This window comes from Squalius cephalus (assembly GCF_949319135.1).
Source record: "Squalius cephalus genome assembly, chromosome: 2".
Classification (NCBI taxonomy): Eukaryota; Metazoa; Chordata; class Actinopteri; order Cypriniformes; family Leuciscidae; genus Squalius; species Squalius cephalus.
This window is the reverse complement of record NC_137123.1, coordinates 9786495-9930673: the sequence shown is the minus strand read 5'-3', so window position 1 is coordinate 9930673 and position 144179 is coordinate 9786495. Positions and strand designations below refer to the sequence as shown.

General features: G+C 39.1%; 2 protein-coding genes across 2 annotated transcripts; both read left to right on the top strand.

Moving 5' to 3' along the window:
- Positions 1-8093: 8093 nt before the first annotated feature.
- LOC307149057 (B-cell receptor CD22-like) lies at positions 8094-43039 on the top strand. Its single transcript, XM_079855090.1, has 18 exons — positions 8094-8140; positions 8514-8586; positions 14707-15054; positions 15151-15399; positions 16878-16988; positions 17161-17387; positions 21166-21463; positions 21562-21810; positions 22790-22923; positions 23073-23181; positions 29967-30221; positions 30404-30658; positions 31116-31370; positions 31478-31720; positions 31804-31897; positions 41940-41985; positions 42459-42715; positions 42829-43039. The coding sequence occupies exons 1-18, from the start codon at positions 8126-8128 to the stop codon at positions 42884-42886; spliced, it is 3276 nt and encodes a 1091-aa protein (XP_079711216.1). The 5' UTR covers positions 8094-8125; the 3' UTR covers positions 42887-43039.
- Positions 43040-92972: 49933 nt separating this feature from the next.
- LOC307149048 (B-cell receptor CD22-like) lies at positions 92973-134156 on the top strand (the record flags this gene model as incomplete). The annotated part of the gene is made up of 7 exons (XM_079855077.1): positions 92973-92990; positions 93266-93338; positions 100466-100810; positions 100909-101157; positions 123573-123827; positions 133762-134006; positions 134112-134156. Exons 1-7 carry the CDS (start codon positions 92976-92978, stop codon positions 134154-134156), a joined length of 1227 nt encoding a protein of 408 aa, XP_079711203.1. The 5' UTR covers positions 92973-92975.
- Positions 134157-144179: the final 10023 nt, after the last annotated feature.

The following is a 144179-nucleotide window of genomic DNA, read 5'->3' as shown; positions in this document are numbered from 1 at the left end:
TGGCATTCATATAGAACATTATACATTTCTATTATTCAAATCAGTTAAATGATTATTAGGCTGCATAGGTCAGCCGGAACCAGGGACACTTTCCTATAACACCTGATGTACTCATTATTTAATAAGAAGAATGGCATGTATGCTAATGTTTGTCTTTCTGTTCATTCTAAAGTTTACTGAAGTCAGCCAGATCCAGGCCGTATCCAGATCAAAAGGTGGACCTGCGCCTGGACCCATCCATGACGCATCCCTGAAGGGCCAGCCTCATCAGCCCTGTGAAGGCCTCATTGACACGACTGATCCTCAACAAACTCGTCTCCATACCGGTGTGATGACTCCGACTTCCAACCAGATGGAACTGGATAAATATTCTGAATGTTCTTATTCAATCTGACCTCTGACCTGTAATGCTGCCTGGATCATAATCATACACTGTTCGCTCGTTGGCCAGAGGAGAACTGAGCGACTGAGACTGGGTTCTCCCAAGGTTTTTTTCTCCATTCTGTCACTGATGGAGTTTTGGTTCCTTGACACTGTTGCCTTGGCTTTTGGCTTGCTTAGTTGGGGACATTTAATATTAAACAATATTATTGATTTGCCTTAAGGTGGACGATGACGCAATTTTCTTCTAGAAACAAACTTTGTTGTATTATATTCACGTTACAGTATCACTGTGAAGCTGCTTTGATACAGTCTGTATTTTAAAAAGCGCTATATAAATAAAAATGACTTGACTTGACTTGTGTAATCAACAGGTGAGGACCAACATGGTTGAATATTTACAAAATGAGATGACTGGTGAATTGCTGCACATTCTGTGCCTCAGGGATGAAATGAGGGGGACATGTCAGACCTTTGACATTGAGTAACATTTGTATTCGATAAAGAAAAGTATTAAAGAAGTGTATAAAATAAAAAAAATGAGATTGAAATCATACAGTGGCCTCTCTGGTTTATTGTATTACAGAAATAATAATTATTTTACATTCATAATATAACAAATATTTGTTTCTATTTTTATTAAGGCAATGAGACAAGAAATAACCCAGCACATGAGTAAGACTTAACCCAGCAAGAGGGTTAATTTCACCCACTGGTTGGGTCAAATGAATGACCCAGAAATATGGGTTAAATGGTAAAACCCAGCACTTGGGTCAAACCAACCCAGCGCGTGTTCTGTCCAATAGTGACCCAGCGGTGTGGTTAAGGTTGGGTTATTTTTTAACCCAGCAGTTTTTAGAGTGAATGATTCAGATTTCTCTTGGCACAGCTACTAGAAGACAGACGGGTTGCTCACGTGGTCCGTGTAACGCTTTGCTCGGTTTGAGTCTGCGCGTCAGGAAAGGAAGTGCTAAGAAATCGCTAAAAATGGGCTTCACTTGTCTCAATTGAGTTCCAATAGGGTCGCTGTGTCCATTTCTTTTACTGTCTATGGATTAGAATGAGAACGGAGTTATGGGAAGTGTAGTGCGTGTAACAGTCAATATTCGGGTGAGGGCGCCCTCTGATGGCCTGATAGGGTGGTTGCAGAGTTTGTGACTGTGACAACATGTATGGCTATATATGAATACACATAATATATTTATAAATGAAGACAAAAATAGCATTACATGTAATATTCAAAAAGTTGTATCCTTTATTGTGTACATATATTGCACATGTTCCCATATAAATGTGAATGTATGTTCACACACATTCATGGAACAACGAAGTTACAACGAATTTCTAGTTCCCAGCATGCTTTGCTTCTGACTGTTTATAATGTTTAAATTAATTTATAATGTAAATAATCTATAACTATAGGAATTATATTACACTATATATCTCTCTTTATGTGCGTTTATGCTGCATGAGTAAATATATCTGACCTTTGACCTTTGATATCTGAACACACATATATATTATGAAGTGTATTACTGAATATAAAATTACATATATTATGATATATTAGTAAATATATTGGAACATATTTATTGAGTTTTATTTAAATTATTCTTTGTAAAGAAAAGCCAGTGATCAAGTCATCTTTAGCCTGTAATAAGAGATATTGTTATGCAAGGTCAGCAATATTACTCAGTGTGAAATAGTGTATCAGCACTTACTCTGAAGGACATTTTGAAGAAACTCAATCTCTAGTGCCAGTTTCTTCTTTAAGTTGTCAAGTTCTATTTCTCCCCTTATTTTTATTTTTATTTTTTTCAGATCACAATACCAAATTTTGTTTCTGTTGAAGAACTATAAACACATGCCTCATGCAACGAATAAAAAGTAAAAGTACGACACTGCCCACCTCTGTATCACTTCTTTGTGCTGACTCTTCTGTAGGACTTTCTGTAGATGTAAATAAAAGTGTTGCACATTATATTAAAATATTAATGCTGATGTTATATTTAAATATTTGAATATTAATTCAGCAGTAAATATTGTGTTAAAGTGGATGTTGTTGTGAGGACTTTTATTATTACGGGGGGACAGAGAGGAGAGTGGAATAGAAAGAGTTATTAAAGAGAGAAAGAGGCTAAAGAAGAACTTGTCCCTGTCCGAGGGTTTTATTGCTATAATCCTAAAGTTATCTTTGGATTAAAGCCCAGAGAACACACACAAGCATTACATTATGTAAAACTGTAAATATGTGATCAATAACTCATGGCAAAATATTTTTATATTAACATAAGTTTATCAGTTTCACTTTCACAAGTCAAAGCAATTCATCATTACTCAAGATTTAACAGTTGAAATAACTGTACCAGCCATTTGGATTATAGGCCTAATTTAATCCAGAAGCAAATGATTTGACAGTTTAGTAAGATAATTGAAAGCTCCAGTATTTACCAGTAATGAAGGAGTTGCTGCTACTGGTCTCTGGCTGTGGGTCTGAGGAAGAGCTGAACCCAGGGATGATCTCCACAACGGGTCGGTTCACATTTAACCCCAGGGCCAGCTCTTCTGTAATGTGGGGGTGCAGGACCAACACCTGTTTGTTTCTGCTCAGCCTTTTTCTTGGTTGCTGTTATAAACAGACAAACACATCATTTAACAGTGCTTTGTTAAAAACAGACTAAGACCAGTATCAGTAGTAAAGATTTCCATTTTGTAGAATATTCTTGTACTTCACTTTTACTTGTGAACAAAGTAATGATTAAATTATTAAAATACAGAAATATATAGCTACTGTTATAAGTGTAGCTCTTGCTCTGCTGAGGAGTAAAACTGTGCGCTCTTTGGCCACGCTGAGCAGCCGATAGCAGCGTTGCTGATCAATGTTTCTACTATCGCCACATATCCCCTTTTAATCCAACGCATGAACGCGCAATTATCTCAGATAACTCAATCCAGCGATACTAATCATAAACAACAGGTGAGTTCGAAGAACCTAATTAGCCAGATCATGATAAGCCCGATGATATCATCTTGGATGTGTCATTTGATCTCGGATGTATTAAGCAACGTACGAAGAACGGACCCCAGATCATCTTTGTTTTCAGCTTTCTTTGCAAGTCCAGGATGAGCGTCGAAGAACCATACAATCCAAGATCAAGCCAAATCTCCAACAATCAAATCCAGCTTAATGAGTCAGATTTATTTCGGTATAGTTAAAACAAATGATGTAACAGTGGAATTAAATAAAGGTTAAAAGCTGGTGAATTGTCACTGTGTAAAAATATATACCTATAAATGCTAAAATTAAGTCAGAGGAGTTGTAAAGACCACCCACTGGCCCATTAACGGAGTCCAACGGTCTTGGCGAAGGGATAATGCGTGTATGTCTTTCCAGCGCTCCAGTGAAGTTCACTTAATTTATTAGAATTTTAGTTTCAATATTACTTTAGCTCTACACTTAATCTGACTCCAATTTCAAATGATAATCAAATTTAGATCTTGTTGCTTATTAGAAAATAGTCATAATATAAATTATGAATTAATTTAGATCTTTGATTATTCTGAGCGTCTCATAATTTCAAATATCCGTTCATTAAGGACTCGGTGTTGCTTTGAGACGTCACGTTGCGAATGTGCGCTCACGATCACAAACTAGCCAGTCCTGAAATAGTCAGAGGGTGCAGTGCTACTATTTTACCCTAAGCGGCCGCTCACTGCTGACTCATAACAAAGGAGTATTTTTTAGCGCAATTTTCCACCGGACAAATTGCGATTGTTAACTCATGATTTCTGTTCTGTGCGTCTGTGCGCACCAATCTTGCACTTCTATCTACTCCTCAACCAGACCACCTAGAGACTTCGGGTTTTCGGCATTATGTTAAGGAAGGTCTAATCTCGGGAACGCACAAAAAAAATCCAGGAAAAGATTTACTATCTCTTAGTGTTGTGATCCCATGAGGTGAGAAAATTGCGCTAAAACACTCACTGAGTTTTTATTACTTGTTTTAATAGTTGCGAGCTTGCAACGTGCTAAGTCAGTGATAGTCAGAAATCGGAAGGTCTCCTCAATGATGTGCCCCATGCTCCATTCATTAGTGCCTTCGGTTTGATCTATCCTGGACAGAGATTTGCGGAAACACCAGACTACACATTAATCTACTAGTAAATAATGATTTCTGAAAAATGCAGAATAAGCGCAAATGCACAAGTGATTAAAATCCAATTCAGAAATAATAAATACATGACATCAATTACTCAAAGATGACTCTAAAAGTAAGCAATGCATTCCTGACAGAGACACACAGTGGTGTGTGAGTGTTTTCCAACGGGAAACAGCACTGTATGGGGGGTGTTCCTGGTTACAGGCTCCCAAAGTCTGCTCTGTCACCTAGCCTTAAATACCCAGACCAGAATAAAAGGGTTATACAAAATGTATTGTTTAGAGTTGTTTTGGGTCAATTCATGTACCCCAGGGGGTAACACCTGGTTTCGGGGGAGAGGGGAGAATTATCAGATATCTTGAAGAGAATTTTCCCAAGGTTTCAATCTTTCTCATACCAACAATGTCTGCAATGAAAATAACACCATTTTACCAATCGCACTGAGACATTTAAAATGATACCAAACGAATGAAATGAAATCAAAATGAAAAGGAAAAACAATAGATTCACAAGATACATCAAATGTGATATATAGACATTCTTAGTGAACTTTTGGTGACTTGAGGAGGGAGAGGGGGGGTGAGATAAGTTTGGACAAGACAATGTCCTTTGCTCTCGATCTTCTGTCCAGGGTGAGTTTTATTGCTTTATTGCAGGGTGAGTTTTGTCTTAGCAGGAAAATCAGTTCTTACAGAGTAAAAAACCTAAAGTGATGTTCATTGGTGGATAAAGTGCAGTTTTCTGCTTTTAAATAATAATTTATCATTTTACCCTAAAATACTGAACAAAATCATAATTGTGCCACTTCACAATGGACACTATCATGTTATGGTCAATATTATCAGCTTCTGTTATTCTGTCTTTGGTGTTCCTGTGACTTTCCCTTTAAGTGATCAGTTTTATTAGTGATGCGCTCATACAATACTAGCCTAGAGCAGAGCCACAGGCCACAGCAGCGCCAGACCAGCAGTCTCAAAACATCGATTTTTCATGCAGTGGTCAGTTTTGAGATTTTGGGCTAGTTTACTCCTTCAATATGTGTACTTTCAAGCTGCTATAAAGAAAACGTTGAAAATATACATTAAGATGTTTATTTTATTACATTTTGTTTACTTGCGGCAGTAAGTTTCTCCCGAATTTACCAAGAAGTTATCATTCCAACGCGACACGCCGAGATCCGTCTGTTCACTGAAGTCTGTCATGACCGGTATCGCTGTAAAGCTCTGAGTCTCCTGCACATCTCCAATGTAACCAAAATATGGGCATTTCCTTTCTATCAGTAACCAATAGTGAAAGTCCAAAGGGGGATTTAAAGCCAACACGAAATCTCATTTAGAGCTCTTTAACTCTTTAACTGCCGTTTGCTCAAAATGACTTTTTTTTGTCATTCTCCAGTAGAAACATCTCAGCCTATGTAGCACCTGTGTACACCAGACTTTCCAGTTATACACTTACCAGTATTCTGAAGATATTTTCAGAGGGATTTGTTAATAAATAATTCCTGGCCTGATTTATGTGACATTTTAATCAAAAAAATATGGCGAAAATCGATTTTTTAAGGCTATGGACAGTATATTTTGATTTCCTATAAAAGCATATATCCTGAAATCACTCTGAGTTTTTATTTTCATCTTGTGTGTAAACAAAATGAAAAAAGAAATTTGCACCTGGCTTTATCATATGTTCAGATTGTCGTGGATTTTCTCCCTAAACCTAACTACCTGGGGCGTCTGCACTCGACACCCACCTGATCTTAATATCTCTGGCGTCTACACTCGACACCAATACCTTAAACTCTCTGGCGTCTGCTCTCGACACCAATACCTTAACTCTCTGGCTCTTGCGTCTTCAGTCGACAACTGGCCGAGTTTCTAACTAACTTGCTTCCCTAAACTAGCTTCCTGCGCAGGAATAAATTGACAAACAGACCTGCAATTGTCCTTTAAATGCTTTAATCACGGCCAGGAGATCTTCCCGAGCAGTTCTCAAAGAAATCTTTCCCAAGAAGCAAGGCCGGAGGATCTCAGACAAATTCCATTGAGAATCCCATCGAAAAACACATATACAACAGTTTTTATAGAATCAAGAAAACAAATAAGACTAACATGTCACCTTCAATATGATTGGTTCAATTGGTTCAAAAGCCCCAACCTTTTCCCTCTGTCACTGGCATAAGCAAACTCTGATTACTTATCACAAGGTTTTTGCGAACAAGTCATGTCTAGTTTCAGTTCCCCTTTCTGTTATTAATACCCACAGACACATACACTCATAGTCACAAGTTTTTCCCCAAAGAGTTTGGACACATTAAAAGCATATGAATGTTATTCCTGCAAGAAAAACAAATGTTAGTTAATTTTAAAGTTGATTAATTAAAATCCACCACAAGATCTATCTACCGAAAATATATGCAAAATCGTGCATTTTTAATGAGATAATGCCTAATTTGCATAATTAAACATACAAATTTCTAAAACTTGTAATACATTTTTTTATATACTTGTGTAAGTAATCAACTGAGGAAGTTTCATGGTGATATCTATTATTTTAAAATGTTACCCTATTCACCACCTGTAGTGTCTCACCTTAATGAATCGACACCCCATCGGCTAATCTTCAACATGTTTGATCCAGTAGAAATTAAAAGATTCACCTTGAACTCTGTCATGGAAACTAGCATGTATAAACCTTAATTTAACAATTTAATAATCAATAAAAAAGGAATTAATACCTGTTTTATATTACGCTGTAGCCACTTTGGACCAGCGGTTTGGAAAATGGATGGATGGATGATTCAGTTGCGGCGCCATCTTCTGTTCAGATGCAGGAATTCATTTGGCAAATGACTCTCACAGTGCATTGTGGGTATTCTCTAGCCGTTGAGTGTATATCTGTTGTGCACTTGTTATTGCGGTGCATTGTGGGATTGAATGAGGGAACTCGATAACGTCCACTATGGTTTCAGACACCACTACAAATGGCTGTTTTCTCAAATAATGCCCTATTTAGAGGTATAGGGGGTGATTTCGGACACAGCCTCAATGACGCCAAGGCTGTAATGTGATTGGTTATCAAGGAACACATGATAAAAGTCAGCTGTTACACTTTACAATGGTAGATCCACAGATCCTGGTATCTCCCAGTAATGAGACCATCTCTGGTATAAAGCAGGCTTTAGGTGATCGTCAGCTCCTAACGTCCGGTCTGAAGCTGCTGGCCTGAAACTGCTGTCACGTATATAGTTCTGCAGTCAGACACATCTCGTCTCATATGTGCTCGTTCAATCCCTCAAACTGCCACCAGAGGTCACCATCTCCTGTGACTGACATCAACCTTGATGAGACTCACCTGTAAATCACTATCATTCATCTTCACAATTATTCATCTTTAACTTACGGAAAAAGATCATGGTTTTTCTTTAAGTAGGTTTAGTTCAGTAATGTTGTTCTCTTGTTGAGGGAGGGACAGTGATATTTCCGTCGATGGGCGTTCGTTAATAAACAGTGTTATCCACACAAAGTCCTTCACTGTAAAGCTAAAGTGCTTGTGTTAAAACAGTCAGTCATTTGGTTGCTGTTGATCTGATGAGCTTCAACACGGTAAGACAAACACACTCTTGCTTAAATGAAACTGATGATTATTGCCCATATAACATACGTGTCTTTACATGAGAAATGTTAAGAATAGGGTGATTTACATATACTTGTTTAAGTGATGCATATATTAATGCAAGTATTCATTACTTCAATGAGCTCATTGTTTTTGCCTTAAATTATTACATTGTTTCAATTAATACATTTTTAGCTAAATGTGATTTTGTATATGCATATCTTAGACAGTTTCCTCTGATAACAGATCACTCTAAATTGTAATGTGGACTCGTGTATTTTCTGTAAAGCTGCTCTGAAACGATGTGTATTGTGAAAAGCGCTATACAAATAAATGTGAAATGAATTGAATGCTGTATTATAGATATATGTTATGCTGATGTGGGTCAGAATGGCTCCTCCTCTTCCTCTGATCTTCTTTCTGCTCATGATTCACGGTGAGTCTCTCTTACATTCACATTAGAAACACTCTGATGTTTTATTTAAGGCCTCATGAGCGGCTGATCTGCACTTTCTTCTGTCCTGTTCTCACATATTTCTCTCTGAAACAGGAAGTTTGTGTTGAACATGTCAAACGCTCGTCCCTTTTAGAAATGTCCAATAGTCTTTTGCTACTTGCTAGTCAGTGTCACATGGTTTAGAGGGAGGGACTTTCTCAATGTTCAGAGCATTTGATTGGACAAGAATCACTGTAGCAGCAGATCATGAATATTTTTTGGCTCAAGTTCTCAGAAGTGAATGTGTACATGTTAAATATGTATCATGTCAAAGGACTTCACTAACATAAATGAGCTCTGAGCTGATAGATAAGAACTAAAAGGACTATTAACCGGACTTCCAAAAAAGACTGTAAAGCAGCTCCAGCTGCTGCTAGATTATTAACCGGGATTAAGAAAATAGAGCACATCACTCCGGTTCTAAAAACTTTACATTGGCTCCCAATCAGTTATAGAATAGTTTTTAAAGTAATATAAAGCGCTGAATTGCTTAGGACCTGAGTACATTTCTGAAATGTTTGAAAAATATAAACCAAGCAGGACTCTTAGATCAATGAACTCAGGTCAGCTAGTGGAGCAAAGAGTTAGAACTAAACATGGAGAAGCTGCGTTTAGCATCTCTGCTGTACACGACTGGAACAAATTACCAGAAGATCTTAGATGTGCCCCAAATGTGTTGATTTTTAAATCCAAGTTAAAAAATTTTCTTTTTTCACGTGATTATGATTGAGCTCTTAAACGTAGCTATACTGCTCAGCCTTACAGCTTCTTATGTCTTTTCTTATCCCATCTTTTAAATCTTTTTATTCTTTCTTGTGTCTGTGTATCTTGTATTATTATTATGATGTTTTTATTTGTTTCTTTATTATTTTTCTTTGTAAAGCACATTGAATTGCTTTGATGTATGAATTGTACTATATAAATAAATTTTGATTGATTGATTTGAAAAGCCACAAAACTAATATTTTGATGTCATTGGGTATTTAATAAATTACCTTTGATTATTTTCTTCGTCTTATTTTTTTTAATTAATTTCATTATTTGAGAGTGTGTCATGTTGTTTGTGGCTGATTTCTTGGTTCTCTCTTCACTCCTCTGTCTCTGTACATTTACTTCTGCAACACCGTCCATCAAAGCTCATCAAAAGATCACTGAGGGCTGCCAACTTTTGAGTTTAGTTTAAAGGGAGAATTATGGAAGGGGGGATTGGGGTGTAAAAAAAAAACTTGCATCACCATTTGTGATTGGCAAAACATTTGGTAACTAAATGGAATTGTATTATTCAAAATAACAGAAGTTTAGGATTTTAGTGACAACATGTTAAAATGTGGTACAATGACTGGTAGGCTACTGTTTTTATCATTACTATTATTATTATTGCTTGACACAAATTTCACGATTTCAATTATTTAATTCTCTTTCACGAATTCAATTCTTGTGATTTGATTTTGATCTTGATTCAATATCGATTAATTTTGATAAATATTAGTTACAGTAGATACATGTTCATTTTTCTCAAGGAAAAAAAAACTCATACAATGCTGTAAACATAGAGAGCCCTGTCAGCTATTATTATTATTAAAAATAACAACTCTAATTAAATATAATGTGTTTTTATTATAATAACAACATTATAATATTGTAGTGATAGGTAAAAATATAATAAATATGTAGGCTAATATAGTGCACATATTTAGCAAATGGTCTCTATAGCTAATATTTCTAGCCAACTAACATGCTATGGTCATTAAATGGCTTTCCTGGGGTAAATGTAATGTTATGCTTCTCCAGCGTTATGTAACGTTATGTGATATACTTGTTCTCCAGCTGTTTTATTGACTTCTCTCCGCGGTTGAAAAACACTGATTGATCGATATTATGTGTGAGGTGTTGCACACACAGAAGAGGCTGTGTTTTCTGGTGGCACATATAATTTTTATTTCTGTCACACGCTGTACAATCTGAAAATTCAACAAAGACAACAATACATTATTTTTTGTTTCACAGTGTTGAGAGGTTGAAATAGCTGGGCAGTGTGACTCCATGTCAAAAAGTGAAATGCGCTGCGGCTCACCACTGCCCCCTAGCGTCACCCGCCAGTATACGCAGGTTTAAGTGATGTTAACAAAAACATCTATAGGCCTACTTAATAAATGGTAACCAACAATACATAATAATAATAAAACATATGAATAACAATATACGAGTATTCGAATCTATGCGACTACAGAGGCATATACATTTCAGTAAGTTTTACTGTATCTTTCAACATAGCCTACCTATTGTTCATTCGTTGATGATCGGTTCACGTGCCGCTTGAACTGAGGCGCTACAGCGATCTGCCACTTCACATTTACAATGCCAAAACGATATTTATTGTTTTAATTTCGTAATAAAATTGACAGAATCTGAGAGCTTAGAATTTAAAAGTAACCAGCTCTGTCTTGTCTGTCAGTGCAAGAGGTGTAAAGTCCAGGTTCAGAAAGTAAAAGTCCTCCTCAGTATTTTGTTCACCTGGATTTGCTAATTCAGACAGGAGAACTAATTAGTGGAATCAGCTGCTGAGTTTATGGGTGTAATAAACATATGGCAGGACTTCTACTTTCTGACCCCTGGACTTTACACCTCTGCCCATAGAGGGGCGTTGGCCGTTTTGATGATGCTTGTAGTTTGCCGAGTTCTGCTGTTCTCACGCAATGAATGTTTAGCCATTTTGTTCTGTGTGAGAAAATGTGTATGTGGCGTGAGAGTGTGGGAAACGTGTCGATTAGAGTCTCAGGCTGAATGTGTGACAGTTCACAGCCCTGCCCTAGCACTAGATCGTGAATATCTTTTGCTCTTGTTCTCGTAAGTGAATGTATATATGTTAAATATGTATTTAGTCATATTCCAGGATTTACAGTTTTTCTGAATTGCTAAAACACTAAACCCACTTCTCTGAACCAAATTCTCAGTAGCCTAAACCAATTTGACGAATAAATCACTCTTTCTGTAAAACATTAAACAATTTCAGGTATTTAAAACACTGTTTGAAAATCTCATGCACTCTTTTTGCAAAACTCTAAACACATTCTCACTCATTAAAACACATTTCTCACTGTGATGCACTTATGTTTCAAAACACTAAACACAAAGTCAAACACAACTACAACACAGTTGTCATCGTTTACACACAACGACTCAAAATTGTTCAGACTTATTTCTAATGATGAGAGGAAACCAACTGTACAAATTACAAGACAGTTTAAAGTGCCTAGATTTACTCAAAATTTTGCATTGAATGTTGAAAGCAATAATGGATGGAAACAATATAAGAGGGAGAGGAGGAAGTGTGTGTATAAGAGGAGGAAGAGTGTGTGTATAAGAGGAGGAAGAGTGTGAGTATAAGAGGAGGAAGAGTGTGTGTATAAGAGGAGGAAGAGTGTGAGTATAAGAGGAGGAAGAGTGTGTGTGTATAAGAGGAGGAAGAGTGTTTGTATAAGAGGAGGAAGAGTGTGTGTGTAAGAGGAGGAAGAGTGTGTGTATAAGAGGAGGAAGAGTGTGTGTATAAGAGGAGGAAGAGTGTGAGTATAAGAGGAGGAAGAGTATGTGTATAAGAGGAGGAAGAGTGTGAGTATAACAGGAGGAAGAGTGTGTGTATAAGAGGAGGAAGAGTATGTGTATAAGAGGAGGAAGAGTGTGAGTATAAGAGGAGGAAGAGTGTGTGTATAAGAGGAGGAAGAGTATGTGTATAAGAGGAGGAAGAGTGTGAGTATAAGATGAGGAAGAGTGTGAGTATAAGAGGAGGAAGAGTGTGTGTATAAGAGGAGGAAGAGTGTGAGTATAAGAGGAGGAAGAGTGTGAGTATAAGAGGAGGAAGTGTGTGTATAAGAGGAGGAAGAGTGTGTGTATAAGAGGAGGAAGAGTGTGAGTATAAGAGGAGGAAGAGTGTGTGTATAAGAGGAGGAAGAGTGTGAGTATAAGAGGAGGAAGAGTGTGTGTGTATAAGAGGAGGAAGAGTGTTTGTATAAGAGGAGGAAGAGTGTGTGTGTAAGAGGAGGAAGAGTGTGTGTATAAGAGGAGGAAGAGTGTGTGTATAAGAGGAGGAAGAGTGTGAGTATAAGAGGAGGAAGAGTATGTGTATAAGAGGAGGAAGAGTGTGAGTATAACAGGAGGAAGAGTGTGTGTATAAGAGGAGGAAGAGTATGTGTATAAGAGGAGGAAGAGTGTGAGTATAAGAGGAGGAAGAGTGTGTGTATAAGAGGAGGAAGAGTATGTGTATAAGAGGAGGAAGAGTGTGAGTATAAGATGAGGAAGAGTGTGAGTATAAGAGGAGGAAGAGTGTGTGTATAAGAGGAGGAAGAGTGTGAGTATAAGAGGAGGAAGAGTGTGTGTGTAAGAGGAGGAAGAGTGTGTGTATAAGAGGAGGAAGAGTGTTTGTATAAGAGGAGGAAGAGTATGTGTGTAAGAGGAGGAAGAGTGTGTGTATAAGAGGAGGAAGAGTGTGTGTATAAGAGGAGGAAGAGTGTGAGTATAAGAGGAGGAAGAGTATGTGTATAAGAGGAGGAAGAGTGTGAGTATAACAGGAGGAAGAGTGTGAGTATAAGAGGAGGAAGAGTGTGTGTATAAGAGGAGGAAGAGTATGTGTATAAGAGGAGGAAGAGTGTGAGTATAAGAGGAGGAAGAGTGTGAGTATAAGATGAGGAAGAGTGTGAGTATAAGAGGAGGAAGAGTGTGTGTATAAGAGGAGGAAGAGTGTGTGTATAAGAGGAGGAAGAGTGTTTGTATAAGAGGAGGAAGAGTATGTGTGTAAGAGGAGGAAGAGTGTGTGTATAAGAGGAGGAAGAGTGTGAGTATAAGAGGAGGAAGAGTATGTGTTAGAGGAGGAAGAGTATGAGTATAAGAGGAGGAAGAGTGTGAGTATAAGAGGAGGAAGAGTGTGTGTATAAGAGGAGGAAGAGTGTGTGTATAAGAGGAGGAAGAGTTTGAGTTAGAGGAGGAAGAGTATGAGTATAAGAGGAGGAAGAGTGTGAGTATAAGAGGAGGAAGAGTATGAGTATAAGAGGAGGAAGAGTATGAGTATAAGATGAGGAAGAGTGTGAGTATAAGAGGAGGAAGAGTATGAGTATAAGAGGAGGAAGAGTATGTGTATAAGAGGAGGAAGAGTGTGAGTATAAGAGGAGGAAGAGTGTGTGAAAGAGGTGATGATGAGGAGGAAGAGGAAGAGGAAGGTGTGGAGAATCTGCTTCAGGGTTTTTCTCTTCTCCTGCAGAGATGATATTCTCCGGCCGGACCGACATGAAGACGTGAAGCTGAAGCAGAATAAATCTCTCTCACTGACCTTGATTCTGCAGTTGCTCAACTCTTCTGACTGTACTTTACAGTAACATGCTTTTCATTTACAGTTTTTTTACTGTAACATTTTGGGCTTCTGCAGTTGGTCACTGTATTTCACAGTATGCAAATGCTGAATATACAGACATTCCATACTATACAATATTCAGTACAATACTATACAGTACTTGCAGTGCATACAGTATTTATTCACTCACCACTGTCAGGTGTCAGCACTACTTTATTACATAATTGCAAAATTTGTTTACTTTGTTACAATATATAAATAAATATTTCTCCTGTAACTGCATGCTTTGGATTCTGTGTTCTCCATTCTTCATGTAGTGTCTAACGAATGATCAGTAGTGTTTCTAATATTGACTGATGTGTGTAAGATCTGAAAGCATTGTTTGATTTTGCCAGAAGAGTCAGATATTCTCTGAATGAGTTTTGAACATTTGCTTTTGTGTTTAAGGTTTTGAGAAAGTGAGTGATGGTTTCAAGAAATGTGTTTTAGCAATTCAGAAAAACTGTAATTGTGCAGCTTGTTGTTTTTGGCTGATTTCTTGGTTCTCTCTTCACTCCTCTGTCTTAAAGTAATTCACACTGAGATTATTTATTTACATTTATCTTATATTTCCTGTAATGAGTCACTGTTTTCAAATAGTAATAAAGTATTGCCATGTTTTCATGGCCCAATATAACAGATAAAACAACATTTACAGTTTGATGAATTCTGTGTTTCAGGGGTTTCTAGTGATGATTGGGGTGTGAGTTACAGTCCTTCACACATCTGTGCACTAAAGGACTCAACAGTGATAATGAGATGCACTTATACATACCCTACTGGATATCAGATCATGAAAGTGTTCTGGACAAAAGGCCCAATTCAAAGGGGTGTTGAGCTTCTAGATCTGTCTAATGACCCGGAATACAGTCAGAGGCTTCAGTATCTGGGAGATAAACAGCAGAACTGCACCATCAGACTGAGTCATGTGACACTGAAGGATTCACACATGTACTATTTCAGATTCATCACTAATAAAGATGATGGAAAATATACTGGTGATCCAGGAGTGACTCTTACTGTCACAGGTGACTTTGATGAGGTTTATCTCTTCTTCTGTGCATTGTTGAATAATAATCAGTGTATGACAGCAGCACTAGATATAATGTGTGTGTTGTGTTCAGATCTTCAGGTGGAGTCTCCTGAGAGAGTGACAGAGGGAGATTCAGTCACTCTGAGATGTAAAAGCAGCTGCGCTCTGACTGACAGAGCAACATTCATCTGGTACAGAAACTCACTGAAGATATTAACTGAGAATAAATACAGCAACAAACTCTCCCTCAATCCAGTCAGAAGAGAGGATTCAGGCAGATATAAATGTGCTGTAGACGGACACACTCACATCTCTCCTGCTGTTCAGCTCAATGTCATGTGTGAGTATAGATTGACTTTTCAAACATTACAAAGAATAAATATCTGAATTTATGGTTTATAAAAATGTTTTAACCACTATTTTTAAGACTGCCCCTCCCCGACACCCGTGGGACACTTGCCATTATACATTTATAACAATAATATCTTAGTCTAAACCTAAAGTAATCTTGACAAACTATAAAGCATTTGAAAGCGTTCAGACTGTAGTTAAGATCACTTAATCCATATATGGAAATCGAAGAGTCCTTATATGGTCACCAGAGGAGTCTGGATCATCTAGTGGAAAAGTTTGGTACTGCGCTCAAAAAATCGTACTGATTTTTTTTTTTTTTTTTTTTTAGATATCAACCTAAAATTTGTCTCAGAATTTGTTCAGATATTTATCTTTGATTTTCTTGAAGTTTTAGTTGAATTTTTTTTGTAAAATATATATGTGACCCTGGATCACAAAACCAGTCTTATGTTGCACGGGTATATTTGTGGCAATAGCCAACAAAACATTGTATGGGTCAAAATTATAGATTTTTCTTTTATGCCAAAAATCATTAGGATATTAAGTAAAGATCATGTTCCATGAAGATATTTTGTAAATTTCCCACCTTAAATATATAAAACATTTATTTTTGTGTATGGATGCAGCACTATCGCCAATAGAAATGGACAACTTTAAAGGCGATTTTCTCAATATTTAGATTTTTCTGTACCCTCAGATTCCAGATTTTCAAATAGTTGTATCTCGACCAAATATTGTCCTATCCTAACAAACCATACATCAATGGAAAGATTATGTATTCAGCTTTCAGATGATGTATAAATCTCAATTTTAAAAAAATTACACATAAGACTGGTTTTGTGGTCCAGGGTCACATATTTTATATAAAATATAAAAATTACTTATAGAAAACTTAAACTTCTATGATGCTTTTTGTAAACTTAAAAAAACCCTACAATAATCTGTGAAGTGTTCCCTTTAAAAAGATTTTAAGACTTAAGTCTGTGCTCTGAAGTATTTTAAGATTTTTGAAGATTTTTAAAGGCACCTATTATGCAAAATTCACTTTTACATGGTGTGTGAACATAAATGTGTTGGCAGTGTGTGTACACAACCACCCTATAATGATAAACATCCACCCACTCCTCTTTTTTAATCCCCATAAATCATAAGCAGTGTCTCAGAACAAGCGTTACGCTTTCTCACGCACGCCCTGGCAAACTGTGGAGCCAGGCACTGCACACTCAGACCCCACTCCGGGACGGGTCCCTGTCCTCCACCTCGCTGCCCCTCCACAGGTACGTCTGTGGTCCCATTGGTCCTGCTGGTTCGGTTGCTGGGAGCCTGGCTAGAGCTTCCCAGCCCATTACGTTGGTTCATTCGGACAATCAGACTCGGCTATGCGATTCAGTTCTCCCAGTGCCAGATTTAGTGGCATCCGTTTAACCTCAGTGGTGAACGTAGAGGCCCCTGTTCTGCATGCAGATTTTGCAGACCTCATGTTTCTCCTGGCGAAGGACGTGATCGAGCCGGTCCCTCCAGCAGATGTGAGGTCAGGGTTTTACAGCCCTGACTTCATTGTTCCCAAGAAGAGTGGTGGGTTACAGCAAATCTTGGATGTGCGTGTTTTGAATCGGGCCCTTCACAAGCTTCTGATCAAAATGCTAACACAGACACACCTTTTCGAATGTGTTCGCCCCTAAGATTGGTTTGTAGCGATCGACCTGAAGGACGTGTACTTTAATGTCTCAATTCTCCCTCGACACAGACCGTTCCAACACTTTGCAATCGAGGGACGGGCATACCAGTACAAAGTCCTCCCTGTCACCCGGCGTCTTTACGAAGGTCGCGGAGGCCGCCCTTTCCCTGTTACGGGAGGTTGGTGTTCGCATCCTCAACTATCTCAACGACTGGCTCTTCTTGCCCCACTCGCGAGATCAGTTGTGCGAACACAGGGACCTGGTGCTCAGACACCTCAGCCATCTGGAGCTTCAGGTCAATTAGGAAAGAGCAAACTCGACTCCAGTGGCAGATCAGTTGTCTCAAGTTGCTCACAGTATTCTTTGCTCTCCGCCGGTTTCTGCTGTTGCTGCAAGACAAGCATATACTGGTCCGAACTGTAAAGACCACCCATTGGCCCAAAGACAGAATCCAATGGCCTGGGCGAAGGGATAATGCGTGTATGTCTTTCCAGCGCTCCAGTGAAGTTCACTTAATTTATTGGAATTTAGTTTCAATATTACTTTAGCTCTACACTTAATCTGACTCCAATTTCAAATGATATTAGAAAATGATTCTTATTAGAAAATAGTCATAAATATTGATTATGAATTAATTTAGATCTTTGATTATTCTGAGCATCCCATATTTTCAATTATTCATTCATTAAGGGACCCGATGCCGCACAGAGTCACACGCCCCGGGTTTACGTGGATCTCACGGACACAGCCTCGCCAGTCTGATCTTGGTCAGAGGGTGCAGGGTTTGCTAATACTCTTCAGTCGGTTGCCTACTGCTCACTCATACAAAACAAGTGTAGTTTATTTAGCCACTTCCGTACAACTTGCCAAGTCAGTGATAGACAGAAATCAAAAGGTCTTCAGATGATGTGCCTACTGCTCCGTTCATACATGTGCCTTTAGTTTGACCTACCCTAACTAAGATTTGCGGTAGCATCAGCCTCCTCATAATCTACTAAAATAATGATTTCAGGAGAGTCCAGACTAAATCAAATATAACATTTTATTTGTCAGGTAAAAATGTATCATGCCAATTACACAAGTAAATGATTAAAAGCCAATTCATAAATAATAAATACATGATATCAATGACTCAAAGATGACTCTAACAGTAAGCAATGCATTCCTGACAGAGACACACAGTGGTGTGTGAGTGTTTTCCAACGGGAAACAGCACTGTATGGGGGGTGTTCCTGGTTACAGGCTCCCAAAGTCTGCTCTGTCACCTAGCTTTAAATACCCAGACCAGAACAAAAGGGTTATACAAATATTGTTTAGAGTTTTTTTGGGTCAATTCATGTACCCCAGGGGGTAACACCTGGTTTCGGGAGATATCTTGAAGGGACATCACTGAGGACTGTTGAAAACTTTTTCTTCGTCGAAGCAGAAAACCAGGAGACGTTTGGGATCACGTTCAAGAAGTTATATTCTTTATTGAGGACGTTTCTGCAGTTCTTCCAAACAGTCTGACTAACGTAACTTTACATGGTTTCTTTATAGGCATTTCAGTGGGCTGTCCCTAAAGGTGCTGAACTTATACATAGCCTTTAGGGATGACTACTGCTAAAAACAATAGAGGCAATTACCCCCAACTGAGCTGATGGTACCCCCCAAATTGTATAAACAACATGTGAGTATAAGAGGAGGAAGAGTGTGAGTATAAGAGGAGGAAGAGTGTGAGTAGGAAGAGTGTGAGTATAAGAGGAGGACGAGTGTGAGTATAAGAGGAGGAAGAGTGTGTGTAAGAGGAGGAAGAGTGTGAGTATAAGAGGAGGAAGAGTGTGAGTATAAGAGGAGGAAATATTCAGTACAATACTATACAGTACTTGCAGTGCATACAGTATTTATTCACTCACCACTGTCAGGTGTTATTACTACTTTATTTTTTGCATAATTGCAAAATTTGTTTACTTTTGTTACAATAAATAAATAAATAAATATTTGCCCTGTAACCGCATGCTTTGGATTCTGTGTTCTCCATTCTTCATGTAGTGTCTAACGAATGATCTGTAGTGTTTATAATATTGACTGATGTGTGTAAGATCTGAAAGCATTGTTTGATTTTGCCAGAAGAGTCAGAGATTCTCTGAATGAGTTTTGAACATTTGCTTTTGTGTTTAAGGTTTTGAGAAAGTGAGTGATGGTTTCAAGAAATGTGTTTTAGCAATTCAGAAAAACTGTAATTGTGCAGCTTGTTGTTTTTGGCTAATTTCTTGGTTCTCTCTTCACTCCTCTGTCTTAAAGGGGTGGTTGATTGCTATTTCACTTTTTTCATTTTAAATACTGTGTAATGTTGCTGTTGGTGCATGAACAATATCTGCAAAGTTGCTGCGCTGAAAGTTCAACATAAGCGGAGATATTGTCTTTTAAAAATCAGGAAGTTTAATGCCTACAAAAACGACTCAAATGGGACTACAACGAGATACTTCCCGGGTTTTATACGTAACTATCCCATACATTTACATCAACCCTCCCTCCGGAACATGTTCTGCTGTCGAAGAGGAGGAGTTATAGTGGAGAGCTGTAGCTGTCAGGTCTTCTGTGTTCAGGCTTCCTACAGACGCTGTAGTTCGCCAACAATGGTTAAAATTTAAGTTTGATTATGTTCCTGACTATTACAATCGTAGTTTAGCTCTCTGTGCTGCGCATTTTACGGAAGACAGCTTCCAGAATCTACACGAGTTCAATGTCGGATTCAACAAGAAACTATTACTCCAACATGAAGCAGAGGCAGCAGTTGTTGGGCCACAACCTGAAAGTAAGATTTAATCATTTTAAATGTATTTGCCTGTATAATTTAAGAAGACGTAATGTTTTAGTTTTATCAAGGATGTAAAAAAATGCCAGCGCTGGCTTTTTTCGGCATTATGTTAAGGAAGGTCTAATCTCGGGAACGCACACAAAAAAAAAAAAAAAAAAAAAAAAAACATAAAAAGATTTACTATCTCTTAGTGTTGTGATCCCATGACGTCAGAAAATTGCGCTAAAACACTCACTGAGTTTTTATTACTTGTTTGATTTGATCAAGAACGCAAACAAATGCCAAAGCTGTTTGGTTATAGTAGCTAGTTAGTTCGATGTTATTTTGTGTGAATAAGAAACGTGTACAAACTTCAAAAAATTATCAGCAAACTTCAGCTGCTGTTATCACATGTACACCTAAAGAAAACGACAAACTGAGTAAACTACTAAGTTTTGTGAATAGTTAAACGGTTGTTCATTCTATCAATAAAACAATATCTTTAAAAAACGGTATTACTCAGTCATGTATTCAGTTATATTAAATGTTTAATCAGGGGGAAACCGTATCTCAAAAGCTAACAAACAGCAGTAGCATTTTCAAGTAACAGCGTATGGAAATTCTTTGAGAAAATAATAATAATAAAAAAAAATTACCATTCAGAAACGTTTAGTAAGAGCCGTGTTTGCGGAGGTTCTGCTTGACTCTCTTCATCACCGCTCTCTGGGTCTGATTCTGGCTCAAACTGATGAGGCAATATTGACACCATTACATTTGACCGGAGCACATGCAACTGTCGCCCGTAAAGGTAATGGGCGTGAAGATTCCGGACGCAGTTTAGCCAATTACAACACACCGGCCGAACTAACCAATCTGAGCCCATTGCCTGTTTCTGAGGGAGTGGTTTCATAGACTCAGGAAGTCAACCGGTCGTTCAAATGACAGAGGAGGAAGCAGCTTACAATAAAGGTGAAATTTATTAAAAATAAGGCGTTTTTTAACAAACGAAACATGAAGACATGTTATATTGCAGCCCATAAACACAATCAAGCAAAGAAAAAAGGCAGTAAACCACCCCTTTAAAGTAATTCACACTGAGATTATTTATTTACATTTATCTTATATTTCCTGTAATGAGTCGCTGTTTTCAAATAGTAATAAAGTATTGCCATGTTTTCATGGTCCAATATAACAGATAAAACAACATTTACAGTTTGATGAATTCTGTGTTTCAGGGGTTTCTAGTGCTGGTTGGGGTGTGAGTTACAGTCCTTCACACATCTGTGCACTAAAGGACTCAACAGTGATAATGAGATGCTCTTATGCATACCCTACTACTGGATATCAGATCGAGAAAGTGTTCTGGACAAAAGGCCCAATTCAAAGGTGGTGGCGTGTTGAGCATCCAGATCTGTCTAAGGACCCTGAATACAGTCAGAGGCTTCAGTATCTGGGAGATAAACAGCAGAACTGCACCATCAGACTGAGTCATGTGACACTGAAGGATTCACACATGTACTATTTCAGATTCATCACTAATAAAGATGATGGAAAATATACTGGTGATCCAGGAGTGACTCTTACTGTCACAGGTGAGTTTGATGAGGTTTATCTCTTCTTCTGTGCATTATGTTGAATAATAATCAGTGTATGACAGCAGCACTAGATATAATGTGTGTGTTGTGTTCAGATCTTCAGGTGGAGTCTCCTGAGAGAGTGACAGAGGGAGATTCAGTCAATCTGACATGTAAAAGCAGCTGCGCTCTGACTGACAGAGCAACATTCATCTGGTACAGAAACTCACAGCCATTAACTGAGAGAAGAGACAGAAACAATGAACTCCTGCTGCAGTCAGTCAGAAGAGAGGATTCAGGCAGATATAGCTGTGCTGTAGACGGACACACTCACATCTCTCCTGATGTTCAGCTCAATGTCATGTGTGAGTACAGATTGACTTTTCAAACATTACAAAGAATCAATATCTGAATTTATGGTTTATAAAAATGTTTTAACCACTATTTTTAAGACTGCCCCTCCCCAACACCCGTGGGACACTTGCCATTATATATTTATAACAATAATATCTTAGTCTAAACCTAAAGTAATCTTGACAAACTATAAAGCATTTGAAAGCGTTCAGACTGTAGTTAAGATCACTTAATCCATATATGGAAATCGAAGAGTCCTTATACCAGGGTTCACCAACCTCGCTGTCCTGCAGAGTTTAGCTCCAACCAGCTCCAACACACCTGTTTGAAAGTTTCTAGTATGCCTAGTGAGACTTGATTAGCTGGTTCAGGTGTGTTTAATTGGGGTTGGAGCTAAACTCTGCAGGACAGCGGCCCTCCAGGACCGAGATTGGTGAACCCTGCCTTATACGGTCATCAGAGGAGTCTGGATCATCTAGTGGAAAAGTTTGGTACTGCGCTCAAAAAATCGTACTGATTTTTATTTTTTTATTTTTTAGAAATCAACCTAAAATTTGTCTCAGAATTTGTTCAGATATTTATCTTTGATTTTCTTGAAGTTTTAGTTGAATTTTTTTAGTAAAATATATATTTTATATAAAATATAACAATTACTTATAGAAAACTTAAACTTCTATGATGTTTAGCGTCATGCTTTCTCACGCACGCCCTGCCAAACTGTGGAGCCATGTAAGTGTTGCACTGCACACTCAGACCCTACTCCGGGACGGGTCCCTGTCCTCCACCTCGCTGCCCCTCCACGGGTACGTCTGTGGTCCCATTGGTCCTGCTGGTTCGGTTGCTGGGAGCCTGGCTAGCGCTTCTCATCCCGTTACGTTGGTTCATTCGGACAATCAGACTCGGCTATGCGATTCAGTTCTCCCAGTGCCAGATTTAGTGGCATCCGTTTAACCTCAGTGGTGAACGTAGAGGCCCCTGTTCTGCATGCAGATTTTGCAGACCTCATGTTTCTCCTGGCGAAGGACGTGATCGAGCCGGTCCCTCCAGCAGATGTGAGGTCAGGGTTTTACAGCCCTGACTTCATTGTTCCCAAGAAGAGTGGTGGGTTACAGCAAATCTTGGATGTGCGTGTTTTGAATCGGGCCCTTCACAAGCTTCTGATCAAAATGCTAACACAGACACACCTTTTCGAATGTGTTCGCCCCTAAGATTGGTTTGTAGCGATCGACCTGAAGGACGTGTACTTTAATGTCTCAATTCTCCCTCGACACAGACCATTCCTAGTTTTGAGTTTGAGGGACGAGCATACCAGTACAAAGTCCTCCCTGTCACCCGGCATCTTTACGAAGGTCGCGGAGGCTGCCCTTTGCCTGTTACGGGAGGTTGGTGTTCGCATCCTCAACTATTTACGTGGATCTCACCGATACAGCCTCGCCAGTCTGATCTTGGTCAGAGGGTGCAGGGTTTGCTAATACCTCTTAAGTCGGTTGCCTACTGCTCACTCATACAAAAAAAGTTTAGTTTATTTAGCCACTTCTGTACAACTTGCCAAGTCAGTGATAGACAGAGATCAAATGGTCTTCAGATGACGTGCCACTGCTCCGTTCATCTGTGCCTTTAGTTTGACCTACCCTAACTAAGATTTGCGGTAGCATCAGCCTCCTCATAATCTACTAAAATAATGATTTCAGGAGAGTCCAGGTAAAATTTATTTGTCAGGTAAAAATGTATCATGCCAATTACACAAGTAAATGATTAAAAGCCAATTCATAAATAATAAATACATGACATCAATTGTTTAGAGTTGTTTTGGGTCAATTCATGTACCCCAGGGGGTAACACCTGGTTTCAGGGGAGAGGGGAGAATTATCAGATATCTTGAAGAGATATCACCCAGAGAGGAGAACAGAATTTTCCCAAGGTTTCAATCTTTCTCATTAAACCAATGACTGCAATGAAATTAAGACCAGTTTACCAATCGCACTGAGACACTTAAAATGATACCAGACATGAAAAGGAAAAACAATAGATTCACAAGATACATCATATGTGATATATAGACATTCTTAGTGAACTTTTGGTGACTTGAGGAGGGAGAGGGGGATGCATATAAACAAGGAGATAAGTTTGGACAAGACAATGTCCTTTGCTCTCGATCTTCTGTCCAGGGTGAGTTTTATTGCTTTATTGCAGGGTGAGTTTTGTCTTAGCAGGAAAATCAGTTCTTACAGAACAGACAACACATCGATATGCGTACATAAACTGTCAAGGTGATCTACAATCCATCACATGTCGCAACTCGCCAGCCATCACCACCTCTGGAGTCAGAAGCGACTCTGGTCAGTGGTCAGCCCCTGTGCTAGACTGGTGCCCATATGTGGTGATCCTATATGTGTATTCTTCCACGGGTAAATAGACTCAAAAAATAATTCACTGTCCTTGGAGAAATGTAGGATCTTCTAAGTTTCTACCATTCAGATTTGAACTCAAAGTTAAAGGGTTATTTATTTACTTATTTAATTTATTTATACCATCATAGTGAAAATGGCAGAACAGTGACAAGTAGGCGTTAACAAGTAGGAACAGCAGTGATTGACTTCTCTGTGTAAAGCCCTCTCCTTCTCCAAGGGTGTGGGGGATCAGGCGGTTTACACAAGGCGCTGGAAGACAGTGTTTGTAGCGTTTTTCTTAGGGATCCCAATTCATCAGTCACTGACGTAACTCATAGTGATGACTGAATGGGAACGTCTAGGTTACTAATGTAACTCCTGTTCCCTGAAGGAGGGAAGGGAGCCAAGGGGGAAAAGACGTACAATTAAATATATTAAAAAATATACTTGAGTATGTTTTTAGTACAATACAAATATACTTTAATACATTTTTAATACATTTAACAGTACGTCTTTTTCAAGTAGGAGAAGTTACGCCCCGTTGACGTTGAGCACCGCTCGGCTCCTCTGCGAAAACTTGGGGAGTGTCTCTGATCGCTTCCTTTATAACCACAGCACGGGGTGTGGTCCGCGATGCAAATCTCACTCGACAATGTCCATTGGACCGGTTCTGTTAAAACTCGATGATGATATGTTCTCAGGCGCGATCTTAATTCGTCAGTAATGCAATGTCTCGGTTCCCTCCTTCAGGGAACAGGGGTTACATCAGTAACCTAGACGCTATAGATACAGTATAAATATATTTTAATTTTTGATTGAAATTATTGCTAGGGACAAATCAGTGGTCACTGATTTGTTAAATAACGAATAATTTTCTATCCTTGCAACCTTCCCTTGAATCCTACAGGGGGTGGAACTGAGACACGAGGAAAGGAGATGAGGATACACAAATAAGAAATGAGAAGCGCCCTATTTGTATATTGGAATATTCTTGATCACTGGAGCGTCACTTCAAAGCGTCAACAGCTGCGATCAAGGGATCTGCCCTTATGTTGTTAAAGTTTGGTTATTTAAGAAATTCATAAATAATAAAGATAAAGCAAGATGTCCTGTTGATTTATGCTTGATATATAATTTATATAAACTGCAAAGGTAAAGCATAAATAAAAATGATTGTGACATGTGAAGGGAATGGAGAGAATTGAGATGTCCTTCAAGATGCTGAGTTTGATCAGTTTCTGGGTCACAGGCTGGAGGACGGAGGAGCGAGGAAACGAGGAAGCATCAAAATTGTAGTTATATATAAAAAATCTCTAAACAAATGTAACACATTTTTTTCCTCTCAGTTTTTGCAGTTGCACTATATGCAATCATTGTAAATTAGGAAAAGTAAATAAAATCTTATTTTTTTAATAATTTTTTTTAATAATATCTTAATCCAGAAATTGGTAAAACATTTGTCTGTATTTCAAATGTTTTTTAAGCCTCTCAAATTCTAGTCTTAATAGTTTTTCCTTGAAAACTTTTTTGCTTAAACTTTTTCTTTAACTTTGAGCATTAAACCGTGAAAAATTAAACTGGGATGTTTGCTGAAATTGTCCAATAATAACCAACTGCAGCCTTTCCTAGAACATTTTCCACCAGCCGTCTCTGATAAATACTTTTACCTGACATCTGTAGATCCTCCAGTGAAACCTGTGATCTCCATCAGTCCATCTGGTGTAATAGTGGAGGGAGATTCAGTGACTCTGAACTGCACCAGTGACTCAAACCCTCCTGCAGAAATCAGCTGGATTAAAGGAGGAAGGAATATTTTGCAATCTGGTGAAACCTACAGCATCACTAATATTAAGTCTGAGTCCAGCGGAGACTATCGTTGCTCTGCTAGAAATAAACATGGATCTCAGACTTCTGATGCTGTGAATGTGAATATCATGTGTAAGTCTGCCTTTATTTTTAACCAGTTCTGGAAGATTATTTGTGCAATGATTTGTCTCACTGCATGACATTTTACTCTTTTTATCTTTACAGATCCTCCCAGGAGCATCTCAGTGTCCATCAGTCCATCTGGTGTAATAGTGGAGGGAGATTCAGTGACTCTGACCTGCATCAGTGACTCAAACCCTCCTGCAGAAATCAGCTGGATTAAAGGAGGAACGTTTGTAGGATCTGGAAGAATCTTCAGCATCTCAAAGATCAGCTCTGATGACAGTGGAGAATACAAGTGCAAGTCCATCAATGAACATGGGGATAAATACTCAGATGCTGTGACTTTAAACGTCATGTGTGAGTTAATGATGGTTCAGAAACTGTGACATTAAATCCTCGAAATATCTGTGATGTCAAGTTTAATATGATTGTTAATGATATCAATATTTCTCTGTGTTAGATCCTCCCAGGAGTGTCTCAGTGTCCATCAGTCCATCTGGTGTAATAGTGGAGGGAGATTCAGTGACTCTGAACTGCATCAGTGACTCAAACCCTCCTGCAGAAATCAGCTGGATTAAAGGAGGAACGTTTGTAGGATCTGGAAGAATCTTCAGCATCTCAAAGATCAGCTCTGATGACAGTGGAGAATACAAGTGCAAGTCCATCAATGAACATGGAGAGAAATACTCTGATAATGTGACTTTAAACGTCATGTGTGAGTAAATGATGGTCCAGTAACTGTGACATTAAATCCTCGAAACATCGTCTGTGATATTAAGTTTAATATGATTGTTAATGATATCAATATTTCTCTGTATTAGATCCTCCCAGGAGTGTCTCAGTGTCCATCAGACCATCTGGTGTAATAGTGGAGGGAGATTCAGTGACTCTGAACTGCATCAGTGACTCAAACCCTCCTGCAGAAATCAGCTGGATTAAAGGAGGAACGATTGTAGGATCTGGAAGAATCTACAGCATCTCAAAGATCAGCTCTGATGACAGTGGAGAATACAAGTGCAAGTCCATCAATGAACATGGAGAGAAATACTCTGATGCTGTGACTTTAAACGTCATGTGTGAGTTAATGATAGTTCAGTAACTGTGACATTAAATCCTCTAAACATCTGTGATGTCAAGTTTAATATGATTGTTAATGATATGAATATTTCTCTGTGTTAGACTCACCCAGGAGCGTCTCAGTGTCCATCAGTCCATCTGGTGTAATAGTGGAGGGAGATTCAGTGACTCTGAACTGCATCAGTGACTCAAACCCTCCTGCAGAAATCAGCTGGATTAAAGGAGGAACGATTGTAGGATCTGGAAGAATCTTCAACATCTCAAAGATCAGCTCTGATGACAGTGGAGAATACAAGTGCAAGTCCATCAATGAACATGGAGAGAAATACTCTGATAATGTGACTTTAAACGTCATGTGTGAGTTAATGATGGTTCAGTAACTGTGACATTAAATCCTCAAAATATCTGTGATGTCAAGTTTAATATGATTGTTAATGATATCAATATTTCTCTGTGTTAGATCCTCCCAGGAGCGTCTCAGTGTCCATCAGTCCATCTGGTGTAATAATGGAGGGAGATTCAGTGACTCTGAACTGCATCAGTGACTCAAACCCTCCTGCAGAAATCAGCTGGATTAAAGGAGGAACGATTGTAGGATCTGGAAGAATCTTCAACATCTCAAAGATCAGCTCTGATGACAGTGGAGAATACAAGTGCAAGTCCATCAATGAACATGGAGAGAAATACTCTGATACTGTGACTTTAAACGTCATGTGTGAGTTTTATGAATCATAATTTCATTTTTCATACCTTCTACTTGACACAGATCCTCCTATCCAATAAATCCTGTGATTGCATCAGTCCATCAGGTGAAATAATGGAGGGTGATTCATAAGTGTGATGTTAAATTTAATTTGATTGTTAAAGTTTTTTTTTTGTTTTTTTTTTTTTCTGTTAGACCCACCCAGGAGTGTCTCAGTGTCCATCAGTCCATCTGGTGTAATAGTGGAGGGAGATTCAGTGACTCTGAACTGCATCAGTGACTCAAACCCTCCTGCAGAAATCAGCTGGATTAAAGGAGGAACGATTGTAGGATCTGGAAGAATCTACAGCATCTCAAAGATCAGCTCTGATGACAGTGGAGAATACAAGTGCAAGTCCATCAATGAACATGGAGAGAAATACTCTGATGCTGTGACTTTAAACGTCATGTGTGAGTTAATGATAGTTCAGTAACTGTGACATTAAATCCTCTAAACATCTGTGATGTCAAGTTTAATATGATTGTTAATGATATGAATATTTCTCTGTGTTAGACTCACCCAGGAGCGTCTCAGTGTCCATCAGTCCATCTGGTGTAATAGTGGAGGGAGATTCAGTGACTCTGAACTGCATCAGTGACTCAAACCCTCCTGCAGAAATCAGCTGGATTAAAGGAGGAACGATTGTAGGATCTGGAAGAATCTTCAACATCTCAAAGATCAGCTCTGATGACAGTGGAGAATACAAGTGCAAGTCCATCAATGAACATGGAGAGAAATACTCTGATACTGTGACTTTAAACGTCATGTGTGAGTTTTATGAATCATATTTTCATTTTTCATACCTTCTACTTGACACAGATCCTCCTATCCAATAAATCCTGTGATTGCATCAGTCCATCAGGTGAAATAATGGAGGGTGATTCATAAGTGTGATGTTAAATTTAATTTGATTGTTAAAGTTTTTTTTTTTTTTTTTTTTTTTTCTGTTAGACCCACCCAGGAGTGTCTCAGTGTCCATCAGTCCATCTGGTGTAATAGTGGAGGGAGATTCAGTGACTCTGAACTGCATCAGTGACTCAAACCCTCCTGCAGAAATCAGCTGGATTAAAGGAGGAACGATTGTAGGATCTGGAAGAATCTACAACATCTCAAAGATCAGCTCTGATGACAGTGGAGAATACAAGTGCAAGTCCATCAATGAACATGGAGAGAAATACTCTGATGCTGTGACTTTAAACGTCATGTGTGAGTAAATGATGGTCCAGTAACTGTGACATTAAATCCTCGAAACATCGTCTGTGATATTAAGTTTAATATGATTGTTAATGATATCAATATTTCTCTGTGTTAGATCCTCCCAGGAGCGTCTCAGTGTCCATCAGACCATCTGGTGTAATAGTGGAGGGAGATTCAGTGACTCTGAACTGCATCAGTGACTCAAACCCTCCTGCAGAAATCAGCTGGATTAAAGGAGGAACGATTGTAGGATCTGGAAGAATCTACAGCATCTCAAAGATCAGCTCTGATGACAGTGGAGAATACAAGTGCAAGTCCATCAATGAACATGGAGAGAAATACTCTGATAATGTGACTTTAAACGTCATGTGTGAGTTAATGATAGTTCAGTAACTGTGACATTAAATCCTCTAAACATCTGTGATGTCAAGTTTAATATGATTGTTAATGATATGAATATTTCTCTGTGTTAGACTCACCCAGGAGCGTCTCAGTGTCCATCAGTCCATCTGGTGTAATAGTGGAGGGAGATTCAGTGACTCTGAACTGCATCAGTGACTCAAACCCTCCTGCAGAAATCAGCTGGATTAAAGGAGGAACGATTGTAGGATCTGGAAGAATCTTCAACATCTCAAAGATCAGCTCTGATGACAGTGGAGAATACAAGTGCAAGTCCATCAATGAACATGGAGAGAAATACTCTGATAATGTGACTTTAAACGTCATGTGTGAGTTAATGATGGTTCAGTAACTGTGACATTAAATCCTCAAAATATCTGTGATGTCAAGTTTAATATGATTGTTAATGATATCAATATTTCTCTGTGTTAGATCCTCCCAGGAGCGTCTCAGTGTCCATCAGTCCATCTGGTGTAATAATGGAGGGAGATTCAGTGACTCTGAACTGCATCAGTGACTCAAACCCTCCTGCAGAAATCAGCTGGATTAAAGGAGGAACGATTGTAGGATCTGGAAGAATCTTCAACATCTCAAAGATCAGCTCTGATGACAGTGGAGAATACAAGTGCAAGTCCATCAATGAACATGGAGAGAAATACTCTGATACTGTGACTTTAAACGTCATGTGTGAGTTTTATGAATCATATTTTCATTTTTCATACCTTCTACTTGACACAGATCCTCCTATCCAATAAATCCTGTGATTGCATCAGTCCATCAGGTGAAATAATGGAGGGTGATTCATAAGTGTGATGTTAAATTTAATTTGATTGTTAAAGTTTTTTTTTTTTTTTTTTTTTTTCTGTTAGACCCACCCAGGAGTGTCTCAGTGTCCATCAGTCCATCTGGTGTAATAGTGGAGGGAGATTCAGTGACTCTGAACTGCATCAGTGACTCAAACCCTCCTGCAGAAATCAGATGGATTAAAGGAGGAACGATTGTAGGATCTGGAAGAATCTTCAGCATCTCAAAGATCAGCTCTGATGACAGTGGAGAATACAAGTGCAAGTCCATCAATAAACATGGGGAGAAATACTCTGATGCTGTGACTTTAAACGTCATGTGTGAGTTAATGATGGTCCAGTAACTGTGACATTAAATCCTCGAAACATCTGTGATGTTAAGTTTAACATGATTGTTAATGATATCAATATTTCTCTGTGTTAGACCCACCCAGGAACGTCTCAGTGTCCATCAGTCCATCTGGTGTAATAGTGGAGGGAGATTCAGTGACTCTGAACTGCATCAGTGACTCAAACCCTCCTGCCCTGAACTTCAGCTGGTTTAAAGGAAGAATAAATATTTTGCAATCTGGTGAAACCTACAGCATCACTAATATTAAGTCTGAGGCCAGCGGAGACTATCATTGCTCTGCTAGAAATAAACATGGATCTCAGGCTTCTGCTGCTGTGAATGTGAATATCATGTGTAAGTCTGCCTTTATTTTTAACCAGTTCTGGAACATTATTTGTGCAATGATTTGTCTCACTGCATATCATTTTACACTTTTTATCTTAACAGACTCACCCAGGAGTGTCTCAGTGTCCATCAGTCCATCTGGTGTAATAGTGGAGGGAGATTCAGTGACTCTGAACTGCACCAGTGACTCAAACCCTCCTGCAGAAATCAGCTGGTTTAAAGGAGAAACGATTGTAGGATCTGGAAGAATCTACAACATCTCAAAGATCAGCTCTAATGACAGTGGAGAATACAAGTGCAAGTCCATCAATGAACATGGAGAGAAATACTCTGATACTGTGACTTTAAACGTCATGTGTGAGTTAATGATGAAACATAATATGCAATTTTTTTGATAAATTCATATTAGCATTTTAAAAATGTGTAATACGATTTAAATATAATAATCTGATAATTGTTATTAGACCAACCCAGGAACGTCTCAGTGTTGATGAGTGGATCTGGTGTAATAGTGGAGGGAGATTCAGTGACTCTGAACTGCATCAGTGACTCAAACCCTCCTGCTCTGAACTTCATCTGGTTTAAGGAGAATGAAACCTCAGCTGTTGGATCTGGACAGAGTTTCAGTGCACTACAGAGTGGACGCTTCTACTGTCAGGCTCACAATCAACATGGATCTCAGAGATCAGACGCTGTAACTGTCACAGGTGAAGCTTTTATTAACACACTCCTGTATCTTCACATCATTCATCAGTTTGGAGAGTTAATCATGATGATCTTTCTCTTTCAGTTCATAATGTTGCTGGTAGGAATGTGATTGTGATCACAGCGGCATCTGGAGGATTATTAATCTTCATCTTCTTCATCATCATCCTGTTTATAATGTGAGTTAAAAAAACCTGCAGTGATTGTAAAAGTTGACTTTTGGTCTGATGTAGAAGAAAATGGCTAATATGTGTTCGATTATTAGTAATCTTAGTAATCAAGTAAAACAGTGTTCATATTTTCTCTTAAAGGACTGTTCGTTTTTTATTTAAGGGGCCACCGGAGGAGTTTTGAGATCTGTTGTCAAAAAAGACATGACCCTCCCTTCGCCAGCAATAATTTTTTCTATGACCCTCCAAAATGATTGTTAAAAAAGGCATGACCCTCCCCGATAATTTATTGATTAGCCTACTTCTGTACTGGTTTGCGCTTGGCAAAGATGTTCAGATAGCCATTGTTTTGTTTTGTTTTTAAACCATAAACTCTTGCTTTCTCATCTTACTAGGGCTGTAACGATAGACCAAACCTACGATTCAACATGTGGGTCGCGCTGCCAACAAAGCATCTAAAAGCTGTCACAAAGAACTGGCAAAAGTAATGATTTTAACAAGTGTTTTCTGTGTCGACTGCAAAGATGAAGTTGACGATGCGTCGCGATCTTCTCAGAACGTGCCAGAGAGAAATGCACATTTCATAGCAGAAAGCAGTCTGTTTTCCTTCGTTTTGAATTGTTCTGTTTAAAAGTAGACATTTCAAGCTTTCTATATATTTCTCAGGTCTGTGAGGCAAGTAGCATAGCCTACCTTACGCTGAGTTTCGGTTCATTTATGAGACAAGAGTCCAGTTCACTCGCCCGCGCCTCCGTGTCATGATTAGGCTATCTATTTTCTAGGCTACTATATTTACTTCTTAGTTATTAAATCCAGATGAAACATTGATTAAAATTAAGATACAATTAATAAAAAAACGAAATTCACTTTAAAGAAAGGCTTTGTGCTTTCTGTTTGAGGTCTCTGTGAAATTTTTTAAGTCCGTAATGGAGAACTGTCACGCCCGTAACATTGTTTTTTTTTTTTTTTTTTTTTTTTTTTTCACATTAATGCGAACACGAAAAATAAAATAAAAAATAATATTTTATGTTCTGTGGAGGCCGATCTTTATTCATCCGGTGGGTATATATCTTTTGGTTTGCACAGTGTAATTTATAGAATTACTAAAAAATATTTTGCCACCTAAAAGTTAAAGATTTTTTGTGTCACGTCACGTGTATTTCCCTCATATTAAATATAAAACGCATGTGTAGACTAATATTTTTCTAATGGAATTGACTCCTTTCAGACGTTTCAACATATTGGTATTAAATGCGTTTTCTGAGAATTTATATTTCAAGTTTTGACTGCAAATGTCACGTCCATAACACTGGAATCGCCCAATTTTAACGAATTTATCCTCAACTAGTTTTTGTGGTGTAGGTCTACATATTTTATTATGTTAACTTAAATAATACTAATAGCAGAGGTGGGTAATAACGAAGTACATTTACTTCGTTACATTTACTTGAGTACTTTTTTAGAAAAATTTTACTTTTAAGAGTAGATTTGAATGTGGGTACTTATTACTTTTACTCGAGTACATTTCTAATGAAAAAACTGTACTTTTACTTCGTTACATTGGGCGACGTTCCTTTCGTTACTTTATTTTAATGCAATATGTGTTGTTAAATGCGTAGTTTATTCCAAGCGCGCTGTATCTTTTTTCTGGACTTGAGCGATGCTCAATTCACAAATGAATGACTCTTTTGAGTCGATTCTGTTCAAAGACTTCATCAAACAAGTTGGCAGATCTGTCTAAATCGGTTCGCGAATCAGTTTGAATGATTCAGTTCCTGATTCTGTTCAGTTCCCTGCACGCACTGAATCATCTGAAGCGATTTCAATTCACAATGGACTCGGAGTCGTAACAGGAAGATTTAAGCACATCAAGAGCGTTAGATGAAGTGGCAGTGGACCTACAGTACAGTCAAGTGAGAGCAAATCTTCAAATGCATCATATTTTTGCCAGCGATTAAGATCTTTATTAGTTGAACTTGAACATCTTCGTAAGCTGTCTGTGAATGAATAATTCCACAGGAGTCAGGACGATATATTCGATTTCATTTCACTCAGGTAATACATTTTACAACCAAACAGATTATTACGCCACGATACTAGAACGTATGACATTACCCGTTTTTTGGACATATACATTAATTTACATTAAATAAAGCTACCATTCACAGTTTATGAACACCCGCCATCCCGTGGTATTGTGTGTATCGTTGCGCAGTGGCGTGCAAACTCAACTTGAAAACGAATGCCTTTGCCTGCCGTAGACAGTTAACCAGTTTAAACATGCTTGCAGAAAGATACATTTGATTATATTTTGGAGAACAGTCAGAAGAAGATCCGTCGATGTACTTTTTTTTTTTTTTTTTGTGTTCAGATGTTCATGAGCGCGAGCACATGTGAAGAGTTTTTAACTCTTCTCTGTAAATACCTTTGAATGCAACACTCTGCAGATTCACTTTATTTCGACATTGTCTAATAATCCAAATGTAGTTGTATAAGTTACTATTATACAAACCAGAGGACAGGCAATGATTTTCGAGCTATACAGATGGCAGACATAATGCTTACGTCTCTCTTCTGTTTTTGTTGCAAAGATAGCTGATAATAATAGTCATTTAAATAAACAAAATCTAAATAATATCATTTTATATGACGACTTCAGAGGCAAAAGCCTCTAAGTACCATCTGAAATTTTCTTCTAAAAGAGCATTTTTATCAAGCTTGTATGTTTATGTTCACACTTAAATGGCAATGAAAAGTAGCCTACCTATTAATTGTCATTAAAGTGAAATTACTGAACTTAAATATACGAGCTTGATACAAATGATTGTTTTAGAAGAAAATTTCAGATGGCACTCAGAGGCTTTTGCATCATGAAGTCTTCATATATATAGGCCTATATGATCCGAAGTAACTAGTTACTCGCTACTTGAGTAGTTTTTTCATTGGATACTTTTTTACTCTTACTCAAGTAACTATTAAGATTATTACTTTTACTTTTACTTTGAGTTTATTTTTCAATAAGTACTTGTACTTTTACTTGAGTACAGTTTTTGGATACTCTACCCACCTCTGACTAATAGTAATTTAAAGATGTGGTAGCCCTACATCTTACACATCGTGGAAACAAAATAGGAATGGAAACTAAAATATGGTATCGCGCTACAGCGCGCAGCTGCAGTTCCCTATCGTTCGGTCACTACGACGTACGTCGTGGTGAACGACGAATAGGAATCTCGCTAGAGAGGCCAATCTACTTCGAGTGAACTAAAACAAGCCAATGCACATTGGCGTGCAATCATTTGCATCAGCTGTGCAGCCTCGCAGCGCGGGTATTTAACGAGCAGCTGGTGTGATTGCACTTCAGCTTTTTGCTTCGGAGCCAAGCACTTCGATGCGTCTTACAGAGAGTGATTTACTAATCAACGAGCCTTTCTGGACCTCTCCTTCCCGGTGCGGGCGTTACAGCACGGCAGCGCGAGCAGTCTTTTTCTCTCTTCTCTCTTCTCTCTTCTCTTTCTGTCTTTTTTTGTTTGTTTGTTTTGTGGTATTGAGCAAAAAAAAAAAGCTGTTATAACAGCTGGTAAGGTGCGCCAGCAGAGCGCTCAAAAGCTGTTTTTACAGCTGGTAAGACCTGCCAGCGAGAGAGAGAGAGACAGCGCACAGACAGGTGCACATTCCTGTCTGTGTTCGCAGTGACTGTTCCCCTGCGTGTTTCAGCACCAGTGAGAGCAGTCCGTAAAAGAGCTTACACAGATAGAGAGCGTCTTTTTCAAAAAGAGAAAAAAATGACTTTCTATCTGTGTGTTTCTGGATGCGGTCGTTACCTGGGTTCGCGGGATGGTCACGAACGCTGCCTCGTGTGTCTGGGCATTAAACACGCTGAGGCAGCGTTTGTGGATGAGTCATGTACCCATTGTGGGAAGATGGCCATCGCGGAGCTGCGGTCGAGACTCACGTTCCTGCAAAGGGGCGGAGTCCCCGTGCCGCTGCCTCGATCCAATCCTCCTCAGAGGGTGGCTTCGGGCAGCGACATGGGTGACCTGAGGATCACGGTGAGCGCGGCTCCTTCGGGGAACCAACCCCCTAGGAGCCCTCACTCCTCTCATGCTCCGCAGCCAGTTGAGCCCCCATTGGAGAGAGCTGGACCATCCTCGCGGTGTGTACCGGTTGTCTCCTTTGGGGCTCCCTGTGAGGATCAGATGTCGATCGCTGCATCGGTGGGTGGGTCAGACTTCTCTGCGGATGACGACTCGGCACCGTTGCCTCCTTCGGGGGTGTCAACGGTGCCTGAGACGGACCCGGAGATGATGGTCATGCTTTCCCGGGCCGCCAACGGGGTCGGGCTCGTGTGGAATCCTCCACCGTGTCCCGAACCCTCGAGGTTGGACGATTGGTATCTCGGGGTGGCGCGCGCTGGTTCTCAGCAACCCACCCCAGTGCCTTTCTTCCCGGAAGTGCATGAGGAGCTTACGGGGACGTGGACGGCACCTTTTACTGCCAGAAACCGTTCCAGTGGCTCCTCCTCCCTCACCACCCTTGATGGCGGGGCAGCTAAGGGATACACGCGCATCCCGCCAGTGGAACGGGCCGTTGCTATGCAACTGTGCCCTAACTCCACTTGGCGCGGAGAACCGTGTCTCCCTTCACGGGCCTGTAAGTACTCGTCGGATTTAACCGGCAAGGCTTACAAGGCCTGTGGGGAAGCTGCCTCTGCCGTGCACGCCATGGCGTTGCTGCAGGTTCATCAGGCCAAGGCACTGAAGAACCTGCACGAGGGTGGTCATGATCCCCAAGTTCTTCAGGAACTTCGTATCGCGACGGACCTCGCGCTTCGTGCGACGAAGGTGACCGCGCGGTCGGTGGGTCGTGCGATGTCCACCATGGTGGTCCAGGAACGCCATCTCTGGCTGTGTCTGGCGGACATGCGGGAGACCGATAAGCTCCGGTTCCTGAACTCCCCCGTGTCCCAGACCGGCCTCTTCGGCGACGCGGTCGAGAACTTCGCCCAGCAGTTCTCGGCTGTACAAAAGCAGACTGAGGCCATCCGTCACATCCTGCCGCGGCGGCCAGCTGCTGCTCCCACCCCTCCGTCTGCGGCTCCTCAGTCTGCTCGTCGCCGAGGGCGGCCTCCTGCGTCTGCCCCTGCTCCCGCGCCGCAGCAGCAGCCTCCATCCAAACGGCGCCGTGGAGCCAGTCGTAGGCGGGCCGCCCCGCCTGTCCAGGTCCCCGCTAAGAAGGGTGGCAAAGCCAGGAGCAAGCGGCCCTAGGACGGGCGACCCAGAGATGGCAGGGACTGCTCTCCAGGAGACGATGACTGCATCGCTCCATCCCCCGGAAGAGGGCCGGGTGGAAAATCTTTGTTTTCCTTTTCTTTTTTTTCCTCCGCTGGCCTCAAAACCAGCGGTACCCAAATTTTCAATAAAAGAGCAGTTTCTTCCGTCTCTGGGTCCGAAGAGGGCCCGGAGAGCAGTGGGGGGAGAGAATCCTCACCACTCTCATCCGCCTCTTCTATCGCCAGCAGGCAGCAGTGTGCAGTTCGAGAACGCAACCAAGTCGTCTCCTGCACCTCCCGCCTCGTGGAACCAGGTAAGTGTTGCGCAGCACACTCAGACTCCGCTACGGGCCGCCTCCCAGAGAGAGCCTCCCGAGCCGAGCCCCTGTGTTCCACCTCGCTGCCCCACTCCGGGCACGCCTACGGTCCCTTTGGTTCCGCTTGTACGGTCTCTGTGAGCCTGGCTAGTGCTCCCCAGTCCGTCTCGCTGGCTCATTCGGACCATCAGGCTCGGCTATGCGATTCAGTTCGCCCGGCGTCCCCCCAAGTTTCGGGCCATCCACTCCACTACAGTGAGAGCAGCCGATGCCCATGTCTTGCGTGCGGAGATCGCAGTCCTACTGGCGAAGGACGCGATAGAGCCGGTCCCTCCAGCCGATATGAGGTCAGGGCACTACAGTCCCTACTTCATTGTGCCCAAGAAAGGTGGTGGGTTACGACCGATCTTGGACCTGCGAGTTTTGAATCGGAGCCTTCACAGGCTACCGTTCAAAATGCTCACGCAGAAACGCATTTTTGAATGCATCCGTCCCCAAGATTGGTTTGCAGCGATCGACCTGAAGGACGCGTACTTTCATGTCTCGATTCTTCCTCGACACAGGCCGTTTCTGCGCTTTGCGTTCGAGGGTCGAGCATATCAGTACAAGGTCCTGCCCTTCGGGCTGGCCCTGTCTCCCCGTGTCTTCACGAAAGTCACGGAGGGGGCCCTTGTTCCCATGAGAGAACAGGGCGTTCGCATTCTCAACTATCTCGATGACTGGCTCATACTAGCACACTCTCGAGATCAGTTATGCGAACACAGGGACCTCGTGCTCAGGCACCTCAGCCAGCTGGGCCTTCAGGTCAACTGGGAGAAGAACAAACTCGCCCCCATGCAGAGGATCTCTTATCTCGGTATGGAGTTGGATTCGGTCGCACAGACAGCGCGCCTCACAGAGCAACGCGCTCAGTCGGTGCTGAACTGCTTGAACACGTTCAAGGGCAGGACGGCGGTCCCACTGAAATTCTTTCAGAGGCTCCTGGGGCATATGGCAGCGGCTGCGGCGGTAACTCCGCTCGGCCTGCTCCATATGAGACCGCTTCAGCACTGGCTTCACGGCCGAGTCCCGAGATGGGCGTGGCATCACGGCACTCACCGGGTGGCAATCACACCGGCGTGCCGCCAGACCTTCAGTCCGTGGTCAGACCCCTCGTTCCTCCGGGCAGGAGTCCCCTTGGAACAGGTGTCCAGGCATGCTGTGGTTTTCACAGATGCCTCTGCCACCGGCTGGGGTGCCACGTACAACGGGCATGCAGTGTCAGGGGTGTGGACGGGCCCCCAACTGCAGTGGCACATCAACTGCCTCGAGTTGCTAGCAGTACGTCTCGCTTTGAGCCGCCTGAAAAGGCCGCTACAGGGCAGAGACGTGCTGGTCCGTACGGACAACACTGCGACCGTTGCGTACATCAACCGTCAAGGTGGTCTACGCTCCCGTCGCATGTCGCAACTCGCCCGCCATCTCCTCCTTTGGAGTCAGAAGCATCTGAGGTCGCTTCGAGCCATGTATGTCCCCGGTGTGCTCAACCATGTGGCCGACGAGCTATCACGAGCTGTGCTCCCGGGAGAATGGCGACTCCACCCCCAGGTGGTTCAGCTGATCTGGAGAGTGTTCGGAGAGGCTCAGGTAGACCTGTTTGCCTCCTCAGAAACCTCCCACTGCCGGTTGTTTTACTCCCTGACCGAGGGAACACTCGGCACGGATGCACTGGCACACAGCTGGCCCCGGGGCCTCCGCAAATATGCATTCCCCCAGTGAGCCTACTTGCACAGACACTGTGCAAAGTCAGGGAGGACGAGGAGCAGGTCCTTCTGGTGGCTCCCTATTGGCCCACCCGGACTTGGTTCCCAGAGATCATGCTCCTCGTGACAGTCCCTCCCTGGCCCATTCCTCTGAGGAAGGATCTTCTGACTCAGAGACGGGGCACCCTTTGGCACCCGCGTCCGGACCTCTGGAAACTCCATGTCTGGTCCCTGGACGGGACGCGGAGGTTCTAGGTGACTTACCCCCAGAGGTACTTAACACCATCACTTCCGCGCTAGCGCCGTCTACGAGACGTGCGTACGCCTTGAAGTGGAACCTGTTCGTCGAGTGGTGTTCCTCCCGCAGAGAGGACCCCCGAAGATGTTCGATTGGGTCAGTGCTTTCCTTCTTGCAGCAAGGGTTGGAGCGAAGGCTGTCTCCCTCCACCCTTAAAGTACATGCTGCTGCTATTTCAGCCTATCATGACCACATAGATGGCAAAACAGTTGGAAAGCACGACCTGGTCGTCAGGTTCCTTAGGGGGGCGAGACGATTAAATCCTCCTCGTCCCCCCTCCATACCCTCTTGGGACCTTTCCCTGGTGCTCCGAGCACTTCAGGATGCTCCCTTTGAGCCTTTGCAGTCAGCAGACTTAAAGCTTCTCTCCTTGCAGACTTTGCAGCTGATTGCACTGGCCTCGATCAAGAGGGTAGGGGACCTGCAAGCATTTTCGGTCGACGAGTCGTGCCTAGAGTTCGGGCAACCATGTTGTACTGAGACCCCGGCCTGGCTATGTGCCCAAGGTTCCTACCACTCCCTTTAGAGATCAGGTAGTGAACCTGCAAGCGCTGCCCCTGGAGGAGGCAGACCCAGCCCTGGCTTTGCTCTGTCCCGTTCGCGCTCTGCGTATGTACGTGGACAGAACCCAAAGCGTCAGGACCTCAGACCAGCTCTTTGTCTGTTACGGAGGCCAGCAGAAGGGAAAGGCTGTCTCCAAGCAGAGGATGGCCCACTGGATAGTGGATGCCATCGCCTTGGCTTACGAAGCTCAAGGCGTGCCCTGCCCACTCAGGTTGCATGCACACTCCACGAGAGGCGTTGCATCCTCCTGGGCGCTGGCACGTGGCTCCTCGCTAACAGATATCTGTAGAGCTGCGGGCTGGGCGACACCTAACACGTTCGCTAGATACTATAGCCTACGTGTAGAGCCCGTGTCCTCCCGTGTTCTCACCCTAAACGGGTAGAAGCACTGAGAGTACCGGCTCTGTCGGCTTGCTGCACCCTACTGTGCACCCTTATTGCTCCAGAGTCAAAACCTGTCGAGTCCTCCAAACACCCTCGGCCCGGATGTGGCGGAGCGTCCGGTGCCAGGCCTTTATCCGCTGAATCCCTGAGAACCGGATCTAGGCTGGGTCCCATATGTGTGACCCTACAGGGATCCCATATGTGTATATCTTCCACGGCTGCTCCTAACGGAAGCCCGTGTCTTTCCCTTGGGCTAAGTCACCCATTATTCATATGCAGTACAACCCTTGGGTTAGTCCATATGTGTTTTCCCACATAACTCTTCTTAAGAATGTGGTTCCCGCAGCGTTCCCCTCCCTCAGTTCGGGCACGCTTTCCCAGTGTTATCCAATATCTCACTGTAGGGGTTATCACGGAACAACAGTGTGGATACTCTTGGGGTATCCACAAGCCCTCTCCTATCGTCCCTCCAGGCAAGAAGGTGTAGAGGCTTGCCCAGGGCGCTGGATGGGGTGCAGCAGCTGTGGCACTTTGGTAGGGATTCCTATTCGTCGTTCACCACGACGTACGTCGTAGTGACCGAACGATAGGGAACGTCTCGGTTACATATGGTAACCCTCGTTCCCTGAGGGAGGGAACGGAGATGTACGTCCCGTCGTCACATCTGCCGCTACCCGCCGGGGCAACCAGCTTTTCAGGCTTGGCTCCTCAGCAAAAAACTGAAGTGCAATCACACCAGCTGCTCGTTAAATACCCGCGCTGCGAGGCTGCACAGCTGATGCAAATGATTGCACGCCAATGTGCATTGGCTTGTTTTAGTTCACTCGAAGTAGATTGGCCTCTCTAGCGAGATTCCTATTCGTCGTTCACCACGACGTACGTCTCCGTTCCCTCCCTCAGGGAACGAGGGTTACCATATGTAACCGAGACGTTCTGGCGCCTCAGTCCCAATACTGTAAAACTCGACGTACATTCACATCACATGTTAATGCAGTGGTAGAGTTACACTCACAGGACACTGTGCACTTATTCGCAATCACAAAAGTTCATTATTTGCTTGTGCTTTAAAGCTTTGCCGGGTAAACATTTCATTGGCGTTCTGTTCTGACATGATGCATTTTTTCTAAGCGCGAACTGAAGTGCGCGCGCACTGTCAAACAGCGCCAAACTGGATTTTTGTTGGGTCAGACCCATCTGATATCGAAGGGGGGCTGATAACGCGAGATCAACATGGAGCTAAATGGAAAAAAAATATCACCAAACAAGCCACTTTGAAATGTTGCTGTTTTCATGTATATAAAAGTTGGGTGACCCTCCCCCTAGACTAAAAAAAGTTGAATGACCCTCCCCTCAACAAAGAATAAAAAGACATGACCCTCCCCTATTTTCCTCCGGTGGCCCCTTCCATAAATACCGAACGATCCCTAATTTAATACATTCGTCCATATGCTGTTAATGTCTGTGATTATAGCAGGAAGAAACAAAGGAATGTTAAAGCTGAAGATCACACAGTGAAAGAGGTAAATCATCCAAACACAACACGACTTTACAGAAGCAGAAAATCAGTCGATCAGCCGTTATCTGTGTCTCAGACTGTAACTGTACAAACTGATGAGAAACTAACATTATCAAAGACTTTATCAACACAATCCAGAAAAAAAAAAAAATAATAAAACTGAATAAAACATTTAACTAATTTTTCCATGGTTTATTTGAATACTTATATATTGACTGTTTTAATATAGGTTTGTTGGTCTAATTGCGTAATCATTAACACATAGTGTGTCACTTCATTTACTCATTCTGCCCTATTCTTCTCCACTCCATGTGTGAATCAATGAAATATACCTGTATTTTACATCACTACATTGATTTGATCTATAACCTGATACTTAATCTGAAAAGTTTGAGGCAAACTGCTCTAGACTGAGAATCTTCAGATAAAATTGATTTATATGTCTTAATAATAATTACAAATGTTCTTGTATTTCAGAATGATCTCTATTCTGATGCGTCACAGAACGTTTCAGTCCATGATAAGCCTCTTTCTGAACCGGATTCAGCCAATGACGCTCTGTATGCCAGTGTGAAACCCAGAAGTTTCAGAGGAAAAACTCCTGAATATAGAGATACTGAGGAGATCCTGTACGCAACTGTCCAACATCACAGAAAGCCAGAGACGGAGAGAGCAGAGGAGAATGAATGTCTATATGATGATATAAGAGTTCATCAGCCTGATGCTGCAGTGAGGTGAGAAAAAACAACTTAACCATCACCAACTTAACCAGTACTATCTTAACAACCACAGATCATATAATCTGGGCTATAATATTGTTGTGCTCCTGTTTGTTTTGATTGTTTAGGCGATCAACTGTTCAGATTGTGGAAGATTCATCAGTGATCTACAGCAGCGTCAAATGAGTGATAGAGACCAGCGAACACAAAGCCTGTGTTCAATCGTTTAATGAACGATTGGTGCATGATTGTATATTTGTGGAATAATTTACCTTTCAAATATAATTTATTTTCATCTGTTCAGACTTCAACCAATATAAACATGTTCATCACCCACATTAAGACTCATTTGTTCTCTTTGACTCTTTGTGAGATAACGACAGTAACTGTGTGCTGGACTGATGTAAAGTCTGTTTCTTATTTGTTTCATTTTGTGTGTGTAATTATATATATATATATATATATATATATATATATATATATATATATATATATATATATATATATATATATATATATATATATATATATATATAGATATAGATATATATACATATATGTGTGTGTGTATGTATATATATATATATATATATATATATATATATATATATATTTTTTTTTTTTTTTTTTTTTTAAGTTTTTTTTTTTTTTTAAGTTTGAAGTTTGTTTGAGTTTAATCTGTTAGTATAGAGTTTGTTGTTATTCAGTATTTTCTGCTCTTCAGATTGGGGTGTAAGATTAGAAATCAGACAAGTGATATCTGCACAACTTATAATATTCTAATATAATATTCAAATGCAAAAGTATTTCATTTTATGTATTAAAGTATTTTATAAAGAGTTTCCTCTGCCTGTTTTACTCTGTTTTACTCTGTTTTTACAACTAGGACCAGTGCTTCAATAAACCTTCAAGATATTTAAGTCTGTAATGTCTACTGGATTCACAGCACTGGTAGGACCTCTAATGGTTGACTTGTCAATTATTGTTATTTGACATAAACAATGTCTCAGATTACATTGGCATTGATCCAATTACTTTACCCTCCTCCTTTCTTCTCTCTAGTCAGGATCGACAGAGTCTGTTTCAGATCTCAAGCAGACAGCGAAGAAAAAAGTAAAATGTTTATATTTGTGCTTTGTGGATAATGGTAATAAAATGTAAATAAGGTTTCAGAGACCAAATACCCCAGATGGAGGGAAATATGTGTAATATGTGAATAATATGTTCAAATTAACATAAAAACAACTTCCCTTGCGATAAAAAAAACAACACAAATTAATTATTATATTACTGTTGTAGAAACTAAAAGGGATAGTGTTTGAAACGGGGTTGCCATGACATAATCATATCGAAGTTCATTCTTCTGTTAAGATTTCTGATAAATAAAATATTTGGCATCAAATATTACTTATTGTGTCTTAAATTCAATCTTATTTCAGTTTATGCACTGTTTCTTTGTGTGGTGTGTGGAAAAACAGATACATTTGTAAGTAACATTTCCCATTTTGTTTAAATAGGTTTTATCCCAGTAACGTCAGTAAATTACCTCAGTTTTCAAAATTAATCCTGTATCACGTGATCATAAACGGACGGCAAAAGCGCTTCCTCGAAGTGACCATAACATGTACAGTTGACTAATTCATGGAAAGACCCTTCTGGAAAAAAAATGTAGAACAAATAATCGAAAGGGGGAAAAAAAAAGACAAGACAGGCCTAACAAATCAGAAAAGGTTACATAAAGGAAAAGATTAGTGAGTTTAGTCAAGATCAATTAGTCAATTGTGTTTAAAGTCTTCTTGTTACAGGAGTCAGAGATTGTCTCAAAGTAATGTTGTTGTAGGATTGAGTGTGAAACAAACACAAATGAATCTTCCCGGTGAATTGTTCAAACATAATTTCTCACAGAACTGAACATTCCAGACACCAAATCACCAACCCCAGAGCCATAAAAGAAGGCTCCAGCCAGCCAGTCTCCGCTGACCAACGAAAACCCCCAGCTAAGAACTTTATGGCCATGCAAGCTTCAAAGAAGATGAGCCCAACTAAAGGAAGAACTGGTCAATGTGAGATAGCTTGGAAAAGAATGATTGGCTCAGAGATAGCACAATTCAGCCCGATCAAGATAACAGCAGAAGCTGCTCGAGCCCACAACATTCCAGACCCCCTCCTCCTTAAGGACCTCTGAACGAACAAACAGAGTTCTTTCTCTCTCTAAACCAGAAAACTGAGATTCTTCCTACAGTATACGTAAAACTCATTCAAGAACAATTTTCAATGGACTTAAAACATCATACATCATTCTAGGTGTTTCTACAATACATGTGTCCATTTAATATACTTTAATCCCATATAATTAATTTAATTGTTATAACTGTTAGATGTTGGAATGAAAGTGTGTTGTGTTTCATATCAATATGATCGTATGCTCATGATTCAAAAGATGACTTGATTGAAGTCTGTGTAAAATGTTCGTATTCTTATAATAGTAATAATGTCTAAACTGTAGCCTCTGTTCTCTCTGCTAGTAAGGAGATCCCAGATAACGCATGATTTATGACTTTGAAAACAAAGCCAGTGTCTAATTGGTCCGATCTCTTCAGGAGGGGGGACAAACTTTGAGTTTAAAAATCTTAGACAGAAACAAAGCTCTCTCTCTGCTCTCTCTGCTCTCTCAGACTAGGAACCATCTAAACGCACAGACGAAATAACCCAAATCAAGATCTGAATAACATGGGTTAAACAGCTTCATTCAAGCCATCATCTACTCCTCTCAATTTCCTTTCTTTTCTTAGTTTCCTTTCTTTTCCGTTGTGAGTCTCGGTTCTAAGTTAAGTTTTGCGACAAGATTTCGAGCCACGTTTCTTCTGCAAACCCAGCTTCAAACAAAGACTTTCAATTCATCCGCCAGCACAACACGTGATTGGCCGCCCCAGACATCAGGCACGAGGAGACCGGCCAAGGAACGGACCGGGAAAACCCCTTACACGCAACAAAAGGGAATCCCCAAAAGCAAAGACAAGCAAGTACTGCCTCCAGACTCTTAAGCTGAACTGGTGTATTTGATACAGATTTAATAACCTAGGAAACGATAAAAGGGTTAAACTAATGATTGATGGTTCATTCAGGTTGTGTCTTATAAGTGCATAGAAACTTGGGATTACATCATCTCACTCTTAAACTCACTCTTAAAACTTAATCTTTCCTTACTCTCTTTCTTTCTGCAATGCGTATGAATGTGTGTGTCTGTGTTAGATATTAGTTGTATGTGTTAGAATAATCAATAAAGTCTTGTTTGTATTTTAAAGAGAAATATTACTTGTGTTATTGTGCTTACAAATTTAATGTCTTAAACTTCTGATCTAAGTTACCTTGCTAACTATATAGTGTTTCACTATAGTTCGGATATCTATATCCGTTGCAGAGTTGATAGTTACAGCCAGTTCAAATGAACCGCGAACGAGTCATTTGCTCGGTTGTAATAAGTGACTCTTTTGAATTCCCTATAAATTAATTAATAATTCATTTGAGATAAATTGTAATCACTACAAATTACAAATATCTTACATTGTACTTCAGTAAGCAAAACATAGAAAAGTGGTTTCTGACCTGAAAATTTACATTTATGTAGGCTATATAAAATTTTGTTAACAAAAAAAGATTAAGTAAGAATATTTTGTTTTTGTGTAATTGCTCTTCCAAACAGAACATTTTCCCAAAGTAGAGAAACCAATCAGATTTTACGGTGTGTGGGACTAGTCAATATGATGCAATGCAGCATTACAAATAATCTGTCTTGACAGGCTAGTGAAAATAAGAGATTGTACATTTATAATGAGGAAATTAATTAAAGAAAAGATACACAATACAGTAAAGCTGTTTTATTGACGATATGTGACCCTGGACCACAAAACCAGTCACATGGGTAAATTTTTTGAAATTGAGATTTATTCATCATCTGAAAGCTGAATAAATATTTGAAATACAATATTTGGTCGAGAAACAACTATTAGAAAATCTGGAATCTGAGGGTGCAAAAAAAAATTACAAAATGAGAAAATCACCTTTAAAGTTCTACATTTATGTTCGTGATTGTGCTGCTGTGACGATGAGGCAGGAATAAAGCGGAGAGAATCCAAATGCAAGTACTAAATTTAATGAAAACAAACAGGGCGAACAACAGAACTCAGAACAAGGAACTCAGAAGCAGTTACAAAGAACAGCAAACAACTTCAATGAACACACCACACAGTAACATAGTTGGTATAAATACACAAGCAGACAAGCTAAACAAGATAACAAGGGGGCGTGGTAAATCCGAGACACCTGGGGAGACTAATAAACAAGACAAGGAACACCTGTAGACAATGAGCAAACAATTAACAAAACGACAAGACACATGGCAGGATCACATGACAAACAGGGAATCACGTGACAGACAAGACTAAACCCACACCGTGACATTTTGTCCGGACACTCTGGGCTGGACGGAACCAGCATCTTGTGAAACTCTGGGCTGGACGGGACCAGCATCTTGTGAAACTCTGGGCTGGACGGGACCAGCATCTTGTGAAACTCTGGGTCGGCGGGCATGACGCTCACAGACTCCTGCTCAGGCTCCGTGGGCATGACGCTCTCAGTCCCAGGCTCGGCTGGACTGGCGTGAAGTGCTGGCTCGGCTGGACTGGCGTGAAGTGCAGGCTCGGCACGCGTGACGTGAACAGTCTCTGGATCGGCAGACGTGACGTGAACAGTCTCTGGATCGGCAGACGTGACGTGAACAGTCTCTGGATCGGCAGACGTGACGTGAACAGTCTCTGGATCGGCAGACGTGACGTGAACAGTCTCTGGACCAGCGGCAAAGAGGACTCTGAGCTGGTTAGGACCAGCGGGGAAGAAGGCTGAGCGCTGGGCAGGACCAGCGGTGAAGAGGACTCTGAGCTGGGTAGAACCAGCGGCGAAGAGGGCTCAGCGCTGGGCAGAACCAGCGGCGAAGAGGGCTCAGCGCTGGGCAGGACCAGTGGCGAAGAGGGCTCTGAACTGGACGGGATCAGCGATGAAGGCTCAGTGGGACTGGACGGGACGTGAAGATCAGGTGTTGATCTTGCGTGCCACGGGAGGAAGCTCTCCAGACATCTGGAGAGTGCCTCTCTCCAATCCAGACCGGAGAGATCGGGGAGCTCCCTCGGGTCGACCTCCTTAGCCCCCAGCCGGTAACACATCTTAATTGCCTCGTCACCCAGTGAGCAAGAGGCAGCGAGAGGAACAAACCCCCAGGTGTACTGGAACAGATCGAGGCTATCCAGGGCCAAGGCCGCGATCTGTCCAGCGAACTCCCGGCTCATGCTGTGAAGATCAGGCGAGATCCGTACTGCTGGATTCATGATTTTGGTCGGTCGTTCTGTGACGATGAGGCAGGAATAAAGCGGAGAGAATCCAAATGCAAGTACTAAATTTAATGAAAACAAACAGGGCGAACAACAGAACTCAGAACAAGGAACTCAGGAACAGTTACAAAGAACAGCAAACAACTTCAATGACCGACAAACCACAACAGTAACACAGTTGGTACAGTATAAATACACAATCAGACAAGCTAAACAAGATAACAAGGGGGCGTGGTAAATCCGAGACACCTGGGGAGACAAATAAACAAGACAAGGAACACCTGTAGATAATGAGCAAACAATTAACAAAACGACAAGACACATGGCAGGATCACATGACAAACAGGGAATCACGTGACAGACAAGACAAAACCCACACCGTGACAGCTGCATTCACTCACAAAAATAAATGTTTTATATCTTTACAGTAGGAAATGTACAAAATATCTTCATGGAACATGATCTTTACTTAATATCCTAATGATTTTTGGCATAAAAGAAAAATCTATAATTTTGACCCATACAATGTATTGTTGGCTATTGCCACACATATACCTGTGCGACTTATGACTGGTTTTGTGATCCAGGGTCACATATTATTGATTCACTTGTTTCTGTTACCCCAAGATGCAGTGCTTTGACTCTGTGTGAAGACTGCTTTCACACTTGACTACAGCTGTAATGCAAAGTATGCATTATTTATATTAATATAACATTATTGTTTAAAGAAAATTTGATATGTCTCAGCCTCTGAGGGAATGTTATTTTATCGCTCAGGAAACAATGGCATTACACTAATTTATCAGCTTTTCCCCAGATTTAATATTGACATCAGCATTAGTGTGAATAATCAACTTTGTCTCCTAAATTATTGTAGAAAAATAAAAATAGTAATAAATGATTCAAGAGTATGGAGCTTTAAAAATGAATAGCAGCTCAGATCATTTGCTCTTTGATGAGAAATGCTTTTTTGTGTTCGCAGACTTTAGTATTTTGTCAAATCGCTTCTAAAAATCGCTTCTAGAAGAGATTCGCGTGAGATTACTGAGATTTATTTTGTAAAAAGAAATAATATTCACTCTTACTCTCTCTTTATTGTCTTGTAGGAACACTTGAAGTTTTAACCCCCTGAGGTCGGCGGTATCGCCGGCGATACCAGCTCGCTTTTTTTTTATCAGTGTAAAAGAAACTCATAAATACTCTGTTGACTTTGATTTTCCATAGGAGTTTCATACATCAATCGATTCTGTTAAATGTGTATTATTTTTGTGTATACTCACAATAAAAACAAAGTGTTGTGCTTTCTGACAAATAAAGAAAAATAAACGTGATGCGAGTTCTGCCTTCTCTCTGTCAGTGTAGTCCATTCTGAAACGCGTCCAAAAATGAACAATAACTCAGCGAATACTCAGTCAAACAGGCATACAGACACACAGGCATGAAGCTTGAATTCTCTTCTTTTAAATGAAGTAATTTATATAAAAAACAAATATTCTCATCTTGTGAAATCTGTATTAAAAGAGAGCGATTCCAGTCGAGCTCATTACAGCTGATTCAGATGTAATGTGACTCCGCCCACGGAGAGTGCGCGCTATTCAAAGGCAAATGGCTGAGGCAATCCGCGCAATCCTGTGAACGCCCCCATATCAGCTCGAGAAACACAAGTTTATTCAGATCATTACTTGTTTACACCGTCTCGCTGTGAGGAATAATAATAATGGAAAATGTACCTCAGAAGTGCGGGTATATCGAGGAGCGAGCTGAGGAATACTGTAATTTTTTTTCCTTCTCACGTGAATCGGGTTTCTGTTTATGAATGAATGAACGGCAGAGATGCGCTGTTTACCACAGCTCGCAAAAAGACAGTTTAAATTTAAATCGCGTGTGTGAATGAATGATGATGTTTTAGCAAACTGTATTGCTATACTGAGAAGAGTAAAAATCGACTGAAATATGTTGAAATAAAATGTAGGCTATTTGTATAAGCAATACGTATTAAACTGCAAATTAACATTAATATGCCCTAATATTTCATAAAAACAACGTTACAGTCAGGCGAAATATGAAAGACAACATTTTGTTGACTAGATTTGAGTACAGTTTTTACTGTAGAATATACTGCCACATCAAATAAGCTTTTGTTTAGCAATTTCTATATATATAAAATACTATTTTTGTCAAAAATAAAGTCATCAACTAAGATGTTAGCTGTTCCAATGTTGGCTATATTCAAACTAATTAATACATAGATAAAATGTAGGCCTATAATCATTTTTTTTTTTTACAAAGAAAGAGTACACTTGAAATATTGTTGAAATTGTAATTATTGTTGTAATTGTAACCTTTTTAATAAAATATCAAAACATATTTACAAGATAGATGTAAGCAAAATCTTAAATGGTCAATATAAGTCTTCTTCTAAATATATCTTTTGTGGCTCAGTCAGTGTCACACCTGAATGCATGGCTCATTATGCAGAGTCATAATGCAGAGTGGGTGGGACATTGTATTCTAAGGTGTAAACCACTCCTCGTTCACGCCCCCTCGCATATTGGCTTTCCAAGCAAAACCTGTTTTACATCAATTTAAATCAATGTATTGTTTTATGTGAACGATAAAGCAAGACTATTTTCACATAATTTTGAAGCCAGAACTTAGAAGCGACAACATCCAAAGTCTTATTGACACATATTTATTATGAGTTTTGTGGTCTTATTTCAGCAACTTTCATTTTTATTTTTTTCAATAACCACTCATAAGCATTATTCTCTTAAAAATTAAAAAATATACATGCATGGTGATCACATATTTTGGTAGCCCTGTTTGTGCTATATAGAGTGAATTTACACCTTTGCCATTAACATGTTTATAAATAACTGAAAAAAGCACAAATGTCAGAGCATGTCAGAACACCTCCAGGGCCCAGAAAACCGCTCAGACTCCAGAGGGTTAAAGGTATATTTATAAAATATTATCAAAAAAGTTTTGACCTCAAAGATAGTCAGATTAATAAGTGGATTTGATGTTGTTCTCACCTGAAGATGCTGATGTTGGTATTTGTCAGATGAGATGTATGTAATGCCTGTATGTAAATATGAAATTTGTGTGAATTATTTCTTCAAATGTATATTTTGCAGCCAAAACAATAAAACACACCTAATGTTTTAGCAAAACTTGTAAAACATACAGGTTTTTATTAAAACTTTTATGTCAAATACATGTCTAAAACAGAGAGAGAGAGAGAGAGAGAGAGAGAGAGAGAGAGAGAGAGAGAGAGAGCTTTTAATGAATCGACAGCCCATCGGCTAATCTTCAATATGTTTGCTCTAAAACATAAGTTTAGGACGGATCTATTTTTAGAGTAATACCTGTATGATATTACGCTGTTGACACGTATTATAGGCTTCATGAAACTTAGCAAACTGGCAGCTCCAGGAGAAATGAAAAGACCTTGAACTCAGTCATGGAAACTAGCATGTATAAACCTTCATTTTACAATTTATTAATCAACTAAAAAGGAATTTATACCTGTTGTATATTATGCTGTAGCGACATTGGACCAGCGGTTTGGAAAATGGATGGATGGATGATTCGGCTGCGGCACCATCTTCTGTTCAGAGGCAGGAATTGACGTTCACGTTATTGCGGTGCATTGTGGGATTGAATGAGTGCACTCGATAACGTCCACTATGGTGTACCACTCTGGTAGAGCCACGGATCCTGATATCTCCCAGTAATGAGACCATCTCTGGTATAAAGCAGGCTTTAGGTGATCGTCAGCTCCTGACGTTCGATCGGTATGGAAGGCATTTTATGCCAAAATTAAATAAATCAATTAAACGATAAAAATCAAAACTAAAATCAGATTAACCATTTCATTACAGAAAACAGTATGCAAAATATGTGACAAAATTGAGAATGAAATTAAATTATTTAATTTTCACGGTGACAGTGCATCATCCCTGTCAAATTGAAAAATAAAATGCAATTGGTGACAGTATAGCAGCAGAATAAATTTACATTTACAGTACAGACACACTCACAGCGGACATTTAACGATCTAGACAACTGTCTAAACTGAATTATACATGCAGACACTCAAGCAGAAGTTTTCCACAGCTGATTTTTTATTCAGTTTTATATAGCTTCATATATATATATATATATATATATATATATATATATATATATTGTAGCGTTTATACGCCCACGTATAAATATAATTAATTATTACTCATAACGAATTATGATCAATAATTAATAATTTAATTATTTTCAGAATTTACTGTAACAGAATCAATAATATGATCATTTATCAGTTCATCCAATGAACAGAAAGCATAAACAATTATTAACTCGAGGAAATATAATATCTTCCTGGCCAAGAAAGAATAACCCCCTAACAGTAAATTAAGAAATAGGGTAAAAGCATAGGTAACTTTTGATCGAAGTTCAAGACAATAAATTTGATAAGCACATACACAAGTAATCTCTTTTCAAATACAAACAATACTTTATTGATTATATACTAACACATACAGCTAATCTCTAACACAAAACACACACACACACACACACACACACACACATTCATACGAGTTGCAGAAAGGAAGAGAGTGAGGAAAGAGTGGGTTTAAGAGTGAGATGATGAAATCTCACGATTCCATATGCACTTAGACATGACCTGAACGAACCATCAAACATTAATTTAACCCTTCTATCGTTTTAGGCAGGTTATTAAAGTTATATAAATACACCAGTTGAGTTTTAGTCTGGAGGTACTTGCGTCTTTGCTTTTGCGTTCCTTTTGGGAATTCCTTTGGTCAGCGTCAAAGGGGTTCGTTCGTTGGTTGTCTCCTCGTGCCTGGGTCTGCGGCGTTCCAGTCACGTGTTGTGCTGGCAGATGAATTGAAAGTCTTTGTCTGAAGCTGGCTTTGCAGAAGAAACGTGGTCGGAATCTTGTCGCAAAACTTAACTTAGAACCGAGACTCACAACGGAAAATAAAGGAAAACTTAGAAAAGAAAAGAAGATTTAGACTAGAGTAGTAAGATGGCTTGAATAAAGCTGTTGAACCCGTTCTTCTGATCTTAATTTGGGTTCCTCGGTCTGCGCGTTTGTTACATGGTTACTGGTCTGCCGGAACTTAGAGAGCGAGAGCACAGAGAGAGCTTCGAGAGCAGCGAGAGAGAGAACTTAGAGAGCGTTAAAGTTTTTGGGTCTAAGGGTTTTAACCTAAAAGTTTGTCCCCCCTCTTGAAGAGATCGGACCAATTAGACACTGCCTTTGTTTTCCTCATCGTAAATCATGCATTATCTGGGGTGTGTTCTAGCAGAGAGAATAGAGGCCACAGTTTAGACATGCTTTCTAATTAAAAGAAGATCAAAACATATTACACAGATATCATTCAAACCATCTTTTGAATCACGAGCATACGATCATACTGGTATGAAACACAACACACTTTCATTCAAAACATCTAACAGTTATAACCATTAAATGACTTACATGGGATTAACGCATATTAAATGGACACATATATCGTAGAAACACATAGAATGATGTATGATGTTTTTATAAGTCCATTGAAAATTGTTCTTGAATGAGTTTTATGGATTTTGATATGTAAAAGTCTTTTGGTGTGTAAAGTGTATGGGCTTGGAAACACCCTGAGGTCATGGGTATTTCCTGCTGAAATCTGTTTGTCTCTCTCATGGGACCAAGATGGGGTCTGTTAGCCACAGGGGTCATGTGACCTCTTGTTAGGGCCCTGAGCAGTAATCATCTCTAAACCGATTCGTCTTGCAAAACTATCAAACGTTGACCAGTTCTTCCTTAAGTTAACCAATAAAAGTCTTTGGTAAGCAGACTTTCTGGAGACTGGGTGATTTATGGCTCTGGTTCGTGAGGACTCTTGTGTGAGACCTTGGTCTCTGTCTTTTTCTTAACCAATCAGTAATTTCGGCAACAAAGATAGTATTGACCAGTTATTTCGTTAGTGCTGGGGGTCAGTTTTAAACAGCCCGACTGGTTGGCGCCTGGCCCCGATGACAAGATGGATGAGGATCATGAGACGTTCTGAACAAGTCTTCCCCCCCCCCTCATTCATCGAGAAGCAGAGAATTTGAATTAATATTCAAAAAGAAGATGAGTCGGTGGTTGGTTCCTTCTCATTGTTGTTACAATATATATTTAAATATGAAACATTTGCCAAGGTCCGGTCCTCGGTGACAGCTAGATACGCCATCTATCGGCATAGCCATAGCGGGTGATAATGTCTGGCAATAATTGTTGTAGAATTATGTTACTAAGATTTTAGTACACCCAAGGGTTTGACATCACAAAATACACGAATGAACCTCATCGATTATGGTCTAGTCTAACATCATAACATGGCCTACTTACGCTGAACAGTTTCTCTGGCAACTGAAGATGCCCGCGACTCAGGCTGAGGAACTGCAGTGAGGGTTTGACGCTTGCTGGACAGTCTGGGTTTGTGTTGTTCTCCTCTCGTTCCAGTGCTGCGGCAGCTTCCCGCAAAAGCTGACTTAGGCCCCATTTACACTGCATGGTTCAAGTGACCCAATTCCGATTTTTTCCTCTCAAGTGGCACAGATCGGATATGACCGGTGAACGTGTAAGCAGGAAAAAAACGCATGGATTCCGATTTTTCTCAGATCGGATTCAGGCCTCACTCATATGTGGTAATAAATCGGATATGAATCGGATACGTGCATTTGCGTCTGCCATGTAAGCGGACAAATCGGATATTCCCCAGTAAATGCGAGTCATACGTCATTAAAAAAGGGACTTCAACTCAGGTGGAAACCAACTGCGAGCACATGACTTATTAATGGTGCGATGGAGGACGAAGGCTCAACACAGTGGAGTATTTTTTTCTCCGCCTTACGAGAGCAATGTTTTGCTGATTTTTGAAAATAGTGCGGAAAGCAAAACTCTGGGTAATTAGAGATGCGCGGATGAGCTCCAACGTCACCCGAATCAAAGCAGATGGGACATTCTTTAAAACGTCTAAAATAAGTAATATAACCATTCCAATGACTCCGAAGCTGTTCAGTTAAGGTAAAAAAAGTTACTTAGTTCACCTTTAAGTATCCGTACCCGATAGTCAAATTATGTATTCGTATGTGTTGTTACGTGTGAGGATATGGATGATCATCACCTTCAACAGCGGACTCGAGGCGACGGTTGATGCGCGCATCTTTAATGGTAACATAATACACTGATGAATGAGCGCTGCTTTTAAATGAACATTTCTTTAAAACAAAATTTATTTGACAGAATTTAATTTTCTTAATGGCATAAACAGGCTTTACTCCCTTGAAACTTAAAAAAACGTCAAAAAAATCGGATATAGTCAGCAAATCGGAATTGGGCATCAAGACCTGCAGTGTAAATGCAGCCTTACAGATTCTGCCATGACTCGTCTCGATTACAGTATGATCACATTTCAATAACTTCATATCACACATTTAGCCATTCACACTCACTCAATCACCCTCATTCACACGGGGCGTCAACGACGTCGCTTTACAGAAGGCGTGTCTGTAGCGCCGTTGCTCTTGAATAAGCCCCACCCACTCATTAACATAGAATTTGCATTCAGGTTGTGTTGAAAATGAAAACTAAAGGTGTGAAATAAAAGAGGAAATAAAATGACAACTAAACTTTACATTTGAATTTGAATTGTGTCACTATTATTGTGTGAGCGTTAATAAAAAGCTTTGTAAAAACTGTATTTGCAGTTTCTTTTTCACGTTTGCCTTTTCATTTTAATATTGAAAATGTCACTGTGAAAATTAAAATTAAAATTAAATCATTTAATTCCATTCTCAATTTTGTCACATATTTTGCATACAGTTTTCTGTAATGAAGTGGTTAATCTGGTTTTAGTTTCATTTTTATAATTTAATTGATTTATTTAATTTTGGCAGAAAATGTCTTCCATATCTGAAACTGCGGTCACGTATATAGTTCTGCAGTCAGACACATCTCGTCTCATATGTGCTCGTTCAATCCCTCAAACTGCCACCAGAGGTCACCATCTCCTGCGACTGACATCAACCTTGATGAGCCTCACCTGTAAATCACTATCATTCATCTTCATTCATCTTCACAATTATTCATCTTCAACTTACAGAAAAAGATCATCATTTCTCTTTAGTTAGTTTTAGTTCAGTAATGTTGTTCTCCTGTTGAGGGAGGGACTGTGATGTTTCCATCACTGGTTATTAATAAACAGTGTTAACCACACAAAGTCCTTCACTGTAAAGCTAAAGTGCTTGAGTTAAAACAGTCAGTCATTTGGTTGCTGTTGATCTGATGAGCTTCAACACGGTAAGACAAACACACTCTTGCTTAAATGAAACTGATGATTATTGCTCATATAACATGCGTGTCTTTACATGAGAAATGTTAAGAATAGGGTGATTTACATATACTTGTTTAAGTGATGTTTATATAAATGCTGTATTATAGATATATGTTATGCTGATGTGGGTCAGAATGGCTCCTCCTCTTCCTCTGATCTTCTTTCTGCTCATGATTCACGGTGAGTCTCTCTTACATTCACATTAGAAACACTCTGATGTTTTATTTAAGGCCTCATGAGCGGCTGATCTGCACTTTCTTCTGTCCTGTTCTCACATATTTCTCTCTGAAACAGGAAGATTGTGTTGAACATGTCAAACGCTCGTCCCTTTTAGAAATGTCCAGTAGTCTTTTGCTACTTGCTGGTCAGTGTCACATGGTTTAGGGGGAGGGACTTTCTCATTGTTCAGAGCATTTGATTGGACAAAAATCACTTTAGCAGCAGATCATGAATATTTTTGGCTTATGTTCTCGGAAGTGAATGTGTACATGTTAAATATTTATCATGTCAAAGGAGTTCACTAGCATAAATGAGCTCTGAGCTGATAGATAAGAACTAAAAGCCACAAAACTAATATTTTGATGTCATTGGGTAAAAGTGATTTAATAAATCAACTTTGATTATTTTCTTCATCTTATTTTTCATATATTTCATTATTTGAGAGTGTGTCATGTTGTTCGTGGCTGATTTCTTGGTTCTCTCTTCACTCCTCTGTCTCTGTACATTTACTTCTGCTTTTCTGCAACACCGTCCATCAAAGCTGAAGTAATTCACACTGAGATCATTTATTCACATTTATAACTCCATAGATTCTGAGAAGATGAGCTTATATTTCCTGTAATGAGTCGATGTTTCCAAATAGTAATAAAGTATTGTCATATTTGCATGGTCCAGTGTAACTGATAAAACAATATTTTCATAAGTACACTCTAAAAAGAGTTAAAAATGACACATTAAAATTGTGTTAAAAATGACACGTTGTCTCAGTTTTAACATGTAGTGTGTGTGCTCAGACACAACACGTTGTCAAATGTAACAATAGTTGTGTAAGTCATTTTAACACACAAATGGTGTCAGGTTATTACATACTCAGAATTTAAAAAAAATAAAGTGAAAAATATTAACCATTTAATCATGTGCACACAAAGTCAATGTCTCAAGCTCAATGACTGGACAGACTCACTGTACTGGACATTATTCAGTTATTCACGCTTCAACCCATAACTGATAATGCTGCTTTTGACAAAAGTTCATGAGAGATAACAGTTAACTGAGTTTGCACTTTAAATTCAATTAAAATGTGACAAAATATTATATTTGAGAACACAGCAAACACTGCACATTGATAATTAATGTTGGCGCACTCTTATAAAATTATGTGTCGAAAACAACACAACCTGTAAAAAGAAATGTGTTAAAAATGACACGTTGTGTAGAATCTAACACACAACCTGTGTAATTTCTTAACACATCTGTGTGTTTATATAAGGACTACACGTGTTATTATACTAATGTGTTATTCCTCTTTACACAGAAGTGTGTTGAAACCTTTTACACACTAATGTGTAGATACACAACTCGGATCGTTCAACAGAGGTTTATATGATTATGTTTCATTGAATAATTAGTGGCACTTTTAGTCTTGAACCCTTTACTTTTCTGTAGACTTTTCTCTGGCTGTTGTAACTGTATTTGTATAAAATATGTTTGTTATGGCAGGAGAAAATATGATCAGATGTATATTGATGATTATATAATCATCAAATATTAATCTGAGCAAGTTTTTGAGTATATGCATGATGTCCGATTTGCAGTTAGTTATAACAGTGTTGTGAAATTACATCATATTATCCAGCCGTGCAGAATGATTTATTTAAAAAAGTGTTTTCAGAAAGTCTTAGTCACTCACTTACATCAAGAATACGTGTATGAATCTCAACAACGGTGACAATCGACAAAATATTAATGTACACAGATCAACTCTGTACATCACAAGACTTTAGAATACTGTTCCATCATTAATGAATAACTACACAGGAACAAATAAACTCAGCAAAATCCCCAGTGTTAAATTAACACTCCTCGGTGTACATATGTACAACTACTATATAGTAGGGAAGTATTTCGGACACAGAGAGTGACTTAGAGGAGGAAGAGTGTGAGTATAAGAGGAGGAAGAGTATGTGTAAGAGGAGGAAGAGTATGAGTATAAGAGGAGGAAGAGTGTGAGTTTGAGAAGGAAGAGTGTGAGTATAAGAGGAGGAAGAGTATGAGTATAAGCGGAGGAAGAGTGTGTGTATAAGAGGAGGAAGAGTATGAGTATAAGAGGAGGAAGAGTGTGAGTTAGAGGAGGAAGAGTATGAGTATAAGAGGAGGAAGAGTGTGAGTTAGAGGAGGAAGAGTATGAGTATAAGCGGAGGAAGAGTGTGTGTATAAGAGGAGGAAGAGTATGAGTATAAGAGGAGGAAGAGTGTGAGTTAGAAGAGGAAGAGTATGAGTATAAGAGGAGGAAGAGTGTGAGTTAGAGGAGGAAGAGTATGAGTATAAGCGGAGGAAGAGTGTGAGTATAAGAGGAGGAAGAGTATGTGTTAGAGGAGGAAGAGTGTGAGTATAAGAGGAGGAAGAGTGTGAGTATAAGAGGAGGAAGAGTGTGTGAAAGAGGTGATGAAAGAGGAGGAAGAGGAGGAGGAAGAGGAAGGTGTGGAGAATCTGCTTCAGGGTTTTTCTCTTCTCCTGCAGAGATGATATTCTCCGGCCGGACCGACATGAAGACGTGAAGCTGAAGCAGAATAAATCTCTCTCACTGACCTTGATTCTGCAGTTGCTCAACTCTTCTGACTGTACTTTACAGTAACATGCTTTTCATTTACAGTTTTTTACTGTAACCTTTTGGGCTTCTGCAGTTGGTCACTGTATTTCACAGTATGCAAATGCTGAATATACAGACATTCCATACTATACAATATTCAGTGCAATACTATACAGTACTTGCAGTGCATACAGTATTTATTCACTCGCCACTGTCAGGTGTCAGTACTACTTTATTACACAATTGCAAAATTTGTTTACTTTGTTACTATAAATATATAAATATTTCTCCTGTAACTGCATGCTTTGGATTCTGTGTTCTCCATTCTTCATGTAGTGTCTAACGAATGATCTGTAGTGTTTCTAATATTGACTGATGTGTGTAAGATCTGAAAGCATTGTTTGATTTTGCCAGAAGAGTCAGAGATTCTCTGAATGAGTTTTGAACATTTGCTTTTGTGTTTAAGGTTTTGAGAAAGTGAGTGATGGTTTCAAGAAATGTGTTTTAGCAATTCAGAAAAACTGTAATTGTGCAGCTTGTTGTTTTTGGCTGATTTCTTGGTTCTCTCTTCACTCCTCTGTCTTAAAGTAATTCACACTGAGATTATTTATTTACATTTATCTTATATTTCCTGTAATGAGTCGCTGTTTTCATATAGTAATAAAGTATTGTCATGTTTTCATGGCCCAATATAACAGATAAAACAACATTTACAGTTTGATGAATTCTGTGTTTCAGGGGTTTCTAGTGATGATTGGAGTGTGAGTTACAGTCCTTCCCACATCTGTGCACTAAAGGACTCAACAGTGATAATGAGATGCACTTACAGTATACATACCCTACTGGACATCAGATCATGAAAGTGTTCTGGACTGATAAGTATAAAAAGGGTGATGAGTCTCCAGATCTGTCTAATGACCCTGAATACAGTCAGAGGCTTCAGTATCTGGGAGATAAACAGCAGAACTGCACCGTCAGACTGAGTCATGTGACACTGAAGGATTCACACATGTACTATTTCAGATTCATCACTGATAAACCTGATGGACAATATACTGGTTATCCAGGAGTGACTCTTAATGTCACAGGTGACTTTGATGAGGTTTATCTCTTCTTCTGTGCATTATGTTGAATAATAATCAGTGTATGACAGCAGCACTAGATATAATGTGTGTGTTGTGTTCAGATCTTCAGGTGGAGTCTCCTGAGAGAGTGACAGAGGGAGATTCAGTCAATCTGAGATGTAAAAGCAGCTGCGCTCTGACTGACAGAGCAACATTCATCTGGTACAGAAACTCACAGCCATTAACTGAGAGAAGAGACAGAAACAATGAACTCCTGCTGCAGTCAGTCAGAAGAGAGGATTCAGGCAGATATAGCTGTGCTGTAGACGGACACACTCACATCTCTCCTGCTGTCCAGCTCAATGTCATGTGTGAGTGCAGATTGACTTTTCAAACATTACAAAGAATAAATATCTGAATTTATGGTTTATAAAAATGTTTGAACCACTATTTTTAAGACTGCCCCTCCCCGACACCCTTGGGACACTTGCCATTATACATTTATAACAATAATATCTTAGTCTAAACCTAAAGTAATCTTGACAAACTATATAGCATTTGAAAGCGTTCAGACTGTAGTTAAGATCCTTTAATCCATATATGGAAATCGAAGAGTCCTTATTTGGTCACCAGAGGAGTCTGGATGTCATCTAGTGGAAAAGTTTGGTACTGCACTCAAAAAATCGTACTGATTTTTTATTTTTAAAAATTTTTTTTTAAGGTATCAACCTAAAATTTGTCTCAGAATTTGTTCAGATATTTAGCTTTAATGTTCTTATAGTTTTAGTTGAAAATGTTTTCTTGAAGTTTTAGTTGATTTTTTTTTTTTGTAAAATATATATTTATATAAAATATAAAAATATGTATTTTACATTTTGATAAACTTAAACTTCTATGATGCTTTTTGTAAACTTAAAAAAAATAAAATAAAAAAATACAATAATCTGTGAAGTGTTCCCTTTAAAAAGATTTTAAGACTTAAGTCTGTGCTCTGAAGTATTTAAGATTTTTAAAGGGCACCTATTATGCAAAATTCACTTTACATGGTGTTTGAACATAAATGTGTCAGCAGTGTGTGTACACAACCACCCTATAATGATAAACATCTTCCCATTCTTCTTTTTTAATCCCCATAAATCAGGTATTTACTTTCTGTTTTCGGTCGAAGTCCATAGTAGTCGATTGTCGAGTTCTCCACTGAACTCGACAATCGACTATTGTGGACTTCGACCGGAAATAGGATGTAAATACAGGTATGTGCGCTGGCTGAATTAACATAATTTTTATACATATCTTTCACATCTACTGCAGTCAGATTCACCCGCGTTCACTCTGAAGGAATCACTCACATGACCTGTGCACTTGTAATGACACATCAAGGATGTTAAGAGGCTAAAAGCAGGTTTAAAACTTGCCCCATTGAAGTCAACAGGGTGCAAATTTTAAAAAGAGGATAACATGGTGTAGGCAACACCGATTTTTGTCGTTGTTCTCTGTATTGACAGCACTCCAAATGTACAAAAAATGAGCTTAATGTTAAAATTGACTGGAGTTCTCCTTTAATCGAAATCCACACGGGGTTAGTTTCCCTTTTTCTTCCCAGTTCAACTTAGAAATAAAAATAAAATAAAAATAACAATTATATTTCAATTATTTCACACAATAAACCCTTCTCTTTAAAATAAAAATAAAAACAGGCAATGAACAAATGATAAAGACCAATTCAACTGTCAATATTATAGACAGTTCAAATATCTGTAGATTCAGTGTGTTTTTTCAAATACCAGTCTCTGAATTCAAAAGAGAAAAAAATATCGTCCATACCCCAGTGAACGTTAGATGCAACAGTTCAGGCCTACCGTCGTGGTGAAAGGAGAAAATAGACTTTTGTCGACTGAGAAGAGAAGAGAAAAGAGTTCCACGTCAGTTCACTCTGTCATCCTGCACAGTTCTTTTCCTCCATCCGGGGAAAACTAAGCAGAGGGTCCGATGAAATCGTTCGATGGTTTCGCTTTAATCAGGATTTGCTGGGAGGCTCCGCCATCTTGTTCCACACAGTGATGAGCTCAGTCCGTGTCATCGCCGTGTCCACAATAAAAACACTCAAAACTAACTCAAAATCACTCCTAACAGCAAAATATAGTTCAGTTCAAATAAAATAAATATATCTCTAGACGTTTTGTCTAGTTTTATGTCAAAATCACTGTTATTTTCTCTCAGAAATATCTCTGCCGATTTCTCTGTGCTTACATCTCATCTCTCTCTCCGCGCGTTCTGACGTCATCAGGTCCTTTCACTATGGACGCGATTATGACGCACGAATAATTCGCGCGATAGTTTTATTTTTTGATCAGCTGTTTGTGTAATGAGCGCTTCCACACCGAACGCGAATGTGCTGCGGCGAAATAACGACTTTTATTTTTTTCGCTTCGATGTCGATTTTTTTTTTTAACTTTTGCGGCGACAGAAAAGGCTTCAGCCAATCGCATACTACAAGGACAATGATTGTGTGGCGTAGCATTGCCAACCAGCTCGGTTATCACGACTGTGAGTATGTTGCGTGATAGTTTTCGTCGTTGTATAGTCCTGTGCTGTGTTGGCTAGAAGGCTAACCTACATTTGGGATAGAAAGCTAATCGTCAAAGATAGAGATAGAGACCGTGTTTATGCAGCTCATGTGATGGGTTTTGACGCGAACTATTCGCACACGAACTATTCGCTTTTTCATTACTCATCCGGTGTGAAAGGGCCTTTACTCTCTCCTGATAGGTCGTCAGTGAACTACACATCACATTCTCTTAAAGGTCCTGTTCTTCGTGATCCCATTTTTCAAACACATTCTCTTAAAGGTCCTGTTCTTCGTGATCCCATTTTTCAAACTTTAGTTAGTGTGTAATGTTGCTGTTAGAGCATAAATAATACCTGTGAAATTAAGTTCAATGCCAAGCGAGATATTTTATTTAACAGAAGTCGCCTTTCAAAGCCTACAGCGAACGGCCGGTTTGGACTACATCCCTCTACTTCCTGCTTTAATGACGTCAGTAGAACAGCTTTTTGACTAACCTCCGCCCACAGGAATACACAAAAAAAGGGGGAGTGGTCTTGTTGCGCTCCCACGGAGAAGAGGAAGAGTTGCGTTTGTAGAGTGTGTTTGTCGCCATGTCGTCGAGACACTGTTATTTTCATATAATAACACTGAGCGCATGCATCTCCACGTTATGGTAAGAGGCGTGACCTTTCCGGGCAACGTGCGCTAAGCTGCTGTCGAATCACAACACAGGAACCGCTGGCACAATCAGAACTCGTTACGTATTTCTGAAGGAAGGACTTCCTAGAACAAGGAAGTCATCAGCCCGTTTTTAGGACAGTGAAAACAGCGGTATACAGATAAGTAAATTGTGTGAAAAATACTGTTTTTTTTACAAGCAAAACATGAACACATGTTATATTGCACACTGTAAACACAATCAAAGCTTCAAAAACACAGGAAAAACGGGACCTTTAAAGGCAACATAACATTCAAAATACAGCATACATTTTTCATATTCACAATATGAGAAAAATAAGAACAAAAAGAAAACACTTTTGGATCATTAATGGAAAAAGTTTAACTTTACAATTCTGAACTTTTCATTTATTTTTCCTTTCTTAATTTTTATTTGTAATAACTCTGGGTTACACCAGGAAAAGTAAAAAAAAAAAAAAAAAAAGTAAAATCTTTTTACGTAATTTACAGACGACCAGTGACAAGCATCATTTAAAATTGTGAATTTCTCTGAATTTACAAATTATTGGAAAGATTTAGGATAATGTAAGTACACAATTGAAAGAAATATATAAAACTGTGTGAGTTGACTATAAAAAGTTTTTTTTTTTTTCTTTTTTGGGGGGGGGGAAGGTATTTTGATACAATATTCTTAGATATTGTACCTTTAATCTAGAACTTGGTCAAACATTTGTCTGTATTTCAAATGTTTCAAGCCTCTCAAATTCTAGTCTTAATAGTTTTTACTTCTGTCAACTTTTTTGCTTGAACTTTCACTGTTTAGCATTAAACAGTGAAAAAACTAACAAAGGTTGTTTGCTGAAATTGTCCAATAATAACCAACTGCAGCCTTTCCTAGAACATTTTCCACCAGCCGTCTCTGATAAATACTTTTACCTGACATCTGTATATCCTCCAGTGAAACCTGTGATCTCCATCAGTCCATCTGGTGTAATAGTGGAGGGAGATTCAGTGACTCTGAACTGCATCAGTGACTCAAACCCTCCTGCAGAAATCAGCTGGATTAAAGGAGGAACGATTGTAGGATCTGGAAGAATCTTCATCATCTCAAAGATCAGCTCTGATGACAGTGGAGAATACAAGTGCAAGTCCATCAATGAACATGGGGATAAATACTCTGATACTGTGACTTTAAACGTCATGTGTGAGTTTTATGAATCATATTCTGTATTTTAACCACATACTCCTGCTTACTTCCTTATCTGTCAGTATATTTTGTCTGATCTAGTCCTGTTAAACATTGGTGTGTGTTTGTCTGTATTTCATCAGTCAGATGTTTCTTGTCTGTAACTGTCGGTGTTGTTGGTGTTTTACTCGGTGGAGCATCAGGTGCTTTTGTGATGTACATTTGGTAAGAAGTTAATTTAAAAAATCTACTTCTGTATATATGAAGAATCACTGTATTACATTTAGGTTAAGTGTTACATTTAAAGCGGTAGTGCGTAAGCTTTGCCTCTTTGTCTCCATCTCTGTTTGAAACCTGAAATTGCAGTTATTTGAGGCGTTAAATGTGTTGTTTATTCATCTTTCTTCTAACAGTCTTACTAAAAGGATAAACATAAGATCTGCTATGAAGGAGGTGAGATGATCTCAATTATTCACAGTGTTTTCCTGCATGCAGAGATGTTTCTTACAGCCGCTATGAGCCGTACACAGATATTAAGAGTATAAGACACACGAGTCTCGTGACCAAACACCCGATTCTTCAGTTCTAGATCCAGTAAAACTGATTTCCATCAAGATCCTCTAAACATTACAGTCAGCGTTTAAAACATGAGCTCACAATGTGTGTGTGTCTCTCCTGCAGATCTCTGATCCCAATGAAGACACATATACAGCTCTTGATCTCAAGTCCACGACCTCTGACCTGTACGACACACTCACAGTAAGTGAGACGTCAAAGTCAGATACTCCATCACTGATGATCACATGACCGATCTCTCGCTCTCTTTCACACAGACCATTGATCGCAGACCTCCTGAAGACTCTTGATCCTCAGAGCTTTTCTAAACATGAGAATCCATCAGTAAGTGTCAGAACCTGCAGCTCTTCTCAATATAATCAATAAAACTCTCTTCAGTTTAGTGTGATTGTTTTATGTATCTTGTGAAAGGTTTTATAATGTTGTTGATGAACTTCAGTCAGTCTTTCTTCATCTTATTGTTTGTTCAGATCAACAGGAAGATTCTGCAGTGAGAGGCGGAGCACAAATGAACCAATCCTGAGCTCTGTGGGCGGAGCCACTGATGATTGACAGGGATCATCAGTGATGAGTCACAAGAGATTCATTTCTGTATAGTTTAAGAAACATGATGTAACAGTGGAATTAAATGAAAGTTAAAAGCTGGTGAATTGTTATTATCTAAATATATGTTCAAATTAAAGGTATAGTGGAGGATTTTTTTACTTCCGGGTGGATCACCTATACTATTGGTCCTCCTAATTGTCAATCATTCTGGTGAATCAATCAAACTTATTCAAAAAGTGGAGAGGGTCTTATCTAAAATTCGGAAAGATCCTCCGCTATACCTTTAAGTCAAAACACCTAAAGTGATGTTCAGTTGTGGCAAACAATCTATGCTTTCTCAATTTACAACATTTTCCTGCTTTTAAATCATAATTGATAATTTTATTCTGATAATGGAAGTCATTCACAATGGAAAATGTATCTTCTTTTTTTTTTTGCTCTCAAAGTGCTCAATATTATCAGCTTCTGTTATTCTGTCTTTTGTGTTCTTGTAACTCTCCCTTTAAATGTTTTTAAGTTTTTAAGTTGTATTTGTGATCGTCTCATATTTGCTTGTACAAACCTTAAGGGCTCATAGATCCTGCAGTATTAATATATATTGATTCTCACAAGCTACTTATTTGGTATTGATTCCATTAAAAAATATCAATATTAAAATTGTTAATGACAAAACATGGGTTTCTGCATCACTTTTATTTGTTTTCAATACTTTTTTTTCATGTTTGCTTCAAAACACCCCTGACATTTAGCTGGAGTTTGTTGGTGTGTGATATGCCTTTAAGCGTAATTTAATATTTTCTTCTAAAAATAATTTAGAAAAACACATACCAATTTAAGAAATAACTGGTTTTGACATTGGCATTGTTAAACCTGTAAGAAAAAGTATTGGTATCGGATCAAAATAACAAAGTTTGTAATCGCCCATCCCTAACAATCCCTCAAACTGCCACCAGAGGTCACCATCTCCTGCGTCTGACATCAACCTTGATGAGCCTCACCTGTAAATCACTATCATTCATCCTCATTCATCTTCACAACTATTCATCTTCAACTTACAGAAAAAAGATCATAATTTCTGTTTAAGTAGGTTTAGTTCAGTAATGTTGTTCTCTTGTTGAGGGAGGGACAGTGATATTTCCGTCGCTGGTCATTAATAAACAGTGTTAACCACACAAAGTCCTTCACTGTAAAGCTAAAGCGCTTGTGTTAAAACAGTCAGTCATTTGGTTGCTGTTGATCTGATGAGCTTCAACACGGTAAGACAAACACACTCTTGCTTAAATGAAACTGATGATTATTGCTCATATAACATACGTGTCTTTACATGAGAAATGTTAAGAATAGGGTGATTTACATATACTTGTTTAAGTGATGAATATATTAACGCAAGTATTCATTACTTCAATGAGCTCATTGTTTCTGCCTTAAATTATTACATTGTTTCAATTAATACATTTTTAGCTAACTGTGATTTTGTATATGCATATCTTAGACAGTTTCCTCTGATAACAGATCACTCTAAATTGTAATGTGGACTCGTGTATTTTCTGTAAAGCTGCTCTGAAACGATGTGTATTGTGAAAAGCGCTATACAAACAAATGTGAATTGAATTGAATGCTGTATTATAGATATATGTTATACTGATGTGGGTCAGAATGGCTCCTCCTCTTCCTCTGATCTTCTTTCTGCTCATGATTCACGGTGAGTCTCTCTTACATTCACATTAGAAACACTCTGATGTTTTATTTAAGGCCTCATGAGCGGCTGATCTGCACTTTCTTCTGTCCTGTTCTCACATATTTCTCTCTGAAACAGGAAGTTTGTGTTGAACATGTCAAACGCTCGTCCCTTTTAGAAATGTCCAATAGTCTTTTGCTACTTGCTAGTCAGTGTCACATGGTTTAGGGGGAGGGACTTTCTCTTTGTTTAGAGCATTTGATTGGACAAAAATCACTTTAGCAGCAGATCATGAATATTTTTGGCTCAAGTTCTCAGAAGTGAATGTGTACATGTTAAATATTTATCATGTCAAAGGAGTTCACTAGCATAAATGAGCTCTGAGCTGATAGATGAGAACTAAAAGCCACAAAACTAATATTTTGATGTCATTGGGTATTTAAGAAATCAACTTAGATTATTTTCTTCGTCTTATTTGTCATATATTTCATTATTTGAGAGTGTGTCAAGTTGTTCGCGGCTGATTTCTTGGTTCTCTCTTCACTCCTCTGTCTCTGTACATTTACTTCTGCTTTTCTGCAACACCGTCCATTAAAAGCTCATCAAAAGATCACTGTAGGACAGAGCTGCCAACTTTTGAGTTTAGTTTAAAGGGAGAATTATGAAAGGGGGATTGATGGGGTGTAAAAAAAAAAAAAAAAAACTTGCATCACAATAAGTATATTGTGATTGGCAAAACATTTCAGAATTTAATTATTTAGCCTTAACTCAGCCTGGGACATCAGTTTGCCCAAATAAAATTGGTGAAAAGCTTCTTCATATTACAGAAAAAATTATGTGGTGGGGGCAGAGGAATTGATTGAAATAAATATAAGAATTTGGGGAGAACATTCGTTTTTAATATATTGATTATTGGCCCAATAAAGAAGTCACAGATGTACTTAAATTGGACAGAAATAATATAATGTCATCAGCATATAAAGCTATTTTATTTTCAAGACCGGCAATTGTAATCCCTGATATATCTCCATTTCTTCGTACTGCAATAGCGTAAAGCGGAAATGATTTAGAGATTATATTATCAGTCAATATCTCTGCTGTGGGATTTGAATATACATTTTTATACGTTTTATAAAATACGGACCGATACCAAAACAAGAGAGGGTATCGAAAAGATAGTCCCACTCCACCCTATCAAAAGCCTTCTCGGCATCTAAAGAAAGTAAAGCTGTATCCGAGACTCCTTTTGTAGAGTGTATGACATTTAACACAACGTATATAATGAAAAGCTTGTCTACCTTTTATAAAGCCATTTTGATCAGGATCAATCAGTAAAGGTAAATACTTATCAGGTCTACTGGCTAAAACTTTAGCAATTATCTTAGTGTCAGAATTTAAAAGACTAATGGTCTCACTAATTGTGAAAGATCTTATAGATGTCTATAGGTAGACCATCGGGACCTGGTGCTTTTCCACTATTCGTACAATTAATGCTGCATTCAGGTCTGCTTCTTCAATTGGTTGATCCAATACTTTGGAGTCTTCCTCAGACAGTGAGAGAATCTGAATCTCATCCATAAATGTTTTATAATGATTGGTATTCCCTGGAGGTGTCGATTTATAAAGATCTTCATAATATTTTCTAAAAGCATTATTAATTTCAGTTGGGACCGTGGTCATTTGTCCATCTATAGTTTCTATCTTGTTAATCCCCCCTTCATTTTGTTGAGCCATAATTCGCCATGCCAATAACCTTCCAGCCTTTTCTCCTTGGTCATAATATGTTTGTTCATAGTTATATAAGCCGCAGCTTTATTAGTAGAGATGTCATTCAATTCTGCTTTAAGTAGCAAAAGTTTATGTCTCAGTTCAGGAGTATCTTGTTTGAAAATGTCTTCTTCTAAATCCTTGATACTCTGTTACAATTCAATCATTTTAAGGGCAGATCTGTTTGTCTTAGAACTAGTAAAGCTGATCATTTGCCCCCTAATACAGGCCTTAAATGCCTCCCATCGTATTGAAGCAGATGTCTGGTTTGTATTAAACTCAAAAAATATGTCAATTTGATTTCCAACAAATTCTGATAGTATATTTCAGCGATAATGCAGCATGATCTGATAAAACAATACTACTATACTTACAGTTAGATTAATGCAGCATGATCTGATAAAACAATACTACTATACTTACAGTTAGATATATAATCAATCAAGTCTTTTGAAATAAGAAAACAGTATATTCTGGAATAAGTATGGAAAGATGAGGAATAGCAAGAAAATTCTTTCTTTGTTGGATTTCGAAGCCTCCAGACATCACTTAAATTATGGTCTTTGATGTATTGATTAATTATGTTCCTACTTTGTGAATGTGAAGTGTCAATACCATTGGAACGGTCCAAATTAGGATATAATTACAAGGGTACAATTAAAGTCACCAGCGACTATTAAGATACCCTGAAGCGAAGACAAAATTAAGAAAAGATTATGAAAACAAATTGGTTCATCTGTATTAGGGCCATAAACACTTACAAGATTGCAATATTGATTTATGTATCAGCACAGCTACCCCTCTTGAGTGCGAGCCATATGATGCTGCTATAACCTGCCCTGGCCATCTTCTACGCAGTTTAATGACTTCGTCTGACAATAAATGTGTTTCCTGCAGGAATAATATTTTAGGATGGAGGTAGTTAACTCTGTTCATCACTTGTTTCAATTTAGTTAGGTTACAGAGCCAAGATGTCAATATAAGACTAGAATCCCTTGACATTTGCAACAAAATTGAATATTCAAAATTTTCTTGGTAGTCCAAACATTAATGACCTGTTCCAAGGAACACCCTGTAGCATTTTTGTAAAGTACAAAGATGTACCAGAAAACTGAAATGCATAAGTATAAATGTATAGTGAAAAATAAAAAAAATATATATACAAAAAAATTCAAAATGCAACCATCTAAGATACAAAGTATCCCCAGCACTTGCACTAGATAGAACACCCAGTGCACAGCGAACATCCCTTTTCCTTCGACTAGAACTGTAGTTATGTACTCTAATGGTCCTCTAGGAACGCTATAAGGTTGCTGAATTTAAGTGAAAAAATAACAATTGTGTCCAAAACCAAAATAGTATTTCCAAAACAAATAAACGCACGCTCTCATAGACCAAGTATTATGACCGTTTAACCAAAAGAAAATACGATACCTAAATAATCAGCCTATTTGATGGTTCTGCTTGGTATTCAAATCAACACCAAACCTTTACGAACTATGAATCCAAAAATGCCCAACCTTATGTAGCAAGTGGCTAAATTTTAGTGACTACGCCACCCCAGGTTAACGGGGAAAACAACCCAAATAAAGCACACAAATACGTTCCACCTATAAAAGGCAAGAGGCATGCTTCCGTACAAAAAATGTTTTATTAAAGCTAAAAGTTGATCAACAATGATTTAAAGCTCCAGTATGTTATTTTTTTTGACCACAAGAGGGCGCAGTTTCCAACAATAACAAAGGCGAAGCTTGATGACACTATGAAGGAGGTGACGATGGGAGATGTCGTTTTTAATGCGTTTTCACCATCTAGCGATGTATCTAAATGGAATTAATGAATCATGATCACGGATGAGGTAATTTATTCGTTTTTGTATTACCTGTATGTCTGATCGTATTATTTTATGTCATCACAATTAATGAACTGCAAGGAACGTGAAATGTTATGCTATATTATCCCGTTACAACTTACAGCTATTTGTCAAATGATTTGTTGGGTTAATGTTGTGCAGTTTTACGTGTTTATGGTTAATGCCTTGTTGTTTAACGTGTTCAAACCAATATCTAAAAGTAAATTTGAACGAACATTTGCAAGTAATGACTAAATATATTTTTTTAACAACACATATCGGATTGTATTTAATTGTACTGCCATAATCTCGATCACCACACGTGATAAAAAGCCTTACCGAAGTACAAAGAGCAATATAACTTTGTTTATAAGTGCTATTATTGACAGTTGCATGTCTTACCTGTCTATCAATACACTCGCGAGAGCAGAGTCTCTGTCAAGTCCAAGATAGTCGCGCAGCTCTCTCCATCTCAAAAACGCCTGGCCGATATTTATCCAGGTTTTATTCCTCCGTTTGTCACACAGTCTGCGTGTATCAGAATATGGACGCTTTCGTTTTGTTGGCACTTCAATACTCGCCAAAGAGTAATCGTGATCCATAACAGCTATAACCATACAGTCTATGGCTATAACGCTATAACCACCACTTCCGCATTTGACCATGTGATATTCCGGTGTGGTGGGTCATATTTTTTATTTTATTTATTTTTCTTCTTTGTCAGACGTCGTTATTGTTTATTGTGATAAGAAAAAAAACTCAATAAAGTTGTTGTAAAAAAAAAAAAAAAAAATCCGGTTACAAGGATAGAGCGGACATTGCATTGAATTTCTCTGAAATAAAAAATCTTTGGAGACTTTTGAAATATTGTAAGTACACAACTGGAGGAAATATATCACACTGTGCAAGTTATTTTCGGAAATTTTATTACAAAATTCCTACATATTGGAGCTTTAAAATCAGTAATTCACATGGGTCATGATTGAATTGAACAAAGAAAAAAAATAATAAACAAAAGAAATAAACAAGATTCACAATAAACCTTCACAAGATTCACAATAAACCTTCACCGGGGCTGAGGCTTCCGGTCAGGAGCAGACTAGTGTGCCGACAGCAGGTCTACCATAAGAAGCACACCAACCCAACGTACACCCACCAAATTCACTGCAAATAACCAAAGGTAGTGACACGGCAATAATGAAACTGCAATAACACTCTTAGTGAAGCAAAACCTGCAGTGAGACCAACAACCAGCCCGCTCCAGGAATTCCTCAGCTCCTAAAGGAAAGAAAAAAAGAAAAATATAGATAATTAATAAACTAAACAATTTCAGTAACCAAAAGAAACAAAACAAACATTCAAAGTCAATTTATTGACTCTAACGTGACGAAAACCACCAAAAAAAAAAACACAATTTACAATGCACCCCAAAATAAACAAAATATAAATACTATAAACAGATTAAAGACAGACAATAAACAAGTACACTGACCGCTGCAGGAACACCACACAGAATTAACTGCAGTACGCCCGGAAGTTATTGCAGGCAGACCGGCCAATTAGAATCGAATAATAAATGCACTATAAACAGGACAATTTAATTTAACAAAAGAAATAAACAAAACACATCCAAGGTCGGTCTATTGACTTAACAGTCCAACATGACCGACACAAAAAAATAAAACAATTTACCTTGACCAAAAATAACCAAAGTATAAATACTCTAAACACTCACATTCACATTCAAGAAAAACAATAAACAAATCTACTGTGACCGCGGAGGAAAACTCACACCAAATACAGAGTTAACTGCAATAACGTTATGCCTGGAAGTGATTTCAGGCAGACACAGTCACTCAGAATCAAATAACTAGAAAACAAATCGACCAAAAACAAAAGTATAGAAATGCCAACTAGTAGCAAAAAAGACAAAATAATCTTTCAAGCCCGCATAGACATGCTTGACTTAAACGTAACGGTGTAGAAAGCAGCAGATGGCTTTAAAGAGCGAGTGGCGGAGAGAGAGAGCGCGCTGTTTAATGCGACTGCTCACTTAGCCCGCTTTAGCGTCCATGAAGACCTTCAAAACAGTAAACAAGAAGAGTTACGACTAACAAAGTAATCGACCAGTTACCCACCCGATAATGCAATGAAGTACTATCCCAGTTTACCTACCAGAGAATACAATCAAGTTACACTTCAACATATACCATAAGAGAATAATTTAACAGCCTTGTTGACTGCAACAGCTGGTGTTCCAATCAGTAAAGCTGCGATGCCACACCAATGGAAGCCCTGAAGGCACACCGTACTGAAACAAATTGTCACAACCCAAGTCAGGACAAAAAGAAAAAAAACTTCCCACTACGCCCCAAGATGGTACCAAGCCTACCTGGGAGTAAGCAGCAACCCACGCGCACAAACCCGCAGCAACCCAGCGACACACTCAGTCTGTAGTTACAATGGAAGGGGCGGGCTTTCAACCATGACGCACCCCAGGAGGCATGAATGAACGGTTTATATGCCCCAATGGGCGATTGCTCATTGGCCACCTACCAAATAGTACTGACGTCACACGACTTCACTACACTTACGTTTTATAGGGCATTCAGACTAATCATCCAACATAAATTTTAATGTGGTCGATTAAACTTTAATGCAAAGTGACAAAAAGTACAGCTGAGTTACTTAGGTGTTGGCTGCTCTGCTTCCCGAACATCCTCTGGCAAGACCGCGATGAATTTCCCTGCTTCTTCAGGAGAGACGAAGAAATGACGACGGTCTCCGTAGGTAACCAGAAGCTTGGTGGGGAAAATCATCCCGTACTTAATCTTCCTCTTACGAAGCTCTATCTTCACCTCCTCAAATCGCTTTCATTGTTTCAACACCTCGGACGATAGATCAGGAAAAAACATAATGTGGTGATTCTGGAACATCACTGTACCTCTTTCCCGAGCTGCTCTCAGTTCTCTGGCTTTGTCGGCATAGTTGAGGAATTTCAGTGTCATTGTTTTTGGCCTTGACAATGTGTTTCCAGCTTCTTTGTCACTGCTGGGTAACCTGTGTGCCCTTTCAATGATCACCGGCGCCGAGGTGTCCGCACCTAGAACCTGAGGAAGCCAGCTTTCCAAAAACGAAACAGGATTATTTCCTTCGATTCCGTTTGGGAGTCCCAGAATCCGAATGTTAGAGCGCCGGCTTCTACACTCGGCCATGTCAAGAGCAGAGGCTAGATCCGATGCAGTTTTTTTGAGTTTGGTAACCCTTCCTTGAAGGCCGCTAATTAGTGATGGCAAAATGAGGCTTCCTGAACCACTGAGACCTCGCAGGCCATTGCTTCAGCTAAAGGTTCATTACTCGAAGCTTCATTCAGCATTGCTCACTAGTGACACCTAGCTACTGTGCAAAGAAATAGCAGACAAATTAATTCATTCTGAACCAGTGTCGAGCCCTCCCTCCCTCCCTCCCTCCCTAATTTTATAAAAATATATATATATTTTTTATATATTTTTTTACATTTTATAAAAATGCGTTTATAAATAAAAATATTTATTTGTAATGTAAATATATATATATTTAAATGTATATTTTATAAAAATATTTTTATAAATAAAAAATATTTATTTATTTATTTTGTACTCACTGTTGATGTTTGTAACCTTTCATTTGCAATAATAAAAAGACATGATCAGACATTTGTCCATTACTGTGTATAATATAAAATATGTATCTTTCTCTGTCTGAATTTACTTGTCCAGAGTAACACACACAGTTCATTAATTATTCATAAATTGTTTGGATAGGGACAGTATGAACAACAACAGTGACACTGTTGAGTGCAGTGCTTATGTTAGAGGGAGTGTAATAAAGTACATTTATTAATTTAACAGATTATAGATAACAGATTAAAGTAAACTGCAACAGAATAGTCTGGAAGGAAGGAAAATAAAAATTGATTTTTTATTGAGAAACAGAATTATTTCAAGTGTGTTGTGGTTTAGATGATTCCTCTTCTTGGACAAAATCTCTCTAGCCTTGGAAAAGATCCTTTCACAAGGAACAGAGGATGCAGGGGAACATAAAAATGGCAGTGGTACAAATGAGGACACTGATGCTTCTGTTGAGCCCAGACAGGGGAGGATTCCCTCTTTCTTGCTGGCTCCATTACCAGGAAAAAGGAAGAGTCACAAAAAGCAAACAAATCCAAAAGGGCAATCCAAATCAAAAAGCAGTCCAGTCCAGATCCAAAAATCCAGAGCAATCCAAATAATCTTATCTAATTAATATAACAAGACTATAATACAGGCCTACTATAATAATAATATACTATAACTATTCTAACCTGATAATGTAATAATATACAGCCCTCACATATGACACAATACAATGATAGTTTTCTAACTCTCTGACTCTCTGACACTACTACAACTGCTTCTAGGCTACTGCTGACAACACCCACAAGGAGGCGCGAGTTTCGAACCGGCTTTAATCCGGAAGCGACACTCAGACCGAACCAATGACGTAGCCACACAAACCGAGGCCTCGTTTGTCATTAGTCACGTGATTTTCACGTTAACAACACAAGCCTCGAATCGCGGCTTCATCTGGCACGCCCACTTTTTCTCGACACACGCTCCGAAGCCTCGGTTCAAATGTCACATCACTACCGCTAATGTCATCCTCGGCTTGGCGGATTCGGCTCTTCGCTTCGGTAAATCTTTCAGTGAATGTAGAGAAATCCTCTTTAACTTCTTTAATCACTGCCAGAACCTCCTTGTATTGGGACAGAAACTCACTCTTCAAGCCGTTTATGGCTAAAAGAATTACGCTATTATCGGGTTGAGTTTCAGCCTCTGTGTTAGCGTTGGCACCAACCGGTGCGCTATCAGCTTCAGACGAGGGTCCCAGTTCGTCGACAGCCAAATCTGTATTATCTTTTTTATCTCTTTTTCTTTGCGGTCGCGAAGACATGCTGACTGTTTTGCAGAGCAACCGTCAAAAAAGAAAATGTTTCTTTTGGTTATCGGGTCTAGATAAAGATTTATAAACGGGATTATCCGAGAGCTTTGAAAAACGTGACCGTTCAGCAACCCGACATAACCGGAAGTCCCGTATGGACTTATCTAACTCTGGGGAATATGATGAATAAGCTAAAGTCCCAAAAGTCGGCGTGTTCCTTTAAAGTTGAAACACACACACACACATATATAACGCATATTTTAAAAACTTTTTTGTATAAAATGTATATTTATTTGTAACAGTTATGTTAATAGCAATAATAAGACATTTCTGTCGTGAGAACAGCTATTCAGCTGATGGACACCATGCTGCGTTGTCATGGGAACACCCCAGGTGAAAACAATGAGGAAATGACGTTGTCTTTCGTTCCTCCCTTCGCCAAGTGCGATCCAAGCGGCTGCATAATGGCACACTAGAGCCCTGCTCCCTCCACAGTGCACACTTCAAGGCTCTGCCCTTCGAAGGGAGTAGGGCATAGGGATGCTCACGAGCAATAAGCACGTCCCAGCCGGGTTCGTCACTTATTGGGGTCACCTGGAAACATTTCTGTTGTGGTCTGTGCTATTTGCAGTGTATTTCTGTATTTGCTTGTGTTGTGAGTATTTGGAGCACACATGTGTTGTGAAACTGATGAAGATGTTTTCTTAATTTGCGGGTGTTTTTCTATTTGCATGTGTTTTCTTCAGTTGCAGCGCGTTGAGCTCTCTAGGCCACCGTAATTTTGTTCCACGTCACATTTACAAGCACCAAAACGATAGGCCTATATTTTTTTTTATTTCGAAATAAAATGTACAGAATCTGAAAGCAGAGAATTTGTTTCATATAAAAAGTAACCAGCTCTGTCTTGTCTGTCAGTGCCAGAGGTGTAAAGTCCAGGTTCAGAAAGTAAAAGTCCTCCTCAGTATTTTGTTCTAATCATCTGGATTTGCTAATTCAGCAGGAGAGAGAACTAATTAGTGAAATCAGCTGCTGAGTTCATGGGTGGAATAAACATATGGCAGGACTTTTACTTTCTGACCCCTGGATTACCCACCTCTGATCAGTGTCAGTGCGATTTTTCTCTGCGTGAGAAAATGTGTGTGTGACATGAGAGTGTGTGAAACGTGTCGATTAGAGTCTCAGGCTGAATGTGTGACAGTTCACAGCCCTGCACTAGCACTATATCATGAATATATTTTGCTCTTGTTCTCGTAAGTGAATGTGTATATGTTAAATATTTATATTGTCATATTCCAGGATTTACAGTTTTTCTGAATTGCTGAAACACTAAACCCACTTCTCTGAACCAAATCCTCAATAGCCTAAACCAGTTTGTCGAATAAATCACTCTTTCTGTAAAACATTAAACAAGTTCAGATCGTTAAAACACTGTTTGCAAATCTCATGCACTCTTCTTGCAAAACGCTGAACACATTCTCACTCACTAAAACACATTTCTCACTGTGATGCACTTATGTTTCAAAACACTAAACACAGGCAGGCTAAAGTTAAACACAACTACAACACAGTTGTCATCGTTTACACACAATGACTCAAAATTGTTCAGACTTATTTCTAATGATGAGAGAAAACCAACTATACAAAATACAAGACAGTTTAAAGTGCCTAAATTGACTCAAAATGTTGCATAGAATGTTGATAGCAACAATGGATGGAAACAATATAAGAGGGAGAGAAGGAAGAGTATGTGTAATTGAGGAGGAAGAGTGTGTGTATAAGAGGAGGAAGAGTGTGAGTATAAGAGGTGGAAGAGTGTGTGTAATTGAGGAGGAAGAGTGTGTGTAATTGAGGAGGAAGAGTGTGAGTATAAGAGGAGGAAGAGTGTGAGTATAAGAGGAGGAAGAGTGTGAGTATAAGAGGAGGAAGAGTGTTTATAAGAGGAGGAAGAGTGTGTGTATAAGGAGGAAGAGTATGATTATAAGAGGAGGAAGAGTGTGTGTATAAGAGGAGGAAGAGTATGAGTATAAGATGAGGAAGAGTGTGTGTATAAGAGGAGGAAGAGTGTGAGTATAAGAGGAGGAAGAGTGTGTAAGAGGAGGAAGAGTGTGAGTATAAGAGGAGGAAGAGTGTGTGTATAAGAAGAGGAAGAGTGTGAGTATAAGAGGAGGAAGAGTGTGAGTATAAGAGGAGGAAGAGTGTGTGTATAAGAGGAGGAAGAGTGTGAGTATAAGAGGAGGAAGAGTGTGTGTAAGAGGAGGAAGAGTGTGAGTATAAGAGGAGGAAGAGTGTGAGTATAAGAGGAGGAAGAGTGTGAGTATAAGAGGAGGAAGAGTGTGAGTATAAGAGGAGGAAGAGTGTGTGTATAAGAGGAGGAAGAGTATCAGTATAAGAGGAGGAAGAGTGTGAGTTAGAGGAGGAAGAGTGTGTATTAGAGGAGGAAGAGTATGAGTATAAGAGGAGGAAGAGTATGAGTATAAGAGGAGGAAGAGTGTGTGTATAAGAGGAGGAAGAGTATCAGTATAAGAGGAGGAAGAGTGTGATTTAGAGGATGAAGAGTGTGAGTTAGAGGAGGAAGAGTGTGTATTAGAGGAGGAAGAGTATGAGTATAAGAGGAGGAAGAGTATGAGTATAAGAGGAGGAAGAGTATGAGTATAAGAGGAAGAGTATGTGTGTAAGAGGAGGAGTGTGAGTTAGAGGAGGAAGAGTAGAGGAGGAAGAGTAGAGGAGGAAGAGTGTGAGTATAAGATGAGGAAGAGTGTGTGAAAGAGGTGATGAACGATGAGGAAGAGGAAGAGGAAGGTGTGGAGAATGTTGTCAAGGCTGGATCTGCTTCAGGGTTTTTCTCTTCTCCTGCAGAGATGATATTCTCCGGCCGGACCGACATGAAGACGTGAAGCTGAAGCAGAATAAATCTCTCAATATAACAGATAAAACATTTACAGTTTGATGAATTCTGTGTTTCAGGGGTTTCTAGTGCTGATTTGAGTGTGAGTTACAGTCCTTCACACATCTGTGCACTAAAGGACTCAACAGTGATAATGAGATGCACTTATAAATACCCTACTGGACATCAGATCAAGAAAGTGTTCTGGACCAAAACAAAAGATAAAAAGAAAGATGAAGAGCATCCAGATCTGTCTAATGACCCTGAATACAGTCAGAGGCTTCAGTATCTGGGAGATAAACAGCAGAACTGCACCATCAGACTGAGTCATGTGACACTGAAGGATTCACACATGTACTATTTCAGATTCACAACTGATAAAGACAAATGGCTTGGTAATCCTGGAGTGACTCTTAATGTCACAGGTGACTTTGGTGAGGTTTATCTCTTCTTCTGTGCATTATGTTGAATAATAATCAGTGTATGACAGCAGCACTAGATATAATGTGTGTGTTGTGTTCAGATCTTCAGGTGGAGTCTCCTGAGAGAGTGACAGAGGGAGATTCAGTCACTCTGAGATGTAAAAGCAGCTGCGCTCTGACTGACAGAGCAACATTCATCTGGTACAGAAACTCACAGCCATTAACTGAGAGAAGAGACAGAAACAATGAACTCCTGCTGCAGTCAGTCAGAAGAGAGGATTCAGGCAGATATAGCTGTGCTGTAGACGGACACACTCACATCTTTCCTGCTGTTCAGCTCAATGTCATGTGTGAGTGCAGATTGACTTTCTCTCTTTAACCCTCATGCACTTTAGATTTCTGGTTACAGTCTGTGTGGTCCGGGTCAAACTGACCCTAATTGTATTAAATTCCCCAAAAATCACACTGAAAAAAAACTTACAATCAGGTACAAATAATAATTTTTAATATCAATACTTTTCACACATTACAAATAATAAATATCAGAATTTATGAGACACCCGTGGGACAGTTGCCATTATACATTTATAACAATAATATCTTAAGCCCTATTCACACACACATCTGAATTCTGATGAACGAAGCCTGCGATTTTACTCAAATATACTGACTTATCTCTCGGATATGATGTCAATAAGCGATTGCTTGGAAATGTCTTGTAATTATTATAGGTCTAGCTGTAGGATATATGATAAACTGAAGAATGTTCCTTACCACATGCTGCTATACATGTCATCCATCTCCATCTAATCATTCTGTTTGTCGCTCCTCTGATGATTTTCAGCCTTATTTTTATGCAAATTGTATGACCCAGCACCCAAAATACTATCAAAACACTCCAACGAAAGATGGATAAAAAAGCGCACAGGAAACAAAAACCTTGAAAAAATTATAAATGACCCCGCCAAATCACTGAGATGCCGTTTCGCACGGGACTAATACTATCACAGGACCTCGGTGTTCGGAGAAATATATTAGGTCATTTGCGGGGGAATTTTTACTTTACAAATCACAAACATTGCCGATTGGCACGGGATTAAGATCTCAGACAACCTCCGCAATTATTACAAATGACTAGAGGTCACCAGGTAATACTTATCCCGTGCGAATATGGCTTTAGTCTAAACCTAAAATAATCTTGACAAACTATATATAGCATTTGAAAGCGTTCAGACGGTAGTTAAGATCACTCAATCCATATATGGAAATCGAAGAGTCCTTATACGGTCACCAGAGGAGTCTGGATATCATCTAGTGGAAAAGTTTGGTACTGCGCTCAAAAAAAATCTTACTGATTTTTTTTTTTTTTTTTTTTTTAGATATCAACCTAAAATTTGTCACATAATTTGTTCAGATATTTAACATTAATGTTCTTAAAGTTTTAGTTGAAAATGTTTTGTAAAATATATATTTTATATAAAATCTAAAACTTAAAACAAAAAATCTACAATAATCTGTGAAGTGTTCCCTTTAAAAAGATACCAAACTTATTTAAGATTTTTAACAAGGTTTTTAAAGGAGACCTATTATGCAAAATTCACTTTTACATGGTGTTTGAACATAAATGTGTTGGCAGTGTGTGTACACAACCACCCTATAATGATAAACATCCACCCACTCCTCTTTTTTAATCCCTATAAATCATAAGCAGTGTCTCAGAACAAGCCGTATGCTTTCTCCCGCACCCCCTGCCAAACTGTGGAGCCAGGTAGTGTTGCACTGCACACTCAGACCCCACTCCGGGACGGGTCCCTGTCCTCCACCTCGCTGCCCCACCACGGGTACGTCTGTGGTCCCATTGGTCCTGCTGGTTCGGTCGCTGGGAGCCTGGCTAGCGCCCGTCACGCTGGCTCATTGGGTAGTTCAGATTTGACTATGCGATTCAGTACTACGGCGGACGTAGAGGCCCCTTGTTCTGCATGCAGAGATCGCAGTCCTCCTGGGGAGCCGGTCCCTCCAGCAGATGTGAGGTCAGGGATTTACAGCCCCGACTTCATTGTTCCCAAGAAGAGCGGTGGGTTACGGCAAAATCTTGGATGTGCGTGTTTTGAATTGGCACTTCACAGGCTTCCGTTCAAAATGCTAACACAGAAACACCTTTTCAAATGTGTTTGCTCCTAAGATTAGTTCGCAGCGATCGACCTGAAGGACGCACACTTTAATGTCTCAATTCTCCCTCGACACAGACCGTTACTACGCTTTGAGTTCGAGGGACGGGCATACCAGTACAAAGTCCTCCCTGTCACCCGGCGTCTTTACGAAGATCGCGGAGGCCACCATCTTCTTGGCCCACTCTCGAGATCAGTTGTGCGCACACAGAGACCTGGTGCTCAGACACCTCTGCCATCTGGGGCTTCAGGTCAACTGGGAAAGAGCAAACTCGACTCCAGTGGCAGATCAATTGCCTCAAGTTGCTCACAGTATTCCTTGCTCTCCACCGGTTTCTGCTGTTGCTGCAAGACAAGCATATACTGGTCCGAACGGATAACACAAGTTGAAGTTTCTTCAGGCTAGCATGTGTGGAAGTATTGCCCGCTCGGTGGTCTTTTGGCATCTCCATGTGGTCCTGTTTGGTATCACACATTGACTTGTAGTAATATAAAAAAAAATAACTAAACAAATGTAACATGCATTTTTTTTCTCTCAGTTTTTGTAGTTGCACTATATATATTTACATATACATTAATAATTGCAGAAATTAATTAATTTCTCAAACTTAATCCAGAACTTGGTAAAACATTTGTTTGTATTGCAAATGTTTCAAGCCTCTCAAATTCTAGTCTTAATAGTTTTAGTCCTTGTTAACTTTTTTGTTTAAACTTTTTCTTTAACTTTGAGCTTTAAACAGTGAAAAATTAAACTGGGATGTTTGCTGAAATTGTCCAATAATAACCAACTGCAGCCTTTCCTAGAACATTTTCCACCAGCCATCTCTGATAAATACTTTTACCTGACATCTGTAGATCCTCCAGTGAAACCTGTGATCTCCATCAGTCCATCTGGTGTAATAGTGGAGGGAGATTCAGTGACTCTGAACTGCACCAGTGACTCAAACCCTCCTGCAGAAATCAGCTGGATTAAAGGAGGAACGATTGTAGGATCTGGAAGAATCTTCAACATCTCAAAGATCAGCTCTGATGACAGTAAAACATACAAGTGCAAGTCCATCAATGAACATGGAGAGAAATACTCTGATGCTGTGACTTTAAAAGTCATGTGTGAGTTAATGATGGTTCAGTCACTGTTGCAACAAACAAATTAGTGAATTAACAATCGCAAAACATGGATTTAGAGTTTCTTTTGTCTATTTTAGACCCTCTCATGAACGTCTCAGTGTCCATCATTCAGTCTGGTCAGACTTGGGGGGGAGATTCAGTGACTCTGAACTGCATCAGTGACTCAAACCCTCCTGCTCTGAACTTCAGCTGGTTTAAGGAGAATGAAACCTCAGCTGTTGGATCTGGACAGAGTTTCAGTGCACTACAGAGTGGACGCTTCTACTGTCAGGCTCACAATCAACATGGATCTCAGAGATCAGACGCTGTAACTGTCACAGGTGAAGCTTTTATTAACACACTCCTGTATCTTCACATCATTCATCAGTTTGGAGAGTTAATCATGATGATCTTCCTCTTTCAGTTCATCATGTTGCTGCTGGGAATGTGATTATGATCACAGCGGCATCTGGAGGATTATTCTTCATCATCTTCATCATCATCTTCATCCTGTTTATAATGTGAGCTCAATAAAAAACTGCAGTGATTGTATAAGTTCACTTTTGGTCTGATGTAGAAAGGAAATTATCCATTTGTGTTTGATTATTAGTAATCTTTAAAAACAATGTTCATATTTTCTCTTAATTTAATACATTCGTCCATATGCTGTTAATGTCTGTGATTATAACAGGAAGAAACAAAGGAGTGTTAAAGCTGAAGATCTCACAGTGAAAGAGGTAAATCATCTAAACACAACACGACTTTACAGAAGCAGAAAATCAGTCGATCAGCCGTTATCTGTGTCTCAGACTGTAACTGTACAAACTGACGAGAAACTAACATTATCAAAGACTTTATCATGTTTCCATGGTTTAATGGAATACTTATAAATATTTACTGTTTTAATATAGGTTTGTTGTTCTAATTGCATATTCATTAACACATGAATGAACATGTCACTTAATTTACTCATTCTGCCCTATTCTTCCCCACTCCATGTGTGAATCAATGGCAGGCAAGGCAAGTTTATTTATATAGCACATTTCATACACAATGGCAATTCAAAGTGCTTTACATAGAAGAAATTAAAATAATAAAAGAAATAGGAATAATTAAAACAGTTTAGAAAAATAAAATAAAATACAGTACAAACAGTCGGACGAACATTGGCACAGTGCTCATTCAGTAAATGCACAGCTAAACAGAAGTGTTTTGAGTCTGGATTTGAAAGTGACTACTGTAGGAGCACGTCTGATCTCATCTGGAAGCTGGTTCCAGCTGCGGCTGGCATAATAGCTAAAAGCGGACTCGCCATGCTTAGAGTGAACCCTTGGTATTTCTAGCTGATATGATCCTAGTGATCTGAGTGATCTGTTGGGTTTATATTCAGTAAGCATATCTGCAATGTCCATGCATGGTGGTGGTTGAGGAGAGATCCCTTGATATGATTGTAAAGCGCTTTGGGTGTACAGTAGTACATATGAAAGCGCTATATAAATGCCTCATTCATTCATTCATTCATTCATTCAATGTATTGAGGTCCTAGGCCATTGAATGATTTATATACCAGTAATAATACTTTAAAATCAATCCTAAATTTAACTGGGAGCCAGTGTAAAGACCTGAGGACTGGTGTGATGTGTTCATATTTTCTGGTTCTGCTCAGAATCCTGGCGGCAGCGTTCTGTATGAGCTGCAACTGTCTTATGGTCTTTTTGGGAAGGCCAGTGAGGAGTCCATTACAATAATCCACCCTGCTGGTGATGAAAGCATGCACAAGTTTCTCTAAGTCTTGTTTGGAAACAAAGCATCTAATTCTTGCAATATTTTTCAGATGATAGTATGCTGATTTAGTTATTGCTTTGACATGACTACTGAAACTAAGGTCTGACTCTAGTGTCACACCAAGATTCCTGACTTGATGTTTAGTTGTTTGACCCCTAGAGTGAAGGTAGGCGTTCACCTTGAGAACTTGATCTTTGTTTCCAAACGCAATGACTTCAGTTTTGTCTTTGTTTAACTGAAGAAAGTTTTGACACATCCAACTTTTGACTTCATCGATGCATTGGCACAGAGAGTCAATGGGGCTGTAATCGTTAGGCGATAGGGCTAAGTAGATCTGTGTGTCGTCTGCATAGCTGTGGTAAGCAATTTGGTTCTTTCTCATTATTTGGCTCATTGGGAGCATATACAGGTTGAACAGGAGTGGTGCAAGAATTGAGCCTTGAGGTACTCCGCATGTCATGGATGTCCACTCAGACTTATGGTCGCCTATACTCACATAATAACCTCTCCCATCTAAGTATGACCTGAACCATTTTAGGACTATCCCAGAAAGCCCCACCCAGTTTTCCAGCCTGTCAAGAAGTATGTTATGATAAACAGTGTCAAATGCAGCACTGAGGTCGAGTAGTACCAGCACTGATAATTTGCCTGAATCAGTATTTAAGCGAATATCGTTTATTATCTTTATGAGCGCTGTCTCTGTGCTGTGGTGCGGTCGGAAACCAGATTGAAAATTGTCAAAGTATCCATTCAAGCTCAAGAATTTGTTCAGCTGATTGAAGACAACTTTTTCAATGATCTTGCCTATGAAAGGAAGATTTGAGATCGGTCTATAGTTGCTTAATATAGTCTTATCCAGATTGCTCTTTTTCAGGAGGGGCTTGACAACTGCAGTTTTCAGGGAGTATGGAAAACTCCCAGAGCGAAGTGAGACATTTACCACTTCTAGGAGATCTGCTTCTAAACTGTTTAACACACTTTTGAAAAATGATGTGGGAAGTGTGTCAAGAGCGCATGTTGATGTTTTAAGGTGCTGTACAGTTTCTTCCAAAATTTTGCCATCAATTTCTTTGAAATCAGACATAGTAACTACTTTCTCGGGTGGTTTGATCTGTCTGACCTCAGTGCAACTCAAGGATGTGCTGATCACCTTTCTGATATTACTGATTTTCTCAGAGAAGAACGAAGCAAACTCACTACACTTGTTCACTGAGAGCATTTCACTGGGAATCTGGCTTGGAGGGTTTGTCAGTCTCTCTACAGTAGCAAAAAGAGTGCGTGTGTTGTTTAAATTGCTGTTTATAATATTTGAGAAGAAAGTCTGTCTAGCTTTGCCTAGTTCCATATTGAAAGCATGAAGGCTGTCTTTGTAGATGTTATAATGGACTACAAGTTTAGTCTTCCGCCACATGCGCTCTGCTTTTCTGCATTGTCTTTTCATATTTTGCACTGCTGTTGAGTCATCACAACATTGATTTGATCTATAACCTGATACTTGATCTGAAAAGTTTGAGGCAAACTGCTCTAGACTGAGAATCTTCAGATCAAACTGATTTACATGTCTTAATAATAATTGAAAATGTTCTTGTATTTCAGAATGATCTCTATTCTGATGCGTCACAAAGCGTTTCAGTCCATGATAAGCCTCTTTCTGAACCGGATTCAGCCAAAGACGCTCTGTATGCCAGTGTGAAACCCAGAAGTTTCAGAGGAAAAACTCCTGAATCCAGAGATACTGAGGAGATCCTGTACACAACTGTCCAACATCACAGAAAGACAAAGATGAAGAGAGCAGAGGAGAATGAATGTCAATATGACGATATAAGAGTTCATCAGCCTGATGCTGCAGTGAGGTGAGAAAAACCAACTTAACCAACACCAGCTTAACCAACACCAGCTTAACCAGCACCAGCTTAACCAATACCAACTTAAAGGGACACTATGCAAGTCTGAGTGTTTTTTCTCTACGAAGCTCCCCCTAGTGTCTGGTAGTATAATGCTTTCAAACACTCTGTCATAAAAACGAACTGTTGTCCCTCCCCCCTCGCCACGAGCAACCCAGCTGATCAGCTGTCAACCCAGCTGAGCAGAGGAACCGGCTATTTCAAAACCAGTTATGTCTACCGAGGCAAGTAAAGCAATACGTTCTTTCCAACTGATGGCAATTTTTTTTTTTTTATTGTGTTGTCATGCATACTAGTATTTTTACCGGGAACGAACGATATGAACGAGGCGAACTACTGCTTTCCTGTTTGTTTGTTTTTGGGAGAATGGGCATGAGCATAAAATATATATATATATATATCGGAGGCTAATATTTGTCTAAAGTTATATTAGCAAGGTCTATAAGTTCATCTGGTAGAATGATGGTTTACCTTTGCTTGTCTAAGAAAACATCAGAACGTTTTTTCTAGCTCGATCATGATATGTGCAACATTTTGCGCGTCTGATATTGCCTACTATCAGACGCGTTGACTTAGTGACATAAAATAAAAGTGTAAGTTACACAAATAAAACCGACAGAGGAACGGCCAAACAACTACAGAAATCAAACGTGTTTGCTAATGACAATGCTAACATCAAAGTTATAGTATCTAGCGTAACGTTACTAGTAAGCCCGTAACAGACAGCGATCATAATAAAAAACCTTTACAGACAATAGCAAACATCCTGAGGTCGCAAATACTTGAAATTTAAATATTAAACACGGTTTATTCCAAAGATACTTACAAGTGCAACAGCAATAAGGCCAGGTCAGCATCCGTTTTGCAGGCTTCTGTTTCTCTCAGTTCTCACCATTCTGAAAAAGCCGGTCCGATATTTACTCGAGTCTGACTTCTTGCTTGGTCAGTCTCGTTTCCTCTTTCGTTGGTCCTCCGACAAAGATTTCCTAGCTTTCTGCTTCTTTTTTTACAGGCTCAGCCATAACTCAATCAATCGTTGCCCTTTGCTTATACATAGCCGGTGCTTGAATGGGGGCGTGTACGTGTGCAGTGCCGTCAAGCAATTCGTTACATCGCGAGACCTGATATCACGCGATACTTCCTGACGCCGACCCGCCGGCCCAAAGTTGCAAGTGAGTTTTTTCCGCTCTCGGGCACCAGGGGGGTGCGAAACCACCACCATTCAACCCGAAATAAGTAATATAACCATTCCTAAAACAGTCTCACCCCAAAACGTCACATACTGACGGGTCTTGACCATACGGCAACATACGACGAAAAGGGTACCCCTAAAACGTCCATATGTGACGATTCGGGTTATGGGTAGGTTTAGGTATGCGTTAGGGTACTGCTAGGAGGCGCTGCTGGTGCGCTTATGTCTCCGTCTCATATGGACGTTTTAGGGGTACCCTTTTCGTCGTATGTTGCCGTATGGTCAAGACCCGTCAGTACACAACGTTTTGGGGTGAGACCGGGCTGCCATTCCACTGACTCCGACGCTGTTCAGTTAAGGTTAAAAAGTTACCTAGTGTCCCTTTAACCGGTACCAATTTAACCAGTAATTTAACCAGTGCAACTTAACCAGCACCAGCTTAACCAGCACCAATTTAACCAGTACTATCTTAACAACCACAGATCATATAATCTGGGCTATAATATTGTTGTGCTCCTGTTTGTTTTGATTGTTTAGGCGATCTACTGTTCAGATTGTGGAAGATGCATCAGTGATCTACAGCAGCGTCAAATGAGAGATAGAGACCAGCGAACACAAAGCCTGTGTTCAATCATTTAATGAACGATTGGTTATTGGTGGATGATTGTATAGTTATGGAATAATTTACCTTTCAAATATAATTTATTTTCATCTGTTCAGACCTCAACCAATACAAACAGGTTCATCACCCACATTAAGACTCATTTGTTCTCTTTGACCCTTTGTGAGAGAATGACAGTAATTGTGTGCTGGACTGATGTAAAGTCTGTTTCTTATTTGTATAATTTTTTGTGTGTAATTTATATATAAATTAATTTAATATATATATATATATATATATATTATTATTTTTTTTTTTTTTTTTTTTTTTATCTGTTAGTATAGAGTTTGTTCTTCAGATTGGGGCTGTAATGAGTTAGCTCAAATGGGGAAATTTTAATAATTAATTATTAATATTTGGGTCAGTTAATTGGGTTATCTTTAGTTTCACCTTAACTAAATTAATATTACAATCAATTAATCAGTTCGTCCAACGAACTCTTTTGATTATTCATTTATTCTAAGAAAAGCGTATTCATGGCCACCAAAAAAAATTTTCTTAGCCTGTACAGCGCTTAGAGCATGTAACAAGATCAAGATCGTAAAATAGACTTTGTTGCAAGCATGCAAAATATGTGTTTCAAATTAATATAAAAGAGCCCATTGAGATAAAAAAAACCCACAAATTAAATAGTATATATTACTGTTGTAGAAACTAAAAGTTATAGTGTTTGAAACAGTGGGTTGCCATGACATAATCATATCGAAATTCATTCTTCTGTTAAGCTGTCTGATAAATAAAATATTTGGTATTTATGTTTCTTTGTGTGGTGTGTGGAAAAACAAATACATTTGTAAGGAACATTTCTCATTTTATTTAAACAGGTTTTATCCCAGTAACGTCAGTAAATTACCTCAGTTTTCATGAATCCTGTATCATGTGATCATAAACGGACGGCAAAAGCGCTTCCTCGAAGTGAGCATCACATGTACACTTGGCTAATTCATGGAAAGACCCTTCACTTTTGTTTTCGACGACCCGTCGATGTTGAGTAGCGTGAGTGCGTGACACGTCACCGTTTCGCAAAATGAATGAAAACCAATCAAATTTATTTATTTTTTTATTTTATTTTTTTATTGAGAACATTAAATAAACAAAGAAGGAAACAGTCAAAATGTAGAACAAATAAACGAAAGGGAAAAAAAAGACGACACAAGACAGGCCTAACAAATCAGAATATCAAAGGAAAAGATTAAAAGACTTACATATTTAAATTGTTTTTAAAGTCTTCTTGTTACAGGAGTCAGAGATTGTCTCAAAGTAATGTTGTACTTCAGTAAGCAAAACATGTGGTTTCTGACCTGAAAATGTACATTTATGTAGGCTATATAAAATTTTGTTAGCAAAAAAAGATTAAGAATATTTTGTTTTTGTGTAATTGCTCTTTTTTCCAATTAACAATTCCAAACAGAACATTTTCCCAAAGTAGAGAAACCAATCAGATTTAACGGTGTGTTAGACTAGTCAATATGACGCAATGCAGCATTACACATAATCTGGGCTGGGTTTCCCGATAACGTTGTCTGTTAACGCGCTACGAAGACTCGTAAGGTATAACTTAACTGAAGGTATACCATTGATAGGCGTGTTCCCTGAATCATACCTTAGAAAGCTGCTTAAGATATACCTTTTTACGTGCGACGTTACCCGGCGCTGTCCGTGACGATGCTGCTGAATTGGTTGATATCGACGGCTCGAGAATCAATTATTCTCTCGTGCAGGGGCTGTTTATGTGAGAAAGCGGTGTTCTTTATAAAAGAAGCACTTCAGAAATAGTTGAAACTGCATTTATTAGGACTCATGGTATATTATAAAAAATAATCCAAACTGTAATAGCCTATAATAGCCTAGCCTACATATTTTAAAATTGGATCATATATTGCTGCCATAACCATTTCAAATTTTACATGCTTTCTTCTTTTTCCCATTTTTGTTCACTGAGGTGGAGCTGCGATGAAATAGTGTTCTTGTAAATACTTTCCAGCATTTCAGTAATAAAAGCGTACATCTTAGGCATGGAATTTTGAATCTCTTCTTGTAAACTCAGAGATGTGGATTCAGACGGCAATTAAATTACCACATGACCTGTTTGTCAAAAAACAGTATAGGTACTAATTTGGCCAGGGATTTTAACGCGGGTTTGGGTTTATTTTTTTAATCACGTAGACAGTAAAGAAGTAAAGTCTATTCTGTGTCCTACCTCACTTTAGTGATGTTACTTGGTATCATCCAGTATGCAGATTGGCCAGTAACTGTTGTTGTCTCTCTGCATCTAACTACTGCTTCCAACTTGAAGAGCAAAGCTGCAACATGTGTGCATGTTTCGGCAATTCCTGCCATATATGTGCAGTGACCAGAAGTTATAGCCCCTGATAAGTTGATGATGGCCCAGGGCTTGAGTGGTGTGTCATTCAGCCGTTGCGAGTGCAAGATCTGTAGACAACAACTCACTTTGGCTGTAGTTCAGTAATATGTCAGACAATTTGTTTCATGATGATGACTTATTTTATTGGAACAATGTTTCTGTTTTATTGTGTTAGGTATTGGTTTGTGTAATTAATAAAATAAAGAAAAAAATGCATGAAAAGAGGGTAGTATTACAATTTATTTGACACGTTCAAACTAAACAAACCATCCTTAATCAGGCACTGATGATATACAGTTAACATGACATTATCATCATCATCATCATTGCAGCAAACATACCTTTGCTGTCACTACTGTGTTGTCGCAGTCCTTCGGTAGGAATGTAAATAAATCCTGTACCCAGCCATTAGTGAAATGTCCGTGGGCTTCCAGAGATTTATAATTTTTTTTAATTATTCACTGGTATTTTGTGCTTATACCATAAACAAGATAATTGACAATGTCTAAATATGAGGATGGAGGTAGCAATGCGGGGTCAGCACTCCAACTTACTGCAGTCAGCTCATATGGATCTATGTTCTGAATGGATGACAATTTCTCCAAATAACGGTCCCTGGCATCTTTATCGAGTTTATCTCGGTATGGCCTTTTCTCAGTTTTCTTTTGCTTCTCCAGGTTTGCGAGTTATATTTACTTCTTATCTAGATAGTTATCTTATTAGTTATCTTAGTTATTTTATTTACTTCTACTCCTGTAATCTCTTTAATTCTCAGTCAGTAGCAATACCTCAAAAATGGCGCCGCGGTGATGTCACACACAACAAACCCATGTGTCTGACAAAGACCGATAGTAAAAACGTAGTAAAAGTTTTTGAGAGAGTTCCACATGTAATATTAGCTATTTCTTATGCAAACATGTCAGCCAATCACAGGCGTTTACACTGAAGTCTCACAGCAGACACGCCCCTTCAAAACAGAGCGCTCAAATCAGAGGCTAAAATCAGGCTTGGAAAAATGCCTTTTATTTATAAATTATGACAATTTTTTATGTTAAAATCATACTAACATTATAAGGGAACCCCAGGAAACATTATAAAATAATAAAATAATCCAGTGTATGACCCCTTTAAAAAAAAAAAGAAGAAGCAGAAGAGCCCCTGTAGACCATGGAATAAGAATAATAAGTGCTGGTCCAGATGACATTTTTTTGTGTGTTTAACTTAATTAAAGTTAAATTAATATGCACATTTAAGTAAAAATATAAAAATACTGATAAAAGGTTTTGTATAAATAAAATGGTTAGGAATCATAATTGCTTCAAGTGCTTTTTATTTAATGATGTTTTAATAACAAAGTTAAGATAATTAAACCTAATTAAACACGAGTGACACACATTCAGTTAATCAACCCAATCAACGAGATAAGAGGTATATATACTGCAGACTTACCTCTGTTCATTGACAGTTTATCAGCATCCCTCCACCACCCCATCTCCTCACTTTGATTTTAATAATCTCTTATTGGATGTAAACAACACAATCCAAAATACAATGCAATAGTTCTAGATTATTCCTATCACAAACGGGGGTAATACTCTGGGTTCGGGCCAAAATTCAGAGCCCAGAACCTTCCCCTGGACAGCACGCCAAATACGCATGATCTTTACTCTATTTAATTTGATGTAAGTGTGAACTCGTGAATTCTGAAAGGTGGAGGGGAGGAGGGCGTAGCGGGGGGCCTCCAACATATATTTTGCCTAGGGCCTCCAAATGTCTAGAACCGGCCCTGCACAGCCTCAGTGACGTCAAGGCTGTAATGCGATTGGTTGTCAAGGAACACATGATAAAAGTCAGCTGTTACACTTTACAATGGTAGATCCTCAGATCCTGGTCTCTCCCAGTAATAAGACCATCTCTGGTATAAAGCAGGCTTTAGGTGATCGTCAGCTCCTAACGTCTGGTCTGAAACTGCTGGCCTGAAACTGCTGTCACGTATATAGTTCTGCAGTCAGACACATCTCGTCTCATATGTGCTCGTTCAATCCCTCAAACTGCCACCAGAGGTCACCATCTCCTGCGTCTGACATCAACCTTGATGAGCTTCACCTGTAAATCACTATCATTCATCTACATTCATCCTCACATTTATACATCTTCAACTTACAGAAAAAGATCATCATTTCTGTTTAAGTAGGTTTAGTTCAGTAATGTTGTTCTCTTGTTGAGGGAGGGACAGTGATATTTCCGTCGATGGGCGTTCGTTAATAAACAGTGTTAACCACACAAAGCTTCACTGTAAAGCTAAAGTGCTTGTGTTAAAACAGTCAGTCATTTGGTTGCTGTTGATCTGATGAGCTTCAACACGGTAAGACAAACACACTCTTGCTTAAATGATTATTGCTCATATAACATACGTGTCTTTACATGAGAAATGATAAGAATAGGGTGATTTACATATACTTGTTTAAGAGATGAATATATCAACGCAAGTATTCATTACTTCAATGAGCTCATTGTTTCTGCCTTAAATTATTACATTGTTTAATTTTTTGTGATTAACTGTTATTTTGTATATGTACATTTCTGAAATAGGGCCTACATAACTTATTAATGTGAATTGAATTGAATGCTGTATTATAGATATATGTTATGCTGATGTGGGTCAGAATGGCTCCTCCTCTTCCTCTGATCTTCTTTCTGCTCATGATTCACGGTGAGTCTCTCTTACATTCACATTAGAAACACTCTGATGTTTTATTTAAGGCCTCATGAGCGGCTGATCTGCACTTTCTTCTGTCCTGTTCTCACATATTTCTCTCTGAAACAGGAAGTTTGTGTTGAACATGTCAAACACTCCTTTTAGAAATGTCCAATAGTCTTTTGCTACTTGCTGGTCAGTGTCACATGGTTTAGGGGGAGGGACTTTCTCAAAGTTCAGAGCATTTGATTGGACAAAACTCTCTTCACTCTGTCTGTAAATTTTCTTCTGCTTTTCAGCAACACCCTCCATCAAAGCTCATCAGGGCTGCCAACTTTTGAGTTTAGTTTGGAGTGATGATTATGAAAGGGGGATTGATGGGGTGTAAAAAAAAAACCTTCATTTTCAATCTCTTTCTCGAATTCAATTATTGTGATTTGATTCCGATTTGATTCAATATCGATTAATTTGGATAAACTTTAGGTACAATAGATACATGTTTATTTTTCTCAAGGAAATAAAAAAATTCACACATTGCTGTAAACATACAGAGCCCTGTCAGCTATTATTATTAAAGGTCAAAAATAACAACTCTAATTAAATATAATGTGTTTTTATTATACTAACAACAAAATAATATTGTAGTGATATAGGTAAAAATCTAATAAATATGTAGGCTAATATAGTGCACATATTTAGCAAATGGTCTCTATAGATCATTTTTCTAGCCAACTAATGTGCTTTGGTCAGTAAATGGCTTTCCTGGGGTAAATGTAATGTTATGCTTCTCCAGCGTTATGTAACGTTATGTGATGTACTTGTTCTCCAGCTGTTTTATTGACTTCTTTCCACGGCTGAAAAACACTGATTGATCGATATTATGTGTGAGGTGTTGCACACACAGAAGAGGCTGTGTTTTCTGTAATTGTGGTAATGGTAACATAATGGTATGTCCGCACTGAAAGTAGGGCTGGGCGATTTAAATCGCGATATTGTTATGCGCATCTCGTCAGTAAAGCCGGTTCCTTGATTAGTAGTAAATCACCATCACCTGCTTTCAGATGAAGCGGCATTCACTACAAAGAGCCGTAGTTAACTGACAAGCTGAGCCATATCGCATTAATATCGCGGACGTATCGCCAGCGATAATTAATGCAATATGGCTCAGCTTGTCAGTTAACTACGGCTCTTTGTACACAGCAAAAACTCCAGTGTTAAATTAACACTCCTGGGAGTGTATGAGTCCACACTCAAGAGTGTTTAAGTTAATGAGATAATTAAGTGATTAATTTAGTGATGATTGAACATTATTGAAGACACCTGATGTTAACAAGCAGAATCACTGAAGGAGAAAATCACAAATTGTAAGTTACCGTTATGACGATCAATGGTTGCTTTAGTTGGACTCTTGACCCATATATTATTAACTTTAGATTTTGTTTGTCTGTTGTTTCTGAATTATAATCACCAGTTGAACAAAGAAAAAAGTGATCTGATGGTGTTGGTTATGTTATGACAATCATCATTTGAACTTGATCACTGAACTCATTAAAATCCTTCTTTCTGACTTCGATTTATGTTGTTGGTTAGTGAATCTGCATAAATGCCCAGAATTTTTGATATAATATAAAGGATTTCTTAAAAGTTGTTTAAAAAAAAAATCATTATTTTAAGCACACACAGATGTCAAGATTCAGTCTATGCATCTCAACAATGGTGAGGAGCAGAATATTCAATTAGGAAAAGTAAATTACATAGACAATTCAGATCATAATTTATTCATACCGCAATGCATGATGGGAGCCATTAATGAGTTGTGATTGGTGGCAGCCACTGCAACATGCTTTATTATTGTCACCATTGTTGAGAATCACAGGCTGATTATTGATGTCTGTGTTTTAAATTAATTTATCTGAATGTCTTTTGATCAGAACAATGTTTATTAAATATTTTGAATTTTAAGTAAAGTACTGATAATCATAGGCTGAAGAATCACTAAACTGCTGCTAACAAGTTAAACCAAACTATCTCAATAAGTTTCCTTTTTCAGATCACAGCATGATTATGTCAAAACATAACCAACACTATAAGATAACATTTTACTTTGTTAATTTGACTGTTATAAATCAATAACAGCAGACAAACAACAGTAAATATTAAAGTAAACATATAATGCTCTAGAGCCCAACTAAAGCAAACACCCATCACCTTAATGGTAACTTACAATTTGTGATTTTCTTCTTCAGTGATTCTGCTTGTTAACATCAGGTGTCTTCAATAACGCTCAATCATCACTAAATTAATCACTTAATTATCTCCTCAGCCCTAAATGCCGCTTCATCTGAAAGCAGGTGAAGGCGATTTACTACTAATCAAGGAACCGGCTTTACTGACGAAATGCGCATAATATCGCGATTTAAATCGCCCAGCCCTAACTGAAAGGTAAATTTAAATTAAATTGTATTCTTGGTTATGTCTCCAACAAATTAATAATATGTTCACACTTTCAGCCTGTTGGAAATTAAGTTTTATTTGTGTTCAAGTTTACGCATTAACCCCAGGCAGAATTAATTAACTTAAGGAATTAAGAGTTATCTTGACTTTAGACTAATAACTGCCCTTTGAATGTCTATGCAAAAGTTTGTTATGCCAGGCTTTCAAAAATAAAGTGTGTTTATTATACCAGGCTGTTCGTTTTTGGAGATTGAAGTGTTCATGACACAAGCATTATTTTATTTCATTAACCCTTGTATGGTGTTCGGGTCTGTTGGACCCGTTTTCATTTTTTATCAAAAGAAAAATTATACAATAAATTATTTTTTCAAACTGAGACTCATTGGCCTCCCAGCCAGCACAGGCATGTGGGGCCCAAATGGGTTTGACCTGGGCTATCTAACTGGGACCCAGCCAGTTTTGTCCTCGGTTTCCATGTAGGCCCCACATGGGTTTGCCCAGATGAAATGAACACTGCTTAGTGTGCACAGTACAGGCTGTTAAATGTAACACTTAATCAGTGTTGGAGGTAATGAGATAATTAAGTGATTGAATAATGATTGTGCATTAATGATGAACACCTGCTGTTAACAAGCAGAATCACTGAAGAAAAGAGAAACACAAGAACTACTTCCAGCCACAGCCTTGGATGAAATCAACTGAAGATAAAATACATTACATCTCTCAAGATCAGATTAAACAACTCCACAAACAGCATTACCAGCTTCACTTATTACTAACCAGACTGACTTTATTTATGTCAGACGTTTACAGAAAAGAATTAAGAAGAGGTTTAGATGTTGATTACTTATTTGAAAGTAATAGTTTGATTTGATGTTACCATTGTGGCGATCAGTGTGTGCTTTAGTCAGGATCTTGACTTTTTAACATTAGTTTTTCTCTGGCAGCTGTATCTGTTTGTTATGATGAGAACAGCAAGAGAAAATATAATGTAAGCTGATTGATGATAAGAGTATAATCATCATGTAGTGGCTTAGCTCATTGATTATGTGTGAGGTTTATACTGGTAGTATGTTATTCATTTTTTTATTGTTGTGATTCTACAGAAAGAGAATAATAGAATTTAATCAGAAAGTCAAATGATTTTTTAACACACCATTTACATATTTTGGGCTCCTGTGAGATTTACTCGCACACAGACACCAAGAATCAGCATATGAATCTCAACAATGGTGACATGTTTCATGCTGCAATGCATTCTGGGAGCTATGGATAAGTTTCGTATGATGCACTCAGAATGCATTGCAGCATGAAGCATGTCACCATTGTTGAGATTCATATGCTGATTCTTGATGTCTGTGTGCGAGTAAGTCTCACAGGAGCCCAAAATATGTAAATGGTGTGTTAAAAATCATTTGACGTTCTGATTAAATTCTATTATTCTCTTTCTGTAGAATCACAACAAAAATAAATAAATAAATAAATAACATACTACCCATATAAAGCTCACACATAATCAATGAGCTAAGCCACCACATGATGATTATACTCTTATCATCAATCAGCTTACAGCATCTGATTATATTTTCTCTTGCTGTTCTCGCCATAACAAACAGACACAGCTGCCAGAGAAAAACTAATGTTAAAAAGTCAAGAGCCTGACTAAAGCACACACTGATCGCCACAGTGGTAACATCAAATCAAACTTTGTAGACGTCTGACATAAATAAAGTCAGTCTGGTTAGTAATAAGTGAAGCTGGTAATGCTGTCTGTGGAGTTGTTTAATCAGATCTTAAGAGATGTAATGTATTTTATCTTCAGTTGATTTCATCCAAGGTTGTGGCTGGAAGTAGCTCTTGTGTTTCTCTTTCCTTCAGTGATTCTGCTTGTTAACAGCAGGTGTTCATCAATAATGCACAATCATTGATCAATCACTTAATTATCTCATTACCTCAAACACTGATTAAGTGTTACATTTAACAGCCTGTACTGTGCACACTAAGCAGTGTTCATTTCATCTGGGCAAACCCATGTGGGGCCTACATGGAAACCGAGGACAAAACTGGCTGGGTCCCAGTTAGATAGCCCAGGTCAAACCCATTTGGGCCCCACATGGCTGTGCTGGCTGGGCTTGGCTCATTTTCTGTGAGGAATATATATCAGAACACCTTTTCAATGAAAACACACTGTACACCCCCCCTACACATTTACATTACACACAGGATGTTCGGGTCCACTGGACCCGGGGCTAATAAAAGTATGGAAATTGTAGGTCCTGTGTACCTTTACTCTGTCCTCCTCCTGTCAGGGCCTGCTGTTAGTGTGTGTATGTTCTTGTATATGGTTTATGAGGACACAAATGTGTATAATGACATGGGTATTACAACGTAAACATGGTTTATGACGACATCTGTGTCCTCATACTAAAACATACTAAATGGAGTTTTTTGAAATTCAAAAAATGCCAAAAGTTGTCTGTGATTGGTAGGTTTAGGGGTAGGGTTAGTGTAGGGGGATAGATTATACAGTTTGTACATTAGAAAAACCATTATGCCTATGGAGAGTGACCGTACACCACATATCCAAGTGAGTGTGTGTGTGTATGTGCATGTATATGTGTGTGTGTGTGTGTGTGTGGGGGTGTGTGTTTTGTGTGTGTGTTGTGGGTGTGTGTGTATGTGTGTGCATGAGTGTGTGTGTGCGTGCGTGTGAGAGAGAGATTGTGTGTAAGTGTGAAAGAGTGCTAGGGTGAGTTTTGTGTTTCTACTCCTGCCATTCCCACATGAGGTTGCAATTCTTAAATGTGATCTAACAAAGGTAAAGAGAAAATATTAACCATATATGCTGTTTATATTGCTTGTAATTGGGATGAAGTAAACATCTGTTGAGTATTTTAACATAACATTTTTGATTGTGTTCAATTAAAAACCCAAAAATGCAGCGGGTCTACCAGACCCACGAACACTGGCTGAGTAACAAAATATGAACACCACACAAGGGTTAAAGGAGTAACAGCAGGAGCAAAAAATAACAGCAGGAGTAACAATAACCATTAGATAGTTTTAGGACAGAACAGTCGCTAAGATTTAAAAATGAAATGTGACAGGGCAAAACTGCTGGGGTGAAACTGCTGGGGCTGCGGTCCCAGAGTGTGAGCATAAGAGGAGGAAGAGTATGAGTATAAGATGAGGAACAGTATAAGTATAAGAGGAGGAAGAGTGTGTGTAAGAGGAGGAAGAGTATGAGTATAAGAGGAGGAGTATGAGTATAAGAGGAGGAAGAGTGTGTGTAAGAGGAGGAAGAGTGTGAGTATAAGAGGAGGAAGAGTATGAGTATAAGAGGAGGAAGAGTATGAATATAAGAGGAGGAAGAGTGTGTGTATAAGAGGAAGAGTATAAGAGGAGGAAGAGTATGAGTATAAGAGGAAGAAGAGTATGTGTGTAAGAGGAGTATGAGTATGAGTATAAGAGGAAGAGTATGAGTATAAGAGGAGGAAGAGTATGAGTATAAAAGGAGGAAGAGTATGTGTATAAGAGGAAGAGTATGAGTATAAGAGGAGGAAGAGTATGTGTATAAGAGGAAGAGTATGAGTATAAGAGGAGGAAGAGTATGATTATAAGAGGAGGAAGAGTGTATAAGAGTAAGAGTGTGAGTATAAGAGGAGGAAGAGTATGAGTATCAGATGAGGAAGAGTGTGTGTATAAGAGGGTGAAGAGTGTGAGTTGGAGAAGGAAGAGTGTGAGTATAAGAGGAGGAAGAGTATGAGTATAAGAGGAGGAAGAGTGTGTGAAAGAGGTGATGAACGAAGAGGAAGAGGAAGGTGTGGAGAATGTTGTCAAGGCTGGATCTGCTTCAGGGTTTTTCTCTTCTCCTGCAGAGATGATATTCTCCGGCCGGACCGACATGAAGACGTGAAGCTGAAGCAGAATAAATCTCTCTCACTGACCTTGATTCTGCAGTTGCTCAACTCTTCTGACTGTACTTTACAGTAACATGCTTTTCATTTACAGTTTTTTACTGTAACCTTTTGGGCTTCTGCAGTTGGTCACTGTATTTCACAGTATGCAAATGCTGAATATACAGACATTCCATACTATACAATATTCAGTGCAATACTATACAGTACTTGCAGTGCATACAGTATTTAATCACTCACCACTGTCAGGTGTCAGCACTACTTTATTTTTACATAATTGCAAAATTTGTTTACTTTGTTACAATATATAACTAAATATTTCTCCTGTAACTGCACCCTTTGGATTCTGTGTTCTCCATTCTTCATGTAGTGTCTAACGAATGATCTGTAGTGTTTCTAATATTGACTGATGTGTGTAAGATCTGAAAGCATTGTTTGATTTTGCCAGAAGAGTCAGAGATTCTCTGAATGAGTTTTGAACATTTGCTTTTGTGTTTAAGGTTTTGAGAAAGTGAGTGATGGTTTCAAGAAATGTGTTTTAGCAATTCAGAAAAACTGTAATTGTGCAGCTTGTTGTTTTTGGCTGATTTCTTGGTTCTCTCTTCACTCCTCTGTCTTAAAGTAATTCACACTGAGATTATTTATTCACATTTATCTTATATTTCCTGTAATGAGTCGCTGTTTTCATATAGTAATAAAGTATTGTCATGTTTCATGGCCCAATATAACAGATAAAACAACATTTACAGTTTGATGAATTCTGTGTTTCAGGGGTTTCTAGTGCTGGTTGGAGTGTGAGTTACAGTCCTTCACACATCTGTGCACTAAAGGACTCAACAGTGATAATGAGATGCACTTATAAATACCCTACTGGACATCAGATAAAGGAAGCGTTCTGGACCAAAAACCCTGAAAAGGGTGATGAGCCTCCAGATCTGTCTAAGGACCCTGAATACAGTCAGAGGCTTCAGTATCTGGGAGATCAACAGCAGAACTGCACCGTCAGACTGAGTCATGTGACACTGAAGGATTCATGCATGTACTATTTCAGAATCACAACTGATAAAGATGATGGAACATATACTGGTGATCCAGGAGTGACTCTTAATGTCACAGGTGAGTTTGGTGAGGTTTATCTCTTCTTCTGTGCATTATGTTGAATAATAATCAGTGTATGACAGCAGCACTAGATATAATGTGTGTTTTGTGTTCAGATCTTCAGGTGGAGTCTCCTGAGAGAGTGACAGAGGGAGATTCAGTCACTCTGAGATGTAAAAGCAGCTGCGCTCTGACTGACAGAGCAACATTCATCTGGTACAGAAACTCACAGCCATTAACTGAGAGAAGAGACAGAAACAATGAACTCCTGCTGCAGTCAGTCAGAAGAGAGGATTCAGGCAGATATAGCTGTGCTGTAGACGGACACACTCACATCTCTCCTGATGTTCAGCTCAATGTCATGTGTGAGTACAGATTGACTTTCAAACATTACAAGGAATAAATATCTGAATTTATGATTTATAAAAATGTTTTAACCACTATTTTTAAGACTATCCAACACCCGTGGGACACTTGCCATTATACATTTATAATAATAATATCTTAGTCTAAACCTAAAGTAATCTTGACAAACTATAAAGCATTTGAAAGCATGCAGACTGTAGTTTATATCACTTAATCCATATATGGAAATCGAAGAGTCCTTATATGGTCATCAGAGGAGTCTGGATGTCATCTAGTGGCAAAGTTTGGTCCTGCGCTCCAAAAATCGCACTGATTTTTTTTTTTTTCCTAAAATTTGTTTTCTTGAAGTTTTAGTTGAATATTTTTTGTAAAATTTATATTTTGTATAAAATATAAAAATATAAATTTTACATTTGTTCTCTCATTTGAAAACGCATATTTTTAGGTTAGCTTTTACTTGACTTTTTTTTTTTATCTTTGTTCATTCTATTTTTTTCACTGTGTGTTGTATTTTAAATGTGCTTGTTCTATTATGTAAAGCGCCTTAAGAAGCTGCTTTAAAAGTGCTATATAAAAAAAAAGTTATTATTATATTATTATTATTTTCATAAAATTAAACTTCTGATGCTTTTTGTAAATTTAAAATAAAAATCTACAATAATCTGTGAAGTGTTCCCTTTAAAAAGATTTTAAGACTTACAGTACCAGTCAAAAGTTTGGAAACGTTACTATTTTTAATGTTTTTGAAAGAAGTCTCTTATGCTCATCAAGCCTGCAGTAAAAAAAAAAAAAAAAAACAGTAATATTATGAAATATTATTACAATTTAAAATAATGTTTTTTTTTTAGATATATACTTTAAAATGTAATTTATTTTTGTGATGCAAAGCTGAATTTTCATCAGCAAGTACTCCAGTCTTTGGTGTCTTATGATCCTTCAGAAATCATTCTAATATGCTGATTTATGATCAATGTTGGAAACAGTTGTGCTGCTTAATATTTTTTTTATAACCTGAGATACTTTTTTCAGGATTATTTGATGAATAAAAAGTTAAAAAGAACTGTATTTATTTAGAATAGAAATCTTTTGTAACAATATACACTACCGTTCAAAAGTTTGGGAACAATAACTATTTTTTTTAAAGAAATTAGTACTTTAATTCAACAAGGATGCGTTAAATTGATAAAAGGTGATGGTAAAGATTTATATTGTTAGAAATGTTTTTATTTTGAATAAATGCTGTTAACGTTTTACTCATCAATGAATCCTGAAAAAAGTATTCCAAAAAAATATATTAAACAGCACAACTGTTTCCATCATTGATAATAACTGAGTATCAAATCATCATATTAGAATGATTTCTGAAGGATCATAAGACACCAAAGACTGGAGTACTTGCTGATGAAAATTCAGCTTTGCATCACAAAAAATAAATTACATTTTAAAATATATTAAAAAAGAGAACCATTATTTTAAATTGTAATAATATTTCATAATATTACTTTTTTTTTTTTAACTGCAGGCTTGATGAGCATAAGAGACTTCTTTCAAAAACATTAAAAATAGTAATGTTTCCAAACTTTTGACTGGTACTGTAAGTCTGTGCTCTGAAGTATTATAAGATTTTTTAAGATTTTTAAAGGCACCTATTTTGCAAAATTCACTTTACATGGTGTTTGAACATAAATGTATCAGCAGTGTGTGTACACAACCACCACATAATGATAAACATCTTCCCATTCTTCTTTTTTAAAGGGATAGTTCACTTTGAAATAAAATTTTGGTATGTTTTAGCTTACCTCAAGGGCATCCAAGATGTAGGTGTCTTTTTTTCCGCAGTAGTTTCAATTTTGATATTTTAAGTAAGTACACATTGATGGCCTAAGACACGAAACGAGTGGTTTGTGTGAGAAAACGAACAGTATTTATATCGTTGTTATCTCTTGAACACAGCCACGTCTAAATGATCTGAGGGCGCGGGCGGGTATAGATATATACACTAGATGTCGCCTTGGCTACTGCAGTTCATTGGAACGAAACCGTAGCCAAGGCGACATCTAGTGTATATATCTATACCCGCCCGCGCCCTCAGATCATTTAGACGCGGCTGTGTTCAAGAGGTAACAACGATATAAATACTGTTCGTTTTCTCACACAACCCGCTCGTTTCGTGTCTTAGGCCGTCAATGTGTACTTACGATGGGGAATTGATTAATTTGGACGATGTGGAATTGTTTTAATTTGGACTCTGTGCATGCTCTTTGAGACAGTGACTGTATACCTGCTGTAACAACATTGGCTATCGAATCATTCGTCGTTGGTCTGAATTAACAAATTCGGACTCTCTGTGTTTTCTAAGCACATTCCTGCCCAAAACGTTCTTTGCTAAGCTTATCAGAGCTTGTAACCTCCTGACTTCGAAATTACAAATCATACGCCAGGCTCCATAAAGACTGGAACAACTTGACTTTTACGATCTAAATTGCACCTTGGAGAATAATAAAAGTCAATACATTCTCTTCACTTTGCAAAGTTCTACATTCCAAACCCCCCCTTCCCCTCTCTGGACCACAGAGAGATAACGAAACTTGAAACTTTCTACACACACACACACACACACACACACACACACACACACACACACAAACATCCCTTTGTGTTTAAATTAGGATAGAATATACTTTAATTTATGTACAATTACATTAGGCATGTGTGATTTAATTTGGCTTTATAATAGAGGTGTGGTTTTGAAATGTATTCTTTAATCTTGAAGTGTTTTAGTTAGAGAATGTTCAACAATATTCTCTGGCAATTGCCTTCCCCCCACTTTGCTGTTTTATTGCCTAAAGGAATGTCCAGCAACAAAGATTTTAGGAGTGGAGCAGTGTTAATCTTTAACCCTACTTAAATCCTACATTTTCTATATGTATAACCATTGAAGAAATATGTAAACCTGAATGTAATTTCTCTTTTCCACGATTGTTCTTCTCTGTGATGGGTTGTTGTATTCTTGTAAACCTTAAAGGAATAATGTTTCAGATGTGCACCGTTGCAATCATAGATATGCCATGTGGATCTTTTTAAAAAAAAAGTCTAATTTTCATTCCCACTTGTAAATGCACATCACATTTTAGGTTAGTCTTATTCCCAGTTTGTTAATCGAACTTTTAATACTTATCTTACAGAGTAAGAAGGTACTTCTAGGCCGTAGCTTTTAAACATACCAAATTTGGTCTTGAATTAAACCTCCATATACCCGTAGGAAAGATATGGATACCAAATAATGATAAAATGCATTTTACTGCAGTTATAATTGTTTAACGTAGAAATGGCATGATCCTAAGACTGCCATAAAACATGCAAATCAAACTCATAGTGAGACAAAGAACTTTTCTCCCGCCTGGAATTTCGCATTCCAATTGGCTCAAGCCCCAGGGAGGAGTGAAATTCCTGTGCCCTAGAAAAGCGGTTACACTCCGCGTTCCGTTCAGTTCTGTTCTGTATTTCCTTTCGTCTTGTTTTTGTTCCTGCACTTTCACGAACCCGCCTCGTCAGCGAGAAGACCTTATGGCTCCCTTTGGGAGCGTTTTCAATTTTCTTTAAGTCTTTTCTTTATTTTCGTCCTTCGGACTCCATGAAGCAAAAGCAGCAGACAACTTCAACTCAGAGAGAAAGACTCTTTCGAAAACCCCGCTACCGCGCTCACCAGAAGACACAAGAGCGCGAGCCCGGCTTTCTTAAAGAAACACACGCACGATGGTCTTAGGACACACGCATGAACTCTGCGTTCTTCAGCAACAAAGAGACCATTTTGCAAGATAAGTTTATTGAACTTTTAATGTGATTTGATTCCTTGCTGTCTCTCAAAAGGTTACCTGTGTTTTTGCGATGAGAGAGAGCATCTCGGTGATCTCTCTCATCCTGAACTTTAGTTTCACTTTCTCCCTTTCATCCTCTCCCTATCTCATCTGTTATCCGTTTGGTCTTGTAATGTTTTCATCCGTATGTTTCTGTTGTAAATATGTATTTACTCTGTGTATACTCGTAGTTTCGATGTAGTATTAGTCTAATTATTAAATTCCATATGTCCTTGACTGACTCTGTTTTAATTGCCCATGTTACTTAGTCCCTGAAATGTTCGATCTTAGCTATATGCTTTATCTTGGTAGGCTACGATTTAAGTAACCTAATTTTAGTCTGCAGACACCGAGAGTGTCTTTTCAAGGCCTGGAAAAGATACTCTTTCTCGTGTTTGTAAGAAGGATAATTTTCCTTGAGAGTTAATTTAATCTTACGTACAATCTGTTCGCTGGACAAACAGATTGTTTGATAACTAAATTAATTCCATTAAAGTTATCCCATAACTTCGAGCTGAAATAAGAACAATTGATGTATTAATGACGAACCATAACCCGTTATGGTAATCGTTCATATATCAATCTAGTTCAGCTGCGATAAATTAATGTAACTGTAACATACAAAATATTAATCATATTCATGATTAATTATTAAAATTCCCTATAGATCATTTGAGCTAATATTAATATTAATGTACGACCCATTGTTCTTACAGTTTTGGTGGAGAACGCGACGCATTTCAAACTTTGTTTATGAGCAATAGTCAGTTTCAGTCTGTTTATATGGTTATTAATAATTTTTGCGCATTATGAAATTATGAATTTGTGAGTTAAGTCGCTAACGCGAACTCACTCCTAACTGTCCAAGGCAAAAAGCCGAAGTCAGTAGGCCTAACGTACATTTTAACAAGTTGCTAAAATATGCCTAGACGATTTTAGCACTGTTAAATGCTACGTACACTGCAGTATTTAATATTACAAATGTCCTGTTAAGAGATGAAGAAATATCTCTGCAGTTGATACATTTCTAATATTTGTTTTAAATCGCTGTGAACGAAGAATTCTCACGTGCGTACTACCGGTATTAATAAATATGTTTTCTAAGCGAGACTCCTTATTAAACATAGGCTTTGCATGCATGCTATATCGTTATTGAATTCGTGGTTAGTCCAGTGATATTCAACAAAACGGTAAACTCCTGGTTAACATTGACCTAGCTAATCAATCGAAAACCTAAATACACAAATCATAAAGTGCTATTTTGATAAATGTGTAATATGGGAGTCTAGCAACAGACGGAAAATTCCTGTTGCCCACATTTGAGTATTTGCGGGGAAGAAACCCCGCCATACTTTCCTGTGCAGTATTAATAGCACCAAAAGGTCCGCCGAGACCTCTGTCCTATTTGTGAGTGTTGCAGAAATCAGCGCGTGACGCGAGCTGAAAAGCTCTTAGCGTTTGAATCACATTGAAGTTGTGTAATTCCATTTACTAAACGCCAGAGGGCGTAAGTGTTTAGCAGCCTCAAATTACCCCTTTTGCCCCCTGATTTCCGCCTGCATGAGCGCAACAACGCCATCGCGTGGCCAGTTATCAGATAACGCTCTCTTCACGGCTGAATTCATTTCCCTGTGAATTAATGTTTAAACTTTAAATAACTATTCGCATTTATAGCTTTGCTCGTGCGTTTATTATTTTGTGTTAGACAATTTTCCTGCTTTTGGACTGATACATTTACTCTGAGTTTGGTTCAAACAAGATTTGGATTAAAACTCAGATTAAATCTCAGCCATTCCCTTAGAGGAAACAACGGCACCTAGTGGCCGCTACCCGCGAGGTCGGTTCACTCAGCTCGCGTTTCTCTCTTTTCAAATCCTGTCATGAATTGTTTTATTTCTACTTTTCTCTTTTGATTATTTTTATAGTTATTAATGATACTTCACTGTTATCGTTAATTTATTATAGGATATGATTATGAGCTCCCTTTTTAGACTTTCTTTACATGCTCATTCAAATTTTATTTAAACTAGTTTTGAATTTCAAATTTAAATTGAGTTTCTATTTCAGCCACTGATATTCACTTGGAGGAAACAGCACCATCGTGTGGCCTTGTGGATACTAAGTCGGCATCACTATTTTCCTCCCTTCACTCTTTTATATTGTCTTTCTCTCCTGATTATTTTTATAAATAGGACTGATACTTTAGTGTATCTGGATTATTATAGGATATCATTCCGATTTTTTTTTTTTTTTTTTTTTTTTTTTTTCAGTTTTGAATTTTTAATTTGAATTAAGTTTTCGATTTGCCAGGTTGAGCACAGAGAGGGAGCACGACCCCTTGTGGTGAAAACCCACTACTGCGGCCTGCCTCTTCTCCTGGGTTCATCCTGCCATTTCATTTTGAATTTGATTTTCAATTTTTATTTTTATTTTATTTTTCCTCCCTCTTTCGGGTTAGGGCATTTTGATAATTAACATTATCATAACTTCCTATTGTTTTATCATTATTTAGTAAAACCTTTGACTCTCCTTTCTACATACATAACTACTCAATTGGTTTTAAACAAGCAAGCCTTAATTCACTTTAAGTTTCCCTTGTTCATCCTTCTGTGTATTTATTGTAGTACTCCCTTTGTGATCTGACAGCCATCTCTGCTTGGTCTCCGGCAAGCGAGCTCACCTGTCCGACGCTACCTGACACTGGCCGTGTGTCTCGGACTCTTCCGAATCTCGTACCTCCGGTTGTGGCACGCCACCCCGACATCAGCAATTTGGCCCGCCAAAAGGTTAAGTCAACGTCAGCGACACACAAGGCAATTTTGAGACAATCACTCGAACTGGGGTCTGCTGAAAGGACCACTCCGAAAGGAGAGTTCCGAGGAAAACTCAATCTTTCCGTGCCGTCTGATGATTGACACCTTGGCGTTGCCACTTTGTGTTTAAAGTCGCAAGTGGTTTGAGTGGGCACACCGTGGTACCGAGAGACGAGGTTGCCCGGGAGCACTGCGGTCAAGTGTTGGAGAACTGTCGGAGAGGTTGACCGAGCCACTGGTTTCCACCTGAGTGGCCTCAATTCACATCAGTTCACCTAAAGACAGTAACCTGTGAGAGCCACCAAGGAAAACTGAATAAGTAGAGCGACAACCAGAGCCGGCGTCACAACACGTGACCCGCCAGGCTACTGCCTGCCAAAATCTCCATTTCAGGTCCTTTGTCGACCCGAGTTAATTGGCACAGTCTAACTGTCTGCATCAGTTAGCCCAAATTCTAATAGACGGCATAGCCGTATTAGCATAGCTCGTTAGCCTTAGAACGAACTTGCATTGGTCTCTGTGTGTGTGCTGTGTTTCTCTCGCCTACAGTAAGCCAGTATGTCCCGCTCATCCAGCCCTGTAGTTCGCTGGAACAACCTCTCGACATGGCTGAGAGCAATGACAACCCCCTTCCTGCCCGAGGGTACCGAGGACCTGCAGCACCGGAGCCAAGAGCAACTGGACGCCGAGCTAGAGAAGCTGATAACCCAGGATCCGACACAGAGCTACAACTACAAAGACTGGGCCAGGATCGTCGGAAGCGTCGCCCACAATCTCGTTGCCCAAGCACAGCTCAACGAAAGGAGCAACATCGACCTGGAGCAGGAAGCCGCAGCGCTAAAGCTTCAAGCGGACGAGGCCCGGAAGGACCAGGCCAGAACCCAGAGCCGTCTAGATCAGCTCCTCCTCGAGACCCAGTACCAGCGCGAGAAAGAGGACGCCACAGATCCCGAGCTACAGAAAGAAGTAGAAAGACTTCAATATACCCTGCAAGATCTTCGCCTTGACACAGACCAAAGAGAACAGTCGGCGAAAGAAACCAGAAGAGAACTCGACGAAAAACTCCAACAAGGTGAAGCTCTCCTTGCAAGAGCAGAGACTGAAATAAAAGACAGAGACGCTAAAGCCAGGGCCTGCGAGAAACACTTGCAAGCGGCCCGAGCTGAGATCCATGAGCTTACTCTGCAGAAACACGATCTCAAAGACGAACTCGACATTGTTCACAGAGAGCTGAAACATTCTTACAGACTGCAGAGTAGCTGGAACGGAGAAACACACATCACAGAGTTTCTCCCGGCCCGCCACTCCAATTCTTTCAGCCAAGAACCCAGAGCTGAAAAGGTAGATGTAAGCCCACGGCTCAAGACATCACCAGCCAGCTTTCCAGAACACCTGTCAGCAGCAAAAGGGGGAGGACCCCTTCAGACAACCCAGGCCACTAACCACGGCACGACCCCCCGAGAACTTGACAAGCTAGCTCGAAACATTCCTATGTTCGATCCAGATTCTGCAGAAGGTCGTGACGTTCATGCTTATTTAAAAGACATCGACTTTCACTTGCAAACTGTCGCCAACATGACAGCTTGGGACAATTTGTATCTGTTAAGAATAACGGCTAGCAGTGATGTTCGTAGCTTCCTAGACCGTCAACCTCAGACTGTCAAAACGGACGTCCAACAATTACGGCAAGCTTTGATCCGTGAATTCTCTGATCCAGACTCCGATCAAGGTTTCTTCGCTGCTGTAGACCTCAAGCAAGGTCGGCGTGAACACCCCCAGACCTACTACAACCGACTCCGACAAGTCTTCTTCGGAGCACGGAATGAGCCCGGGATGGAACAGGACATCAACTTTAAGACTCTGTTCCTCAGAAACCTACATCCCACTTTAAGTTACCATTTGGGCGTGGCCGTGTGCCCACGTAGCATGTCTACACAACAGCTGCGAGAACTAGCCCATAAAGCCTACAACAAGCAAAAGACTATTTCTGAAAAGACTGTGAAAAACCCCACAATCTATTCTGTCTCTGAACACTGTTCAAAACTGACTTTAGAGGGTGTCCCACAACACCACAGTCACAGACATTTTTACAGAGAGTCACGACCGTTCCAAACCAGCAGAGGGCAACACAATCGCGGTGGTGCTCGTCCAAAGCACCAGAGCGAGCGCTCTAAAAGATTCCGGGAAACCGGCCGGCGACCCAAGAAGAGCCGATCTCCACCGTCCAGGACAACAAGCCCCGACAGAGAGTGGAACCACTCTCGACACGACACTGGTAAGCTCAAGCCTGAGCTCACATCAGATAACCACAGTGCATCCACGTCTGAGACAGCAGAGATCCTAAAGGTGCTGAAAGAGCTTCTTCACCAGAAACGTCGCAAGAAAGACAAGAAGGACGAGCCAGACATCTTATGCCTAAGCATAAGAACTGAAACCAAACCGTCTGACCGCCATCTGACTGAGCCAAGCACCCCGAACACTGCTTGTCATCCACAGACCACAGAGCTAACTGTCACATCACAAGGTGACAGCATCACCAAAGCTCCACAGCTGACAGCTGCACACCATGAACGAAACAGCACACCTCCTCACACCAGGTACCAAAATACCAAGGTACCAGAAAACGCTGTTCTGTCTAACTGCCTCCACAGCAAGCTACACGAGACCGGTCCTAACCACCCAACGACCGTCACACCTGCCATGCCAACATTCCTGGGCAACCTAATCAAAAAGGGGGTGGCCCAAAAACTCTACCTGAACATCACGTTGGAAGAGGAAGTGAGCATGGAAGCCCTGATAGACACAGGATCGGACATTACGGTGATCTCAAATCAACTGTTCCAAAGACTCCAATTTAAAGCTAAGAGACAAGACCGAACTCTTACACCTCAAACTTGTGAACTGAACGTACAGTCATACAGTCAACATGACATCCGGCTCGAACAGGTAGCCCACATTCACCTGACGATTGGTCCTTTGAGTCTAGTCCATCCCGTGTTCATCTCAAAAATGGACACTTTTCCGTTCCTCATCGGCAGAGACCTTCTAGATCGTTTTGAACCGTTACTGGACTTGAAACAGCTCAAAGTCTGGGCTCAAGTACGAGAACTTTGCCCCCTCCAGTCACAGCCAGACGGTCAGGTCACAAAGGTCACAGAGTTCATGGGAACTCCCACAGCCAGCCAGCAAGACACAGACTCAGCACCAACTGAAGGTTCGAATCCGCTACCCTGCACCTTACAGCCCACCAAAGACTTTGACACTTGCTGCCTCAATGTCATGACTGACCTGCAGCGACATGACCTCATTCAAGCCAGTGCCAAGCCTGGTGCATTAAACAACAAGCTGTGGTCACTATCAACCCACCCACCCACCCTAGAGGTTGAAAAGCTTACACACAGCATAAGAACTTTACAAGATCAACTGCCTACTTCAGAGCCGCTTACGCTGGCTCCGCTGTTTGCAAAGACAACCATAACTGACATGCGGGTTTCTGACATCCACATAAAGACTTTAAATGCCCACCTCTCAAAACCCTCCAACCACCCTCGCATGCCGTCTGACCTCACTGACAACCAGTGTCTCAGACCACTGCATAACACAACGCACATGCTGCGCGTACAGAACAACATTATGAGTTGTGCACCGATTGACATCACAATGCCAAGGCTTGTACTGCCACGGCGCACAAAGGGGGATAAACTGCTAATGTTCATCTATAACGCATCATGTGCTGCACAACGCAACACCAGGGACACTGACGAGACACTGAAGCAAGCGACAAGCCGACAGCAAGATGTGGCAAAACATGGGCCAAGGCGAACTAAACCCAGTCGCCGCCCACAAAGTAAAAAGACTGCCCTGTCCAATCAAAGACAACCCTTGCTGGCTTCTTCCTCCCCTTTCTCTCTCTCTCTCCCTGTTGTCTGTGCCAGGTTGCTGCTGTGGTTCGCCATGCTGTACTGTTTGCCAACCAGAGGACAGCTGCCACCGAGAGAACGACCGAGACCCCAGATCACTGACGGCAGGACCTACCCCCAGCAAGTGCATGTTCGACTCATCCAGCCCCGCCCGGTCTACAGAGCACACCACCCCAGCTCCGTAGCCCAATACATCTGGACAAGTGTCCGACGGACAGAGGACTCCCTCTCTCACGCCGAGGCCAAGGTCGAACACATGTTCAACCAACTTGAGAAAGTGACTGTTGCACAATCGGGACTCCTAAGCACCAACCACCACTCCAGCAGTTCCAGTTGCTCAGAACCGGAGCTGCTGCCAGAACTCTGTTTAACATTGGTGTGTCCAGTGTAAATGCAGCGACCCAGACCGCAAACTCCATGAAGCCGCAGTTTACTGTCTTACAGAGTGACTTTGTCCAGACTCAGCTGGTTACAGTGCCAACGACAGACATGCTGTGGGAGGTTAGCTCCTCCAATGACAGCATAGCCACAGGTGTAATCCCACCATACCTGATACTAAGCCTGATGCTAACTGTGCTGGTTTCCGCCATCAACACGCCAGCTGACTTTCTACAAAAACACCTGGCCTACTCTCTGGGTAGCACCATCTCACTCTGCGTCGATCCCGAGCAGAGAGAAGTGGGCCTTCTCCTAAATCCGCCTATCATCGAGTCAAGCCAAGTCTACAGACTTACAGACATTTGCAAGGTCAGGTTTTGGGAAAACAACACCCACCTCAAGATAAGCCCTCCAGACGTGGTGGCCTACCACGATGGCGACACACAACGGTACTCAGCTCCAAACCTACACCTGTGTACTATGACCAACGACATTTGTTATCTCTGCCTTAGCAAACCCTTACTCAGAGACAACGCTGAAGAAATCTGCGGGTTGCACCCCCTGGTCAGCAAAGTCACCCACACACAAGCAGAGATAGCAGGTGAAAGGTGGCGTGCTAACGCACCTGTGCACACCGCCACTGTCACTCACGACCAGCATGACACAACCAGCCGTGTCAACATGCTCAACCAGAAAATGGGACTTCAAGTACTGAAAGGTGTCATCCTACACCTTGATGGCCTGACATGGTACCAGCTTCCCAGCAAAGAGTACCAGACAGCACTGAAACTACCATCCTCCAAAAACTTCAACGTCACCTTGAATCCAGGACTGGAACTCCGTAGTGAGAAAAGGGGGTCCCAACTCATGGACATTGCTCCTGCCAACAAAGCCCTCCGAGCACTGGCTCGACGGCCCGTTCTGAACACTTCATCTGCGGTCCGAGGCTGGAACGCCGCCGACATTGGGCTGTGCACCTTTGCAGGTTTCAGACGGAATCCCCAGAAGGGGGGTGTCAAGTCAGAGACCACGCCGAACCTCATCGAGCTGAATCCTCAGCTCCAAGCACCACCTGCCTTCCTACCGTCATGATCCACCTGCTACACGACTGTCATGATTCACCTGCCATGTGACCATTGTGATGATTGTCGTCCGACGATGTCCACACGGACTTCACCGGACGAAAAGGGGGAATGTAACAACATTGGCTATCGAATCATTCGTCGTTGGTCTGAATTAACAAATTCGGACTCTCTGTGTTTTCTAAGCACATTCCTGCCCAAAACGTTCTTTGCTAAGCTTATCAGAGCTTGTAACCTCCTGACTTCGAAATTACAAATCATACGCCAGGCTCCATAAAGACTGGAACAACTTGACTTTTACGATCTAAATTGCACCTTGGAGAATAATAAAAGTCAATACATTCTCTTCACTTTGCAAAGTTCTACATTCCAAACCCCCCCTTCCCCTCTCTGGACCACAGAGAGATAACGAAACTTGAAACTTTCTACACACACACACACACACACACACACACACACACACACACACACACAAACATCCCTTTGTGTTTAAATTAGGATAGAATATACTTTAATTTATGTACAATTACATTAGGCATGTGTGATTTAATTTGGCTTTATAATAGAGGTGTGGTTTTGAAATGTATTCTTTAATCTTGAAGTGTTTTAGTTAGAGAATGTTCAACAATATTCTCTGGCAATTGCCTTCCCCCCACTTTGCTGTTTTATTGCCTAAAGGAATGTCCAGCAACAAAGATTTTAGGAGTGGAGCAGTGTTAATCTTTAACCCTACTTAAATCCTACATTTTCTATATGTATAACCATTGAAGAAATATGTAAACCTGAATGTAATTTCTCTTTTCCACGATTGTTCTTCTCTGTGATGGGTTGTTGTATTCTTGTAAACCTTAAAGGAATAATGTTTCAGATGTGCACCGTTGCAATCATAGATATGCCATGTGGATCTTTTTAAAAAAAAAGTCTAATTTTCATTCCCACTTGTAAATGCACATCACATTTTAGGTTAGTCTTATTCCCAGTTTGTTAATCGAACTTTTAATACTTATCTTACAGAGTAAGAAGGTACTTCTAGGCCGTAGCTTTTAAACATACCAAATTTGGTCTTGAATTAAACCTCCATATACCCGTAGGAAAGATATGGATACCAAATTATGATAAAATGCATTTTACTGCAGTTATAATTGTTTAACGTAGAAATGGCATGATCCTAAGACTGCCATAAAACATGCAAATCAAACTCATAGTGAGACAAAGAACTTTTCTCCCGCCTGGAATTTCGCATTCCAATTGGCTCAAGCCCCAGGGAGGAGTGAAATTCCTGTGCCCTAGAAAAGCGGTTACACTCCGCGTTCCGTTCAGTTCTGTTCTGTATTTCCTTTCGTCTTGTTTTTGTTCCTGCACTTTCACGAACCCGCCTCGTCAGCGAGAAGACCTTATGGCTCCCTTTGGGAGCGTTTTCAATTTTCTTTAAGTCTTTTCTTTATTTTCGTCCTTCGGACTCCATGAAGCAAAAGCAGCAGACAACTTCAACTCAGAGAGAAAGACTCTTTCGAAAACCCCGCTACCGCGCTCACCAGAAGACACAAGAGCGCGAGCCCGGCTTTCTTAAAGAAACACACGCACGATGGTCTTAGGACACACGCATGAACTCTGCGTTCTTCAGCAACAAAGAGACCATTTTGCAAGATAAGTTTATTGAACTTTTAATGTGATTTGATTCCTTGCTGTCTCTCAAAAGGTTACCTGTGTTTTTGCGATGAGAGAGAGCATCTCGGTGATCTCTCTCATCCTGAACTTTAGTTTCACTTTCTCCCTTTCATCCTCTCCCTATCTCATCTGTTATCCGTTTGGTCTTGTAATGTTTTCATCCGTATGTTTCTGTTGTAAATATGTATTTACTCTGTGTATACTCGTAGTTTCGATGTAGTATTAGTCTAATTATTAAATTCCATATGTCCTTGACTGACTCTGTTTTAATTGCCCATGTTACTTAGTCCCTGAAATGTTCGATCTTAGCTATATGCTTTATCTTGGTAGGCTACGATTTAAGTAACCTAATTTTAGTCTGCAGACACCGAGAGTGTCTTTTCAAGGCCTGGAAAAGATACTCTTTCTCGTGTTTGTAAGAAGGATAATTTTCCTTGAGAGTTAATTTAATCTTACGTACAATCTGTTCGCTGGACAAACAGATTGTTTGATAACTAAATTAATTCCATTAAAGTTATCCCATAACTTCGAGCTGAAATAAGAACAATTGATGTATTAATGACGAACCATAACCCGTTATGGTAATCGTTCATATATCAATCTAGTTCAGCTGCGATAAATTAATGTAACTGTAACATACAAAATATTAATCATATTCATGATTAATTATTAAAATTCCCTATAGATCATTTGAGCTAATATTAATATTAATGTACGACCCATTGTTCTTACACTGCATTATATGACTGACAGACAAGAACGGTTTGGCCTAAAAATATCAAAATTAAAACTACTGCGGAAAAAAGGACATCCACATCTTGGATGCCCTTGAGGTAAGCTAAAACATACCAAAATTTTATTTCAAAGTGAACTATCCCTTTAATCCCTATCAATTATAAGCAGTGTCTCAGAACAAGCGGCATGCTTTCTCACGCACCCTGGCAAACTGTGGAGCCATGTAGTGTTGCACTGCACACTCAGACCCCACTCCGGGACGGGTCCCTGTCCTCCACCTCGCTGCCCCTCCACGGGTACGTCTGTGGTCCCATTGGTCCTGCTGGTTCGGTTGCTGGGAGCCTGGCTAGCGCTTCTCATCCCGTTACGCTGACTCATTCGGACAATCAGACTTGGCTATGCGATTCAGTTCTCCCAGTGCCAGATTTAGTGGCATCCGTTTAACCTCAGTGGTGAACGTAGAGGCCCTGTTCTGCATGCAGATTTTGCAGACCTCATGTTTCTCCTGGCGAAGGACGTGATCGAGCCGGTCCCTCCAGCCGATGTGAGGTCAGGGTTTTACAGCCCAACTTCATTGTTGGCAAGAAGAGTGGTGGGTTACGGCAAATCTTGGATGTGCGTGTTTTGAATCGGCCCTTCACAAGCTTCCGTTCAAAATGCTAACAGAGAAATACCTTTTCGAATGTGTTCGTCCCTAAGATTGGTTTGTAGCGATCGACCTGAAGGACGCATACTTTAATGTCTCAATTCTCTCTCGACACAAGAACGTTCCTACACTTTGAGTCCGAGGAACGAGCATACCAGTACAAAGTCCTCCCTGTCACCCGGCGTCTTTACGAAGGTCGCGGAGGCCGCCCTTTCCCTGTTACGGGAGGTGGGTGTTCGCATCCTCAACTATCTCAATGACTGGCTCATCTTGGCCCACTCGCGAGATCAGTTGTGTGAACACAGGGACCTGGTGCTCAGACACCTCAGCCATCTGGGGCTTCAGGTCAACTGGGAAAGAGCAAACTCGACTCCAGTGGCAGATCAATTGTCTCAAGTTGCTCACAGTATTCCTTGCTCTCCGCCGGTTTCTGCTGTTGCTGCAAGACAAGCATATACTGGTCCGAACGGACAACACATCGATATGCGTACATAAACCGTCAAGGTGATCTACGCTCCCATCTCATGTCACAACTCGCCCGCCATCTCCTCCTCTGGAGTCAGAAGTGACTCTGGTCAGTGGTCAGCCCCTGTGCTAGACTGGTGCCCATATGTGGTGATCCTATATGTGTATTCTTCCACGGGTAAATAGACTCAAAAAATAATTCACTTCTTCTAAGTTTCTACCATTCAGTTTTGAACTCAAAGTTAAAGGGTTATTTATTTACTTATTTAATTAATTAATTTATTTATACCATCATAGTGAAAATGGCAGAACAGTGACAAGTAGGCGTTAACAAGAAAGAACAGCAGTGATTGACTTCTCTGTGTAAAGCCCTCTCCTTCTCCAAGGGTGCAGGGGATCAGGCGGTTTACATGAGGCGCTGGAAGACAGTGTTTGTGGCGTTTTTCTTAGGGATCCCAATTCATCAATCACGGACGTAACTCATAGTGACGACTGAATGGGAACGTCTAGGTTACTAATGTAACTCCTGTTCCCTGAAGGAGGGAAGGGAGCCAAGGTGAAAAAGACGTACAATTAAATATATTAAAAATGTACTTGAGTATGATTTTAGTAGGGCTGGGTATTGACACAAATTTCACAATTCGATTCGATTTCGATTCACAAGCTTGCAATTCGATTCGATTTCAATTACGATTCGATTCGATTCAATATTGATTATTTTGGATATCAGGTAGGGGAGAGCCGGGACGATTGAAACGCGGGACGGATGAAACACTGAGATTTCCTTGAAAACCACTCACGTCATGTACGTCAAATTTCGTTAGCACGTACAGCACGCAATGCCTAACATACCTGCGAAAATATTTCTTCTTTACGTCGTGCCGTTTTGGAGTTAAAGCCGCAAAGCTGTTTTTTAGTGCGGTATGTGAATTTTTTCGTGCGGTACTTTTTTTGGACTGACAAGTTGGATTTATTGTTTCATGTGCCATTGTAATGATAATACGGCAGGTGTATTAGTACTGCAACACACCCTTAAAGGGACTATGTGTAGCTTTTTAGGTATTTTATTATCTAAAATCAATATTTTTATTCATAAATATGTCCTCAATGGAGTACAAATACCTATGCCAATGATAAGACTAATCCTCGTAAACGAAGAATTTATTATCTTTATATACATAGGATGGGTAGGTCCACGGAGGCTTCCATGTAGTTCCGCCATCTTGAAAAACTATAATAGCAGAGAGGGACAAAAAGTACTAGGCCAACGCGTTTCCACAACGCGTTTTCGTTCAGAACCAGCGTCACGTGACTGAAGCCAGCAGAAGCGGAGGAGCAGAGCAGAGAGAGGCGCTTGTCACTGCCCGGCAAGTTTAAAAGGCTGCACTGCACGGTTATTTATACACCGTTCATTCATACATATGCTGAGTCACAGGATAAGAAGTCCTCGTCGTCGAAAAAGTCCAAAATAGACCGTAAAAGGAAACGTGACCGGAGATTACAAAAACAAGGGTTAATGTCGGGATAGCTAATGCAGGAGAAAGCTTTTAAAAGAGACCCTGAAGTTGCCTGCTTTCTTCTCGACAGGTAAGTCAATGTTAAGGTCTTAATTACAAGCTTTTTTTTTCATTGCTTGGTTGTGTACTTTATTACCGTATATACCCGAATATTAGACAAGGTTTTTGTCCTAAAAATAGGCTGAAAAATGGGGGATCGTCTTATATTCGCGATATAGACAAAATCACGGGGGGAAAGGGAGAAAAAACAACGGAATTAATATGAAATAGTGACTGAAACGCGACCCATTAAGACAAATGATTTCGGCTATACTTGCATGTAAAATTAGAGAAGCAACATAATATCTGTGTTTAACTGAATTAAAATGCTGCTCCTCTCTGCCATGCGAGACGCAGAGCGAGCGAGCGAGAGAGAGAAACAGAGAGAGGTGCACGCGCGAGACGCAGAGAGAGAGAGAGAGAGAGAGAGAGAGGTGCGCGCGAGACGCAGAGCAAGAGAGAGAGAGAGACACAGAGAGGTGCGTGCGCGAGATGCAGAGCAAGAGAGAGAGAGAGAAAGGCGCGCACGCGCTGGAAGAGAGAGAATGAATTATCACTGCAATTTTCAAATAAAATTCTTTTCTGTTAAAACCAGATTTTAAAATCAGATTTAATAGTTAATGTTTTTCACAGTCAGTAATTTTTTTTCGTTGTTTCAGTTTGTTTTAAATAACAAACCTGTTCACCCAAAGAAAAACTTGAAGTGCTATTATAAGACATCCTGTCATAGCTTTTTGGTACATAAGGGCTACCGTAGATGCAACGCGCATTTGAAAAAGTGAGGCGCTAGAGAGCATTATATGTTTGAATGCAAAATACAATTTCACCACTAGATGGGAGAAATTCCTACACATAGTCCCTTTAAGTGTGCAATATCAGAGTTTTTTAGTTTAAGCGCAAAAGAGGTTTAACTGACAGGAGGCGCTGTCGGGACGGTTGAAACAAGTGTTTAAACCGTCCCGACAACGCGTCCTGCCCGTTAAACCTGGTCATAGCCTATACTGTTCATAGATTCATATACTGTTCCTAGACTTGTGTTTCTTTTAATGCAAATTAATTTTCAATTACGCAACACATGTTATCTCTGTATAATAATCATCAATTGTCCAATCTTCAATCTTCAATAAATGTCATTTATCGTCTTCTGGTTAACCTTGTTTTCTTCATAATAACAGGCTATTCAACTAGCAAACACTCAATATGACTCAAGGAAGAAATGTAAGAAAATTAATTGTAAACGGATTTGTCTGTCTTCGTCAAAATAGCCTGTTAGAAAGATTACAAAATGAGCATATGCTTATCGCCTATTGTTTATTGGGCGACATAACAAAAATGGTTAATATGAACCTTTAAATTAAAATAAATTACAAAATATGTTTGTAACAATATGTACATAAGTTACTTGTCAGGTATTGTTCAAAAAAATAAGCATTAGATGAATAGTTGCCGTTTAAACTGTTATGTTTCATCCGTCCCACCCCTGTGCTGCAATCGTCCCGCTCAGGCGGGACGATTGAAACAAAGCACAACTACCGTTCAAAGTCAAATTTTACTTAAATCATTCTATATTAGTACAGAATAACACATGATACTAAGATAACACATATGTGAGTTGTTAATCACAAAAAATAAAAATTCTATCTGTAACCTTATCTTAGAAAACGACATTTATCTGAAAAGTGTTTCAACTGTCCCGGCTCTCCCCTACAATACATTGCAAATTTCCTCAAGGAAAACAAATCTCTTAACTATTATTGTAAACTATGGGAGTCAAGTAGCCTATTGGCTTCATTAGCCTACTATAATATTGAAGGTAAAAATGAACTGATTTGTATACAAACACTTAAAATACACTTTTATTTATTTTTATAATAATAAAGTTATATGAAATTATATAAAAATGTAAATGGTGGCTGTCATAATAAAACTTTCCAGATTTATTCAAACATGCATTATTGAAGAACATTAAAAAATATAATGAATATGTAATATGGTGCATATATTTAACAAAATGCTCCTCTCCAGAGTTTATTTTTCTAGCTGACTGACGAGTTTATGGTCACTGGATTTGTTTTTTCTGAGGTAAATGTGACATTGCATGCACTGGTGTAGTGCAAGGTATTCGCAGGTATATGGCGTATACCCACTTCTTGTTCTGTCGGCATTGCGTATACCCACTTCTAAAATCCCCTCTGATGTGCGTCTGATGTGTGTCTAGTGTAGCCTATATAATGAAAGTTGTGAAATAATTGCCTAATATTAACTCGAATTTGGTGCTGCAATGATTCGCCCATCACGACGATAACTGACCTCCTCATCTGAGCTGCTACGGCACACAAAAACCCGCTCGTCAATGTCATGTCAAAATGTTTGAGACCAATTAAAGCAAGCGGGATTTATGTTCACAAAAGTGCGAGCCGAGCGCGAATCCCAACGCGACGCTTCACGCTTCAGTTAACGATCATACAAGTAGCTAAACTAAACAGCTGTTTTTCGATCGAAGTTTTAAATGACAAACAGGAATAATCAGTTTTATCAAAGACAAACTATAAGCTCAATTTAACAATACAAGCACCCTTTTAAATATATTGCCATTATTATAATAAATATAATGTTTAAATGTATTTGTATAACATTACCTCGAATGTGTTCGAATATTTCCCCAGTATCAGCACTGAGACTTTTCACTGTTTGTATCACTCCGCTTGTCTGTGTTTGTGCAACTTGCATCATTAAGCCAGAAGGTGGCGACAAGTGACTGTCTTTATAAGTGCGCAATTGAACCACTGATTAAATTAACAGATTAGTCCAAAACACTGATTAATTTAGGAAAGAAAAAGTAGCTGAAACTGGTCTTTGATGCTCATACTAATTGCTCATAATGCCTCTGGACACAGAAGGATTGCATTGGCGTTTGTTTGAAATGTAACATCTATGCAAAATAATCCTTGAATCATTTCTTATTTAAGGCAATTTCCGTTTCGAATATGTGATTGTGTATTGTCAACAATAAGCATAAACATTCTGCATTTCCATTTTGTAGCGTGGATCGTTCATTGCGACATTTAAACTGATTCTCATGTTTAAAAATATCTGATAAAAAACTTCATGCTACTGCCCTCTGACATGCTTTTAAAGCTACTGTTTAAACACCTTAAAATGCACGTCAAGATCAGGAAAATCTATATTTTCTCGAGGGGGTAATAATCCCCCAACCCGCCTAGCAAGATCATTTTTGGGACCTCGGTATTTATAAAACCCTGCGTACGGCCCTGCACCCAGTAAAGACAGCGATGCAGTGATCCCTTCAACAGTTGTCCAATTTTCATGTGTGGATGGACTGAGGAATAGTCACTCAAAATTCATAATTATTTAGTATTAATAAATAATTAAAAGCCAGTATTAATTGCAAAAACTGCACCTTTTCTGTGGCTAATATTAATTTCATAATGATCCTTTCTCCGTGAAGTCAAGCAGCAAAAGTTAAATGATAATGTGCAAATACTATACTGGCCCATTTTGGGGTGAACTAATATACAAGACTTGTCTTACATGTCACTGTTTATAACACAGAGCGTTCATCCTTTGCTGGGACGCTTAAAAAAATTAAGAGTATACCCACTTCTCCAGGCACCACTACATCACTGGTTACATGACATTGTTTACTAACGTCTTTCCACGGTCGAAACACTGATTGAGCGATTCCATGTGACATGATACGGACTTCGATAAGTTGTACTCTATATTTTAACATACTTTCAGATGCTCATTCATGTTTATTTCGCGCTGTAACTGGTATTATTAAGGCGGAAGAGAAGGTCATGTGCTGCTTCTCTAGAGCTGAGCTGCGCCAGAGCGATCTAACGCCACAGTGCCAAAAATTATGTTTTTGAATTTCGTAAGAAAATGTATGTAATTTTAAATCTGAGACTTTGTTTCATATCAATAATAACAAAGCACAAAGATTATTGCGATTTATTGGATGGGATGCGCGCAAAAATGTTCCATCCATTCATCGTCCGAAAACAGGATGACTAATCGATTCTTGGGATTTAAGAATCAATATGGTTTCGTAAAAATGAGACTCGATTAAAATCGAGAAATCGATATTTTTTTACCCAGCCCTAGTTTTTAGTACAATACAAATATACTTTAATGCATTTTTAATACATTTAACAGTACGTCTTTCTCAACTGGGAGAAGTTACGTCCCGTTGACGTTGAGCACCACTCGGCTCCTCTGCGAAAACTTGGGGAGTGTCTCTGATCGCTTCCTTTATAACCACAGCACAGGGTTCACGATGCAAATCTCACTCGACAATGTCCATTGGTAGCCTGGCTAATGTCAGACCAAGTCTCAATTTAAATTCATAAATAATAAAGATAAAGCAAGATGTCCTGTTGATAAATGTTTGATATATAATTTATATAAACTGCAAAGGTAAAGCATAAATAAAATGATTGTGATGTGAAGGGAATGGAGAGAATTGAGATGTCCTTCAAGATGCTGAGTTTGATCAGTTTCCGGGTCACAGGCTGGAGGACGGAGGAGCGAGGAAAAGAAGTATCAAAATTGTAGTTGTATATAAAAAATCTCTAAACAAATGTAACATGTATTTTTTTCCTCTCAGTTTTTGCAGTTGCACTATATACATTCATTGTAAATTAGGAAAAGTAAAAAAAAAATCTTCAAACTTAATAAGATCCAGAACTTGGTAAAACATTTGTCTGTATTTCAAATGTTTCAAGCCTCTCAAATTCTAGTCTTAATAGTTTTTCCTTGTTAACTTTTTTGCTTAAACTTTTTCTTTAACTTTGAGCATTAAACAGTGAAAAATTAAACTGGGATGTTTGCTGAAATTGTCCAATAATAACCAACTGCAGTCTTTCCTAGAACATTTTCCACCAGCCGTCTCTGATAAATACTTTTACCTGACATCTGTAGATCCTCCAGTGAAACCTGTGATCTCCATCAGTCCATCTGGTGTAATAGTGGAGGGAGATTCAGTGACTCTGAACTGCACCAGTGACTCAAACCCTCCTGCAGAAATCAGCTGGTTTAAAGGAAAAAAGAATATTTTGCAATCTGGTGAAACCTACAGCATCACTAATATTAAGTCTGAGTCCAGCGGAGACTATCATTGCTCTGCTAGAAATAATCATGGATCTCAGACTTCTGCTGCAATAAATGTGAATGTCATGTGTAAGTCTGCCTTTATTTTTAGTAGTTCTGGAAGATTATTTGTGCAATGATTTGTCTCACTGCATGTCATTTTACACTTTTTGTCTTTACAGATCCTCCCAGGAGCGTCTCAGTGTCCATCAGTCCATCTGGTGTAATAGTGGAGGGAGATTCAGTGACTCTGAACTGCATCAGTGACTCAAACCCTCCTGCAGAAATCAGCTGGATTAAAGGAGGAACGATTGTAGGATCTGGAAGAATCTACAGCATCTCAAAGATCAGCTCTGATGACAGTGGAGAATACAAGTGCAAGTCCATCAATGAACATGGGGAGAAATACTCTGATGCTGTGACTTTAAACGTCATGTGTGAGTTTTATGAATCATATTTTCATTTTTCATACCTTCTACTTGACACAGATCCTCCAATAAATCCTGTGATTGCATCAGTCCATCTGGGGAAATAATGGAAGGTGATTCATGATGTCAAATTTAATATCGTAGTTGTCGGGCGGAATCCGCGTATCTCCAAAACCATTATTTTTCAGGAAATTAAAAAAACTGCATATTTTTTTAGTTATTAAACATTGTATCGTTAAAGTTGGTATTATACCTTATATTGCTATCATATACTGTTGTATACCAACATTAACACAACATTTCCCCAAAATCATGTTTAATCGGAGATACGAGATTTGTGACTTGGGAGCAGGGAGATACGAGATTACGCTGTCATTGATAAGAATGGTACGGACACAGACGTCGCTGCTGCCAGTGTTCATCAAAGTCTGCGGTCACGTTGAGCCTTTTGACAAGAGATAAGGCTTTAAAGGGGAAATGAAGCAGTCAATCAAGTTTACACGATTTACAAAATGGATTTCCACTATAATCATCAATTATATAAGAAACATGACAAATGTAAACATATAAAAGAAAAAACGTTGTATCTTTCACGGCCAGGGCGCCGCCATTGTGCAGTATTCTAACCGGTGACGTCACAGGGTTGGTTGGCTTTAAAGGCTCTGGGCTGAGTTCAGTAAAACGCAGTGAAAGACATAAATCTTAACATTAAACTACGCATAAAAAGCATTCATCTGCTATCATATTATCATGTCAAACCTCTCATATCACACTGGCTCGTTAACAAGATGCACGTGCTGGTCAAACCAGCGAACAACTAACGTTAGGTACAGTCATTGTTAGCTAACAGCTGTAAGCATGAACTAGCTAAATAACGCTAACTTAGTGTTTAGCTAGTGAAGTTTATTAGTACCAGACAAAAAGACGACGTCTAACGTTATGTTAACAAACTGCACATGTAGATGTTTGTGAAATAATTTTTTATTCAATATAATGTTTTACATTTTACAGACATGTTACAAACTATTTACAGGCTATTTGCTAACGTTATAGCTTGTGTGTGTGTGTGTGTGTGTGTGTGTGTGTGTGTGGACTACTCTTCAATCCTTGGCTCACTAGGGTTGCCACCCGTCCCGGTTTTCCAGGGATTGTTCTCTTTTTTTGAGCGACAGTCCCGGAAAATTAATATTCTTTCCCGGGACACGAATTGTCCCGGTTTTTTGTTAAAATGTACTTCTAAAGTAGAATTTCCTGGTTTCAAACCGTTTCCTTCTACTGTTACTGCAGAGCTGCCACGCGCAATTAACCCTTCTCACACACAGAAAAATCGCGAACGGAGACCGACAGACTAGACAGAGCAGGTTACTTATGATATAAAAATGTGATACTTATGATATTTGTAAATGTGATGTGAAAGATCCCTAGCGGCACGTGAACTGATCACCTCTAGCTAATAGTAAATAAACACGAATGAACAATGTTAAAATAAAACGTACAACTTACCGAAAATGTATATTCATCATACATAATATCGATCAATCAGTGTTTTTCAACCGCGGAAAGGGTCAATAAAACAGCTGGAGAACAATTGTCACATAACATTTACCTCAGGAAAGTCATTTGATTACAATAATAGGCTATAGCACGTTAGTTAGCTAGAAAAAAAGAGCTATAGAGAGTATTTTGCTAAACATAGGCTACTATATTACATATTTATTATATTTACTTATCATTAAATAAAGTTGTTATTATAATAAAAAAATGCATTATATTTAATTTGTTAAATAAAGTTATTTTTAACCTTAAATAATTTTACCAGCTAAGGCTCTCTGTATGTTTACAGCATTAGGTGAGATTTTTTTCTTGAGAAAAATGAATGCCTATCTTCTAATATTTATCCAAATCAGTCAATTAAATCAAATCACAAGAATTGAACTAAATTGAAATCCTGAAATTTGTTTCAAGCAATAATAAAAAACGTATCTTACGAGAATTTGTACCATATAAACATTGTAACATGTTGTCAATAAACCTAATACAATTCAGTTTAGTTACTAAAATGTTTTGACAATCACAATACCCCCCCCCCCCCCCCCCCCAACAACAACAGAAAAAAAATCTGAGTGTCCCGGTTTTTCACAAATCAAAGGTGGCAACCATATGGCTCACTGAAATGACAAAATAAAAAAGCCGTCTTCCTGCTGGCCAGTATTTGGCATATTTCATTCTGTAACAACAGTCAATAGCAAAGTATCATGCTATTGTTTTTGATGTTATACATTTCTTACAGATAATCACGATGATCATTGCGTTTGTCTTACCGAATGTGGTATCTTCCTGTCAGCAATTACAGTTTTTCTATAAGCTTTTTTTTTATTAATGCCGACAGTAAAATGTTGCCAGATATTACTACGAAAAACAAGCAACATTTTTTTTTTTAAATAATAATCCGAAATAAGTTCAAAACTTGTGTTTTGGAAATAAGATTAATATATCACGAACCCTAACATGCAACTTTACACTTTAATAACTTCCTAAAGTGTGACATTAAATCAGAAATACAAGTCCAGAAGACTACTGCCACCTTTCCATTAGGTGGATCTGGCAACACGGGATCGCACCCGCGCCCTCACAACGCGCTCTCAAGCCCCGTTCACTGCGCTAGATTCTCACAGGAAAATGAATTGCAAATACTCATATGAGGTGGTTTAAACGGCTAATTAATCATTCAGAGAGCTTGAAATTTTATTCTTGAATGTAAAAAAATGACCAAGGTCCGGACCTCGGTCACGGTGACCTCATAGCTGGCTACGGCCATGTCCATCACCGGCTGTTCGACATAGCGACGTACCACTGCTCGGTTCCCACGCCGTATCGACTCAAATGTCAAATATCGACAAGCAATGGGACACACGGGCTCAACAGGTCTTTCAAGTTCGTCTTCCTCCATTTCAAATCAATTGCGTATTCAGTCCGGTCCAGTAACGCTTCACTCTCTTCACTCACCAGCAGAACCAACCAACCCCGTTACGTAGGCTGTGACGTCACTCCAAAATGGCGACTCGCTAGCTAGAAATTGCAAAAATAATTTTGTCATATCTGTGGTTTTAACAACTTTTTAAAATAAATTTTTTGGCAAGGTGATTTTTCTAATATATGTAGCTACTACCAGTGCCAAAACATGGACGTTTCATTTCCCCTTTAAGAGCTATTCAAATCTAATGATTGTGGTGATACATCTTCCTAAACTCCATTTTAAACGTTTAAGAGATATGAGTGATGCAATACCAAAATACTAGGCTGTCTAAAATAGGCGGAAATTAATCTGCACGCAAAAACGGCGGTCGCGTTAAGCCTTTTGACAAGAGAAAATGCTTCAATGGTTAACCGAAGCTAACGACTGTGGTTACATATATCTTCCTAAACTCCATTTTAAAGGTTTAAGAGCTATAACATAAGTGAAGCAGAACAAAAAAGATGAGCTGACTAATGTTACCCACCCAGCAAAAACGCGTTGAAAAGACGTCGAAAAGACGACATTTCCAGTCGTCTAAACAACTTTAATATTTGGTTGAAAAGTGAAAGGTGAAAAGCCGTCTTTTTCAGGTCGTTGAGAAGACGCCTATAAAAGGACGTCCCACTCGCATCTAAATTAGGTTGTAAAGTGAGTTGAAAAGACATCTTTTTCAGGCCTAATTACAACCGATTATAAACATGATTATATTTAATATTCATAATTACTGTCAAAATAAGACAATTCACAAAAGAGTTGCAAACCATTTATTGTCACATCAAATACATCTTTCACACACACAAAAAAATCACTTTTCTAATACACATCTTAAGCTTGCATTTGATCAAACATACCCTAAAAACAGTTATATTCTGAAATATTCCTAAATTAAAATAACTTTACTAAAAATGTATAAATATACATGTAAATATATAGTAAAGTGTAATTTATTCCTATGATGGCAAAGCTGAATTTTCAGCATCATTATTCCAATCTTCAGTGTCACATCATCCTTCAGAAATCATTCTAATATGATGATTTGACTCTCAAGAAATATTTATATTTTTAAAATATTGAAAATGTTTATAAAACAGAACAATAACCAATTATAACCACATTAGAAAACATTAAAGGGATGGTTCACACAAAAATGTAAATTCTGTCATAACTTAAAATAAAAATTCTATCTGTAACCTTATCTTAGAAAACAACATTTATCTGAAAGTGTTTCAACTGTCCCGGCTCTCCCCTACAATACAATACATCTCCTCAAGGAAAACAAATCTCTTAACTATTATTGTAAACTATGGGAGTCAAGTAGCCTATTGGCTTCATGGTAACACTTTAGAATACTGTATCTTACTTACTGCATAACTAATAAGGAATTATTGAGGAACTAATAGATCATTATTTATTAACACTTAAGTCACTACTGTTAACTACTAAGGAAGATGTGTTAACTAATTAGTATGTAATAGAATTGTATGATTGTGTTAAGATTCAGTTAGTTAATCAATATCTAATGAATTATGTCATAACTCTTGAAGAACTATTATTAATTATCTATTAATTAATGTGCAAGAAAAATAACTAAGAAGTAACTACTAATGAACAGTCATACACAGTGGTTACAATAAACCGTTTTATTTTAGCAGTGGAGTGGTGGATGAAGTACACAAGTACTTGAGTAAAAGTACAGATAACCCAATAAAATATTACTCCAGTAAAATGATAAACTATTGGCCTATTCATTTTCAAAAGTACCTTAGTAAAAGTATAAGGTAATTACTTGAAAAGTAAAAAGCACTGATCAATGTTTTTTTGTTTGTTTTTTTCTAGCCAGTTTTAGTCATTCTTCAGCACTAATAAGAAAGATAAGGGCAGACATTTACTAGGCTATATATTGATCTGCAAATAAGCAAACTTTTTATTTAATTAGCAAAATGTATCATAATGTATGATAACTTATCTATTTTACAAAGGTTTAGATAATACCGTTAATAATGTGTTTTTTACAGTAAGTTTGATTTGAGTCAGAAGTATGTGGTAATTCTGTATTAATTACTAATGAGTTCCCTATATTCTCACTTTAGAATACTGTTCCAGGTTCCAAGTAATTCCTGAAGAATTATCTAATAATTATTTGTTAATTACCAATTAATTTCCTTATATGTTCACTTTAGAATACTGTTTCAGGTTATAAGTAGCCTAATTCCTAGATAATTATTTGATAATTATTTATTAATTACTAATGAGTTCCCTATATTCTCACTTTAGAATACTGTTCCAGGTTCTAAGTAATTCCTGCAGAATTATTTGATAATTATTTTTGAATTACTAATAAGTTCCCTATATTTTCAGTTTCCCTCAGTCATTGCCTCAAACATGAATTTACTCAATGGCATTCTATGCTGAGGAAAACAGACACACACAGTACTGTATATAAAATATAAAAACTAATCTGAGGTTAGTTTTGTATGACTGTTCATTAGTAGTTACTTCTTAGTTATTTTTCTTGAACCTTAATTAGTAGATAATTAGTAGTAGTTCTTCAAGAGTTATGACAGAATTAATTATTTATTGATTAACTAACTGTTACTTAACACAATCATAAAAATATATTACATACTGATTAGTTAACACAAATTCCTTAGTAGTTAACAGTAGTGAAGAAGTAGTTAATGAATAATTACCTATTAGTTCTTCAATAATTACTTATTAGTTATGCAGTAAGTAAGATACAGTATTCTAAAGTGTTACCGGCTTCATTAGCCTAATATAATATTGAAGGTAAAAATGAACTGATTTGTATACAAACACTTAAAATACACTTTTATTTATTTTTATAATAATAAAGTTATATGAAATTATATAAAAATGTAAATGGTGGCTGTCATAATAAAACTTTCCAGATTTATTCAAACATGCATTATTGAAGAACATGTATAATGAATATGTAATATGGTGCATATATTTAACAAAATGCTCCTCTCTAGAGTTAATTATAGAGTTTCTAACTGACTGACGAGTTTATGGTCACTGGATTTGTTTTTTCTGAGGTAAATGTGACAGTACATGCACTGGTGTAGTGCAAGGTATTCGCAGGTATATGGCGTATACCCACTTCTTGTTCTGTCGGCATTGCGTATACCCACTTCTAAAATCCCCTCTGATGTGCGTCTGATGTGTGTTTAGTGTAGCCTATATAATGAAAGTTGTGAAATAATTGCCTAATATTAACTCTAATTTGGTGCTGCAATGATTCGCCCATCACAACGATAACTGACCTCCTCATCTGAGCTGCTACGGCACACAAAAACCCGCTCGTCAATGTCATGTCAAAATGTTTGAGACCAATTAAAGCAAGCGGGATTTATGTTCACAAAAGTGCGAGCCGAGCGCGAATCCCAACGCGACGCTTCACGCTTCAGTTAACGATCATACAAGTAGCTAAACTAAACAGCTGTTTTTCGATCGAAGTTTAAATGACAAACAGGAATAATCAGTTTTATCAAAGACAGTGGAAACTATAAGCTCAATTTAACAATACAAGCACCCTTTTAAATATATTGCCATTATTATAATAAATATAATGTTTAAATGTATTTGTATAACATTACCTCGAATGTGTTCGAATATTTCCCCAGTATCAGCACTGAGACTTTTCACTGTTTGTATCACTCCGCTTGTCTGTGTTTGTGCAACTTGCATCATTAAGCCAGAAGGTGGCGACAAGTGACTGTCTTTATAAGTGCGCAATTGAACCATTGATTAAATTAACAGATTAGTCCAAAACACTGATTAATTTAGGAAAGAAAAAGTAGCTGAAACTGATCTTTGATGCTCATACTAATTGCTCATAATGCCTCTGGACACAGAAGGATTGCATTGGCGTTTGTTTGAAATGTAACATCTATGCAAAATAATCCTTGAATCATTTCTTATTTAAGGCCATTTCCGTTTCGAATATGTGATTGTGTATTGTCAACAATAAGCATAAACATTCTGCATTTCCATTTTGTAGCGTGGATCGTTCATTGCGACATTTAAACTGATTCCCATGTTTAAAAATATCTGATAAAAAACTTATCAGTAATAATCGGAGGGGGTAATAATCCCCCAACCCGCCTAGCAAGATCATTTTTGGGACCTCGGTATTTATAAAACCCTGCGTACGCCCTGCACCCAGTAAAGACAGCGATGCAGTGATCCCTTCAACAGTTGTCCAATTTTCATGTGTGGATGGACTGAGGAATAGTCACTCAAAATTCATAATTATTTATTATTAATAAATAATTAAAAGCCAGTATTAATTGCAAAAACTGCACCTTTTCTGTGGCTAATATTAATTTCATAATGATCCTTTCTCCGTGAAGTCAAGCAGCAAAAGTTAAATGATAATGTGCAAATACTATACTGGCCCATTTTGGGGTGAACTAATATACAAGACTTGTCTTACATGTCACTGTTTATAACACAGAGCGTTCATCCTTTGCTGGGACGCTTAAAAAAATTAAGAGTATACCCACTTCTCCAGGCACCACTACATCACTGGTTACATGACATTGTTTACTAACGTCTTTCCACGGTCGAAACACTGATTGAGCGATTCCATGTGACATGATACGGACTTCGATAAGTTGTACTCTATATTTTAACATACTTTCAGATGCTCATTCATGTTTATTTCGCGCTGTAACTGGTATTATTAAGGCGGAAGAGAAGGTCATGTGCTGCTTCTCTAGAGCTGAGCTGCGCCAGAGCGATCTAACGCCACAGTGCCAAAAATTATGTTTTTGAATTTCGTAAGAAAATGTATGTAATTTTAAATCTGAGACTTTGTTTCATATCAATAATAACAAAGCACAAAGATTATTGCGATTTATTGGATGGGATGCGCGCAAAAATGTTCCATTCATTCATCGTCTGAAAACAGGATGACTAATCGATTCTTGGGATTTAAGAATCAATATGGTTTCGTAAAAATGAGACTCGATTAAAATCGAGAAATCGATATTTTTTTACCCAGCCCTAGTTTTTAGTACAATACAAATATACTTTAATGCATTTTTAATACATTTAACAGTACGTCTTTCTCAACTGGGAGAAGTTACGTCCCGTTGACGTTGAGCACCACTCGGCTCCTCTGCGAAAACTTGGGGAGTGTCTCTGATCGCTTCCTTTATAACCACAGCACAGGGTTCACGATGCAAATCTCACTCGACAATGTCCATTGGTAGCCTGGCTAACGTCAGACCAAGTCTCATTTGAGACTTGGTCTGGGAACCACGCGTTCATTTTCTCGTATTTGAGGCGTGGTTTACGAATGCCCAGAGCCGTTTATTGGGCGCTATGAATGTCTATCAAATGCGCCTGTATGTAGCTCATAGCCAATCGATTCAATTATACCAGATGACGTATGTAGAGTGACAGAAATTCGACGAGGAAAAAGACGATGGGTCAAAGATTTATTTGTACACGATGGCGTTTAGCGAATATTACCGTTTGTGCAAGATAAACATGAGGGTAGAAGGTAACGTCGAGTCTGATGCCATGTTGGATCCATAGATATAAACAAACTGCTTCGGTGTCGTCATCGTCTTGCTGCTCCCTCCCCGTTCTGTGATTGGTTCCCTTTTTCAGGGGAAAATTTGGTCCATGGTGTCCAGACTGCCTAGCAGCGTGAATAAAATCGAAGGCAGTATGAGGAAACCCAGGCTAGTCCATTGGAGCGGTTCTGTTAAATTTCGATGATGATATGTTCTCAGGCGCGATTCTAATTCGTCAGTCATGCAACGTCTCGGTTCCCTCCTTCAGGGAACGGGGGTTACATCAGTAACCTAGACGCTAAATACAGTATAAATATATTTATACGTAACTCATAGTGATGACTGAATGTGAACGTCTAGGTTACTAATGTAACCCCCGTTCCCTGAAGGAGGGAAGGGAGAAGTTACGTCCCTTTGCCACAATCCCTGTGTTCACCGCTGAGTAACCGAGCACCACTACAGGGGGTGGAACTGAGACACGAGGAAAGGAAACGAGGATACACAAATAAGAAATGAGAAGCGCTCTATTTGTATATTGGAATATTCTTGATCACTGGAGCGTCACTTCAAAGCATCAACAGCTGTGATCAAGGGATCTGCCCTTATGTTGTTAAAGTTTGGTTATTTAAGAAATTCATAAATAATAAAGATAAAGCAAGATGCCCTGTTGATAAATGTTTGATATATAATTTATATAAACTGCAAAGGTAAAGCATAAATAAAATAATTGTGATGTGAAGGGAATGGAGAGAATTGAGATGTCCTTCAAGATGCTGAGTTTGATCAGTTTCTGGGTCACAGGCTGGAGGACGGAGGAGCGAGGAAAAGAAGTATCAAAATTGTAGTTGTATATAAAAAATCTCTAAACAAATGTAACATGTATTTTTTTCCTCTCAGTTTTTGCAGTTGCACTATATACATTCACTGTAAATTAGGAAAAGTAAAAATACAAAAATCTTCAAACTTAATAAGATCCAGAACTTGGTAAAACATTTGTCTGTATTTCAAATGTTTCAAGCCTCTCAAATTCTAGTCTTAATAGTTTTTCCTTGTTAACTTTTTTGCTTAAACTTTTTCTTTAACTTTGAGCATTAAACAGTGAAAAATTAAACTGGGATGTTTGCTGAAATTGTCCAATAATAACCAACTGCAGTCTTTCCTAGAACATTTTCCACCAGCCGTCTCTGATAAATACTTTTACCTGACATCTGTAGATCCTCCAGTGAAACCTGTGATCTCCATCAGTCCATCTGGTGTAATAGTGGAGGGAGATTCAGTGACTCTGTGATTTATAAGTCTCAACTAAGTGTGATGTCAAATTTTATTTGTTAATGTTTTGTTTGTTTGTCTGTTTGTTTGTTTGTTTGTTTGTTTGTTTCAGATCCTCCCAGGAGTGTCTCAGTGTCCATCAGTCCATCTGGTGTAATAGTGGAGGGAGATTCAGTGACTCTGAACTGCACCAGTGACTCAAACCCTCCTGCAGAAATCAGCTGGTTTAAAGGAAAAAATAATATTTTGCAATCTGGTGAAACCTACAGCATCACTAATATTAAGTCTGAGGCCAGCGGAGACTATCATTGCTCTGCTAGAAATAAACATGGATCTCAGACTTCTGCTGCTGTGAATGTGAATATCATGTGTAAGTCTGCCTTTATTTTTAGTAGTTCTGGAAGATTATTTGTGCAATGATTTGTCTCACTGCATGTCATTTTACACTTTTTGTCTTTACAGATCCTCCCAGGAGCGTCTCAGTGTCCATCAGTCCATCTGGTGTAATAGTGGAGGGAGATTCAGTGACTCTGAACTGCATCAGTGACTCAAACCCTCCTGCAGAAATCAGCTGGATTAAAGGAGGAACTTTTGTAGGATCTGGAAGAATCTTCAGCATCTCAAAGATCAGCTCTGATGACAGTGGAGAATACAAGTGCAAGTCCATCAATAAACATGGAGAGAAATACTCTGATAATGTGACTTTAAACATCATGTGTAAGTTAATGATGGTCCCGTAACTGACATTAAATCCTCAAAACATCTGTGATGTCAAGTTTAATATGATTGTTAATGATATCAATATGTCTCTGTTTTAGACCCTCCAAAGAACGTCTCAGTGTTGATAAGTGGATCTGGTGTAATAGTGGAGGGAGATTCAGTGACTCTGAACTGCACCAGTGACTCAAACCCTCCTGCTCTGAACTTCAGCTGGATTAAAGGAAGAACGATTGTAGGATCTGGAAGAATCTACAGCATCTCAAAGATCAGCTCTGATGACAGTGGAGAATACAAGTGCAAGTCCATCAATGAACATGGGGAGAAATACTCTGATGCTGTAACTTTAAACGTCATGTGTGAGTTTTATGAATCATATTTTCATTTTTCATACCTTCTATTTGACACAGATCCTCCAATAAATCCTGTGATTGCATCAGTCCATCTGGGGAAATAATGGAAGGTGATTCATGATGTCAAATTTAATATCGTAGTTGTCGGGCGGGATACCGCGTATCTCCAAAACCATTATTTTTCAGGAAATTAAAAAAACTGCATATTTTTTGAGTTATTAAACATTGTATCGTTAAAGTTGGTATTATACCTTATATTGCTATCATATACTGTTGTATACCAACATTAACACAACATTTCCCCAAAATCATGTTTAATCGGAGATACGAGATTTATGACTTGGGAGCAGGGAGATACGAGATTACGCTGTCATTGATAAGAATGGTACGGACACAGACGTCGCTGCTGCCAGTGTTCATCAAAGTCTGCGGTCACGTTGAGCCTTTTGACAAGAGATAAGGCTTTAAAGGGGAAATGAAGCAGTCAATCAAGTTTACACGATTTACAAAATGGATTTCCACTATAATCAACAATTATATAAGAAACATGACAAATGTAAACATATAAAAGAAAAAAAACGTTGTATCTTTCGCGGCCAGGGCGCCGCCATTGTGCAGTATTCTAACCGGTGACGTCACAGGGTTGGTTGGCTTTAAAGGCTCTGGGCTGAGTTCAGTAAAACGCAGTGAAAGACATAAATCTTAACATTAAACTACGCATAAAAAGCGTTCATCTGCTATCATATTATCATGTCAAACCTCTCATATCACACTGGCTCGTTAACAAGATGCATGTGCTGGTCAAACCAGCGAACAACTAACGTTAGGTACAGTCATTGTTAGCTAACAGCTGTAAGCATGAACTAGCTAAATAACGCTAACTTAGTGTTTAGCTAGTGAAGTTTATTAGTACCAGACAAAAAGACGACGTCTAACGTTATGTTAACAAACGGCACATGCACATGTAGATGTTTGTGAAATAATTTTGTATTCAATATAATGTTTTACATTTTACAGACATGTTACAAACTATTTACAGGCTATTTGCTAACGTTATAGCTTGTGTGTGTGTGTGTGTGGACTACTCTTCAGTCCTTGGCTCACTGAAATGACAAAATAAAAAAGCCGTCTTCCTGCTGGCCAGTATTTGGCATATTTCATTCTGTAACAACAGTCAATAGCAAAGTATCATGCTATTGTTTTTGATGTTATACTTTCTTACAGATAATCACGATGATCATTGCGTTTGTCTTACCGAATGTGGTATCTTCCTGTCAGCAATTACAGTTTTTCTATAAGCTTTTTTTTTTATTAATGCCGACAGTAAAATGTTGCCAGATATTGCTACGAAAAACAAGCAACATTTTCTTTTTTTAAATAATAATCAGAAATAAGTTCAAAGCTTGTGTTTTGGAAATAAGATTAATATATCACGAACCCTAACATGCAACTTTCCACTTTAATAACTTCCTAAAGTGTGACATTAAATCAGAAATACCAGTCCAGAAGACTACTGCCACCTTTCCATTAGGTGGATCTGGCAACACGGGATCGCACCCGCGCCCTCACAACGCGCTCTCAAGCCCCGTTCACTGCGCTAAATTCTCACAGGAAAATGAATTGCAAATACTCATATGAGGTGGTTTAAACGGCTAATTAATCATTCAGAGAGCTTGAAATTTTATTCTTGAATGTAAAAAAATGACCAAGGTCCGGACCTCGGTCACGGTGACCTCATAGCTGGCTACGGCCATGTCCATCACCGGCTGTTCGACATAGCGACGTACCACTGCTCGGTTCCCACGCCGTATCGACTCAAATGTCAAATACCGACAAGCAATGGGACACACGGGCTCAACAGGTCTTTCAAGTTCGTCTTCCTCCATTTCAAATCAATTGCGTATTCAGTCCGGTCCAGTAACGCTTCACTCTCTTCACTCACCAGCAGAACCAACCAACCCCGTTACGTAGGCTGTGACGTCACTCCAAAATGGCGACTCGCTAGCTAGAAATTGCAAAAATAATTTTGTCATATCTGTGGTTTTAACAACTTTTTAAAATAATTTTTTTGGCAAGGTGATTTTTCTAATATATGTACAGATGGTGGACAACCAGAATGCCTATTACCGCCGCGCCAGCCGGCGCGGCGAAATTACCGCGGCGAAAATAAACCAGCCGCATTTCAAAGTCGTTCCCGAAATGACCGCCAGGTGGCGCAAAGGGACATTGTGCAAAACAGCAGCATTTGCCGTATTTTAAAATGTAAGTGGGTTAAATATAAAACCCTAAGCCTAATAGGCATATTTTTCATATATATTAATAGGCCTATTAGGCTACAACAGAATAGAACCAAAGATAGAATCAATTTTACAGCTGAAAAAATAGAATCAAAAGTTAAAAATAGAGACGATATTAGGAGCAATGACGCTGAATATTTTTACTATTCTATTGAGGAATTAGATAAACGAAGAGCTCTCGTGAGCGATACAATTGCATAGTAATTTATAGTGATTTCAAAAGCAGTCCTTAAAAAAAAAAAAATACATAGAGTAGTGTGGCATAATTTGAGAGATTACGCGGGACACGTTTTAGTTAAGATCCTGGTTTCAATGCCCTTATTTGTATATAGGCTAGGCTACTGCTTTAAAAAAAAATCACAACGCGTTTTGAGATTGTTTTAAATTAAACATTGAAGTTTAAAATGTAGTGTTTTGGCACACCAGGCCGAGTGGCGTTACGCATTGTTCAAAAATCAGGTTTTATTCTGGCATGTTGAATTGGCATTAATATTTTTTTTTTTTATTATTAGATTTAGATTTTAGGTTTCGTTAGATTTATTTTTCTCATAACAGCTAAAATAACTTAATATCCTTGTCTTCATATGATTTTTATCAATAAACTAGTGTTTTCTGACAGTGTCGACTGCAAAGATGAAGTTGACGATCGCCATATTTGTAGTGAACGCACATAGAGAGAAATGCACATAAAGACATAATCAGAGAGTAGCCTTTTTCTTTTTCGTTTTGAATTATTTAGTTTGAAGACATTTCAAGCTTTGTGTATTTGATGTATTTATCATGTCTGTGTGAGGCATACGCTGAGTTTCGTTAAGTTAGGAGGATGAGATGCGCTCCAGCTGACGTGCAATGCAAGTGACCTCGCGGGCGCCTCTATGATTAGTGTCTGTTTGCTTCTCTTACTTATTGAATCCAGACAATTGGGTGATGAAAAAATAATTAAAATTAAGATACAATTTATAGAAAACGAAATTCACTTTAAATAAAGGTTTTCTACTAAACAAAACTTAATGAAGTGGTCAAAATCATGTCTGACCCACTCCATATCCATCTCTCGATATAATGCATCTTATCTTACTCGTGCTGTTCACTTTTCATATTCAACATAGATTGAAAAAACAACATTATAATATTTTAACAAATATGATACTAAATGAGATTATTTAATGTCTACAACAGTATAGTAGGCCTATAGACTCTATTTGTACAAATTGCTGCACGTTAATGTAATTAAATGAAACCTTGTAACGAATTCACACTGTTGGGTAGACTGTGTAAAGCGTTCGCAGCAAGCACAAGTTGTGATTTTTGCTGTGCACTTGCATATTAGTGTCAGCTGGGAAGGAAATATAGAGACCAGACCTCTTGGAACTTTAACTGAATACATAGCGTTGGTAAAGCATACTGAAATTACATCCCTACAAATGTATTGGGCCCTACTGAAAATAAATGTATCGAATTTAAGCAAAGTAGCCTAAATGTTAAGACTGTAAGCCCTTTGCTTTTTACGTAGCCTAAAGGACTCTTATAGCCGACTTTGGGTTAATTTAATTTGTAGAGGATTTTTTTTAACTCAAACATTAACACTGAAATAAATTAAACTAAATTATTGTACTTTTTTGGCACACCACGACGAGTGGCGCTATGCATTGTTCTAAAGCCAGGTTTTATTCTGGCATGTTGAATTAGTGTTCGACAAACGCGTTCATTTGAATGAAGAGCGCTTCTCGCTCGTGTGAGCGAACACACACTGGAACGTTAGGCCATGTCGCAAAGAGTGAATAGTGGCCGAGTGGTTGAACGTACGTTACGATCATTTAGATGACACGGGTTCGAATCCCGATCTAACTTGGACTTCTGGTGTTTTTATATTAGCCTATTAATGCATTTTATAGTCTATTGTTGATGCAGAGAGATTTGTCTTCTAAAACATAGTTTTTTGCTTATAGCCTATTTACAAAATAAAATCGCCATGCATTTCCATTTTACACTAAGGAACAAATATTATACAATGACTTTACTTCTGTAGCCTATAATAATTTATATGACGTTTAAACGACAAACAATAAAATCAGAACCAGTATTCTGTTGTGTTCATGGTTCCAGTGGCAGTAATGCATCCACGGCTTTTCAAAATGTCTCAAAGCGTTTTGAGATTGTTTTGAAATATTGAAGTTTATAATTAAGTGTTTTGGCACACCACGACGAGTGGCAAACTCTTTGTTTTGTTTTGCAAACTCAGCTAGCCTGTGGGGGGTTTGGAGAAGGCAATAGTTGCTTTATCGTGGGGGTGCAGGACAGAGGTGTTAATGTTCCGTCTTTCATATGGAGAGTGTCGGAGCCAGCCTGATGAGCAGGCAAAGGCAAAATTCTTTTAAGGATTAATCTCAAAATCTCCAAAAGTCCATAGCCTATGTACAGTAGGCCTTATATCTTATTAAATTATATATTGTAGTTTTATTGATTGTATTTAAAGGTTTTCCACACACAATTTCAATTTAGCAGATACAGAGCTCTTTAATTCGCGACCCACCTCGTTTTATTGTAAGGTGAATTCAGCAAGGCATGTTGTATCTTTGAAGGAACAAAAGCTATTTAATAGCTTTTGTTCCTTCAATGATACAACATGCCTTGCTGAATTCACCTTACAATAAAACAGTTTTTTCTTTCGTGATTTGTGTGGATGACACACAGCGACATATACAGTATTATCAGCTGTATGGTGTTTTTTTTACGCTGAAATGCAGCAGTGAGGGAGACCAACTTACTAAAAAAATATCCAGCGTGAGAAAGGCAAAGAAAAACGCCTGTTCTTAATTTATGTTGCTTTGAACTTTTTTCGTTTTGTACCGTTTTAATTTTTTAATTTAGCTGCAATTTCTTTGACAATAGAAATTTAAAATGTTGCAAGAATAGGCCTAAGATTCTGTGTTTCTTATTTTGCATCACAAAGGGAATAAACTCTATCGATGCAACCCTGTTTAAATAAATAAATTGTCCTGACAATTTATTCATATCTTAAAATGTGCGATGGGTTTTCAAACTTAATTTTCTTTTTCTTTTACATTTTCATTGTTTATATTTTAATTGAAAGCAATACTGTATTGAAAGTATTTTTCTGATTTGTTCGATCTGTTTTGAAAATGTCTTCCGTTGCTATGGCCGGGTATAACTGTCAGCACTGCCGGCGGTATGGGGGGGCATTAGGGGGCAATGCCCCCCCAAATGTCTTTTATGCCCCCCTAAATTGAATTAATATGATATAATTTACAAAATAATATCAGTTTAATTTACATTTTAGTGAGAAATAATAAAAATATGTCTACAAACTGCTCATTAGCTGAAAATATAATAAAGCGCTTAGCCAACATAAAACCACAGTGAGGAAACCCCCCTGCCGCCCCCCCAATCACTTGCACGTTAATACATGAATGAAATCAGTTGGCGCAATATTCCTGGCTGCATTCAAAACAAAGCAAACAGATGAAAACTGTCCAAAAATGGACATTAGAAAATGGTTCAAAACCACAGTTTCTCCTTCCACGTCGATTAACGATTCTGCTGACCCCATACAACAAGACAACGACAACAGCCCGGCTATTTGTGACTCCGTGGTCGGCGGCGGCGTGGCCGCTAACATCGCAGCTTCCCAAGCTAGCACCTGTAGCTCCAGCTCCACTACATTTGGACCAGACCTTCCTACACCTCAAGGTCCACCTGAGGATCTCGGTGACGAAAAGCCCAACCAGGTGAAACTGGACAAATATCCAAGCCACCTTTATAATGGGAAAAAACGCTCATTTGTGAGTACATGGTACCATGGAAGAGACTGGCTGGAATACTCTGTGAACACAGACAGCGCTTTTTGTTTTCCTTGTAGGAAATTTCGGTCAGCGACAGCATATACCAATGTTGATTCAGTTTTTATCACAAAGGGATATTGCAACTGGAAGCATGCAAACGAATCCAACAAAGGCTTCCATAAACATGCCACTTCCAAAGAGCACCTGACATGCGTTGCCGCTTGGAGGGAACGAGGGAAACGCACAGAGACGGACACAGAGATTTCCAAATTGATTAACACAGAGCAGCTTTCAAGGAACCGATACTACATGTCTGCCATTATTGACATTTTGGAGTTTCTGGCAACAAATCAACTACCTTTGAGAGGTAAGCTAGATGCCTTTGATAGTATGTCAGAGGGGGGGAGTGGACTGTTCCTTTCTCTATTTGAATACACCCTCCGAAAAGACCAGCAGCTGGTTAAAGTTGTGAAAACAATACCTCGCAACGCAACATACACATGTCACGAAATACAAAACGAACTACTTGAGGCAATGAGCAGTGTCATAACAGATGCTATTGTACGTGACATAGGCTCGCAGTGGTTCACGATCAAAGTTGACGGGACTCGTGACTCCACTGGGTGTGAGAACATTTCAATAGTCATCCGGTTCATATCAGAGGACAGTTGTAAGGTGACAGAACGTCTGCTTACCATGGCCACTGCAGAAGCTGGGGACGCAGGGACACTCACTGACACCATATTACAAGAACTTCAAAAAGCGGGGCTCAGCAGTGCAAAGATATTGAGTCAGTGCTATGACGGTAGTGCCTCATGTCTGGGAAACACGGAGGAGTCCAAAAACTGCTACAGGATAGACTTGGCAGAGAAATCCCTTACATCCACTGCTTTAACCACCAGCTGCACCTTGTGGTCGTCCATGCTCTGTCGGCTGAAGAAGCAATTGGTGACTTCTTTAATGTGTGTGGCATGCTTTATAATTTCCTGAGAAAGCCCACCGTTTCCACTCACTATAAAGGTGATACCCTGAAGCGCCTCCTTGACCAACGCTGGACAGGCCATCTAGCAACGGTCTCTGTGATCCTTAAAAACTTGGAGGATATCATTGCAGTACTGTCAAAGACGAGCAGCTCTCGGGCCTTTGGATCAGAAGTGAGAGTGCTGGCAACTGGCCTTTTACACCAGATAAAGGAGCGCAGCTTTGTGTTCATTGGACATAGTGTGCACAAGATATTACTGCTTCTGGACTCGCCTAACAAACAGCTACAGGCGAAGGAAATGGACCTACTGAATGCAGTGAAACTCGTGCACAGTGCGATAGACTGTGTTCGTGATCTGAGATGCGATGATGCATTTACCGAGCTATGGAGTACTGCTACCAACAACAACGAGCCCATACAACCCAGCAAAAGGAGACGTGTTATGAACAGGAACCTGGAGGAGTACGTTCTTGAGGAGAGTGTGGGACAAAACGACACAAATAACGACAAGTCAGAGCTGAAGAGACTTTTTTTCAGTGCGATTGATGCCGTACTTGGAGAAATGGATGTGCGTTTCAGCGAGCGCAATGGGAAGCTGATAAGTGCATTGGAAGCTCTTGACCCAGAAAATAAAAGTTTTCTGGATGTGAAAAAACTCAAACACATTATGGATTTAGCAGGAATGGAGATAGTGGAGTCGGAGTTCTGCGTCGCACGTCGATTTCTCCAGTCCCAAATGGAAGACGACTCAGAGGAGAAATGGACAGTTCAGAGACTGTTGTCCAAACATTACAAAACGCTTAAGGCGATGCCCACTGCGTTGACGGCACTCCAACTGGCTTTGGTATTTGGTGCTTCTACCGCGACCTGCGAAAATTCGTTCTCCACGCTCAAAAATGTGTTTTCAGAACACAGAAGGAGCATGCTTCACACAAGAAAGGCCAGACTAGTTCAACTTGCATTCGAGAAGGACTTAACAAAAAAGTGTTGTGGTGAATGGAAGGACGCTGTTCTCAGGAAGTTCCAATCAGCTCACAAGCGGCGTCTTCAGCTCTTCTAACTGCAAGTTAAATTTAAAGTTTCATGCTGGCCGGTTGTTAGTGTATTTATCTAACTGGCATTATGTACTGTCAAAGTTCACTATATTGTGTTGTCACGTTATGTTGTGATGATGAGACTAATAATAGTTTAGTAGGCCTATTTAGTTCAGTTTTGCGCTGTCCATTGTCCTGAAATGTCACTCCCGCCGTGGAGAAACAGCTGTTTTAGCCTATATTTCCTTGTAAATGGAAATTGTAGAATAATCTCTGTGTATGTTGTGGGTGTTTTTAATTTGTTTTGATGAAGGTAACTAACGTTACATGATGCTTTTTTAATAGTAGGCTACTGTGAACGCTTATGTTAGAGCAAAGCAGAATAAAGATGTGTAGCTTTTTTTCTCTCTTCCGCCAGTGAGATAGCAGTTAAACTACTATCCTGACCTGTCAGTGAGAGACTGTGAGCATGTTCGTTTGCTTTGTTTATAATAAAGCTGTGGTCAGAGTCGGTCTTGTAATTTTTTTGTATAGGCCTATTTAACCCTTATTTAATCAAATTTCTTAAGAGTTGCACGTCTTGCAACAATGTGTAATGGTTTATGTTTTTATTGTATGGGTTGCAACTTGCATCACTTCATGGTAATAGCTAACAGAAAAGGCAGTAGCAATAATAAATATAGGATATCTGATATCCGAAAAAAAGTCCCCATACCTAGTGCCCACCCATTGAAAATAAATGCCCCCCTGCTGAGCGCAGTCTGAAGCCGGCTCTGCAGTCATCTCAATCTCGTGAATGATTCACACACACACAAAAAAATAATTTAGCAGTTTAAAGACGAGCTTCATCATCTTCATTTTATGGTGCAATCGGCTGACAGTCTTCCTTCATTAGATGTGTTGTCTTTGCAGCGGGAATGTAGCAAATTTATGTTGTAATGTACAATTGATAATTAAACAAGATGATTGACTTTAATAAACAGATACATATTTAAGCATCAAGAACGGAAAAAACATAAACACTGTCGGCTACACTGAGATTCGATCTCAGATTGTTTGAAGCTCCGAGAGGCTCTTGTTAATGCTTTGACCACAGAGCTACCGTCTGAATAGCCAACAGCTACTATTTTCGCTGTTTTAAAAGTTTGTAACATGTAAGGCTATTTAGTTCTGAATAAAACAAAGAATGCTTAAACCGACTACATCGGTTAGGAGCTGCAAGTCCTGAAAATGTTTTAATTTCACGGTAAATTATTTTAATTTATTTCACTGTTATGTGTCAGTTAATAAATCTACAAACACATTAAAATAACACGAAGAAAATGACAAGTAACCTATTGACAT

What these genes read in the sequence shown, in the direction of transcription:
- LOC307149057 (XM_079855090.1), top strand. An exon ending in CTTTCTGCTCATGATTCACG is followed by an intron (nt 8,587 to 14,706) that starts GTGAGTCTCTCT and finishes TCTGTGTTTCAG; the next exon opens with GGGTTTCTAGTGATGATTGG. An exon ending in AGTGACTCTTACTGTCACAG is followed by an intron (nt 15,055 to 15,150) that starts GTGACTTTGATG and finishes TGTTGTGTTCAG; the next exon opens with ATCTTCAGGTGGAGTCTCCT.